General features: G+C 39.9%; 2 protein-coding genes across 2 annotated transcripts in view; one reads left to right on the top strand and one right to left on the bottom strand.

The window, feature by feature from the left end:
• The window catches only part of LOC149309852 (uncharacterized), a 17,429-nt gene extending 799 nt beyond the window's left edge, over positions 1–16,630 (top strand). Inside the window, exons 2-5 of the mRNA XM_089531372.1 lie at positions 11,014–11,109; positions 13,681–13,785; positions 14,338–14,433; positions 16,363–16,630. Of these exons, the coding sequence (XP_089387498.1) occupies positions 11,014–11,109; positions 13,681–13,785; positions 14,338–14,433; positions 16,363–16,472 (407 nt within the window). The 3' untranslated portion in view covers positions 16,473–16,630. The remainder of the gene's footprint in view (positions 1–11,013; positions 11,110–13,680; positions 13,786–14,337; positions 14,434–16,362) is intronic.
• A 9,140-nt stretch (positions 16,631–25,770) lies between these two features.
• LOC149309851 (von Willebrand factor D and EGF domain-containing protein-like) lies at positions 25,771–82,274 on the bottom strand. Its single transcript, XM_089534015.1, has 31 exons — positions 81,851–82,274; positions 77,002–77,186; positions 75,127–75,358; positions 69,957–70,022; positions 68,696–68,955; positions 67,074–67,163; positions 65,621–65,765; positions 62,730–62,944; positions 61,850–61,923; positions 60,247–60,520; positions 56,110–56,318; positions 53,941–54,941; positions 52,753–52,889; positions 48,706–48,861; positions 47,719–47,823; positions 46,687–46,801; positions 44,547–44,797; positions 44,322–44,430; positions 43,507–43,644; positions 41,053–41,220; positions 39,639–40,322; positions 38,692–38,787; positions 38,511–38,606; positions 36,779–36,874; positions 34,061–34,156; positions 32,709–32,804; positions 30,547–30,642; positions 30,343–30,438; positions 28,201–28,296; positions 26,981–27,084; positions 25,771–26,872 (listed from the first exon to the last, which is right to left on the bottom strand). The coding sequence occupies exons 1-31, from the start codon at positions 82,272–82,274 to the stop codon at positions 26,852–26,854; spliced, it is 5,931 nt and encodes a 1,976-aa protein (XP_089390141.1). The 3' UTR covers positions 25,771–26,851.
• Between the last annotated feature and the right edge of the window lie 20,135 nt (positions 82,275–102,409).

The following is a 102,409-nucleotide window of genomic DNA, read 5'->3' as shown; positions in this document are numbered from 1 at the left end:
TTTATATTTATCATTTATATTTATTTATTACAATTTTATTATTATTTTATTTATTTATATTTATTTATAATTATTATTTATATTTATTATTACATTTAATTATTACAATTTATACATTATAAAGGAGGACCACTGTTCCCAGAATTCCCTAGCTGCATGAGGAATTCTGGGAGTCGTTGTCCCCCCCCCAAAAAAGGGAGCTTGGCCAAGTTGGGGGTCCCAGTTGCGGTTGCTTAGGTGGTATATATGACAATGGTTCCCAAACTCGAGGAAACTGTTTTCTTTTTCTCTTTCTCTTCTTCTTGGAACCACCGTTCCCAGAATTTCCAAATTGTTATTGTTGTTATTATTATTATTATTCACATTTATTTTCAGAGCGCTGCAAAGTTTGCACAGTGCTTTACTTAGCAAGGGTCAGATAAAATAAGGAAAAAAGGAACAAAAACCTGCCAACCTGCACACAGTGTAAAACAACAACATTACACCATTAAAATATCTCTAAAGAAATTTAGCCAGTTTGGGGCACCCAATGCGGCAGGATGCTTAGATGGTTTATGGAAATGGTTCCCACACTTGAGTAAATGACTTTTTAGGGGGCTACCATTCCCAGGATTCCCCAGAATGTACAGAGTAAGGCACATGATGTATATGTGTTTGGACTTTCTCTCTTCTGATCAGTGAGTACAAGGGTTCTGCTAGAGCTTTGGTGGATTGCGATGCCCAGAATCCGCTCAACAGCATAACCATTGGCTGGAGGGGCCAGGGAGATATAGTCCAACGATGTACCTTTGCCAAGGTTTTGCTTTATTTTCTTTTGTCATGGGGATAACGAACAAGCACCTGTCCTGTGTTTATAAATATGTTGCTTGTCTTCAGTAGGTAAACAACTTTATATCATGAGACACAAGTAATTGAGGGGGGAAATGAGAATGCTCAGTAAAGTGGAAGATGCTAGGAAATGAGGAAAAGCACATTACAGGTGGATTGGTTCAGTCAAGGAAGCCACAGGCCTGAGTCTGCAAGGCCTGAGTAGGGGAAATGGTAACCAGGGCTCTTGGAGGTCTCTCAGGGTCCAGAAAAGATGCGGTTTAACACCACTTTATGTGCTGGAGTTCATCCTATGGATCCTGGCATTGGTAGTTCTGCAAGGTCTTTAGCCCTCCTCTGCTAAAAAGTGCTGGTGCCTCGCAAAACTAAACGTTCCAGGATTCTGTGGAATGAAGCCATGGCAATTAAAGTGGTGTCAAATCACATTATGTCTGCATAAGTAGGATACCCATAAGTCAAAGTTAAATGAAAACAAAGACTTTATGTACCTCTGGCTCTCTGCATGTGTTTTGGTTCTTCCACAGTGATTCCCAGTCCCTTCAGCCTTCATAACCCCAAACTATTTGGAGTGGGTAGGTGAGGAATGCAACAGACAGCTAGAAGATGGGACTCACAATGAAGCACAAAGGATTAAAACAATCTGACACCACTTTAACTCTTGTGACTCTATTTTACAGAATCCTAGGATTTGTAATTTGATGAGGACCCAGAGCTCTCTGACAGACCAGACTGGATACCTCACCAGACTACAGATCACAGGACTTTGTAGGATAGAGTCATGGTAGTTAAAGTGGTATCAAACTGCTTTATTTCTGCAGTGTGGGGCTACATCCTAAGGAGAGATATCCACAGGAGTAGAAGTAAAGCAGATGCATAAAGCCTGCCCTGCTCCAAGGCTTCAAGATCTGAGGGGAGCATTTTGATATTTTGCCTGGGATACCCTAATGCCAGATGTGAAGCTATGGAGGGATGGAGACAAAATGAGGGCCTCCCCTCGATAAAAATGCTGCCCTTTTTAATGAAAATTTGCTTCACTCCTTAAATTTCTAGCACTGTTGAGAGTGAGACATTGAAAATTGTTTACACCTACAACTCTTATATCTGCTGTGTTTACATTCTCTATGTAATTTTGCCTGCCCCATTTCTTTGGATGCCTAAACTTTATTTCTAAATAGTATTGCTCAGCTGAAGTTTTATGTTATGGCAATACTAGAGATTTGGCAATTTCATTTCTGGGGGCAGAATTCTTATTTGAAGGAGCAATGCCCCCATTTTGCTTATACCTGTAGCTATATCCCTGCATAATGCCTATGTCTGTTTTAATTTTGACATTCATACTTCACCTTTCTATGAATAAAACCAAAGCCAAGATTGCTTAGAAATTAGAATTATAAACCACAAGAGATTGAAAAACAACCTTAATGATGGAACAGAATAAAAAGCAAGAGGAACATCATAATAAAAGCAAATAGCAATAGGAAACTTAACACACCATCAGAGGTTCGACTTTTTTTGTAAATCTCATTGGAATAAAGCAGTCTTTAAAACCTGTTATGAAAGTGCATTGTTATTGTTGTGTGCCTTCAAGTCTTTTCGGCTTACAGCAACCCTAAAGTGAAACTACCATGTGGGTTTGTTTCTTTTTTGGCAAGTATCTTCAGAGGGGGTTTGCTGTTGCCATCCTCTGAGGCTGAGAGAGCATAACTTGCCCAAGGTTAACCAGTAGGTTTCCATGGCAAACTTGAGATTTGAACTCTGGTCTTCAGAATCATAGTCCAATGCTCAAACCACTACACTACTCTACCCTCTTTAGAATGCATTACTGCCCTCTTTAATATGGAGTGTGTCCTACTGGATGGGGATGCTGCTTCAGACATTATAATACAAGGAAATTATAACAGCTAATCAGGCATAGTTGAATCTGTGGAGGATGAGACTTATAAGGATTATCGCAAGAGTGAAATTAAATATGAGCAATTTCTAGTTGCATAATTGAATTAGGTATCATTCTTCAGAGAGTCAGGCTTATTTTACCCAGAGTCTATTACAGTTGGCCCTCCATATTCATGGATTCTTTATCCACAGATTTAACCATCCACAGAGCAACCCTTGATTTTGCCATTTTATATAAGGGAACACCATTTCACGCTGCCATTGTATTCAATGGGATTTGAGCATCCACGGATTTGGGTAAGCTTGGAAGTATAGTCTGCCCTTCATATCCACAGATTCAGCCACCCACAACTTGAACATATATTTGAAAGATATAGATTCCAAAAAGCAAACCTTATTTTTGCCATTTTATATAAGAGACACCATTTTATTATGCCATTCTGTTTAATGGGACTTGAGCATCCACAGATTTTGGTATCCCTGAGAGGCCCTGGAACCAAATCCCAGGGGATACCAAGGGCCCACTGTATTAACATGGGTAAGTTAGCATGCCCTAAGTACCGGAATAGGCATGGAAGGGAACAAAAAATTGGTCTCTGGATACTTGGAGGCTGTCAAACTATGCAGGAAGCCCTTGCTGTTTAAAAAGGAATCCTATGTCTCATAGAAAAAGAAAACTGGTCTATACTTTTGAGGATTCTGAAGGATAAGCCGTCACAGTTGAACTTAGCCTGCAGTCAAAAGGAGCAGAAAAACATGGAGAGAAAGGAGAAGACATAGGTGAGTGGGGTGAGCTTTCCACACAAAAACCTCCAGGAGCTGTGGAGGGCTGGAAAAATGTCATCATTTTGCTGACTGAGGTAGAGCAGTGACAAATACACCCTCCAGTTGTATCTAAAGCCAGTCACATTTATTTTGTTATCTCAGCAGAAAATCCTTCTAGAGCATCTGTTTCTTCCTATACAGCAATGATTCCCCAACTTTGGTCCTCCAGATCTTTTGGAGTTCAGCTATCAGACACCCTAGAGAACTTAGCCAGCAGTCAAGAATTCTGGAAGGTGAAGTCCAAAACATCTGGAAGACCAAAGTTTGGGAAACACTACTATACGGTATCTATCTATCTATCTATCTATCTATCTATCTATCTATCTATCTATCATCATCTGATTTACATAATTTTAAGGTAGACAATGAAGACAATGAAATGTTTAAAAGATTTACCATACCTTAGCTCAGTCTAGAGACCACAGTCAAGAAATCAGAAGAAGCCTAAGGGAGAAAGCAGATCAGTAGTAAGAGCTGGAGTCATGCCGCCCACCTGCCCAGTGGAATGCTCCTGTGGCACAGCAATTAGACACTGCATACCGCAGGAAGGGAGAAGAGCCACAGTGGCAGCAAGAGGGTCACAAAAAGGAGAGGCATTTTGCTGCTTCTTTTTGTGCTGGAAAAATGCCGGATTGGGGCTGCAGCGTGCAGTTGTGTGATGCTGCCCCTCTAGGGCCATCTGTTTTGGCCCTTGGTAGATTACCACACTTCACACTTATACTATTGCTATTCCACTTTAACTGCTCTTACTGCCTCCTGTTGCATTCTGGGATTTGCAGTTTAAGGAGAGCTCTTAAGCCTCACTGAACTACAAAACTCAGAATGCAACAGGAGGCAGCCAAAGCAGTGAAAGTGGGATAGCAGCGCTATAAGAGTGTAGTGCGATAATGTGGTAGGAATGGAAAGGGCAGCCATGAAAGAACTAGAGAAGGTCCTGAAGTGTAAAGATATATAACTGAATAACAAAGTTAAGACGGTCTGTGCCATCGTATTTCCCATTTCTATGAATGTTGTGAAAGCTGGACAGTGAAGAAAGCTGATTGGAAGAAAATCAACTCCTTTGAAATGTGGTGCTGGAGAACAGTTCTACGGACATTGCGGACTGCTAAAAAGACAAGTGGGTCCTACAGCAAATTAAGCCTGAACTCTCCCAAGAAGCCAAGATGTCTAAACTGAGGCTGTTGTGCTTTGGCCATATCACGAGAAGACATGACTCACTGGAAAAGACAACAATGCTTGGTAAGGTAGAAGGCAGAAAGAAAAGAGGAAGACTACATTACAGACAGATAGACTCAATTAAGGAAGCCACGGCCCACGGTCTGCACGACCTGAGGAGGGCTGTGGGGAATAGGGAAACTTGGAGGTCTGCCAGACATAGGGTTGCCATAAGTCAGAACTGACCACAGTTAGCAACAGCACACACACACACACACACACACAGAGAGAGTGTTCATGGCCTGAGATGGTTGCCTCATGTTGAATGGTTGAGTTTCCATTGCAGTCAGGGTTTTAAGTAACATTTTCAAAGCAGTAGGAGAAATTCACAATTGGATGAAACGGATTATCTAGACCCATTTCAAACTGGCTTCCGGGTGGGTTACAGGGTTGAGACGGCCATGGTCGCCTTGGTCGATGATCTCCGTCTGAGCATCGACAGGGGAAGCGTGTCCCTGTTGGTGCTTTTGGACATCTCAGCGGCTTTCGATACCATAGACCATGGTATCCTTCTGGGGCGCCTGGCAGAGGTGGGAATCGGGGGCACTGCGCTCCAGTGGTTCCGGTCCTACCTCTCTGGGAGGTCCCAGATGGTGCAGCTGGGAGACGTGTGTTCCGATGAGAGGCCCCTTAAAACCGGGGTCCCTCAAGGGGCCATTCTGTCTCCCATGCTATTTAACATTTACATGAAACCGCTGGGACAGATCATCCGGAGACATGGGGCGCGGGTTTATCAGTATGCTGATGATACCCAAATCATTTTCTCTATGTCTCCGACTGATGCAGTGACTGGGGATGGCGTCTCTCCTCTCGTGGCCTGTCTAGAGTCAGTAATGGGCTGGATGAGGGAAAACCGACTCAAGCTGAATCCAGAGAAAACGGAGGTACTAGTGATAGGTTCTCCTGGTCCAGGAATGGAGGTGGTTCCACCTGTCCTGAACGGGGTCACGCTCCCTGTGAAGGACTCCGTGCGCAGTCTGGGGGTGCTTCTTGACTCGTCGCTTCACCTGACTGCTCAGGTGAATGCAACGGTCAAGAGCACCTGTTATCAGCTTCGGCTGATTCGCCAGCTGCGCCCATACCTGGCCCAGAGGGACCTAGAAACTGTTGTACATGCTCTGGTAACTTCAAGATTGGATTTCTGCAATGCACTCTACATGGGGCAACCCTTATACCAAACTCGGAAGCTGCAAACGGTGCAGAACATGGCAGCCCGGCTGGTCACTGGTGCTCCCAGGACCAGCCATATAACACCGGTTTTAAAAGATCTCCATTGGCTGCCCATTCGCTTCCGAGCTCAATATAAGGTGTTGGTAATTACCTATAAAGCCCTAAATGGCTTGGGCCCAGGATACCTAAAGGACCGCCTCTCCTCGTACATTCCGCCTCGCACCCTCAGAACGACTGGGCAGCAGCTACTGAAGGTGCCTGGGGCTAGGTTAACCTCCACTTCTCGGAGGACGTTCTCCATAGCTGCCCCAGCCCTTTGGAATGCGCTGCCCACAGAGCTCCGCTCGTCTACTACCCTGGCCCAATTTAGGAAGGACCTTAAAACCTTCCTATTCCAACAGGCATTCCCCGAATAAATATCCTGTGGGCCTCCCTCCTCTTTCGTGGCCAAGAGGTTGGGCTATGGGGCTTTTTTAGTGTTGGTTTATGTGTATTTTTTAGTGTGTATTTTAATTTGTTGTATTTTAACATGTTGTAAGCCGCCCTGATCGAAGGAAGGGCGGCATATAAATAAAAAGTTTATTATTATTTATTATTATAAAAATGGTTCACTAAAAATAATAAAAATCAGGCACAGAAGCCAAAAGCAGCTGCTGGGAGAAAAGAAAAAATCAAGTTCCCAGAAATTAACACCAATCCAAAGCAGAATTATATACTTCACTGGCATCCTGTTAGTGACATATGCACTATTATATCTTATTTTTGTATTTGCAGAGGTCAAAAATTTCTTCTTTCCGCACCCAACAACCAAAACCCTTGACCATAAATCTTCTGTGTGCTCTGAAGGCCATGTAGAAGTATCTGAGAAGTGTTTGGCTGTGTATCTGTAACCAGACACACATCTTCCACGTGATTTTCAAAGATCTGTGGAGTTCTGTGGTGTATATAGTCTTAGATGATTTGGAGTTTATCTTTAAAAGACACAGAACATTAAAAATTACAGAGAATTGTAGATGAATACATGCATATGAAAAGGGCGGCCTATAGTAGAAAAAAATTAAGATTATTATTGTAGCAAGGTAGCAAAATAAGAATAAGGCTGCAGTCCCACAGACACAGATCTGAGAGTAAACATCGTTGTTGTTTTTAAAAAAAGTTAATGCAAGGTATACTGAAACCTTTTAAAAGCAGGTTTCAATATTTAATAATTGTTTAAAAATATACCTTGCAATTGGTGGCATGGGGGAAATGGTAAATGGCAGAAGGCTTATGCCACTGTGCCCATTATTTATGGATAGCATTTGTTCCAATAAACTGAAATGTTTATGGGCTTCATTTCATTTTGCTCCCCCGCCCCTGTCTTTCAAATAAGTCTTGTTCACATCAGAGTTTCTGAGGAATGCTTGCTCTTCATGTGATAAGCCCTTACTGTTTGCCATTCATTATTATTTTTTTGGCAATGCTCATCTTGTTAAATGGGTTTTCCCTTCTGCCATTTCAAACATTTCATTTGTGTGTTCAGAGAGCAGAACCATCGCTACGCATTATGGAATGCTGAGAGCAAATTGCCGACGATCTCCTGAATCTCAGCATAGTCCCTAAAAAGTCCAGAAGAAAATCTGCAAGTGTCCTATTGAACATTGTGTGCAGATAGCAAATACATAGAAACTAGGATTGGCTCATGAATGATTTATGAGCCAAGAACCAGCGAAATTTGTCAGATAATATGTTTGCATGAAATCATCACAGTAGATGTACTCCGAAATGTGCAATTTTCCAGCTGTTTATTTGCCTGTTATGGAGGCACTTTTAGCTGTCACTCACAAAGGATCCCTTAGAATCCATGAGGAAGACTGTCTTCTCAGCATGTTTTCACTCTAAACCCATAATGTGGGTGAAAACTAAGAAGTTACTAGTAAAGAGAGAAATGACAAAATACTTTTCAGTTTTAGGGCACAAACTGTTTTAACTGTAGAATGATTTTCATATATGTAGTTGTGGTCCCACATGGCTTCAAATCATAAATCAAAAATATCCCAAGATATAAAGATGGAGGTCGGATGAATTCATAGCTGCAGCCAGAGCTGTTGTTTATAACCAGGCTGTCTGAAAACCTGGGGAATACTTCCAAGGAAAGCTTTAGGGCCATTCTTGTCTATTTCAGATCTTTCCTTCTTTTATATCACCTTTTAACTGAATATGGTGCTCAAAGTGGTTGGCAGTAATAATGTGTAAAGAAAAAGTAACATCATTAAAACATTGGTTAAAAGGCAACAGTTAAAACCCAGAACAGTTTTAAAAGGAACAAACTCTGTCCACCAGTTAAAATCTAGTTCAGCTTAACAGCCCAGCTTAACAGCCTGAAGCTTGGCTAAAACTGTCTTTGCTTGCTGGAAGAAAGACAGTAAAGATGGAGATCACTTGGCAGGGAGTTCCAAAGCCTGAGAAGGCCTTCTCTTGCATTCCTCTCAAATGTGCCTCCAGTGATAAGAGCACTGAAAAACCCCTCTCCTAAAGACTTTAAAACCCAGATAGGCATATACAGAAGAACTTTCAAATAGTCTTAAGTCATATAAAGTTTTATAGGTCATAAGCAATACCTTGATTTGTGCTTTGAAACAGGCCGGTAGGTGATGAAAGTGCTGGAAGTAGAAGAATCACTTGCTCTTTATATCAAAATGGTGTTGAGAAGTTGCTGCAGTATGTTAGACACAGCAGAGGTTTCCCATCTTCAGATCATGTTACAGTAATCTAGATCTGGTGGGTTGTAACTAAATCTTGGGCCTTTATAGCCAAATCCAGTATTTACCAAAATGGTTAAACTCTGCATAGCATTAGCTGTGTAGGTGTACTCCTGACCATTGCTAAAATTTACCTACTAATCTTATATTATCCAAAGCAGTACTAGGATTAAACATGAATAAAACATACATTTTTGCAAGGTAGTTGTTAACTGGAAATAATGAAAATGGTGGGAATTCTGAATGGGATATACATCTTTGTAAGTGGGCTTACATGTGCGTGAAACAGAATTGAGTAGTTTTGCAATGTCCGTATTCACCTGAGGGCTGCTGTGATAATACAGTGTACAAGTATCCTTTGTGTAATGGTAGCTAGTGGAGTGACTGGTGTGCCATGGCTCCAGTGTGCAATGGGGCACTGAAGCACACTGAAGGATTCTCAGTGCACATCTGGATACTGGGTGTGGAGTGCAATAGGAGTGTCCAAAATGTGCAGCAGAAATATATGATGTTCATCAGGAGCATCCAGTGTACTTTGAAACACTCTTGACAATGCCCTGATATGTATCTGCTCAATTCATTAACAGGGTTTTGTTGCATTTCCTCAATAACTACAGATTTGTAAAGTTACGAAAGGTGGGCCATGACATAGAATCTTGGCCCCCTTTTTAACCAGAAACATCTCAGAAAGCAAATTATCAAATTGAGTGTTACCTAGAGCAGGAAGGGATATCAATTAACTGGCTACATTATCTCCAATTAAAAGAAGAGTTTAATAATGATGTGAAAAAGGAAGGAATAGACAGAGAAAGGAAAGAGTTTGATAAAATTCTAATAGGAGGTGTAAAAGGATTCATAAAGAAAACCTATAAAGTACTTTTGGATATTGAAACAAAAGAAGAAACCATCAAAGATACCATGATAAAAATGGATGCAAAATATAGGCAGATCAGTACCCATAACAATGTGGGAAAATTCATGGAAAAATAATCAGAAATTCACCAAGTGAAATACAATAAAAGAAAATTATTTAAAAATTCTACACAGATGGTATCTAACTCCCTCAAGACTATCAAAAAGGAAAAAACAGACGGCTATTGCTGGAAATGTAAAGGGAAAATTGGAACTATGTACCACGTATGGTGGCAATGTGAAGAGATACAAAAATACTGAAAAAACATACACAAAATAATGCAAGAAATCTTAAAAATAAATATCCCCTTACTTCCAGAGTTGTTCCTATTAAACATTGCAGACGTGATACAAGTCAAACTGATTTATAATCAGATTAGCGTAATCTTATATATGATTTCTGTGGCACATATGGTATATGCCAAACACTGGAAATCAAAAGTAATACCTAGTATAGCAGAATGGAAATTAAAATTACATGAGTTGACAATAATGGACAAATTGACAATGTATACTGCAGGTAAAACAAACCAAGAATATGAAAATGAATGGGAAAAGGTTGTGAAAATTTGGTACTAGTAGAGTGATAAGAATATAATGTAGAGATGAACCCTGTGAATGAGTAGATATAGTATTAATTACTGTTAAAGGGGAATGATCCTAAAGGTGATTCTTGTACGGTAAGAAGACAGAGAAATAATGCAAATTGGAAACTGATGTATATATGCACATAGAATGTAAAACATAGTTTCCCCCCCTCTTTTCTCCCTTGCCACTTTATTGTACTTTTATGTCAATTATTTTATATAATGCATTAAAATTCAATAAATATAATAAAAAAATTGAGTGTTACCCAAATTACAAAACCATTTTCAGGCAGAAGATGCTCAACATAAAGAGAAATACATGTTAACTTTTACTTGAATACCACTTCCTCTTCTATTAAATTTGCCCATGTATACGATGAAATCTACTTTTAGGTTTGCATCTGAAGGGCCAGATTTTATCCAACAGTTGCTATATTTGGCTCAATGACTTCCTGTTGCTGATTTCTTTTCAAAGCGCATTTGAAAGCTTATTTCATTTTTTTTTAAACTTGAGAGTTATAGTCACAGCTGGTGAATATAATCAGTTGTGGTAGTTGCTATCGATTGATAAGCCTTTCCCTAGCCACTTCATGCTCTGTATTTATGCGATAAGAAAATTCTATCTCCATTATAATCATTTCACAAACCAAATTAGCTGATTATATTTGCCATTATTGAGTGTACCTCATGAATCATATGAAGTACAATCCAATCTACTGAGTACAGGCAGCTGTATGCATTCACTGGTAAGCTTGTCAAAGCAAGAGGATTCTTTGCAGTTGACTCTACTCCAACCTCAGATCATCTCATCCTATTTTCTTTGTCTTTTTTTTGATTCATAGCAACTTGTTATCCAAAATGTAAAAATGGTGGGAAATGTCTCAGACCTGGAAAATGTAGATGCCAACCTGGCTATGGAGGAAGATATTGTCATAAAGGTAGGTTTATCTTAGGCAATTTGCAAATTATTGTCGGGGAAATACAGTTTATGGTAGACTAAAATTCACCATAAAGAGCTAATTTGTGGACTTTTCTACATCCAGTCGGCCCTTCCTATACACGGATTTTTTATACACGGATTCAAGCATACACGGTTTGAAAATGTTCCAAAAAAGTATAAATTTACCTTGATGTTCCATTTTTTATTAGGGACACCATTTTGCTATGTCATTATATTTAATGGGACTTGAGCATACACGGATTTTGTTATACACGGGGGATCTTGGAACCAAACCCCAGCGTATAACAAGGGTCCACTGTACAGTATTGCTCACAGCATTCACTTTCAACAGTCCTGTCAATCTAACTGTGGGCCAGAACAGACTGGCAAGAAGGGGTGGTTTGAAGCTTCCCCCATCAAAGATGGACAGGGGTGGCAGCAAACCCCCAATCCCCCTTGAACCTGTCCTAAATAGGAGGGAAATAGGAGCCAGCTTTCCTAGCCCTGCCACAATCCCAGGTTGGCTTCAAGGTGATCCAGCATCATGTGGCATGTAAACACTATGCCACCAAAGCGTCTTGAAGCTGCCCACGTCTGGGCAGCCAGGTGGTTTCCAGGCATTATTGGCAAGTGCAGTTTGTAAATGCCATGCTCCCAAGATGCCCAGAAGGCATCTTTAATGGGCCATCTGTTCTGGTCATAATACAATTTACTACAGTGGACCCTTGCCTTATGCGGCGGATCCGTTACGGACACACACACACCCCGTGTAAGGCGAATTCCGCATATGCTGGAGCCCCATTCACTTGAATGGGGCTCGTGTGTGTGCGGTGCATGCACGCCATAGGCGCGCGCCCCATTCATCTGATTGGGATGCGCTGCCCCTTGCTTGAGTGCGTAAGCTCAAAGCCGTGTATAGCACGGCCATGTATAACACAGGAGCACTGTATTAATCTAGCATGAGCCAAGAACCTGGAGTACTGTTTTTGAAAAAAAAACCATTTATTAATATCATTCATTACTTTTTCAAAGCAATGTGTTGGCCATTAATCCTAGAGTTATGTGTTTATTTACATTCTCACCTAAAAAATAGAAAAAGTCCCTAAATCCCCATAACCAACCCCTCAATTAACGTCATTTTAGGAATAACAAGTAAATTGTGTTACCAGCAATTGTTTTGCAAAGAGAATCTCATTGAGACCTCATTATGCCAAACAGTAAAATAAACAGGTAATGTTATTATTTGTTATTCATTACTTCCAAGCACTGCCTTTTGCTTTGTGAATCTGTCAATTTCCTGGCTTTATTGGAAGACATCTGGTTGCATGTTCTACCAACAGCTGATGTGACGCTTGATGGAACGTGAAATAGTGCCTTTCCTTTTGCTGTGCCCTGGCTTGGAATTCCTACCTTGATAGATAGGTTTGGTTTTTCCCTGATGGCATTTCATTCCAGGCTAAAGACCTTTTGATTGAAAGTTTGTGAATATTCTTTGGCTTTGTGCCTTTGTTTTCTTTAAATTTGATCAGCCCATCTTCTGCTTTGTTCGTATTGTTGATAAGATCAAACAACAGACCTCTGCTGACAAAATGGCACAGTCCAGTGGAACAGGGAGGAAGCAACCCCCATTTCCCATTGCTGTCACTTGTCTTTCTATAAGGATACTGTACATCCTGGAGGCTGGGTAACATTCAGGAGATGTTTTTTGAGTAACAGTACCAACAACATTATTTTTTATTTGCCACTCTTCATGGATTGAGGCGGGGAACAACAACAGACCAACAAATATGGGTCAATTAAGAACACAATTTCAGTTAAAACATACATCAGTTTAAAAGAAACAAGACACATCTGTATTAAAACAATCTACATTTAAATTTCATCATGAAAAAGTTACAATTTTAAAAATTATTTTGATAGGTCTGCTGGAAGAGATTAGTCTACAGTGCTGTTTTAAATTTGGACATTGTATTCAGTTGCTGAATCTCTTCAAACAGGTCGTTCCACAGTTTAAGTTTTTTTTTGGAGAAAAACTTGACAGGGCCTGTATTTTTATAGTTCAATCAGTAATGATTGTGCAGAAGAGGGAATTTCCACAGGTGGTGCTTGCATGACAAGTGACAGATGCTGAAATTCCTCTTCTGTGCACTTGTTAAAGGCACAAGAGCCCTGTCCTCTTTTTCATTACTGGAAAGCCTATGGTGGTGTGGAAGGCTGTAGTGGGAGGGAGGAGAACAAAATTCCAGAACTTCCACTGGGCTGATGTGGGTTTTACCAAATGCAGGTATATATAATATATGTATGGATGTTATTCATACATTTTTATGTGCTTAGTTTGTGGAATTGTTTACAGATCAGCTGTCAATCTCCTTAAATAGGTTATAGTGGGGCAGAAAGATAGAGTAGAAACATTCTCCATATGTAATAAAAATGAATGAAGGGTACATTTTTGTCTAAATGACTTGGGTCTATCTTAGAATTATAGCTTAAAAGAGGAAAGATATTTAGAATGAAACATTTTTGTAAAGTACAACTCTTAGCCTGTTTTGTCTGTGCTGTTTCCTTCCAGTAAGCTGCGAAGGAGGATGCCAAAATGGTGGGGAATGCATCTCTGTTAATGGGATGGTAAAGTGCCTTTGTGCTTCAGGTTGGACAGGATCACAATGTCAAGAAGGTAAAGACTCTTTGGCTATTTACAGATTGCATTTGGAACCCTCCCTTCTTCTCAGGCAGGGTTGGGGGAAGCTCTGTTCTGCAGGACCCATTCAACTTACAAGCCATCACAATCAAAATGCCTTATCTCAGCTCAGAGACCAGATTTAACAGATTTTCCCTTCTGTCTCCTATGCTGCAATAACATTTTAAAAAGCTTCTTTGTAGTCCACTGGGGTTACGCTGTGGAGAGAAAAGTTAATCCTCCCATCCCTAGTGCTGCAAAATTGCCCACTTGAAAAATTTCATTTCCCCTCTGCAATGAGGCATTTAGAAAGTCTTCACTCACACCAGTAGCAGCTTTTTAAAAACTGGGGCCAAGATCATAGCTTATTGTGTGCTTTCAGGTGGTTTCTGACTTAATGCTGACCCTAAGGCAAACGTAAAACAGGTTTTTTTCTGAGCAAGATTTGTTCAGAGAAGATTTTTAAAAAATTGAACTTTAAAAAATGTTCTTCAAAATACAGAAAGATGTTGGAAAGAATACCTTGTTTTTCTTGCCCTTTTGGTGCAGCGGTTTGTTCCCAGGGATGTCGGAATGGAGGCATTTGCGTAGCTCCTGGAATCTGCAGCTGTGCAACTGGATGGATTGGTGGAGCATGTCATTTAGGTGAGTTACACTTTTGGCAGTTCCAGGGCCTTTTTCACTGACACACAGGGTGCTTCCAGAGAAGCCTTTTATTGACTTGACCTATTCACAGGATTCCACCAGGAGTCCATAACAAAAGCAAAAGATGCCATAACCAAGCAAAGTTTTTTTGATTAGTTAATGCCAGAAACCATCTGTCTGGAAGCACTCATGTTCTTCAACACCTACTGGTTACAAATGAAACATCTGTGTACTGACTGCATTTATGTTTTTTGTACTCTCCTATCTTTATGTGTATAGCCTCTCATTTATGTATTAAGATATTTATTTAAGTTGGGAATATTTTATGAGTTATCAACATGTTCAAGAGGATCTAGTAAATTTAGATAGTTATGGGTGGTACTGATGATAATTGCTGAAGCTTCCTTTCAAATTGTAACAAAGGTTAGAAAAGTTACTTTTTTGGCTAAAATTTCCAGAATTCTTCACTGCATAGCTGTTTGCTACGCTGACTAGGAGATCCTTGGAAGTGCAGTCCAGAAATGTAACATCTCCCAGTTCTGATTGCCTTGTGAAAGATCTACACAAAAAAGGAGGAGAGTTTTAGGGCAGTGTGGAGCTGGACTGCCTTCTTGACTCCTTGAGCAAGCCCAGCTGAAATGAACAAAGAGGCTGTACTGTGACAGATGTATTATTATTATTATTATTATTTTTGAGCAACAGGAAGATTGTGTCCTCCATTTATTGTCATATATTCTAGGTGTCATATGTATCATATTATATGAAACTTGCATCCAACTTTACATTTTTAAGGATGCGTGTCAATTACTGGCCACATAGATGCTGGTACCAGTGAGGAAAGTTAAAATAAAATAATTGAAAGTGACATTGCAAACAGAATTTTGCCACTATAATGACGTCATGGATTTCATTAGCAAATACACTGCTCTTACACACTGACAATACCTGATCTCACCTGATTTCAGAAACTAAGTAGGATTGGCCCTGATTAGCCTTTGGATCGAACACACCAGAATGTCAGGGGTTGGAAACAATCCTGCCTGAAACCATGGCAAATTGCAACCAGTCAGAATGGACAATACTGGCCTAGAGGGATCAGTGGTCTGACTTAGTACAAGGTTGGACTTTTCCATTGTGCACTTTTCATCAGTTCATCAGCACTTTTGAAAAAGACTCTTTCCTCCCTCATGACATCTCCATAGCTATTGTGTCCAAAAGTAAGAGACAAGCAAGCCTCTTAATGTAATGGTTTGCACATGGTGGGTCAAAACCCTCAAAGAAATGATAGGAGTCAAGTGAGTTTGATCACCAGACTGAGCTATGAGATCCAAGTACAAATGGTTAAGAGAATATCTAACAGCAGTCTTATTCAGTTGAAAGACACAAGTGACTATCATGGATGCATCTGCCTAGAGCCAAATTTGCCTGGGTCCCTGGTGGATTCTAAATTAAGATACAGTTCAAATGTCTGAGAATCCATTATTGTCATTTTTTCTTCTCTATGAATCATTCATTTCCCAAATACTTCAAATTATAACATCCTGTGTAAATCTTATCACCAGTTGTACACATTTTGCAGTTCTCCTGTTTAGCATGTCAGAGGGATCATGCCAGAAAAAGTTCTTGGGACAATGCTTAAAATGAATAAGATAGGCAGAGGACAGAAAGGTACACACTTTTTAAATGTTGACTTCTTAGAAACCAAAAAGTGGTCGTTCGTCAAATTATTTTAAAATTCTAATTGATTTGCACTGTTTAGAACTTGTGTCTTCTGAAAATATATGTCAGACATGAAGACTGTGCTATGGGATTCTGAGATACTGTTTTTATACTCTTGTTTAGGTATAACTGTGGTCTTCAAATTTTTCTGTGTGTAATATAGTTTAATAATATGGAGGCTGCATTGTGTAATTGATTTCCCTCTCTTAGCTTTATGTAGGCTGCCTTGCCAACATGGAGGCAAATGTATTGCTCCAGATGTGTGTAGATGCCGTTCACCATACTTTGGCATACAGTGTACAAAGAAAATAAAACAATGATACCTCCTTTTCTGAAGATAAGTTACATTATTCTTCTTTGAAGACAAGTTGCATTATTTGAATAAATAAGCAATGGGAGAAAGAATTTTTTTATTGTTCTTTTTGCTCAGTTTTAAATCATGTATTAAGGGAAAGCTCTTCTATACTAAAGGGCATCTTGAAAAAGTAATTCTGATAATATCATATTAAATGAATACATTTCAAAGTATGTGTGCTCAAAGACAATTTTGATACATGTGGGTACATTCTGTCTCATTTTATACTATTATTTTTAAGTAAAGCATTTTCCAAAGTGTCTATTCCTTGTCTTTCATTTATTATTTTCATGAATAGAATGCATTTGTTGTCTCATGTAATGAATATAATAAGTATTTTGATTTTCAAACACTGGTCCAGTGTAACAAATTTTCCATATTTTGATTTTTCTGGGTCATGTACTTAAATTCTTTTAACTAGCTGTTGAGACCACTGATACTTGGTGCTTTTATGTTACCTTCACACAACATATGGTGGACCCGCTGCCCATCCAGTCATGAAATTCCCACCAGAATTACAGTATTCTTTTATTTATTTATTTATTTATTTATTTAGGTATTTATATCCCACCCTTCAGCCCTAATGGCTCTCAGGGCAGCTTACAATTATTGTTTTTAATCAGACAGTTCCCTGCCCTCAGGCTTACAATCTAAAAGACATGAGACAAAAGGAGAAGGGAATGATGGAGGGAAAGAGGATGAGGTCCAGTGGTTCTTCTCTCCTTCTGAGGCCTGGACCAAGGCAGATGGATTGGAGGGAGGGCTCTTCCTTCTTCCAGGCTGGCCCTGATGGAGTTGGACTGCCTGGTAAACTCCCTCTCAGGCTGGCGGATGGCAGTTATTAGTATCATTATTCTTCCAATGCTGATAAAAAATGTGCATTCTCATGAAAATTTGGAAAAGTTACTTTTTTTTACAACTTCCAGATTCTCCCAAACCATTGGTCATGCTGGTTGGGGGAATCTGGAAGTTGTAGTCCAGAAAAGTAACAAAAAACAAACAAATAGCTTTATATACCACTTCCTATCGACTAGCAGTGTCTAAGTGGTTTACAACTGTATGCTAATTGCCCCCAACAAGCTGGGTACTCATTTTAGAGACCTTGGAAGGATGCAAGCCTGAGTCAAGCATGAGCCCTTTTTCTGGTATTGAACTCGCAACCTTATGGTCTGAGTGAGTGGCTGCAGTAAAGGCATTTAACCACTGTTAGTGACATGCATATGCATATTCAAGTCACTTGTGGACATATGGTGACCTCATGAATTATGCATGGTTTTCTTAGCTAAGGAATCCTCGCAGGTGGTTTTACCAGTTCTTTCCTCTGAAATATAGCCAGCAGAACCTGGTATTTGTTGGCAGTCTCCCATCAAAGTACTATCCTGAGCTGAGCATGTTTAGCTTCTAAGATCACGTGGGATCTAGTGCCTTTAGGGTATTTGGGCCATTCAAGCTGGCTTTTAATATATAATCGCATTAAGGTGGCTTTTATATGGGGTTTGTGGTCTAGATGTGCTCAATGCAGGCCTGCATCCTTCCAAGGTTGATAAAATGCCTACCTAGCTTGTTAGGAGCAATTCCCTTACAATTGTAAACTGCTTAGAGACTGCTTAGGTGGTATGAAGCAGTATATAAATGAAGCTACTATTGCTATTTAAACTTTTGTATATTTTATGTCATTTTATACTGGTTTTAGCCAGTTATTTTGTTTTGTAAAAAAATTTTAAACCAATTTTATCTGTGAGCTGCCTTGGGTCCCTTTCTGGGAGAAAGGCAGCATAGAAATTAAATAAATAAATAAATAAATAAATAAAATAGGCAAGTATAATTCCACCTCATGCTTTTGGTTGTTGCTCGGGTTGGTATTCTCTTCCTCCCTTCACAACACCCCAAAACCACAATTTCATTGTGATAGCACACATACACTCTCACCCAACCATCCCATTACTCATGGAGAATGGAGAGGATTGTAGAAGTATCTGGCTTGTTTCCATAGCCAAACAAAATAGTGATAGCATCCACTGAGACCTCTGGAGGATGCTGGCAGATCTTGGCTGAAGATGTCTTCAGTCAGATGCTTCTCTGATCGCTCCCTTTTCTTCACCAGGAATAGCTTTGGGTAGAAGCTATTGAAGCAATACAGTGAATCCTGGGGCTGGTGAAAGGGTAATGTAGGACGATATCACACAGGAGGAATGTCTCCCAATTTCGGGGGGAAAAAAGTAGGGCCAGTTCAAAAATGAACGCTATTATGCAAATGGTTGTCAAATGCACAGAAGAACACGGCGCCCACCCCAAAGCCAAAGTAGTGTGAATGCAAAAGAAGTTATCATATGAGTATGTACCCTTTATAGTCTAGAGTTTGAATTAGCATCCCTGCACATGCACAGAATCGGATCGTGACCTTTTTACACTTCCGGCGGGGCTTGCCTCCGGTTCCCGTGGTTTTGCCTTGTTTCACGTTATTTGTTCATTCATTACCCTTTATTTCACATTATTATGCAATTCACATTACTGGTTCATTCATTACCCCTTATTTCACGTTATTTAGGCAATTCACCAACTCAAAATCATCAGCTCTAGAAGGCAGGGATCGAATCCCACTGGGTGCAAATCAAACTTTCTCAGCCTACTCAGAAAATGGCAATGGCAAACCCCATCTGAATAAACCTGCCAGGAAAACCCAAAAAGTGGGGTGGGGGTCTCCAGATGTGTGTGTGTGTGTGTGTGTGTGTGTGTGAGAGAGAGAGAGAGAGAGAGAGAGACTGTGTCTGTGCCTTTAAATCTCCAGCTATGGGGGGAGATAAGAAGTCCGTCCATTTGTGAGAGGTTTGCTGCAGTGAGGTGGGTGGTGGTGGTGCTGGGTCCACTCTGGTTCTAACCTGGCCCACTGGGAGTCCCATTGAAGGCAACTCTTTGTGGCTCAAGGCTATGGAATTCTGGGAGTTGGAGTTTGTTGTGAGCCCAGAGTGATGCCCCTGAGGGTAGGAAAACAGACCCCCAATCCTCAGGCTGCGCCACTCCATCCTCCCCCAAAAGAGGAGGAATGAGGGAAGAAGAACTCTTTGGGGCTAATAAAAGGGGGATTTTTCTCTCTTTTTGAAGCCTCCTGGCCCTGGAGGAAGGAAGGGAGGGAGGGAGGCAAAAAGGTCCCTGAGGGGCACAAGGGGCCAGGAGCAGGGCAAGCCCCAAGCCCACCATTTTGGGCAGAGAGAGAGCTTGCAGGGCACCTCATGGAGAGCCACTCTTTCCTGTCAAAAACAGCTGCTTCTCCTCCCGGCTGCCAGCGAAGACCTAGGAGCCCTGGAAGCTAAAACAAAATGGAGGATCATGGGAATTGATGCGGGGGGCAATACCAGGGCCACAGCAGACATGCAAATCACACCAAACGAGAAGTAGCCTGGGAACAGGATTTGTGAATTCCCTAGTTCACCTAATTTACTTAAGTGTGGATTGATGTGTGATTGTGTTGAGTGCGTTCGGAATGCCAGCGAATGCGTCTGATAACCTTTCGTGCAATAATGTGAATACGCATGATTGTGTTCAAGATGACACTGGATTATACTTCCAATTTCAGTCATGTGATAACAACCATAGTGTTGTTCTGCATGCTGAACTCTTACACTGTACATAGCCATGCAAGATTCAAGCCACTGAATGGTTCCTTTGGTGTATGAAATACCTGGGTGTTACCAAAAAAAGGCATTTTTTTTTTCTTTTAGACAAACTATAAGACACTAATCATGATGTGCAAACTTTCAGGAATCAAATTCTGAACTTTTTAGAGTGCAAAGCAAACATTAATTTCTAGGTTCGTTAATTAAATGTAGGCTATTGCAAAATTTTGCTAGGTTTCTGCCATTAAAAAGTGTTCCAAATATTGCTTGAATTCAGCACCATCTGCTGGCTGTTCATGTTTTTGCCTCCCTCCACATTTCATCCATCTTTACGTTTAATTAATTTTGAATGTTAGTTCTTACGATAGTTGAATTTCTGTGCCGGGAGATTCAAACCAATGTCTGAAAGTATAAACCAGACGGTACCATTCACACAATGTTGCCTTAATTCAACAGAGTTTGTGATGCAGCCTCATTCATATTTGAAGGGGAAAACAGGCAGGGTTCATTCTCTGCTCTTTCTTCTTTTAAAAAAAGAAATGAATATATGCAGATCTGCACAAACTCTAAATTGCTACTGTCAGGATGGGAAAATATTGGCACATTAACCTGCATTTAAGATTTTGTCGCAGTAGGTGAATGTGTGTATATTGCAGATAGAAGTATAATTACATTGATTTAAAGCAATAGATAAAAGTGGAGCCTAATTACATGAACTGGCTTTAACTGCTGTGGTCCAAATAGTAGTTTGTATATCTTACTGCAAGAGCTATCCTCTTCTGCTTCATTTACCATAAAATCGTACCCAACTGCTACTACAAAGCAAACAAAACATAGTATAGTCACATTATTAACCCCTGGCCCGAAGAGTGTGATATTAGGATCTTGCAACACGGGCAGAATCAAGGGCTGGTGTTGTTAGGCACTTGCTGGAAGGAATACCTCAGCCAGATTTTTGTTGCCTGTCCTTGCACCCAACTTGTCCCGGTGCTCCTTGTGGTTGGTCCCTCTCCAGCTACTCAGAGGATACAAGCAGTGGTAAGAATTAGAAGGTGTAGCATCTTCCACCCTTCTACACAGTTCTAATGGTTCTGCACAATGGGTTGTATCAAGTTCGTGAACACATGTGTGGGTGAAGTTTTACTAGCATGTGCTATAAACATAATGACTAGAGCAAGGATGGGCAACCATTGAGAATATGGGAGCCATTTTTAAACCCAGGGGCCACACCGATGTGCTTGACACAACCAGAAGGGATGTCCTGCCAGCTCCATCAGGGGGTTTAGCCAATTTTTCCAAGTTTTTCTAAGATGGGGGGAGGGGGTCAGAGAGATCTAAATTACTGTTTTGTCATGTGTTTTGAGACAGTTTAGTGGGTTGGGGGGGGGGTCCCAATTTAAAAAATGGTTTTGGGGTGGATTTTAGGGACCAGAAGTTATGACCCCACAGGCCACAATTTCTCCATCCCTGCTAAAGGCCAAGAATAATTGGCAGTATCTTCAGCTTTTCCTCACATAACATCAAAAATCCACCACTGATACATTTATTGGACCAATCAAATGCACAATATATATGTCGCAAGCTTTCAAAGCATCACTAGCTTCTTTATCAGGCAAGGTGTTAAAAACCATACAGGAGGGGGGAAAATTGAAGACATTAGTCCTAGGCCTGCATTTTGCTGTTTTTGTTTTCAGTTCAGATGGCATGGAGGGCCCTCTGTCCAACAAAGGGATAGAGATATACTGGATTGCAAAGAAAAGTATATTTTTGTATTGCAAATTGATGTTAAATTTTCTGGACTTTGAGAATCCCTGTAGCCACATGGCCAGAAGAAGGTGCCAGCCTGCAAGAAATACTTCTCCATACCATCTGAACTGAGCAAAACAGCAAAATGCATGCATAGGACTAAGGTCTTGTTTTTTTCCTCTCCTGTATGGTTTTTAATACCTTGCCCGATGAAGAAGCCAGTGGAGTCGAAGGCTTTCATGGCCGGCATCCATAGTTTTTTGTGGGTTTTTCGGGCTATGTGGCCATGTTCTACCAGAGTTTCTTCCTGACGTTTCTGGCGAAACATCAGGAAGAAACTCTGGTAGAACATGGCCACATAGCCCGAAAAACCCACAAAAAACTAAGCCAGTGGAGCTTTGAAAGCTTGTAACATGTATATTGTGCATTTTGGTTGATCCAATAAAGGTATCACTATTTGGTGGACTTTTGATGTTAATGGATTTGTTATATGGCCAACACGGCTACCCCGGATGCTTTCCTCATATAGGGGATTATCAGACAGGGGGAAAGCAGGACATACTCCCAGCATAATTGTGCTGAAGATTTTCAGATGGTGCCGCGCTCCTCCAGGATTTATCCCATAAAGATCCAGGAATGCTCCAGGAACAAACCATTCATGGGGAAGTCCAGGGAATGGTTTAATTGCAGGAGCATTTCTGGATCTTCATGGGATAAATCCTGGATGAGTACGATGTGCAATTATGCTGCGAGTAAGCCATTTACTCCCGTCTCCTATTTCTATAGCTTGTTTTCTAAGCCTGCATTCTTACCAATGCAGGTATGAAAATAATTCATTCATGCAGTCTAAGGAAAGCTAGGTTACGTTTATATAGAACTCTTCTGAATTTCTGTTTACTTACACCTTTCTTAAGAACTTGTGGGAGGACTGCAATCCCCTGCAGTAAAATTTAAATTTTTGCCCCCAAACACTTTCCAAGAGTGGTTGGGGGGCACTTTATCACATTCCCACCTCCCTTAGCTGTTACCAAGGTGGGGAACAGGTGATAGTTTTATAATAGCACTGCCCACTGCCGTAATGGCAATGTTGTTCTGTGTCAGGTCCAGGTATGGCACTCCCATTAGCATCAACTGGGGTAATAAACCTTCAAGTTGCTGCCTGAACGTGGCCACTCATGGGATTAGCTTTTACGAGCTGACTAGAAATTCAACATTAGTTCAGACTTTGGTAGAAAATCTGGAATAGAAATAGATACAAAAAAGTAAAACTCAGGTTTGCTTCTATTTCTGACATGCCCTTAGGCAAGTCTTTGCTGCACATTTGTAGAGCCTTTAAATTCAGATAAGAGCAACACAGCCTCCAGCCTTCCACTCTGGAGCTTGTAAAATGTCAAGCTTGCATGAAGTCTGCTCCGGTGAGATTGTCAAGGGAAAAAAGCACTTCTTCTGTTTATGTGTGAAGATTATGTCAAGTTGCTTACAATGAGATGATAAAAGAAAGTTAGAAATGTAAATCATGTCAACCATTTGCTGTCTAAAAAACAAGATGTGTCTGCAAACAGAGACATTTTGTGCAGTTAACACTTTAGAAGGCTAATTTACTGTAACAAACACCATCAATCTCAAACTTTTAAAATGACAATGTATGGTATGTGATTTATAGAAGAATATTTGACGTCCTCTAAATTCTTGTTCTTCCAGGTGGCCAGGGTACAGTCTTCATCTCTAGGAGAATTATTGCGTAAGAAAAGAAAGCGAAAACAGTGAGTGGGGGTAGTGCAGCTTTCTCCATTTCTCTCTGCATGCCTTTTCTTGAGGGAGATAGCGGTAAAAGCTTGCCTTTTGTCAAATAGATTTTTCAAGTGTGACAAAAGGTATGATTTTTATGACCGTCTGCCTTGGAAAGAGAATGAAAGTGCTACAACAGCACACTGAGGGGCACAGAAAAAGCCACTACTCTCCTGCTCTGTTCAAACCTCCCTTTTTCTCAAGAGATACACAAACTCTACCAGAGAAAGGGTATCCATTCCTTCCTAGAGTGGCAGAGCACATACCTCTCACACTCTAGAACAGGAGTGGGGAATCTTCCCCCCCCCCCTTCCTCTGGAGAACCATATTCCATTGGAGAATTATCAGGATGGCCACATGCTTGCAGTGAGTGGGGCTAGAGGGTTTTTGAATTTAGGCCAACAGTGGAAAGAATTTAGGATACAGGTCACATACAGTCCTGGGATCTCAGGTTATCCACCTCTGCCATAATGCTATTTAACAGCAATTAAAAAGATGCACATACTCATTGTACAACAATTCAAGTTATAGAACACAATTATGTGAAAGGGAAAGCCCTAACCCACTGGGACCCTTGTGTATGCCCAGGAATGTGACCTAAACCACTCAGGCCATCTGATCATCTTCACGAACAGATGTTTTCAACCAGTGATCTCCCTTTTCTTGTAATGTGGCCAGATGGGAGCCCATGTACCTAAAGGATGTCAACAGTCCAGAACCACTTTCATAGATGCAAGGCTAATTTTGTAGTGCTTCACACACTTCTCCTCACTGTCCATAATCATTCTACAGGCCTCTTCTACTGAAAAACGGACATCAAGGAAAAGTCTGGTTATTTGATTGCCTGCCTGACATGAATGAGCAACATTCGGGAGACTTAGCTTCTCTGGTGGTTTATCAGAAGAAGTCTGGCATCGGTTTGCTGTGCGTCCCCGGAGGTTCCTGCATTGCTTCAGTTCCTGGAAGACATCCAGCTGCTGTTATCTCAACTGCCTTTGGAACCACGGTTCTGCTTCTAAAATTGCTAGTTCTGCTCAAAGGTCTGATTTAACTACAGGACTCGTTTGAGTTGCTGACAGTGGTTGTTGGACCCCAGCAGTTGTGCTGACAGGACTTTTGACTTGTGTGCACTCATAATAATGCTCTTAGAAGAGTTCCATACCTAGACTTGGAGATTTTATGTTTACATGCATAGCAAAGCCTAAACCCGTCTAGTGATGACTACTGCTTTCCATGATACTTTCCAGAGAGATCCAGGACACTGTAGTTAAAAGTTCAGATGGAACTTCAGCTGAAAATTCATCTGGGATAAAATCCTGAATATCTCTGGCAAACTACCATCTTCACCTGCTCCAGTGTGTGTGGATTCAGGCATACCTCTATCAGCCAATACTAGTCAGTTTAGAAAAGGTGGTTTTTTGATGGGGAGCGGGACTACATTTTACAGAATATCCCAGCCAGCCTGTTTAGTGGCTGGGGGTATTTTTGGAAAAGGTGTGCTGCCATCATCATTCCTCCTCCATTTGGCTACTAGCGGTGACTGGACATTTGCTCAGCCTTCCATTCGGGAGTTGGGTTTTCAAAGGACATCCTGTACAGCACTACAGTCTGACTATAAGGCAAGGTGAAGCAGGGGTAGAAGGAAATTTCAGATGCAAACCATCTTGCCAAAGAGTTTCTCTGACCAGGGTTAGGGTGGAGCTGAGATCTTTTCTTACCTCATTGCCTAGAGGGCCATGGAGTCATAGTTAGGGAAAGAGAAAAAGGATGTGGAGAATACATTGGGAGTTTGCACTGTCGACAGCTCATGTCCCAAATGTGGGGAGGAAGGCTTCACTCACTATTTCATAATGAGGCATTCCATCTGCTCAAACCATGGGCCACCTCTAATTTGCAGCAACCTGCATCTTGTTTAGAACACAGAATCAGTCTTACCGGTAAAAACATAGTTCAGCCCTGCTTCCCACCGGAAATAAGCACTATTTTGGATATAAGTGCCTTCTCGTCTCTTTCAAGAGCATTTCAAATGCAACACAATTTTCTGAAGTCTCAAGGTCATGTCACCTGTTATGCTTAATATATAGCGTGGGATGGAAGAAATGATCACCTGCCTCTGCACCTCTAATTTATTAAATACAAAATGGCACAGCGGATGCACACTACACATTTAGTGTAATATGCAGTGTGACCTTTCCTTGAGCCTTCAAGGTAACATGACATACTTTTACAACATATACAGTGCATTTTAATTTTAAAACATATTTTATCAGATCTCTTAGTGTACTCACATTTTTACCCCCAAAAAGCTATACATAGGGTTTGCCCATGCAGAGTAACAACTTATGAAAATGGAGCAATTATTATTCTGTATGCAATGTACTTCCATAAAGATACTTCAAATCCAATCCAGGACATATCACAGGTAAAGGTTTGTGATATTTCATACCATCAGAACAACTGTAAACATATGCCATATATAATTTCCCTCTGTGTTCATCAGCAAAGCCTTACAGTAATTAATAGCTCAAATTCTACTCATAAATTTTCAGAGTAGCCTTGCAATACAGGTTTTTTTTGTGCCATATTATTTGCAATGCATTTCTGTTGCTGCATTAAAGAATCTCAAACAATGGGGCACAAATTACAAACAGTATTTTTTGTCTCCCCTCTACCTTGGAAAGACTACATCTCCCCCAAACAAAATGTCCCCCAACTGCAAATCATTCACACCTGAAGCCTGATAGTCATTTTTCTTTCTTTAAAAAAGGGGGGACTTTTAAAGTCTTAAATCAGGATGGAGGGTTATGTGGGGGTGACTTGGAGGCAAACATGTTTGGTGGGTAATGATGGGCCCTAATGGAGAACTGCAGTGAGGGTCCTGGGAGAGCCATAGCCTGCAGGTTTCATTCGCTCACCTGTGCAGTAAATAGAAACAGGGCACTGGGATGTTTACAGGTGAGTCAAGAAAGCTCAATATGAATGGCTGGGCAATTTGCAGCAGTAATGTGCCCCACATAGCTACTCAAACCAGTTATAAACAGGGATGCATCTCTATTTACAGCACATCTATGTTCTGCATATGGAATGGGCTTGGTTATGCCTTTTTATGAAAAAAAGTGCCCTGAAAGAATCTGTCCATATCCAAGAACCCTGTAGTCCATGCGAGTTGAATATGTAATCCAGAGAGATTTGTTCTTCAAGCTCGTTGTCCTTGTCCCTTGAAAAAAAGTGGGGAAAGGCAGATTAATTTAGAACACAGTCTCACTCTTACCTCCAGCCCTCTTTTTCTCTTTTTGAAAGAATGGAATATTTGCACTACAATTACCTGAATTCTTTTCCCACAGATGACTCCACTATAACCAGGACGACAAGCGCATACATTTGGAAGTATGCATGTGCCTCCATAGAGACACTTTCGGTTACATACAGCTGAAACATACAAAAGTGTGCGTGATTTACCTAGCAAACAAAACAAAAGTTCTCTGCAAAGAAAAGAAGCCCTGGTTATCCTACAATAACTCTTAAGCACACATGACTCCACAGGTCAGCAAGTTATCTGGGAATACAGGCAGCAGTGCAAAGGGTCAGAAAAGAATTCAGCTTTCAATGGGTCCATCATTTTATAGCAAATAATGATGCAGTCCTATGATCCTTGCAAGCACCTCCCAGACATAAGAGGATAGCTTTGATCTCCCCAGCAGAGGGTAGAAAAATTCAATGTCAGAAGGAAAGAATTAATTTTAGAACTGCTTTCTTACCCCCTCAAAAACCTCCAGAACTCATACATTTGAAAAGGAGAGGGGAAAATGGTGGATAGTCCCAAAGCATGCTAGGAAAGGCCTTCAATCCATAGGAGAATGGAATCCAAAACTACAAGCAGCTGTGTTGATCCATTTCCACAAACCAGTTCTAGCAGTTTCCAGCCTAAATCTAAGTGCCAGTTTCAACTTGTATAGGCCTATTAAATTCACAGAATTTAAATGAGTTTTGATTTACCATTCAGCAAGTAATTCAATGAGTCTATTCTAGCTGAGATAAGTGCTTGGATGTAGGCTTTCATCTCCAGCAGGAGCATTTGCAAAACTAGAGCATTTAATGGCCTGCTTGAGATCACATCACCCCAAACACTTGAAATTACAGTAAAGACTACTCACAATAATAAATAAGTGTAATGAAATTCCAGTTCTCTCTCTCTTGCTATCTACTATAAGAATTTCAGATAACAGGAAAGCTTAAGGATGGCTACAGATGATGCCATTGTCTCTCCTCATCAAAAACATCTGCCACTTTGACCATAGGAGCCCTTGGTCTATTACAATACAGGGTGATTCAAAAAGAGTGGTGAATAAAAGCAGCTTTACTTTTGCACCATTGTTTTTGAATCATCCGGTACTACTAAATTTCAGTCTGCTATAATAAGTTCTTATAAGTGTTCTTTCAGGTTCATTGTGCCTCTTTCTGAATATGACATGAATCAACATCCAGAAGATCTAGCAGAAACAAATGTTTTTCCCTACTATAATCTGAACATTAGAACTGACTTACGTTTTTGACACTGAACTCCTTCCCAACCTGGATGGCAATGGCAGGTACTTGGTCCAATGCATTCTCCTCCATTCTTGCACTTCTGAAGGCATATAGCTATACAAGACAGACAGAAACATTAAGAGAGCAATGAATATTCCCCTTGACTCAAAATTTCTTCAGTCAGTTAATAAACTGAAAATTATGATCACATTATGTATACCATTTTTAAAAAATGCATATGAAATGTTTAATGCCTCCACAGGTGAGGCTGCTCCTTAACCAAGGCAGTGTTGTGCTTAGTCAGGTGTTTACAAGAATAATGGGTGTGATCTAAGGAAGAATGTAAGGAAGAAAATAATAATAGTTTTATGAACCAGTTCAAGGCAGTTTTATATGGGCTTATCAAGGGAATTGCAGGTGTTCATTCAGCACTGAGCTCAGTCCACAGTAGTCCTGCCAATTCAGAAGCTAAGATGTGATGTCAGTACTGACATCTCCTGCACCTTCATATCTACTTTGGAAAGGTCTAAGGGACTCTTATTGCATCATCACACAAGCTCAGTTCACTACAAAAATGTTAAATTCAGGGTATGTGACGTTCTTTATGCACATCTGTCTTCTGGAGCATTACAAACATAGGAAACAAATTGGGAAAAGGTGCGGAGATTCCCTCCCCCCCCCCCAATGAGATCTTAACTAATGTAGCTAACTAATGCATGATGAGATAGAATAGTAATTCTAACTCAACAAGGTGCCCTGATCAGGTCTATACTGACTGGGATTACCTATGAAAAAGCTCTCTGAATTCTAGCAAACAGCTCACTGGAAAATGCCATATAAGGCCCATTTATGAAAAGAGACTCCAAAGAAAATGCTATTTATCAAACTTTCTGCTTATATATATATACTGTATATGCTATGTAAGATTGGTGCTGCATCTCCATTTACAGTGATGAGACCATTGGCCATTACTGACCAAAAAGAACACAATGAACTGGAAAGGCACAGAATGGGACTAAGGTGGGCATTCTTTTTATGCAGGGGATCTGTTCCGGATCCCCCCGCGTAAGGGAAAATCCGCCTATGCTCGAGCCCCATAGGAAATAATGGGGCACGTGCATGTAGCGGAGCGGCATGTGTGTGCTGCAGGCACACGTGCCATTGTTTCCCTCCCCAAGCGGCTTTCGCGTAAGCTGGAAGCCATGTGAAATGTGTCCGCGCATGACGCAGGTGCACTGTATTAAGGGAAGAGGAGCATCTTCCCTACAATGAGAATCTAAAGAGGTTGTGGCTTTTTATTTTTTTATTTTTAAAAAGGCTAAGGAAAGTGGTGGTGGTGGGAGATAAGAAAGATTTAGGAACAGAGGAATGAATACAGTGATGGGTGATCTTCTTTGTTGCCCAAAATATCCTTGGCAGAAATGAGCCTGAAAGGATGACCACCACAGAATCTGACTCCTCTAAGCACCAGCTTCATCTCTTCCTGAATAGAGCAACAGACGCAGAAACAGGTCCTTGCTTCTTTAAGCTCCTCCATCTCCCAGCCCAAGCTATTGGAAAGCTGTAGTACACACCACCCTCTGCTGTTAGAAGCATTCTTTGTCTTGGCTTGAAAGGGCTTGTTTGAACCTTCTGATATTCTTCTGTAAGCTAAGGGTGATTCTGGAACCATCTGCTTCTTTGCCCTCTGCTCTTTGGTAATGGGTGTTTGTTAGTTTTTTATGTACAAAATCAATGCAGTCTGGTTTTGATCTCATTTGAGTTACGGTAGGTTAACAAAGCCACTATGTGACCTCTGCGGTATGAGATATGGGAATTTGTCTCAAAATTGTGGTAGTTCTTTCAAAAAGATTCTCAGAGAGACATGCTGTGCCAGTGAGATATCAAACTAAACACCCAAAGCTTGCTTGCTTGAGCAATGAGATAAACAAGGAAACTACAGATATTATTTTGGAACAGAATAATGTCTTGTTTCCATCATTTAGACAGGAAAAACCCCAAGGGTCATGTTAAGCAGCTGTGAAAAGATGCCCTCCAATTACAGTGGAATGTAAATTACATGCTAGTTACTGCTGTAACTTGGACAAAGTGCTTTTTATCTACCCAATTTAACAACAGGCATTCTTTTTTATGGTTGCAGGTGCTGAGAGAAATACCTACGGGTATTGCATCTTTTGCCTCTCCACCCAGATGGGCAAGAACAAATATTTGGGCCCACACATCTCCCTCCATTCATGCATACAGGGTCACAGATACCTAAAACCAAAAGCATTTAGAAATTAATAATCAGTGCATGTGATGAAGCTGGCAGGCTTTTCCTACATCAGCCAGCTGAGACTTGCCACAGTTTTGAAGTAGCCTTACTTTTTTCACACCTCCTGCCAATATACCCATCAGGGCAGGTGCAAACATTATTTCTCATACAGTGGCCACCATTCTTACAAGGAGGACTGCAGACAGCTAAAGATAAAAACACAGAAAAGTCAGATACAGGTTCAAGTATAAGTTCAGTCATTCAATGCTACGTGGCATAACATTTTTCTTTCCTTCTACAATGGAAATATAAACAAGAATTTCTCTTGACTAACTGCAGTGAATGGACTTGAAGATGATTATGCTCCAGCCTATTACTTAGTTCATGTCCAACAGTGCATTCACACTCACACTCATGCATAGACAGATTTAAATAAACACATCTGCTACATCCATGCATATGTGAACACATGCGTGTTACACTTTGCCAAGTACCAAAAATCTGTGGCAAGCTATGCAATAAATATGTACTGAGAACACAGGACCCAGCCTGCCTACACAGCTGACAAGATACATATGCTCTGAATGTGTCAACATTCAGTGGAGGAGAGAAAAAGTGAAAAACACCCAATGGAATCCCTACAGAATCTGCTTTCTTCAAGCAGATAAAGGAAGACATGTCTTCAAATGCTCAGTAGATGGCTGTTTTTATTTTGCGAAAAGCCCAGTGTATTTCAGCCTCTATATATTTCAATGTTTGTTTTTATATAGCCACTGAGGAAGGCCATTGAAATATATATGGGGTGAAATGTGATAGGCTTTTTCCAAAACAAAGACAACCATCCACTGAACACTTGGAAGCATGTCTCTCTTTTTTTCTTTAGAATCAGTGAGCAGCCTTTTACACTAGGAAAAGGTTCTGTGTCCTTAAATTCTGGGTTATTCACTAACCTTGCATATTTAGATTGTGCCAACCTTGCATATTTAGCTAAGAAACAGCCAAGTTGTTATAGTTTGGGGTTGAGGACATCTGGCTCTCACAAGCAAAAGGGGAGGACTCCCCACCTTCCATGAGCATCAGTATTTCATGTTCATGTTCAATATTCAATGTTTATCAGATGATCGTATTTCAGTCTGCATGGGCTTGTGTTAAACTGATGAAGATCAGTGGGGTAGAACAGATGTGAGTCCTTTATCCTTGGACCACTACAAGGACCAGGCTGAAGATGGGCATGTAGGCTTCACTTTAGAGAAGACAGTTACTTTGTTGGATTGCAGGCCCCAGAATAGTCCAACCACAGATGACTTGGGAATTCTATGAGTCATAATCCAAAAAACTCTTCCAAGTTCTGGTTCAGAGGCAGTTACTTACCTTTTTGACTCCAGGCATGGATTGTGCATGAAGCCCAGAAGCAAGCAAAAGCCTGCAAAATACAAGAGGCTTCAGAGAGCTCCCCTGCCTCTTTCTTTGGATCCCATATTGGGAGAAAGATGGGGTATAAAAGTAATTCATTAGTTAGTTAATTAACTTTGTTTTAGAGTTGCCACTTAGCAACCCAGGAGGTTATATTCAAAAGGCCAGGTCTTAGACAGATCAGAGGTGGGACAATCAAGTTCTTCTGTTTTAGGAAGCCTTATATTCTCTACAAGTTTCCAGTCTTGCCAGACTTATGCTCAATGTTTTCTCCCTCAGCCACAGTCAAACTGGAATGGGGAAAGAACAGAGACCTAAATCAACTGAAAGCTTCTATTCTGGAGCCAGATGTGTTCATGCAACAGATCACTACATCAACCCCTACAATTTTTTCATTAAGTAGGGCTGGTCTTATCATTAGATTAAGGCTGGGGGCAATGGTGGGAGAGGCTAGCAGCATTTTTGAGTGTTATAAAAGAACATTATGGTATAATTACTCTCTTTTTACTGCGAGAAAATGGGAAAATGTGGAATTTTCTATTTTGTGTGCAAAAAGAAATTGAATATTTTGTACTTTGCCTTAGATTTTGAAAAGGAGGCACAATTTGATGCTCTACCTCAGGAAGCAAAATGTCTTGCCTTGCACTGCTAGTAAGGCCTTTAATCCAAGGCTGTCTGATTTTCTTCAACACAAAGCATACAGTAAAACATGTACCTATTGTGTTGTGCCCCTTATATGATCCAAAATGTACTTTATACCATCAATGTTTCTCCCTTCAGAACAGAAAGACAGAAATGTCCCATTTATTTTGTTTCTAATAATTAAGCATTTTTTTATTTCTAAAAACAAAAACATTACCATTCTGACAAGAGCCACCAAAAAATCCATGTGGGCAAAGACATGTATTTGGTTTATTACAGGATCCTCCGTTGAGACACACTGGATCACACACTGCTGTAAAAGACAAGGAAACGAGAGGAAAATGCACATTTTTTGAAGTGGATTTTTTTCATAAGTGCAATGAGTTATGCCACTTTACTGTGTGCCTGCAAATGTCCTTTAGGTCAAAAGGCTCAATAAAAAGCTATGTTTTGACTTGGTACCAAAATGAAATCAGCAATGGAACCAATCAGTCCTCCAAAAAGATGGCACTCCACAACTGGGGTGTCACAGGAAAGAAGGGCCTTTCCCATATATTTCCCAAAATGTATTATCCCTACCAGTGGAATACAGGAAGATCTCTCGAATATACCCCAATGACTGTCAGCTTCATTTTTTCCGCATTTAGATGTTGGTAAATTCTAGTCTGGCTCTAGAGAGCCAGTGAGGCACAGTAGTTTGAGTGTTGGACTATGACTCTGAAGAGCAGGGTCTGAATCCTGGCTCAGCCATATAAACCTACTGGGTGACTTTGGGCAAGTCACACTGTCTCAGTCTCAGAGGATGGCAATGGTAAACCCCCTCTGAAGAAATCTGTGAAAGAAAATCTTATGAGAGGTTCACCATAGGGTTGCCATAAGTTGGCACATAACAACAACAACAACAAATTCTAATCAAATCTGAGTTCAAAAGAAATTCTTATCCATTTCTGTTTGGGATGTCACTTTTCCCTATCCAAGAGGGAAAAAGTGTGCTTATTTGCGCTGTCTGTTTGTTGACATATATGCTCAGTGGGAAAAGAAATTTGATCAGCCAGATCTGGTTAACAAATAAAAATCCTTCTTCTTCAGGTAAACAAAACTCAACTGACAGAAAGAACAAGCAAGCAAAACTTAGGTTGGGCAGCTTAAAACAAGACCAGGTAACTGACCTATGCAGTGTTTAATATTTTTGTTAGAGATAAAGGAATGAAGTCAAAATTAGATGCAAAGAATGATAAGTTTCTTTTCAAAGTTTATAGCAGGCCCTGCCTTCATAAAATCCAGGAAAATAGTGCCAATCTGCACTATAAGGATTTTGATTATGAAAGTAGAGTTCCAGTGACTACTATTTACAGAGCAACATTGAGTAGAAGTCCACTATGAAGTTGTTAAGGAAATGGGATACTTATCTACTCCCAGAATAACATCGCTCAACACTGCAATTTATGTTGAGGGCTATAAGCCTATCATTATTTCTCCAGTTTGTGATTTCAAAATTGCTGCGTTGTGCTTGCTTCTTTTTGCAGCAATTCTAATGCAAAGGAATTTCTTTTGGGTTATGCTCTTTACCTGTACTACAGGTAGGTCCATACCAGCCAACTCTACATTGACAGACGTCTGGAGTAAGACATTCACCCCCATTTTCACAGTGTCTGTTGCAAACCACTGTAACAACAGAATCAAAATAAACCAATAAGCAAGTAGAAGTTAGTATTAAAAAACCAACAACACATGGTTATTGCCATGTTTCATAGTAGTAATGCATCCAGATCATTTCCCAGCTTTGGATAAAATGTGCTTTTACCCTTTAACTCATAGTGACAAGAATTACATTATAGTAAATTGATATAGAATGACTATTCACATTACCCCAATTTCACTGCTTTTAAAAACATTTAATTATTTCTTTCACACATAGGACATTAAAAAAAACCTATACAGAATAAACCAGATAGCATTAAAGGGTCACAACATGCTAACAATATTCTCTTCCAAGCTACATATTTCTTCTTCCCATTTTTTGTTGAAATTTAAGAAGATCTGAAAGGAAAAAACACATCTTAATGTAAGGGCAAGAAGCTTCAGAGACAGCAGGATGTGAAAACAGGTCCAACATGGTAATGTTATTTATATTCACAACCAAGCACTATCATAATTATTTCACTGTATGTAAGAATGTGATCATAACGAAAAGATGTTCACTGCACAATAATTTACAGCTGGTAGCAGGAATAAGTAAAAAGAAGATCAGGATCTACTTGATAGAACTATGGGTTTTTTAAATAGATCGGCAAGGGTTTATAATAAATTGGGGTGCTAAAATGAAAAATCATAAGGGTAATCCGGAGGGGGTTTGTATATAAAAGCACTGTGAGCTCACTTCTGGTACTGAAAACAAATTCTTAGGCTCATAGTGTGCTTGGAGACAGTCTTTAAAAGCAAACAAACAAACCAAGTATTTGCCTTTTGCACCTGGCTCTGGCTGATGGATCTTGGGTTTCAGAGAAAAAAATAACCTAAAATAGATCTGATTAGACTAAGTCTGCCCAACCCTGGTATAACGCTTTTGTTATTAACTTCTCCACAGAAGGATATCTAGTTATCATTTGATCTGCACAGTCAATACAAAAATATACCACAGTCTGGGCTATATATTAATAGTGTGTGCTGGACTGAAACAATACAATTGATATATTACTTTGTTGGCTGTATTGACCACAAGACAACTGGATAAACTTTTTTTTCTCGTAGACCACTTTCAAAATTTTACTGATGTTGGTGGACCCCCTGCTGCTACATTTCTACCATATTCCCAAAACTCGTCAAAAAATGTGAAGATTAGACCCCCGTAGACCCCCGTCGAGTCTCCCATGGACCCCTGGGGGTCCACGTGGACCACTTTGGGGAAGACCAAGTTACAAAGGTGTAGTTCCCACCAAAAGTAGTTGGTCTTAGTCTTGGCCTCTGGCATTGGCGGGTTACAGACCACCCATTTGGGCGGTCTGCACCCGCCCCTTTCCCCAGTGTATCGGGGCCTCAGAGGCCAGAACGGCAGCCGCTGAGGCCCCAATCTGCCGCTTTTCAGGCTGCGGGGAAGCGGCAAAACGCTGCTTCCCCGCAGCCTGAAAAGGGGTGTCCCTGGAGCTTCAAGCCCCAAGGACACCCCGCGGCGGTGGGGAGGAGGAGAAAGGGGCCGCTTGGCCCCTTTCTCCTTTGGTCCGCTGGGCGCAGCTGTGTGAAGGCTGCGCCCAGCGGATCAAACCAGGAAGGAGCTCCGAAACATAGCTCCTTCCTGCTCCATGCTAAGGGCGCACTAGGGGCCCTGGCACGGAGCGAGGACGTAACTTCTGTGCCGCCCCGTATAGAGGCGGCGCGGTCGTGACGTCCTCATGGCGGCGGCCATGTGGAACGGCTGCCGCCATTTTATGTGCGTTCCGTGCGTCCTAGGGTTGGGGGCGTCCAGAAAGGACGCCCCTTTTCAACCCTAGCACACACGGAGCGCATACTAAAGTGCCCGTCTGTAACGGGCCATTGTCTCTCTCTCTCTCTCTCTCTCTCTCTCTCACACACACACACACACAATGGGAAACTTTTTTATGGCACCATTCTTTGCCATTGATTTTATAGTAAAATAAAGAGTCAAAAGGTATTGAAATATGTCTCGATATCCCTGAACAGTCTTAAACAATTTTAAAGACCAGGAGAAGAAAAGATGGAAAACAATCATGAGCTTGATTCAGGCTGTCCTACATAGAGTGGATTCACTGAAAGAAATCCTGTATTACTCATCGTAACTAAGGCCCATTGATTTCAACAGGTGTATTCCAAGCCTGGCTAAATAGGAAAACAACATAATATATAACAATTAGACAGCTCGACCTACATACACAAATTTCAGGAGGGATCTCAAGTTCATGGATATATTTGAAACATCCACATTTGCACAGCTAGATAAAATTTTGCCTGACTGAGAATGGAACCAAGAAAAACAACGCCAGAGTCTAATTATCTGGCATTTACTTGTAGCTCTCTTATCAATAACATCAGTCAATTAATGAAAAGTCTGTTATACCTTTTGCAGCATAACTGTGACAGGTTTTGTAGCATAAAACATCAGAAATATATAGTGCCTTTCATTTGGGGGATGTCTGGTTACACCATGATTCTCTGTTCATCCAATTTTCATATTTGTAATAATTGACTTGTAGTGGACTTGCTTGCTTTGCTTTGCACCCTGTGCCCACAGACCCACACAGGCAAGCACCAACATTTCTTTTAATGACTCACTTGTTTCACATCGTGGACCAACAAATCCATAGGGGCAAGTGCAGAGGTTTCTAGAAAGACATGTCCCTCCATGTAGACAAGGTGGGTCACAATGTGCTGCAGGTGCAAAAGTAGTCTCTTCAGGAAATCAGCTCCAAAAATTCCATGAAAATCAGAGATGTTCAAACAAATTATAAAATAAAATAGGCTTCCACAGCTTATTTAAAACAGTAATATTTTTGAAAGAAACACTGAAATTGCTTCTTGGAATATCAAAACGGAGAAGACCAAATTCCAACCTGCATTTTCAGCATCGGCACCTTTCTGATTAATTTAACTATGACAACTATACTCAGTCTATAACTGAGAATAAAGTTCAGTTCAAAGAAATCTGTCATTATTAAGTAGTCTGGGTGAAGGGTCTGCTTCACTGAATAATGTGCCTTTAAATCAGGGTAACTGCTAGTCTAGTTTTTGATTGAAAAAAGGCCTCCCCTAGGCTTAAAACAAGTGAGGGGAACATGGCAAAATTGTCTCTGTGTCTTCTTTGTTGTTGTTTGCCACCAAGTTGGTTTTTATGTATGGTGACCTAATGAATGAGAGTAATCTAAAATATCAATAGCTCTGCTAAGGTCTTGCACGCTACATGCACATGCCTTCCTTGCTTGAGTCTATCCAGCTATATAACATGATCTTCCTCTTTTCCTACTGCCTTCCATTTTCCCCAGCATTGCCTTTTCCAATCAGTCAAATCATCTCATGATATGTCCAAAGTATAATAGCCACTAGACATTTTTACTAATGGGGGGGAATTCTGGTAAAAATGGCAAACTTTGCAAATTTGGGGAGGAACACTGGGAAGTCTAAAAAATGGTCTTGTGGGCACTTTGCTTACCCCTGAATTAGATGGTGTATTGTCATTTATCTTCTTCATATACAGGAAAAACAATTTAAATAACAAAAAAAATGAGAGAATAGGTCCTGATTTAGTTATGTCTAGAGTAGACCCTATGAAATCTGTAGGGCTTAAATAGTAACCATGACTAAGAAAAGTCCCACTAATTAAAACCAGACTAATTTAAGTATAATTAAACCTAATCTCCAGTTCAAGGCTGAGGAAGCCTGTGGTGCTCCAGAGGCAGCTGGACTAGTAACTTCCATCAGCTAAGAGCATGGCTGATGATTAGGTATAATGGGGACTACAGTCCAGCAAATTCAGGAAGGCCACAGGTTCCCCATCCCTACACTAGCTGCATACATATATGCCAAATATAAAGGTATGTTGAGTAATATTGATGAAACAGGGGCATCCAAATGTCTTTAGACCATTACATTTTACATATAAGTTAGTCTTTCATTAGAATATGAAATAAAACACAAACAAAACATTTCAGCAACTACTGAGCCATTTACATTAGAGCTAATTTTTGTGCCAGACACATACTGGTAAAGGGTTACAATAGGATGACAGGAAAGAGGTCCTTCATACAGGATGCTGTTGTTGATCTCCACACATCACTTCAGCTTTTCAGAATGTCTTTAGACTAAAGAGCACAGGTCTATGTACTCTTGACCTTATGGGAAATGTTTGAACAAATGTTTGAACAAAAATGAATTATGGCTTTTCAGATTCTTTCAGATTCTGTTTTCTGGAAAGTGAAAAATAATTGACACTGACATGTTCTAAGGATCAATATTCACAGCAATCTCCAGTATACATTTTGGGTCATCCGTTAGAGGATAGTTCATTTACCTTCCTCACAGATGGAGCCACTGAACCCAGGGAGGCATTCACATAGATTGGGCTTGATGCACTTCCCACGGTTTTTGCATTCTGGTCGACACAAAGCTGTATAAAAACAACTTTCAAACTTTAGAGGTATTATTTAGGATTTTATCAACTGGACATGTAAAAGGCAACATGTTGTACTCACCTGCCTGACAACTACGACCAGAGTAACCAAGCTTACATCTGCATGTATTGGGAGCTACACATTCCATGTTTTGACCACATGTGTGCCTGCATATTGCTAGAAGAGAAGGAGAAATTATTCATTAATTTGATTTATATCCAATCTCTCTCTCTCTCTCTTGAATGTGACCCAGGATGGCATGCAAATTAACAATGTAACTACAATTTAAAAACGGGACAAAAACACTTCCTCTCAACCAGCAGTATGCAAACCCCACTCTCTTCCATGCCAGCATTCTCTGAAGTTGCTAGCCGTAGCTGCTGGCAAAACGTCAGCAAAAAACTCTACTAGAACACAGCCTCATAGCCCCCCCCCCCAAAAAAAAAATCCCCATTAAAAACCCTCAAAATGGCTTCTGAAAACTCATTGTTTGCTCTGGATATCCCCTGAAGAGTCTGCTGTTGTGATGCTTGGTGGCTGTTTACAATGTGTCTCACTATTGTGGCAAGTCACTTGCTTTGAGATCAGAATGAGGCCCCCGGCCATGTAATTGATGCTGAGCACCTTGTTCTGAGTTTAGAGCAGGTGAATCACTGTGATAGCACAGCAGGACACATGTATGAACCACAACCAAACATTGCAACATTGTGCACCAGGCAGCACAGGAGGACACATGTATGACCCACAACCCAGCATTGCAACAGAGGGCCCAAGGTAACAGGGAGATGTTGGGGCAGCTCTAGGGCTAGATCTCTCCAAGCTGTTCCTGTAGTATCCTGGCCAGTGTAGACACCATCCATGTGACAATTGTGGGCTGAAAGCTGTCCATCACACAATTTAGTCATGGGCATAGGGTTTCCATAAGTCAGAAATGACTTGTAGGCACACAACAATCACAAAGTTGCTAGAAGCATGTTATTGCTAGCTACAATAACATAAAATTCTTGTGTTACTGTAGGTACTCATACCTTTACAAACAGTACCATCTCCATAATAACCGAAAGGACAACGACCACATTTGAAATTTCCCTTTTCGCTTGGTTTACAAGGAACTCCAGGGAAACAGGGTGAATCTGCACAGGTTAATAATCGTGGCACAGCAGTTGAGATTAACTTTTTATGTGTGCCTGGACCTTTAGGTAGCATAACATATCTCTCAAAGGTGGATGGTACAGTATTATCTTTATGTTTGCTGAAGGAGCTTTGAAATCTGTGGTCACTTCTTTCTCCCAGTTCATTCTTTGCAAACCATGTCCCATTGATCATGTTAGCTCTGCTGCTCGATGTAATGCTGGTCTCAAGTGGAGAAGAGGTTGGGTCTTGCGTCTTTGTTGTCTTCCTAAAAGAGATTGTGTTATTCCTAAGCAACGTGTCAGATGTAGAGTTTACTGGTAAGTCTTTCCTTGCATTGACAGAATGGACATTCACTGTATTGATATCAAATGCATAATCAGGAAATTTACTACTGACAGCCTTTCCAAAAGCTGTTCTCTGTGAAAAGAATACATTTGAAGATTCCGTTGTTTCAGCTGCAGAAATCAGTGGAATGCTGTTGGCTCTTTCTGTGGGAACAAATCTTTGGGGAACATCTGCAGGATTAGGAGGAAGGTTTGTAATGTTTGGAACCTGAGCAGCTGACTGTTGCACAAAACCTGCCAAAGAAACAGAGAAGACAGAAACAAAAATAATTACAACATGTACATTGGAAAGAAAATATTCTTAAATCTGTACAAAATATTCACCCATTTATCAGTAGTCTTTCCATACTTGCAACACTGCTCAGCATTACTGAGAAGATACATGTGAATATGGAGGCTCTACAATGCCATACTATTTGCAGCACACCATTTAAAATTTTAAAAAATGTGTCTGAGTGTGTATGTGGGGATGTGTATGCACACACACACGCACACACACACACACACACACACTACACAGTTACATCCTATTAAGAGCTGCCAAGCTGTTACAACAAACTACAATTGCCAGAATTCCATAGCCTTGAGCCATGGCAGTTAAAGTGGTATCAAACCAGATTCTTTTGGCAATGCGGACGCAGCCAGGGTCAGGAAAAAGAGGATTTATTTTATTTTATTTTACTTTTGCTCCTCACAGCTCATATGGAAACCCAGCCCTTGAAATAGAAAAGCTCAAACTTGGTACTGTATTGTTGTGTATTTTTTATTACACAGTAATAGTTTATTTGATATAAATCAGCTTCTTGTTGTCTAGATGTAAAACAACCTCATGTACACATCACCCTTAATTTTGAAAAGTCAGAAATCATAAGGAACTGTAATAATAGAAGTAATAACAATAATGATAATATTTCCCCTTCTTCAAAAAGTATATGAATAACATAAACCTGAGATCTTTACTTGCCAGAAACATTTTCACCAGTATGAGCACCAGCAATTCTGTTTCTTTTGTCAGTAATGTGGCTTTCCCCCACTTTTATTTCAGTTTCATCATATTGATCTTCATTTTGGCTATATCCATCTCCTGATGTTGAAGGATAGAACAGAGTTGCACTTGTTGATTTAATTTCAACTGTTAACATAAATACAATGGAGCCCAGTCAAAAGTTTTGCAAACAAAGAACAATTAATTCTCGATTCTGAAGTTAGTCAGTTCTAGTGTATACCCACAATGAATAACTATAGCAGTTTTATCTCACTTCAGCTGCCATGGTTTCATTCTGCAGGATCCTGGGATTTATTGTTTGGAGAAGTATTTGGAATTATCTAATTCACCTGCCTGAACAAAAGCATTAGATCTCTCTGGTAGAGATTTCCAAGTCTCTCACTAAACTACACAACCCAGGATTGCATAAGACTGAGACACAATAGGTAAAGTGGTATCAAAATGGTATAACTGTGTAATGTAGATGCATTCATAATCTCATATCTAATTGCTTTTAAGACTGCAGTGTGACCATTTCATGCAGAATGCTGCAAAAGTAACAAGATTTCAACATGCTGTTTTCTTGGATCCCAAATTCTTAGAAACATAATTCAACCTGAATAATCAAACAATATTCACCAAATAAATAAATAAATAAATAAAATGGTAACAGTGATAAAAATAGGATTCAGACAACAAATATGGAGAAGTCAGATCAAGTGGTACCAGAGTATGCAGTTCCTTCTAACATTTAAATACAGTTCCAACAAAACAGTAACAACCATGATTATATTCCTATTACAGTGCATTTCATCCCTTCCCTTCAACACTCACCACCCACCTCCAAAGGTGTCCTTTCAGTAAACATAAACCCCTAATACACTTGCAGCTTCAGTCAGGCCTGCCACACAGCACAGATCCTCAAAAGCCATTCTTCTGTTTACAGTAACCATTTCTTCCTAATATGCAGCTCTCTTGTTTTCTCTCTCTACTGACGTCTGAGGGATTTATTCTCTACTTTTTTCACTGCTTCCTCCTTGATTTCATAAAAAATTTAATTTCACCAGTAGCATCTCTCTCATTTCAGCTTTTCACTTGCTCTACATCGGCAGCTTCTTTGTCCGTTGCCCTGGTAACTTGCTGCCTTCCCCTGCTGTATCTGTTTAGGCATTTTGGGTCCAGCTATACTATGTAATCATACCAAAATATCCCCTTTTATATTTATTTCAGTGTTTTACTGCACCAACGTCTACAAATTTATGGGTATGAGATTTGGAGTTAGGCACATTGGCCTTGTAACACCCACAGACATACCTATACAGATGCCATGATTTGTGAGTTAGGTACTATAGGAAGGTGACTTTTGGAAAAGGATCCAGGGCTGCATCCACACTTCAGAAATAATCCAGTTCGACATCACCTTAACTGCCATGGCTCAATGCTATGGAATTCTGGGAACTGTAGTTTTGTGAGACATTTAGCCTTCTCTGTTAGAGAGCTCTAGTGCCACAACAGATTATAGTTCCCAGAATTGCATAGCATTGACCCATGGCAGTTAAAGTGGTGCCAACCTGGATTATTTCTGCAGGGTGGATGCAGCCCAAGAAACTTAAGGAAGCAAGCAAAATCCAGGAAGCATCGAATACATGAGAAACCAGAAATGCACCTCAACATGCTCACAAGATGGATCTTTTGTTGATAAAACGGCTCAATAAAAGAACCATCTTTTAAGCATCTCTAGAGACTTAAGCTAATCTAACCATAATTTTTCATTCTAAACTTGTCTTCTACCTCATACAGGTGAAACTTGCTATCAGATATCAAATTCCTACAGAGATTTATACAGGGATAGTAGTACTAGGGATGCTGCTAGAAAGAATCTGCTTCCTGTCATGGGCTGACATCCATAAGGCTACACTAGGCACAACCATTGATTTGAGTATGCCCAGCGCAACAAGCAAAATATTAGTAAAGAATCTGTATAAAATGCAAGTTGACTGCACTGCAGAGCCACTATTAATTAATATTAATAGCCAGACTTGGCATCTTTGGGCATGAGCCAACAACTTGTAGTGGTTTGGGTGTTAGTCTAGGACTCCAGGAGATCAGGATTTAAATCCTGACTCCTACATGGAAACTTACTCAATGACCTTTGGCAAGTCACAGTTTCTCAGCCCCAGAAGAAGACAATAGCAAAAGCCCTCTAAACAAATATTTCCAGTAAAACACTTCCTTAGGGTTGACATCAGTCCCACAGCTACAACAATCTTTTGGATGCTCACTCTCTGACTTGGTCTGACCTACCTGACAGGGTTTTGAGGATAACAGGCACAGGAGGAGATCCATATATGCTACTTTGAGTTCTCTGAAGGAAAAGTCTGATATAAATGTAATAAATAAACAAATAAAATGACTAAAAAATATTGGTTTTACCATGGCAGATTTTCCCATCTCCATACATGCCTTCTGGACATGGGCCACAAGAATAGGATTCCACTGTATTAAAACAAGTTACTCCAGGGAAGCATGGCATGGATTTGCACTCATCTATATCTTCTTGACAATGTCTGCCTGAATAGAAATAAAACCAGTTAGGTACACCTAAAGACTGTTCAGGATTTAGTTGCTCTTCCACACAAGCAGCTCGCCAAACAAACTCTCACAGATATGTCTATACTCTAAATTTCTATAATTCGGTAACATCATTGCCTTCCCTCCAATAGACACTCTGAACTTCTGAAAATAATAATAAAATAACCTCCCTCCAAAAAAAGACAGGGTTTCCTACAACATTTTCCTATACATACATTTAAGGAGTGTTATATATAAAGTTGTTTTCCTAAGACCAAACCCATTAAACTCTACAAAACATACTTCTAAACTTACATGTACAGGGTCATACTGTGTTTCTATTTCTTATACTGCCTTTCTCTCTAATCTAAAAACCCACAAGGTTAAAGCCAAACCTTTGCCCTCTTGTTTACTGGCTTGAGCAGGTATTATGTGAAGATGCAATTCAGTAAGCAATGCTTAGAACCTGTCTGTTCTGCTTAAATAAGTAACAGAGAAACTGAATACTGAAATCATGCACATAATTGAATTACTGCTATGTAAATTCAGAATAAATGACAATTCACCCTGCAGCCCTGGCGTACATTCACAGCGGAAGCTATTTATCCCATCAAAACATCTGCCACGGCCACAGGGACTGGATGCACAGTTATCAGTGTTCACTTGACAAAGGTCACCTTCAAATCCTGGCAAGCAGACACACAGATATTTCCCTCTTCCAGGGGGGAAATTGGTGTTTGTCACACAAGACCCACCATTTAAACAGTCACATGGTTTCGTGTTGACCTACAAAACATACCCAATAAACAGCAGGGTGTTAACTCATGAACTAGAAATATCATTTGTAATGGAATTTTATTGCTATATTATAGAAATTAGTGTTTGATCACAACAGGTATTACCTCTATTACTATTTTGGTTTCAGCACTGCAGTCATCAGTTATAGAAAAGGCAAATTTCTCAGCATTTTTTGACAATGCCTTCCAGATGAGGAGTCCAGCAGGAGAAAGATTGGCACCTGGGGGGCCAGAATCCAAGGAGAAAGCAACAGCGGAGCCTTCTGGATCCATTGCTCTGAACTGATATACAAAATGCTCTCCATAAAATGCTTGCAGCTTTTCTTGTATGTTTTGGAATACAGGAGGCTGGTTGTCTGCAGGAGGAAAAGAGTGATGGTATTAAGAATATACTCCACAAATAGGCTGTAGCAAGGAAATGTATTGCCCTATTCTGTCTGATCATCACTGAGATACTTCTACAGATGCATAGGAAGCCACTGCCAAAGGCCTACTGTGAGTAAGTAACTGAACACAATGCTTTGTTTTATGGCTACATGATTGTTTTCAACCAGGAAAGAGGCAAATATGATGAAATGCAAAAACAGATACATGACATTGGTCCTGAGAAAGCCAGCCTTTAATGTAGGTGCTTCACTGGGGTTGTAGACCTCAGTACTGAATACATTTCTGTGGTCTGTTCACATTACATATTTACTGGACTATTATCTCACTTTTAAAAACATTGATTCCATTCTTTGGAATCCTGGAGTTTGTAGTTGGGGAGGCAATGGGATGCTCTGGCTGAGAATTCTAAATACCCTTCCCTAAACTGCAAATTCCAGGATTCCACAGAATGGAACCACAACAGTTAAAATTGATTAATAGTGCTTTGTGGTTTGTTGTTATGAGCCTTCAAGCTTATGTCAACTCTAAGATGAACCTATCATGGGGTTTTCTTGACAAAATTTGTTCAGAAAAGGTTTGCCATTGCCTTTCCCTGAGGTTGAGAGCATGTGGCTTGCCCAAGATCACCGAGTGGGTTTCATAACCAAGCAAGGATTTGAACTCTGGTTTCCAGAGTCTATAATTATGTAATGTCAGTGGGCCTCTCTTCTTGCCCCCAACCACTCTCTTCATAATGACATGTATTTCTCTAGCAAGCAGAACATTCATTGAGCTACATTTCAGTTACTGACATCTATCAATGCAAAAGAATACAAATTTAAAGGAAGCTCATTTCATGAACTGCTGGGTGTTAAAAGGATTTTAAGGTAATTATACTCCTTTACAGTTTTGATAGGCATTGTTCCTAGCCTTTGCCGGATTTGTTATGAACAGATATATGTTAGCCTTTTGCTTAAAGACTGCATGATGAAAATCATTAATGTAGAACACATGCAAAGTTGGGCATCACAGCCAAGGCTCAGCATGGCACAGTGTCCGATGCTATATGTCAGGGTGGGGAACTCGGGGAACTCTAGATGCTTTGGACTGCATGTTCCACAATTCCTTACCATTGGCATGCTGTGTAGGGCTGATGATAGTTGTAGGCCAAAGTATCTGGAGCACCAGCATTTTCCTCTCCACTTGATCTATATGAAGTGGCCTGCTGGGTGTTAAAACCCTATTTTTAATGTCCCAAGGAAGTCACAAAACAAGGCGCTTTACTGTAGCTAACTTAATAAATTCATCTAGGCAGCATTTTTTATTTCCTAGTACAGGAGTGCTCAACTGTGGAAGGCTGGGTGGGGAGGCATTAACCTCCTAGGAGACTTTGGGGAGTCACACTTGCTCTCATAAGAAAAATTGCCCCAAATGCCTCTAAGAGATGTGGGAGTATTTTACCATGTTTGGGGTTTCAAAAAAGGCATTTATTGAGCCTTAGTTGTCCCAGGTGGTGGAAATATACGCCACACCCCTTAACAGTTTAAAGCATTTCAGGGCAAAACAAATTAAGGTTTTTTTGTTTTTTGTCCTTTTGTTGGGTTTTTTTTTTTTTTGCAAAAAATATTTTTGAGGCATGCCTCCAAACATGATGGAAATGCCTTCCATGCTCCCTAGAGTTCATATGGCAACATTTCAGGGCAATAAAAAACAACAACCTCTGGGGACCCCAAAACAGCCCTGGGGGCTGTTTTAGACCTATAGGTCACACTTTCCCCACCCCTGTCTCACCTGTGTTGAAAAGATGTAAGCTAACGTACTATGCTATGTTAGGTTACAGTATTTGACAAGGGAGCCTTTATAACTGATCAAAACTTACTTTCAGAAATTGACCAAGTTAACCTTGATACTTCAGGTCTGCAAAGTAAACAGGAACTGGTAGGATTTGTGTCACCTTCACCATAACAAAGTCCATCTATGTTGCAAGTTTTCTCCTTCACAGAAACAAGAGCCACATTTATTAAATGTTTGAAGACATTTGCGTGTCAAACTCTCACAGCATTGGCCTCTTAACTACTACTACTGCTATTATTATCATAGTGTTGTTATCATCATGACTACCATTGTCATAATCATCCAGCATTATCAACCTACGTATACATGGCATTGCACCAAACTAAGTAATTGGACATCAAAGCAGACATCCCTGTCAAGTGTGAAATCTTGTGCTTCTCTCTGTCCCTGTCTAAATCTAGTAGTTTTCCTACAGAATCTGTAACTCTCAGTGGCCTCAATCTCTGGAATCTCCCCTGAAAACTCTTGATAAAATATTGTCGTGCTGCATCTGAATATGTCTAAACTCGCGTAGAAGTGAGACCTGTTACTCTATGACAGTCAGGATACTTTTTGTACACTATACAAAAAGTATCCTGACTGTCATAGAGTAACAGGTCTCACTTCTACGCGAGTTTAGACATATTCAGATGTCAGATAAAGTGGCTTGCTAAAACATCTGTATCTTCCCACTTTTTGTTCATGCAAAAGGACCACTAAAGTAATTAATACATGGATAAACCCAAATTCCAGGCTTTAGTCATATTCATGGTTTTAGTTACATTTATCTGAAGAAGTGAACACTAGTCCACAAAAAATTATGCCATAATACATTTATCAGTCTTAAGGTGCCAGAAGACACCTTGGTTTCACAGAATAATAGATACTGTTCTTTAGCCTTTTAACCCAAGTTATACAGCTTAAGTTGATTAATTGTTTACTCTAATAAAATTTTATTAAAACTCATATGACTAATCAACTAACTTTTATTTAATGAGCTGATTGCTCTTCTAGTTTTATTTTCTAGCACCAGTGAGGTTGTACATAACCAAAATGAAAATGAGGAGAGAACACTTGCCTTTAATATGCATAACCCATTTGATTGTGGGTCACATATCTGACATGCTCCATCAAATAAAGTCACTGTTTTAGGATTGCTGTAAGTGAGCCCATCATTAGAAATCTGTTCAGACATAAAACAATAGTTCTGAAAGTTATAAAAGCATGCAAAACAGAAATATGGAACATTTTAAAACTGACAACATTCAAATGAGCTTTTATGGGGTTGAATCCTGCATATTTTAAAACACAGGGAAACTGTGAGGCCATTTTATTTATTTATTTTTATTTAACTGATTTATGTATAGCCCTTCAGTGGAGCTTTTAATGAAGTATCAAAAAACAAGGTAAAAACCACAAATGACACATATCAAAACCAAAACAAAGATACTGAAAATGATTTTTAAAGCTTTGGACAATCAAAGCAAATTTTCCTGGTACAGTTATCAATAATAGTACCAGTCTTAGGAAAGAATTCCATAAGCTGGTGTCATCAACAAGATTTTCTCTCACTATACACTTCTGGAAGCATATGGTAAAGGCACCTTAGGAGACCTCAGGCTGAGCATTAGATCTACTGGGTCTTAACTAAAGCATCTAGGCATTCTCAAATCTGGGACCTTCTGGATATGGCCCAGGTGCTCAACCACTAACATTGGCATCTTCCTACACATGAACCTACTTATCAGTTATGGTCGTCAAATGAACCTCTCTTTTAAGAATCTTCACTCAGCTCTATTGCAGGGATGGGCAATGTTTGAGGGGCTGGGGGTTATTTTTGCCATTCCTTGGATTTTCTGAAAAAACTTTGGTTTTAGAAATAGATATAACATAAATTTAAAAGGGCAAATCTGATTTTGCCATTTTATACAAGGGACATCATTTTACTATGCCACTGTATCTAATGGGACTTGAGTATCCACGGATTTTGGTATCCTAGAGGGGTCCTGGAACCAAGCCACAGCAGATACCATGGGGCCACTGTACATAAATATACAGTGATCACCTTGATTTGCCATCTAGCGATGGGCTGGTCATCTCCCAGATCCACAGCATCAGACTGGTCTCCTTTGGTGGGTAGTTGGCAATCAACAGTCCTACCGTTGCGGAAGACAGCATGGATGAATACAGATTCCCCAAACATCCATTTGTTATCACTGTACTGAATTAAAGGAGCAGAAAGCCTGATTTAGTTAGACAACACAATAAAATATTTTTTCTTAGATTCATCAACTGTGATGTATAGAACTGGAAAGCATTTTGCATAGCAATGCATTACCAAGTCAGGGCCAAATAGTTCAGAGGACAAAAAAATCCATGATTTGAGGATCTCTGGCTTTAAAGAAAAGGTAAATGCACTGGAGGGTCTGTTTTGGAACTGAGGTGTGATACAGCAGAAGGGGGTTCACTTTCTTCTTCCATGAATTTCCTGATCAAGCTTGTTTCCATCATACTATTTGCCCAGGAAGCAAATGCAACAAAAGCAGGGGTGTCTAAGCTTGGTCTGCCTTTGTATGTGGATGATTTGCTAGGGAAATGAAGTTCAGGGAAGGAAAGGTATAGACATGTTACAGATTTCTGGTTCATCACATTTACTTATCGATGAGGGTTAACCAATTAAGAAGTCCCTTCTGCAATCACAGTCATGTGCATATTTAATCCCAAATCAGTGAAAGAAGGATTATGGTGTATTCCTCTCCTGTACTCTTACATACTTTGTTTCGATGTTCCAACGGTTTCTGGTATTTGAGCAAGGGAAGGACAGCCAGGCACAACTCCATCATGCTTTTGGTCCCAGTGGATTATGAGAAGCCCTCCCTTTGGATTCCAACTACCATTGCTTTGACCTCACATGTGCATGTCTTATTTAAGACTGAGGCCAAGGAACTGTCAAATTAGTTATTTGTAAGTTACCCTTAAAAAGGAGGATGGGAGGGGGACAGAAAAAAGAAGGAATGCAATAGCACCTTTAAGACTATCTGGTTTTTATTTTAGCATGAGCTTTTGTGGATATAAACTGCTCTGGGATCCTTATGGCTGCAGGGTGAAGCATAAATACTCTAAATAAATCAATTCCCTCTATTAGCTATTTGCAGTCAGAAGAATGGAATGTTCATGGGTCATTTAAAGTAAAACAACCCAGGTTCTTCTACCAGCTAATACTTAAGAGCTATCCAAACTTGTCATAGTACTTAGAGCTATCCAAACATATCAGAAATTAGAAAAGTCCCTAGAACTTTTACTGTGAAGCAAAAACCAAATGAAGGGCTAAGGGAGCAGGGGAATGAAAGAAAAGAAATGTTATTAGGTGGGAATTAATCTGTACTTTGTAATCAGAAATGGAGGAGTTATTATTTAGACATGCAGAACAATTTTATGCATATTAATTGTATATACTCATGTTTAAGTCTAGAAATTTTGGTGAAAAAATTGACCCCAAAAACCTGAGTCAACTCATCCACGGGTCAGTGTAAGTACTGTACTTTAAATAATAAAAAATGAACCACTTCTGGTGAAAGACAAAAGTGTAATCTGTCCTGGAAGAACTGACCTCCCCTCTACTCTCTTATCCATCCAGACTTTAGGATTGGCACGAACAGTTACGCCTGCTGGAATGTTGTACTTTGGCATTGTTTTCCTTTGCTTCATTCTTTCAATTCTTTGTTACATTCCCTTAAATTTTACCCTCTACCTATCCATGGGTCATATCAAAATCCATAATTTGGGCCCCAAAACCTGCCCTCAACTCATACGTGAGGTCAAATTATAGTCTGGTATATATGGTACTCAGAAACATGTCCCACTGAGTTCAATGGGGCATCCTCCCAGAAAATGCCCACTAGACAAAAACCTTAATTAGGTCAGACTGTGCTATATAAGAGAACACAAAGATGTTGTGTGCTAGAAGCTACTGGCAGAAGGGAAAGGATCTGTTCTTCCCTTGGAGAAAAGTAATAGTTATTTAAACCTAATAGATGACATGTATTTTTTGTCTGCTCACTAAAATGATAAGTCTAGACTATAGCAACCTCTTTTCTGAGTTTTCTTTTTTGGAAGCACATGCCCAGTGGTGCTGCTGTTACAACAAAAGAAAACAAACCGCCTTGCAATAAGTGAGGAGCATGGAGACAGTTCAAACTGTGATAAGTGAACTCCCAATAATTGTCTCACTAGGAGTTTGATCGGGCAGGCTTTTAACTTAATGGAGTGTAAATGTGCTGTTGACTTTCTCATTTCAGACTGACTTGCAAATGAGAGGATCCATGTTGTGCTCAAGGAAAATCCATAGCTTGACTTGTAACAGAACCTGCCAAAATAACCTCAGCTCAGCATCTGCCAGAACTAGCCATGAGGGGAAAGAAGAGATTCACTGGAAAAAGAAAATATTTTCTATTGTTCAGAAGTGAGAATGGAATTTCTTATACATAAGGGATTAAAAATGCATCACACCGTATCTCTTGTTCAAATTCAGAGGCCACACATTAATTTGAGCTTGATTAACTTTGGCTTTCCAGCACTGGGCAATTAATCCAGTCTCCTGGATAGACTCCAACCTGAATAATTGTTTTCTTTCCTACAAAAACACTCCTGTAATTATTATTTCCTGCCTCAATATCCAACTGATAACAGCATATGTATTTTGAACTAGTTAATATGGGGTTGTATATGATGCACAAGTTTGAAACAGTTTAATATTAACTACATGATGTTTAGCCTACTATGCTAAGGTGCAAATGAAATCAAAAGCCCAACAACATGCAACATCCAAAGTGTACACACCTGTGACAACAGTCTTAATATGGTCCAGACTGAGTTTATAACTTATAGGGCAAGGCTGGGAAATCAGTGACTCCCCAAATGTTACTGAACTACAGTTTGCATCATCCTTGGCCACAGATCATGCTTACTGAGGTAGATATGAGTTGGTGATCAAGAATATCTGAAAGGCTACAAGTGATTCACCCCTGGTATAGCTGCATGTGGCCACCCAGGGCTATTTCCGTGTCTGCAGGGTCTCCCAGACCCCCACCCCAATATCTTGCCCCCAGATGTGCCCAAGGAGTGTGGGAGGCAATTCTGGCATGTTTCTTACCCTTTCACCCCTGGAGCTGAAACCAAAGCAATGCTGAAACCAAAGTAGTACTATAAGTAATGCCACTGCTGCAGTTTGGTCAGACAACCCGGAAAGACAGCTGCTTCTATCACCACAGCTTTTCTCTTTTCGGCAGCATCAGTAGTAAACACAAAATTTGTTTATGTTTCATATATACCTTATACACATAGTCTGCAGATAATTTTATACAATACTTTAAATAATTTTGCACCTAAAACAAAGTTTGTTTATGTTGAACTATCAGAAAGCAAAGGTGTCACTATCTAAGCCATGAAAAATGTTTTGGTTTTTGGAGTATTCTGGATTTTGGAATTCCAGATAAGGGAGACTCAACCTGTACCATAAAAAGAAACAGGTTACTAAAGGAATTTTTTACAAATAAGAAACTGCTTCCAAGTTTTGTCTCTAGGATATTGCTAAGTCACTGGTCATGATTCAGATGACAAAATTTATGCCTTGTAGCCTTTCAGTTTTTATCGGAGTTGTGACAAGAAGATGATGTGGGCAAACTTGGATTATAATTCAAATGAGAGTGGGACCTCTAGTGAATCAGTCCTGAACGTAAGATAATGTATCAATGGGTCTACTGAGTTCTGGAATAAAACTAGATTTTAGACTTCATTACAAATGTTCAGATGCCTCTGATATATCACATGGATTGCACTTTGACATGGCATGGCAATGGTGGTAATTAGTCTGAATGAGATTATATCCACCAAAAAGGAGCAGAAGTTCTAGGTACATGGCCATACTAAACAAGAGGTTCCAATCTTTACTTCTTACACCTGTTTGCTTATCCTCCAGTTCCTTAGTCTTTTAAGAGGACACCTGATTTAACAGCATGGATACAACATGGATGCAGTATACCTTTAAATGACCTCATATTCTAAAGCTTGAACCCTGATAAAGATTAAATGTTAGATTTACTATGTAAGTCACCTGCAATTTGTTAATTTCACATCTGAGGTTTGGTGTCTCTGTGAACCCATGTCCAAAAGCTCTTACAGTTGAGCAGTCATACAATTGAACATCACATAATCCTCCATGATCCAGCTCTATAATTTCTGGAACCTGGTCTTTGAAATGAAAATTAGAAAGTGAAAGATACATGGACATTTCATGCAAATGGTATACAGAGGCATTGTAGATAGCAACCAACATATCTATCATAACAGACAGATATGAAGAAAAAAACATACTACAGACACAAAAGCTACTTTCATTCCAAGGCAAAAGTTACAGGTCTTTTATCCTAAGTTGCCCTGCCTCAAAGATGGAATTTCACAGGGTTCAGACAACAGTATCTTCCATTTGTATACCTCCCATATTTTCCCACTGTTTATTCTGCCAGAAAAATCTTTTAAAGAAGAAAATACAGAGTAGTTCCACAATGGCTTTGGAATGATAGTCCTAAGGATCTACCATTTGAGAGTCCCAAAAATCTGGGCAAAGGAACAAATTAATGTCAGCATTTCATGTTAAAGGTTTCTTTGAAGAAATTCATCCTAACGATATGATATAAATTATTACATTCAAATAAAGTCTAATTTTTGCCAAAAAAGAATGAAGAGATGACACTGTTTTTTGACAGTAGAACTTCAGATTTCAGGTGACAGCTAAGCATAAAACATTTTATACAAAATATGATGGCATATACTGGAACTGACAGAATGCCACATCACAGTCGCACCCGAGGATCAGGGTTTTTAGAATCAAGGGTACAAGTGAAATGTTTGCTATGTTAAATGTTTCGGGGATGTGTGCAAAATACGTGGAAGAAAGTATCTTGTGTTTTTTTTTAATGAACAAATGTTTGAATGTTTGCTAAGACAATGAAAGATACTACATGGAAGCATCAGGCTACATTCCAAATGGAGGCCAGCATGGGAAATTGTATTCCTTGGACAGAAGTTGACATTACAGATTTACTAAGCAATGGTTAAATCCAGAACAACAGGGATCTAACCTGTATAGCTTTCCTAAAAGAAAGAGTGTAGACACCAAACAGAGAGCAGAACAGATTAGTGTAGATTAGGACAGATATTAAATAATGTGAAGGCCCATTATGAAGCACCTTTGCCAAAAGCAAGTGGATGAAAAGGCTAATAACAGTGGAGCTCAACTCACCAGATGACACACTGCAGTCATAAGAACTGAAACCTTGAAAACAAGCACAGCCCCATTCAACACAATGACCTCTCCCACTGCAGAAGTTGGGGCATTTCAATGCTAAAATCACATTCTCCATTAATCCCTCATTTTCTTTGGTGTGGTAATTCACTTCTTCCAAAATTCTTCTTTCACACTCATTTTCCAGCAGGGCCAAACTGGCCTTTGCCCAGCTGAGATCATCCTTCAGTTGTAGATCCTTGACACACATGAACACTGCATCCTCCGTCCGTTGGCCAAGGAAAGCTTTACAAGCTGTACCTATGCTGGAATTGGCTACTGTCTCCCAACAAAGAGCCAGCACATCCGACTCAGTGAGGCCAGAAGGTGTGGGCCAGGAAGCCAGGAGTTCCTGATGCATGCCAGTTGTGTGATCCTCTGGAAAGAAATAGCTAAATCCATCAAGATCTGATTGGCTTAAACTCTGGGATGGAAATACCGAAAGGTACTCATAATACTGTTGGCGCTTTGTACGCTCTCTGATATTATGTCTTGTGTGCTGCTTCTGGCTGCCATAAATGTCAGCATATCTGTGTGCTCCCAAGCTCCCAAGAGGTAGTTTATCTGTTGTAATGCCTGCCTTTGAGTTTGGAAAGATAACAGGGTGAGCTGGGGGAGCTGTCTGAAGAGGTGTTTGATTATGAGAGTGCTCCTCTCTGGAGGGAACAGTAGAAGAAGCTTCTTTGAGCACAGCTGCACGTTTCCTTAAGCCCCTGATATGATCAACTGAGCTAATATATTCAGCTGTAACATCCAGTTCCGGGATCAAGGAAGGAAGCCATACATTCTTCTCACTTCTTTTGCAAGATAAAGCAAATTCTGCTTCAGAAACAGGATTCAGTTTATTTGTCGGCTGTTCCACTCCCACACCACCAGCACTACAGCTACAGAAAAGTGCTTTCTTGGCTGCGTTTGAGGGAGCTGGGGATTTGTCAAAGAGGCTCTGCCCTGGCAAAATCCTGTAAAGGAAAACAACAGGAAAATCTCAAGATGACCACAACCCAGACTAGCAGTATCAATTCAAAGAAGCAATAGGAAGAATGGCTTGTGCAGCTGTAGCTTTGCACAAACCTTGGCAATGTTGCTTATTTGGGGCTATGAGTTTTTCTGCACTACTCAGTTTTATCAGTCCCTAATAGAACTTTAACTATCATATCTCTGTCTTAACAGAATTTTAGGATTTGTAGTTTAGTGAGGGACTCAGAATTCCTTGCTAGAGAACTCTAGCATGGTTAGTCAACCATAGTTTCCTAAATTATTCTGACAAGAAAGACTGCGTACTGAATCAGATCACATTGGGTATTAAAGTTCTTTTTTTAAAATATTTTTAAGTTTTACAATACAAAATGTTACAGTTTCTTCATATCCAAATATGCTTTAACACTACTTATTTTATACTAAAAACCCCTCAGTGCACCCCTTCCCCGGAGCCATTCTCATCCATATAGTCCAAATTAAAATTAAATTAAATTTATTGAAAAAGTATTAAGAAAAGAAGATGGAAAAGATAAATTAAAATTTTGGTATTAAAGTTCTAGGGTATTAAAGTTCTAGGGAGTGAAATAGAGCTCTACAGTGATAGAGAATTCTAAGTACTTCATTCAACAACAAATTCCAGGATTGATGTCAAACTGGCCATACTTGCTGGAATGTTCTGGGATTTTAGTCTCCAAAAGTAACTTTTCCAAATTCTGGTTTTGTAATATTGTTGCTGCAGCCATTAACTCTTCTAGACACCTTTTAAAACCCAAGGGTGACTTGTGTCTTTGGTAACTGGAAATGTTTGGAGTAAAAATGACAAATAAAACTCCAACACACAGGGCTTATTCCGAATCTAGGTGACCACTGGCCACGTTGGTTGGGAGAGTCCACAAGTTCTAATCCAAAAATGTAATTTTTCTGAGCTCTGATCCAAAGTAACCAGTGAACTTCATTAACTGTGAAGATCTAGACACCTATTTGTGAATAAACCCCACTAAAAAGAAGACCACTGCAAATGGGGAAATTGTAATCTAAATCCAACATTCGGCTCAGACTATTACAATGACTGTTTTCAATAAGTAGTAACATTTGAGGGTTTTCTTTAAAATAAAAAGACCTTGATGAGACTAGTAAAGTTCTTATTACCTCCACTCACTAATAAAAGACAGATGAGCATCCTCTCCTCTGTTGATTTCTTTTCCATCCATATCATGGTAATCATTCTCTGCAATGCCATCAAACGTTCCACAAAGTCCCAATGTATGTTTATAATCAGAACTGGGGGCTCTGAGGGTTAGACTCATTCCCCATTCACTCACATCAGCTCGAATAAAAGCTCCAGATGAAAATAAGATCTAAAAAGATAACATGCCAAAGACAACAGGAAAAATTGTTTTCCTGCCTTGAAAACAGGTTCCTCATTTCAAAACTGTTTTGGAGATGACATGGATTAATATGTTTATCCCCTTCTCATTTTAATCTCTTTTCTTTACCTGCAATATTATGCTAAAAAATCACACATTCTTTGTGAAATTACTTCTTCATCATCTTCTCTTGCTACTGACATCTGTCTTTTCAAGGTATAAAAGACTGGAATCCTGAAGCAATCAGTCACTGACCTTAAGAATATGCAAATGATTCTTGCAGCACCTTTGGGACTAATAACTGAGCAAAAGAAGTTGTAATATAAACTTTCATAGACTTGGTGTACTTTCTCAGATACATGAAAGTAGACCTGGTCTGTGAAAGCTTATGCCACTTCTTTCACTCAGTTAGTCTCAAAGGTGTTACAAGATCTATGTGCATACTGATATCCCCGACATGGCTGTGTCATTGAATTCTGACCTTATCAATATTATTGAGAACCGTTTATTTTAAGAGCAGTTAGCAAAGACACCTTCATGGTGCTTAAAAAAACAACAACTCTGGATCACACCCAGAAATTTATCAATATCGGTGTACAAGATCATGAGAGGATCAGAGTCAGACTGGCCCATGACTTGTCTTGCCCTTATGAGCTTTGTTCCCGTGAGATGAAACAACCAAGTGGATACTCAAACAATACCAAGGTGTTCAGCTTAATGGCTACAAGACACAGCAACAGAATCTCCATACAGTAAGGGGGGATTTTTGAGGATCATTTTTTTCCCTTCCTGCACTCTTCCTAGATGACTAAACTAGGGTTGTCATACTTGGGCCATATCATGAGAAAACACGACTCACTAGAAAAGACAATAATGCTTGCAAAGCAGAAGGCAGTAGGAAAAAGAGGAAGATTGCATTGCAGATGGATAGACTCAACAAAAGAAGCCACGTCCCTGAGTCTGACCTGAGCACAGCTGTGATGATAGGGTGACTTTAAGGTCTGTCATTCTCAGGGCCACCTAAGTCAAAACTGACAGCAGTTAAGAAGAACAACAACAAATGGCATAAGAAAAGGGAAGGCTGAAATATCACCAAGAAATTATGGGCCAAACTAGATGCACAAACATCTGTCATTCTCCTTCTCCTTTTTTCCAAAATAGATGTAAAGACTGGGACCACAGTGCAGGACAAGAGGGTTCATTTTACCCAGAGCCCTTTTCCTTCCAAAAATCACATCCTGCAGAGTGATAATTCTGCACCATCTCTGTGGGGGAATGAAATTGAATGAGAAAATGCTACAGGGGAACACGTTAAGTACACTCTGAACTTGCACTGTGACCGCAATCCAGGTTTCCTCACTTCACAGCTGCTTTCTCCCACCAAGCATTAAAATCTACAAGTTTAACAACGTGTTCAATATGACATCTAGTTTGGGCCTGTGAAGCCCAGGGCAGTATTCCAAGTTAAGAAAAGTCCACTCTTGCTTAAAAAATAATAACGTATTATCTATCGAGAAAGGATGATATGTGCAATATAAGCTTTTACAAGAAAAGGTCTGATAAGGAAAAAACTGTGGCAGTATAGTAGCCAGCATTAGAAACATTATGATATGATTGTTCAAACTAATAGGAAGTGGTTCATGTCTTTTTAATGAGATTCAGATAAAAAGAAAGGAAGAGAAACACCAAGGAGAAAAATCAGTGGCAGGAAATGGGAAAAGCTGTAGATTTCACTAACACCTATTTTCAGTCAAATTGAGCCTTTGCAAATATACATTAATGTAGTTTTTTTCCTTGAAACAAATTCCTCCTATCTTATACTCTTCAATCTGAAGCATATTTCAAGTTGTAAAGTGATAAAGGAGAAGATAATTTTTCTAGAGAATGTAACGGAAGTAATTTTGTCTTAGAAAGTAATGTAAATGAGACCACAACTGAAGAATGATGGCTTGTTGTTACATGAATATACCTACAGCTTGTTTTCTCCCAGTTCCTCTTTTCTCAAGATTTGAGATGAAATCAGAAACTTTTACTTCAGTTTTCAAATACTGTAATTCCAGTTTTGCAATACTATAATGCTTACACTATAATGCAAATGAGATCATTTGCCTAATTACAGCCTTGCAGTATAACCTAACATTATAAAGGGGTTAATATTACAGCTGTCCCTCCTTATCCACAGATTGTTTTAAATCCATGGATTCAACCTTCCACAGCTTGAAAATATTATACACACACACACACACACATATATATTCCAAAAAGCAAGCCTTGATTTTGCCATTTTATATAAGGAACACCATTTTACTATGCCATTGCATTTAATGGGACTCGAGCAACCACAGATTTTGATGTTTATGGGCATCCTGAAATCAAACCCCAGTGGATACACAGGGCCCACTGTACCTATATTTTATTGAAATGAAACAGCTTCATAAACTTTGTTGTTATCTGATATCAAATCGACCTCAACTTATGGTGACCCAATGTATAAGAACCCTCAAAGTACCCCTCTCTTCAACCACCTTGCTCACATCTCTCAGACTCATAGCTGTGGCTTCCTTGGTTGACTCTATCCATCTGGATGTGGTCTTTCTCTTTTCATGCTGCTTTCTACCTTAATAAGCATAACCGTCTTTTCTAGTGAGTCATGGCTTCTCATGATGTAGCCAAAGTATGACAACCTCAGTTCAGTCATCATAGCTTCTAGGGAGATTTGCTGTGAGACCATTTATTTGTCTTTTAAGCAGTCCACAGTATCTGCAGAACTCTTCTTCAGTACATTTCAAATCAGCTGATTCTCTTCCTATCCGCTTTCTTCACCATCCAACTTGCAAACCATGCATAAAATGAGAAATAAGATCGGATGTACAATCCTAACTTTATTATTCAATTATTTGTCTTTGCACTTCAGAATCTTGTCTAGTTCCTTCATAGCTACTCTTCCAAGTCCTAATCTTTTGATTTTTTGACTACAGTCTCCATTCTGATTAATGATTGAGCCATGGTATGGGAAGTCTTGAACTATTTCAAACTCTTTGCTGTTTATTTTGAAGTTATATAAGTCATCTGTGGTCATTATTTTGTTTTCTTAATGTTCAGTTGTAAACTTCCCATTGCATTGTCTTCCTTGCTTTCTTCAAAATAATCATCTTTGGTATATTCATAAACTAAGGCCACCTTATTTCAGTAAAGTATAATTAAGATTAATTAATTTGCCCAGGCCCGTTACAGACGGGCCTATAGTACGGACTGGGTCTGTACTAGGGTTAGAAAGGGGCGTCACTTCCAGACACCCCTAACCCTAATAAAGACCGAGTCCATACAAAATGGCAGCGCCCGTTCCACACGGGGGCTGCCATCTTGACGTAGCGGATGCGTTGCGTCCACATGTTGCACAGCACATATGATGTGCTGGCACCTCGTGGCATCATAACTGTGACGCAAAGAGAAGCGCCATTTTGGTGCTTCTTATTTGCAGCACGGAGGAGCCGTGCAGTTTGGACGCTGGGGCTCCTCCGCGCTGCAAATGGCGGTGGCGGCAGACCGCCCATTCTGGGCGGTCTGTAATGTGCCCCAGATTCAGACCAAACATTCAACTATCCTTACTTAGAATGAGAAGTGGAGGCTCACAATCAAGTCATGGCCATCCCAGAATGCAAGAGAAGGAGAGGAGGGAGGAGCATATGATGAGGTTTCTTCTTGCAATGATAAACCAAAAGCAGAGGTTGGAAAGTTACTTTTTTGATTTCAACTCCCAGAATCCCCCAACTACCATGCTGAAAAATCCTGGGAGTTGTAGTCCAAAGTGTTTTCCAAACTCTCCTCCAAATGTAGTTTTTGTATGTGGAAGACATACAAAACAAAAACTCCCCCTGAATCAAATAGCTGTAAAGCAGATATAAAACTGATTACACACCGTGACTTTTCTTCCTAAATATGATTCAGTGATCCTGACATTGTTGTCTGCTGGGTCTCTGCTTTTTACAGATAAGTGTGGCTGTGAATCATGCAGCTGGCCGCTGCACATATCAAATGCTATTGTATCAGCCCCTTCTCTGGCAACAAACCCACAGTTACATGATGCTGGGTAATACAGGCTTCCACAGTCCCACTGGCGCACATGGACTTCAAAATCACGGGCAGCACTTCTGTAGAGCACAAATGTTCCTGTTTTAAAATTGTCATACATCCTGAAAGAAAGAAAGAGTGGAACATTACTGTTATTTTAACATCATAATAATGTTCATTAAAAGCTTTGTTTGTGCAATGCTACCTTTTTATCTTTATTTTTCCTAATGCTATGCATACTCAGTCAGATAGGTTCCACTTAATTTAGTGGATCTTATTCTTTGGTGAGGGTAAATAAGATTTTAGCCTCCCTCACCAAAATCACAGGGCCAAATTACATGTTGGTTATTGTTTCATCTAATTTGTCTCTGATACTTTGTTCATTTTTCTTTCAGAAAATTATTATTATTAACCTTTATTTATGAATTTACACAGCGCTGTACATGAAAGAAAGGTTGTTCCCCTAACCCTAGCGAATATGGAGGGACAACTGTATATTGTTGCTGTGAGCCTTCAATTTGTTTCTGACTTATGGCAACACTAAGACAAATCTATCACAGGGTTTTCTTTTCAAAATTTGTTGGGGGGCATTGCCATCCTCTATAACTGAGTCTGCATGACTGACCCAAGGTCACCCAGTGGGTTTCCGTGGTCTAGCAGAGATTTGAACCCTGGTTTCCAGGGTGGTAGTATTTATAGCCCAATACATCAAGAGGGCATAAGGTTAGGTAAGGCTGTTTGTTTTTTTTTTTATCTTGCCTCCTCTTGAACTTTTTTTTTTTGTCAAAGGGGACTGAGAGGGATGATGAACTCTCTCCCCCATATTTTTTAATACTTTCCCTGATTCCTTGGTGCATCAGTGCTCCCTCCACTTTCTAAATATGCCATAAGCAGAAGAAAAGGATGGAAAATATGTCATTCAAATGCATGGAATATTTTTTCTTTTTCTTTTCTTTTTAAATGGGAAGGCTCTATGATAGTTTGGAAGAAGCACAGCACATGGCTGCCACAAAACCCTTATGTCAAGCTGCACTTAGCTTTATGTATTCTAGGCTGTTGCTAGGAGACTGGGCTGAACCAAATCTATCACTGCCTCTTTGCCTAGTTGATGCTCACTATAACATGGACTTTAATAAGTGCCTGCTGTCCCTGGCTATGCATTGTGAGCATGCAGTATCCAGCCGCTGCACTTCTCCAGAGGCATATTCTATAGAACCATTCAAAGATATAATCTTCACTGGTTGGGTTTCATTGCAACAAAGTGAACAGCTTTCCTTCAGAAATATAACAACCAGCACCATTAAGCTGAAACAACTGTTAAAGGAAAACCTCCTCTCCTTTCATTCTGGGATTCATTTGACAGAAACAACAACTCTCTTAATAGAGTCAGCACAAAGTCATTCATTCTCTTTAAAAGAAAAACATGCCACAGTAGGAAATCTGTTAATTACCTGCCATCAAAGGTAATGATGTGTGGGTCGGTAAAAGAGTAGCAATAAGAAAAAGGAAGATCCTTCACAGTAACCTTTGAGGGAAAAATGAAGACATTCACAGGAGGTTATTATGGTAAATCTTCTGATGTAAAATCCTTCAGATCCTACCCCTAAAACTTCCACTAGCCTGGAGAATCTGGGAATTGTCATTCAAAAAACATAATTTACCCAAGATTTTTTTGCAGGCTGCTCCAAAATTAATACAAAGAGCATACATAGTTTCAATCAAGAGATGAAAAATTACATGCCAAAGTCACTCGAAGCTGACATTTCCCAGTTCTCCATAAGAATCCGGTACTATTTTGATTGGCATTCACAACAAGATCTTGGGAGAAGTAACTTTTTTCATCTGTCCGTTCCCTAATGGAACTCCTAGCGATCATCACTTCCAGTTCTACTGTGAGGGCAAGCATGATAAAGACACTAAAATACTACACAAATTAAAAGCATTATTACAAAAGATCACTCTTAGTAACTGTTTTAATAATTATTATTACATTTATTTAAAAGCTTTACTATCCCATTTTAGCACTCAAGACCCCTAAGGGAACACTATGTTCCAAACACACAAATATACGTATTAGGAGCAACAAGACAGTCTGAGAGTTCATGATGATGCCAAGCTATAGAAGTTAAGCAGGCTTGAGCCTAATCAGTACCTACATGGGAAATTGCCTGGGAACTCCTGGTATGTCAGCTTGCATTCCATTATGGATGAAAGAGAGGGTATAAATCAAACTACTGAATCTGGAAAGAATCACCTGTTTTCATTAACTACATGGTTTTCCTGTACCACTTTTCTTTTCTGTAATCAATACTGAAGGGGATGGTTTTTCACCTGAATGCTCTCTGGTGCATAGCCATTCCAAAGGAAATTGTTACTAATGATAGGCTCCACCACAATCTTGGTTCTTCGGTTGCCATCTTGAGTGAAATCGCTCACAGCAGTATAATGGACACTGGTCTGGCTACATGTTCCATTGAAGCAGGGTTGATGAGGAAGATCCACATGGCAAGAAGACAGAGCCACATTTAAGACCTCCAGATCTTTTTCTGTTCCAATACAGAGAAAACCATTAGTAGCCCATTTTTTTGGAAAGATAACGTAAGGTCATAACTTCGCTAAAATGTTATGCCAATCCAATTTTAGAAACTGGATATTTGTTTTCAAGACGTGCATAAACCTTATGCTACTTCATTTTCATACACAAAGGATTTTGATATTGAATTGACATTCTCACATACCTATGGCATATATGTCTGTCATTGGCTTCCACTCCACCAAAAGCATCTGAAGTCTATGAAAGCTCATGCTGTCAACTTATTTCTTTCAGTTAGTCTCAAAGGTGCTACAAGATCTTTCTACATACTGTACTTATATTTTAAGATTAAGTTTTGATGGTTTTCTTCACCTCCTTCCTTTTGATTTATCAATACCCTGACTCTCTCTCATTCTCTGTGTGTGTGTGCATGTGCGCATGCATGTCAGGGCTGCACTGTGCCATTGGAAAGAAATTGTAATTTAGAAGTCCAATACTGGGAGAGAGTACATGTCTACTTACTTGGAGAGGTTTCTTTTCCCTGCAGAACAATGTTCCATTTACATTAAAAACACAATCATACACATATCTACTCAGAAGCAAGTCCCAATAAGATCAGTAGAATATTTTCCTAGATTTAAAAATGTTCAGGATTTTGGCCTAATGAGGCTTTCCAAGGCTAATAGAATACAGTTATTACTTTATGGCAATCATTTTTTTTTTTGTCAATGGTATCTTACCTATTTCATTCCATTTACCCCTTGGAGCCAAAAGCACATTATTCTTTTCCATTCACCCATTCCCCACTTTTTCCCTAAAGGCTCTGTGGAGAGGGTTAGGTTGAGAGGCTGCAATTGAGCCAAGGTGACCACATGAATGTAATGCTATGAGGCAGCTAGGTGTAGTGAACTGGGCCTCTGCCACTAGGTAGATGGGTTTTAGAGTCCTTGTTAGCATCATGGACAAACATTAACAGCTGTCCAGTGGCATGAAAGAGTTATTCTGCATTATTTTACTATTATTTATTTAAATATTTGTACCTCATCCAATATCAAAAGTTATCAGGGCAACTTACAAAAAAAATTGAAATAACAGACTGAACATTTGGAAACAATAAAAATAATTTAAATAAGCTAAATGTATTAAAACTAATAGTGAGTTAAAATAGATTTAATAGATTAAAAGGTGTTGTTGTTTTATTCAAAAACTAAGTACATCAATAGTTGAAATGAATTAATGAGACCAAAAGGCCTTGGGGAACAACCAAGTTTTCACTTGGCATCTAAATGAAATGAATGTTGGTGTCAATCATGTCTCCAATGGGAGGGCATTCTACAATTGGGTGCTATAGATGAGAAGGTCCTCTCCTGTGTCTCAACATACTGTATGGACCTCACTGTTGGGACAAAGAAGCAGCCTCCCCAGCAGATCTCAACCCTCAACCAGGCACTGATAGGAAGAAGCTTTCCCTCTAGTACCAAGTTCCTTTTAGTATCAAGGTTCTTTAAATGTCATCACAATCACCTTGAATTCAGACCAGAAGTGTATTGGGAGCCAGTACAATTCTTTTAAGACTGGCATTATATGCTGTCCATATGGTATTCCAATCAGCAATCAAAATGCATCATTTTGCACTAACTGCAGCATCCAAGTCTACTTACTTAGAGAGATTTTCACAACTTCTTCAAGTGCAGCCCCATGTAGAATAAATTACAATAGTCCAATCAGGACGTTGCCAGTGCATATTGTGGCTAGGTTATCTCTATCCAAGGAAGGCCATAATTGACACACCAGTTAAAGTTGGTGCCAAACAGTCTGAGCCACAGAGTCCACTTGGGCCTCCAATGGCAGGGATGGATCTAGGGGCATTCCAAAGCTATGCGCTTGCTGCTTTAGTGGCCTTGTTGGATAGTTTTTGCATTTGCTTTGCATTCTGAACCTGGGAAAAGATACGATGGTTGTAAATGGACACAGGAGTGAATATTTCTTTGTGACTAGCCTGACTGGATAATTCATATAGCTATTAGTGGGGAGATGGGGCACACTTGAGCACCATGATTCTGTTTACTTCTGCACTGTAAAACTTGAGAACCCACCTTCTATCTACCTCAGTTGGGAGGGGGGAGAGTATTCCAATCCAGGGCCCTATATGTCCAGCAACAGCGATTTGATTCCATTGCCACATGAAGGGACAGGTCTGGATAGAATTTATTTGGAGATTAGTACAACCACATTGGCTGTGAGACTGCATCAGCAAAAGTGCTGGAATGTTTCTTTGCTGTGTACCATCTCCTGCATGATTTACTGTCAATAAAGCTCATGCTATTGTCAGCACCCAGCACCAAAAGAACCCTTGGAGACGTCTGCAACTACACACAGTTTCAGAATGAGACAATGGGGTTTATGAAGTGCATGCAAACACACAAAACCTCACCACTCTCACATCCCTTCTTTTCCTTCCAATTTGACAACTGGAAAGAGAAAAGATGGTATTTTGACATGCTGGAGGGAGTAGGGTGGAGGGGCAGGGGTAGAAAATTGGGTGCTGGATCCCATCTCCATCTTATTTATATGCTGATACAAATTCAGACAGCTATATATCTTACCACATAATAATGTTGAACCAAAATGATGGTTAGGAATACAATTAAAGACAAAAGTGGTGGTGGGGAAACAAAGAAGAAATTACCTTCTTCTATTGTACTTAATTTTAATGAGATTTTACAGTCATTTTCCAGATGACTAGCTTGAGGACAAGGAATGGGAATTTTGCTCTCTATTGCTAGTCTGTATTCCTTTCCATCTTCTGATATAGTAAATGTCTCAGGACGAAGCTAGGGGGAAAAAAGAGAAAAGCTAACAATGCAAGACATCTATATGGAATTATCTTCCTGTTCAAACTATGTAACAGTCTCAGAACAATGTTAAAAGAAACTGAAAGGGAAGACTGGGTTTTTTTTTACAGTTATGTAAAATAATAGCAGACAATTACCAAGATAATATCCTACTGAAAACCTTGTCGTGAAGGGAACAAAATCTCCTTTACAATTAATTTCTGTAATCTTGCAAAAACAGACTCACCAGTACTAAAGTAAATCCAAATATTTTCCCCAAAGGATCTCTAAACGAAGACTGGATTAAAAAAAAACATACTTTGCACATGAAATCATGAGGGACAGGAATACCAAAAAAAAGTGTAATACAGAAAGAATAAACCACACAGGTCGGCAAGGGCCAGAATACTTCAGGAGCAGCCCAAACTATTCTGGTCCTAGAGATATCCTGACCGTTCCCCGTTACCTTGGGCATTCTATTGTGATGCCGAGTAGTTGTTTGCATGGGCATCCCATTGTATCACCCAGTGCTGGTGCCACTGGTATGAGTCACTCACAGGTCAAAACAAAGTACCTATTGTCAATCACATGGCTGGGTCCCTTGTTAACATGTTGCAAACAGCTGCCTGGCATCACAGTGGAGGTTTCTATATCTTCTGGGAAGATCTGGTCAAAAGGCAATATTTTTTTTAAAAGACTTTGTGGGTTTAAGGGTGTTATACCTCAGATTCACAGCTGAACTGGCCAGATGTCATCCAGACAGTTCACACCGGAACTGGAGACTGGGCCCTGCATCATCTGGACTGATCACCATGGGAACAGGGGGAGAACATTTTATTTGGCCCAAGCAGACAACCATCCTTAATCATGGAATCAGTGAGACTTCAATAATCACAAACTTTTCTCACTGTTGTAAGTCAAAGTACAACTTCATGCAAGCCAATGGGGAATTCAGCTTCTGGGGATTGACGTCCAAAATACATGGAGAGTTTGAGAATCTCTGGTCTAGTGGAATTCTACTGTATTAGGCCAAAGAGTACCTAGGCCCCATCCTAGCTCACCCATCTCCAGGGCAGCAGATCTGAACCTAGAGAGAACTGCAGGTACTTGGAGAGTTACCATTTATTACTTATAAATACTGTTAGTGCATTTATTTCATTATCAATGCAGGAAAATTTTCTCATTTGTCAACCCCCTTGTCCCCGAAATACTACTTTTTAGTATGCTTGAATAAGGAGAACAGCAGTTTATTATGACTCCAGAATTTTTTTGCTGCTGTTGTTGCTGCTGTTATTGTTATTATTATACCTTAATTCCTGCAAAAAATTCCATGCTTTCAGAGAGGGCACTCTGCATCTCTGGCTTCTCTAAGGAAAAGGCATAACTGCTACAGTAAATCTATTAAAGAAACAAGATAATATCAAGTTAAGACAAAAACAATTGTGGATCATGACAATATCAAAAAGTGGATGTGACTGAGTTTTATTCAGTACTGTTCTTCCTAGACCAAGAGCCGGGTGATTACTCTGGTATAAAATCAAGTTTCAGTATGATGCAAATCTTAAGAGAACAAATGGAAAAAGAGGCAAGACAAACGTTTCCATTCTAGATGGTATTTAAACTGGAAGTTACAAATGTTTGAGTAACCCATGGTTCATCCTCAAGGTGGAATTCCAAAAGGAATAAAATAGGAATTGTTGTGTTGTTATGTTGTTGTGTGCTTTCAAGTCATTTCTGGCTTATAGCAACCCTAAGGCAACAGTGTTTTCTTGGCAGATTTTGTTCAGCGAAAGTCTGCCCTTGCCTCCTTCTGAGGCTGATAAAGACTGACTTGCCCAATATCACCCACTGGGTTTTCATGGTCAAGCAGGGATTTGAATCCTGTCTCCCAGTGTCCTCCGACACTCATACCACTACATGACGCTAGCTCTCAGAACAAAATAGAAAAGAACAGAAGACAATAAACCAGGCTGTGATGTTTGTCTGACACATAAAGATATACATGTTGGAGGAACCTACATTTTTATGGAAAGCTTGCAAAACAAGTGAAATTTAAATAGCCCATGTGTAGCCTGAAAACCTCAACTACCTGTAAATCCTAGACAGAGAGACTACATTGTGCTGAGTCAGTTTTTACGCAGAGTGAAGTTATAAATTTGTTCAGAGCCAGATAAAATTGTTTTTTCTGCTGGTCACCAAGAGAGACAAAAACAAAATTTAGTTTTAAAAGAAGCAGCTGTTAGTCTCTTGCAGCATAAAAAAGGAGGAAGGGTGGAGAGAAGAAAAAAAGAGGGGGATGTGGCAGCACCTTTAAGACTAACTGGAAAATGCAAAAAAGGAAGGCCAGTTTGTTTTAAAGGTGCTGCCACATTCCCTTTTTTCTCCCCCTCCTGCCCCTTTTTAAAAATAAAATTCGAGCAATTAGAGATACCAACTCAACCATTTTCATTCATTCACTATCATCATAAGAAATGAGTTTAATAGACTTCTGGAATTCGATGTGCAACAACTACAACATGAGAGATAATGGGTGCATCTACACCGTAGAAATAATGCAGTTTGACATCACTTTAACTGATATGGCTCCATCCTACTTAATCCTGGGATTTGTAGTTTTGTGAGGCACCAGCATGCTTTGGCAGAGAAGGCTAATGATCTTGTAAAATTATAAATCCCAGGATTCCATAAATGGAGCTACAGCACTTAAAGTGGAGTCAAACTGCATTAGTTCTAAAGTGTAGATGCATCCACTGATAGTGCTTTTTCCGTAAGACTGTTAGACATAAAAGGTTTGTTATTCAGCTTTTCATTATTTGTTATAGAGTCTTTCCTGACTAAGGATTAACTTTTTGCACTTGTAATTACAAGGTTGGTACTGAGCATTATTTATCTGCGGAAACAGAAACCAGCAATGGAACACTTAAACATACCCTATCTCCAAGTCTGAGGTTTATGCCATCCAGTTCTAAAAGCGAGGAAGCCTGAACTGTTGTCTCTTGCTTCAGTTCTTCTTTGATGCCTTCAGGAGACAGTCTGGACCAAGCCACAATAAAACCCATAGAGATGTTTGCAGTTGGAACATCAAAGGTGCACCTTAGGAAAATGCTGCTATCATGTAATTCTGCCACAATGTCAGGTGTGCTTGGAGGAGGTGGCAAAGGAAGTGGCAATGCAGAAGGAGGCAATTTATCTAACAACAAAGCAAATGGAGAAATCGTGTTACTGCCATTTAAAACATTTAAAAACAAACCATAATATTAAAAAATGAAAATATAACAAGGTCCTCGAAACAAGTAACAAGCAAAATAGTGATTTTCTACCTAGACTCAACATTATAGAGGAAAGATAAAATTTAGCATATAATAAGTGAGGGCAGGCAGAGAGGGGCAGTTATTCCTACAGGGAACACATGAATGTGAAATCAACAGAAGTTACAGGCTTCATCTGCACTGCAGAAATAATATGGTTTAACAATATTTTAACTGCCATGGCCCAAGGCCATGGAATTTTGGGAATTGTAGTTTGTTGTGGCACCAGAGCTCTCTGACAGAGAAAGTGAAATGTCTCACAAAACTACAATTTCCAGAATTCCATAACATGAAGCCATGGCAGTTAAAGTGGTGTCAAACAGGATTATTTTTTCAGTGTGGATGTAGCCACAAACAAATTCATTTTCAGCCAGGAGCAACTGACCACTGTCAACCAGCACACTTGTCTTTTCACCATAAACCATTTTTAAAAAGTAGTCTCAGTGTAACATCTTAACATGGTTCACAATTTTTTTTCAGAAAGAGAAGACAATGGGTGTATCTACACTCTAGAAACAATGCAGTTTGACACAACTTTAAGTGCTGTAGCTCCATCCTATGGGATCCTGGGATTTGTAGTTTTATAAGGTGTTTTGCCTTCTCTGCCAAAGAGTGCTGGTGCCTCACAAAACTACAGATCCCATGATTCTGTAGGATGGAACCATGACTGTTTAAGTGGTGTCAAACTGCATCATTTTTACAGTGTAGATGTATCCTCTCTCTCTCTCTGTGTGTATGTATGTGCATGTGTGTGTATGCAGGTATACATGCATGGATGTGTGTATGTAAAACAGAGCTATAACATACAGTGAATCACTGGTCCATTTTCATAAATGTAACAGTCAAATAAAAACTATATTGGTAATCAATGAAAAATACTTACTGCTGCAGATGGTTCCAGTTTCTGCATCCCCAGACTGGCAGGCATGCTGATTTGCACCTGAAATAACTACAGATATACTCCTTATATTATATCTATAACAACAGGCCATTCAACAGGAACATGTACCATTTTGTTTTATGTTAAACCTAATTGACATAAATTAGAGAATTAACACTTTGGGTTTATGAGCCTAGACTAAAAACAGTGGCCAATTCCAAAATGGTGGTTGAGTCTATCAGCTGTAGCAAAACCACTATAAGAGTGAAATCACATTATTTTGGCATCTGAAGACAAAAATCCCACAAGCACCTTTCTCTGGCTACATCTACACTGCAGAATTAATGCAGTTTGACACCATTTTAACTGCCATGGCTCAATGCTATGGAATTCTAGGATCTGTAGTTTCATGAGATATTTGGCCTTCTCTCTCAGAGGGCTCCGGTTCCCCAACAAACTACAAATCTCAGAATTCCATAGGATGTAACCATGGCAGTTAAAGTGGTGTTAAGCTGCATTAATTCTGCAGTGTTGCAATACAATAAGACGATGAATGAACAACTAACAATATGCTGCCTTTTTATGATACTCCAAATCCACTATCTTAGTTGCTTCACTCTGCCTAAGGACAGAGCTGAGAGAAAGTAAGCCTGCAGGAACAGGAGCAGCCACATAAACCATCTATCACCTTATCATACCAATTCTATGAATGTCTACCCTGAAGTTAGCCCCACTGCATTCAACAGGCAAGCTTTCAAATTCCTATGAGGGAACATAAATCTTTGACCTATGAAATGAATACTAATTTGCACGCAGTAGAAATGGCTGTGTAATATCTAAATGATTCATGCAGGTATAAAGTTAAACTTATTGCAATTTCCTTCTCAGTGTTGAGTGCACTCCAGTCTTATCTTGGCCACATTCATTTGTTTTGCTGCCTTTCAGCAATATGATAACCATTCCTTACTATAATAATCTTTAGCAGTGACATCACTGGGGAGGGGGACTCAGACCACACCAGGTGACACCGTAAGAGGGGGTGACAGCACTGCTTCTCTAACATCTGCCTTTGGGCAGAAGCAGGCTGAGGCATTCACATGCATCCCTTTAAAATGCTAAAGAGATGGGGTGAGTGTGGTGAGGCTCAGTGGAAGGAGAAATGAGAGGTTGCAGGATGTTTTTTTAAATTAACATTTCAAAAAATTAGCTTTTCAATTTTTAAAAAATATATATTAATTTTAAAAAATTAAATTTTAACAACTGTTCACTTTAAACTCTGCATATGTAAATACATTTCGGCTGTGCATTCGATATTGTACCATTTTAATCGGGTTAGTTGTTTGTCACAACTATTGCCATTAGATTCAGTGATATAGGGGAACTACGACTTATGAGTAACATTAGTACAAAAAAACATTCCTAGGGATTCTGTGTGGTGTGATAGTCAAGGAGGTCAATAGAGGGGGTGACACCATGAGTTACCATACTGGGTGACGCTAACCCTAGTGACACCATTGATCTTTAGAAGTAGACAGGAAAAGTGGAAAGGTTCTGAACTCAGCAGAAGCAATAGTGCCAGCCAGGTTCTCAGAGAGAGCTGCTTGGTTAGTGAGGGAATGAATGGTGGTGATGGCACTGAGGGCAAGTGGATGGATGTGTTGGGGGGGGGCAGCAATGCAGAGCCTGTGTGCACATCAATGTGGCTTCACACAGGATTTGGCCCAGTGCATCTGTGGTAGTCAGTCCTGGACCAGTCCGGGGCATAATACTCTGGACTGACCTTGGATTAAGTGGATAGTGATGCATGTAGACACAGAGTCTGCATTGGTTCCATAGGAGATATATCCAAGTGTCGGGGCTAGAGGAAGCTGAGTAAACTTCACAGCTTGGAAACCTGCAACTGATTTTTTCTGAACGCATGTCTTTATGGAGATTTATTCCTTCTTCAAAGACTGAGTATCATCCATGGTTCAGTTACAAAATGAGAAGAGTATTTGCCAACATTAGTGGGTCTCTCCTCAGTTCTGTAATAATTGGTTCTCTGACTTTATGCCTAGGCAGTGCCATACAAAGTTTATAATTAAAAGTTCTGTTTTTATTGCAAAGTACTTTAGCTGCAGGAAGCATTTTGATCTTGTCAGCATGCTGCAATTTCAGTAAATCGCATTAAGCTTTTTTTTGAAAAAAATAAAAATAAAATAAAAACAAAGCATATTTCTCTTCCTTTTTAGACAGCTCATTACTTTCAGTTTAAGGAAGCAAGATAGCTCCTAGTTTAATGTAGCAATGAAAATGTTTTCAATATTTAAATTGTTCTCCACCATAAAAACAAATGGCATATTACACTATGCACATTTAGCTTTTCAGTAAATAAGCTGCATGAGGTGATGAAGAGTGTTTATGCCTTACACTGTCTATTTTTTTCCTGGTATAATAAAGAAATACATTAAATTATAATAATTTCTTTTAGCATGTAACAGTAATAAAAAACATTATTATTCATGACAAGTAACAGATACCTCTTCGGGATAATAAAAAGTTTATTTCAAGTCTTTTAATTAAAGCAGCAGACAGTACTAATTTAAAACCTTCTTAAACTACAAGTAAAGGAGTTTCACTATGAGAGACTTTCTTCTCAGCCTATTTGTTGGACAGAAATAGAATTTTGCTTAATCTGCTAATCAGGTTTCTGAAAAATAGCACAACTTCATGTATCAATAGCTCATTTATACACTGAATTAATGAATTTGTAAAGATGGCACAGCAGTTCTGTCTTAGCATAAGAGATGTTTTTGGCCATAATTATTTTCCGGTGCATGTGTGTAAGCACCTTCAAGATACCTGTAGATTTATAGCAATCCTATGAATTTCATAGGAATTTCTCAGGCAGGGAATCCTGAGATGGTGGTTTGCTATTTCCTTCCTCTGAGCCCACAGCAACTAGTATTCCTTGATGGCCTCCCATGCAAATACTAAACAATCCTGACCTTGCTTAGTTTCCAAGATCACATGGGATCTGATAGAGGTTTTTTCAACAAATCCTAGGAAATTTTTTTAAAAAAACTTTGGCGGGATACAGACCGCCCAAAAAGGGCGGTTTGCCGCTGCCTCCATTTCCACCGGTGGGAAGCCTCAGCTGCCAAACTCCGAGGCTTCCCAGCGGCGAAAAAAAGAAACCACAAAAAGCGGGTTCTTTTTGCGACGCCCGAGTGCACAAATGGCTGCCATTCTGACACCTCCATCATGTGCTAGGGGTGAGGCCAGTATGGACGCTGCATCCTCGGCCATCCCTAGCATGTGACGGGGTGGCGCAAAGGCCCATTTAAATCAGGCCATTGATTGCCATTACTATGAATGATGATCATATTGATGCAGTTTTTCAAAAGAGGAAACATTCAAAAATGGTATTTCCTACCTTGCCACTTCAGGAGTTTCCCCCCTGATTCTACCTTCTATAAAATGGGCATGCTCTTGAAGATTCAAGTGCCACATTTCAGCCCCAAGACATTTTGCAGCATGCACCAGCCCATGTCCAAGAAACAAAACCAGAAGTGGCAAGTCTTTGGTTAAAAAACCCATTGAAGCATTTGGGGACAAAACAAGAAATAGAAGAGGGTATGCTTTATTTTAAAGGGAACTGCCCCTCTTGGAGGTTTCAAAGACTGGCAATTTTGATTTTTGGCTCATTTTTTGGAAAATAAAAATATTTTTGATTGAGTGGAATCTGGAAAGATCCTGGGGCCACTAGCTGCCCACAGAACAAATAATTCCCAGGCTAATGATTCACAAATGATTCCTCTGCTCTATATGCACAACCCATAGTCTAGACGTGGCTCTCATACAACTCCCATGTGACCCACATGGGCACCCAGATTACTTCCTGATGATGATGGGGAGGAAGGCACTAGGCTTTGTTTCTGTTTTTTTCCGATTTCATTTAGGAGATCCATACCAGCTTGTCCATGAACCCCCACTGTGTGACCTTGGCAAGTCACATGCTCTCAGCCTCAGGGGAAAGCAATGGCAAACCTCTTCTGAACAAATCTTGCCAAGAAAACTCCACAATAGGTTCACCTTTAGGGCTGCCATAAGTCAGAAATGACTTGAGGGCACACAACAACAACAAACACATTTGTTTATCCCAGAATGTTTTCTGTGAGCTCCTGGTACAGTCAGAGACTTTTTAAACCAGCTTCCCAGGGTGGTTCATTTTAATCCAGTATAAAATTTGAAAGAACAGGAACAAAATTTAGGAGTTTTCAATAAATCTGTATGTGTTCTGCATCTCTGCTAGTTGAAATGGGAAGTGGGGAAAAGGGAGATAGAAAGGGTATGTGTCGTCTGTGTGAGAAAAGGCTGTGTGTCTTCAGTTTCTTTCGCACTCAACAATTATAGCACTTTAATGCCACTTTAATTGCCTTGGCAACAGCCTATGGAATCCTGGGTTTTGTAGTTTGGTTAGGCAATACAGCTATCTGGCTCAGAATTCTAAATACTCTGCCCTCAACTACAAATCCCAGATATGGAGTCATATCAGTTAACAGAGCATCAACATGGTGCAATTGTACAGTGTGAAAGAGTGCTTTATATTTGTTTGGTCACTAATGTTCTATATTAGGTATAAATCAGGTAGATGTAGAAAAACCAGCAAAAACAGGAAACAGGGCCAACAGAACATTCAGAAAAATTAAATACAAACCCATTTAGTAATCCAGTGACACATACTTAGGCCTGTTACAGACAGCCAAAATAAAGCTGCTTCGAGTCACAGTGGAGGTATGGTGTTTCAATGATGCATGCATCCTAAGAGTCCAGAAGTCGCACCAAAGCCACGCTCCAGCTCTAAGGACTGGAGCATGGCTTTGGTGTGGCTTCTGGACTCTTAGGATGCATGCATCATTGAAACACCATACCTCCACTGTGACTCGAAGCAGCTTTATTTTGGCTGTCTGTAACAGGCCTTACTCACCTTTTATGATGTTGTTAGGATAGTATTTTGGGGCAGAGGACCAGAGCCTCATTTAGCAGAATGAACAGGGAACACTCAAATAGAGCAAGACTATCTTATCATAATATTTTGAAGTGGAGTCATAAACATTACTATTTGAAACATTACCTAAAACTGTTACTGTACATCCAGAGTTGAAAATGACCCCAAAACATCACTCCTCACCTTCTGCGCAATATCCCATGCACCCTTGCGTAGGTTGGAGCAAATATACAAAGAAATCTCCACAGTTTCTCACAATAACTGGAATCCGAAAAAGGCAGCAGTCCTTCATGGCACTGAAGACAAACTGCCAAGTTGCACAGGCTGTTAAGTGTTTCATCTCACCAGGTCGAGGCATTGATTCTGACTCTCCCAGCGACAACCAGATTGGGGCCTGTGTTCCACAGCGATTCATCTTTTAGCAACCAAGGCAAGACAGAAGAAAAGAGCTTGTTGAGATACAATGTTGACACCACTCAAGGAGTTTAAAACAGCAACAGGAGTCAGAAATATAAATCCATATTGTCAGTGTTCCCAGTTGTACAACCTTACACAATTGAAAACAAAATCCGTCAACTATGAATACTCTTCTCACATTTTACCATCGGTCTAGCAGTCCAAAAGCAAAGAGGATGGCAAGCACCTGGTAAGCACATGTTTGGGCTAGATCATAGATGGAAAACCTCAAGCTCCTGAGCTGAACCGGGTTCCCTAGGGTCCAATCCAACCTCCTCTAGTTCCCCCTTGTATATGGCACCATTGTTTGGTGGTTTCCCAGCTTTTATACCGATCATAGGATCATCAAGTTGGAAGGTGTCTAATGGGCCACCAAATCCAACCATCTGCTCAGTGCAGGATTTTCAGCTAAAGCATCCCCAACGGGTAGCTGTCCAGCTTCTTTTTGAAGATGTCCAGAGAAAGAGACTGCACCACCTCTCTAAGCAATTGGTTGCATTGCCAAACTAATCTTATTATCAAGAGGTTCCTTCTAATATTCAATTATATTTTCCCCTTTCTCCAAGACTGAAATACCCCTCTAAAGTTATTGGCAATAAGAAAGTTAAGATAAAATATGCTGCAACCTTTTTCCTCCCCGTTGGCTAAAAGAACTTTTCCCTCTGAAATGCAAGCCTCCAAGATTTTTTCTGGACTTGAATTCAGCCCTCAAGCTGAAAGAAGTTCTCCACCATTCAGCCATGTTTCACAAGCCAAATGTCAGAAGTTATTCTAATCTGTATTTCACTATTCCTTGTGGTGAACGCATGATCTGAAGGTGGAAAGTATCTCAGTGAAGTACCTACTGGACAGACTCTTTCCAGGCTGGACAGGATTAATGAGCAAAGGCTTCCTTGTTCATTTGTTATTTGTAAGACACCTTGAGATATTTTTGATATAAGGTATAAATATTTTAACAAAAAAACAAAAAGTCTTGTTTCAATTAAAATTTTCTTTTCCTTTACTTTGTCTCTTCCTTTTACATTTAGAGCTAAATACTGACTTGATCTACAATTCGTAGTTTCTCTTGCAGCCCACTGGCACTGGTACTCTTGACAGGGAATAGGTGATGAACTGGTGTGAAAGTGACAAACTAGAAGAAACCAACCAATGGATTCCAGCCAATGCATATAAATGTCCAACACAAACAATGCGGGAATGTTTGCCAGTTTCACAGATAAGTGATAAAGTGTGGTGATACAGACAAACTATTGTCCTTCTGCCAGCAGGCAAAAAACGTTTTATTCAGGAGGGCTTTGGGCAATTGACTGTCTGCCAAGAAAAGGCCTTTTAATGGATTAGTGCTATAATGATTACAGTATTGGTGTGCTTTTGAATTGTTTTCTAATTCAGTATTCTTTCAATATTATAATTTGTTTCATTGCATTTTAACCTCATAACATTTGGTCTGTTTAAATTCAGGCATGGTGAATAAGATTTATACGTATGCAAGAGGTCCAATTCATTTTTTTAAATGTAAGAGGGTCTAATTCATATTTTTTTTTACATTTGTTCCATTCTACAATGTTACTTTATATCGGTTGAATGAGAGTGCACCAATACCTCCACACACTTGGTTGGCATTTCAGCCCGTTTATCAAATATTAGGAAGCGGTACCACCCTGATGCCAGTGAATGGTCACATATTAGGTCTTGAATAGCTGATTGCTGAAGTTGCGATGAATCAAATTCTGCACTTCGGTATGGACTATGAAGGATCTGATGACCAGCAGGATGACATTCTGGAGCTGCAAAAATATTGGACATATTAACATTTCAAAATATCCATATATACCGTATATACTCCACTATAAGTCGACCTCATGTACAAGTCGAAGGCAGGTTTGGGGGCCAAAATTATGGATTTTGATATGACCCCTGGATAAGTCGAGGGTAAAACTTAGGGGCATGTAACAAAGGATGTAAAGGATGATGCAAATGAAAATGATGCCAAAGAACTTAGAAAATTCTGCCAGGCATAACTGTTTGTGCTCATCCTAAAGGCTGGATGGATGAAAGAATAGAGGGCATCCATCCAGGATGGACTAAACTCTTGCCTTTTATTCAGAGAAAGGAGATGGGTCATTATATATATAGAGCAGGGGTAGGCAACCCTTTTGAGCCGGGGGCCGGGTTGCTGTCCCTCAGACAACTGGGGGGCCGAAGTCAAAAAACAAATAATTAAATAATTTTTTAAAAAATTAAATAAATAAATAAACCAGGACAAATGTAGGACAAAATTTTCAAATGGAGGGCACTTTTTAAATAAAAAATGGAGGACACGTGAAAAAATTTGCTGATTTTTTAAAAAATGTTAAGATAAATGCATGTTTCTGAGGCTTCTATAGACAATTGCCCCATCATGCCCCTCGCACAAGACGCCAAAGGCCCCGGCGGCAGGACTGGGTTGGGGCCGGTCCCAAGGCCTCGCTGGGCCGCATCCGGCCCGCGGGCCGCAGGTTGCCTATCCCTGATATAGAGGAAGGAACTCTATCTACACGGATATCGCTCTGTCTGTACCATCTAAACTAAGAGCAACAAACAATATCTTGACAAAGTATAGGCCTATGACCATCATTTTTTCTTTCTTTCTTTTGTTGGATTTTTAACACATTTGCCTGATGAAGAAGTTAGTGGAGCTTTGAAAGCTTGCATCATATATTTTGCGCATTTTGGTTGGTCCTATGAAGATATCACTGCTTTGTAGATTTTGGATGTTACTGTACTTTGGTGTATAATTCATTAGCATAGAATGTTTTAATATGTGTGAACATCCATGAGAAGTGTAATCCTGAAAGACAGACTATATATGTGAAGAATCATAGGCGCGTTACAGACCTCTGAAAAGCGTCGGTCTGCCTGCGCCATCATTAGTGGCGGCGAGAAGCCCCAGTGGCCAAACTGCGAGGCTTCCCACTGTCACTTCTTCAAAGTGGTGCTTCTTCTTGTGCCATGGAAATGATGCGGCGAGGTGCCAATGGCACACTCGCCGTGTCATTTCCGCAGCGCGACATCTGGACCCTATGCATCCGCGACATCAACATGGCGCCCCCGTCTGTATAGGGTGCTGCCATTTTGTACACGTGGAGTGCGTACTAGGGTTATGGGCGTGAAGAAGTCATGCCCCTTCCTAACCCTAGTACGCGCTCTGCGCGTACTATATGCCCGTGCGGAACGGGCCATAATGACGACACTAGAAGGTCCGACTCCAGACAAACAAAAAATGTTGGAAATAACAAATATAGTATGTGGTAATGTTATGAAACCCACTGGGTGATTCTGGGCAAGTCATACTCTCTCAGCCTCAAGGAAAGGTCACAGCAAACCTCCTTTGAACAAAATCTTGCCAAGAAAGCCCATGATAGATTTGTCTTACGGTCTGTTTCTGGGCACAATTCAAAGTGCTTTTCAGTTTTAAGCTGGATATCATTCATTGGAAATAAAAGTCCACAGAACATTACTTTGAGGCAACGTTAAAAAAACACACAACCCACTACTACTGCTACAAGAGCATGAACATGGTATAGTGATTAGAGTGTTGGACTACGACTCTGGAGACCAGGGTTCAAATCCCAACTCAACTATGCAAACCTACTGGATACCCTTGGGCAATTCACACTCTCTCAGCCTCAGATGGCAATGGGACCCCCCCCCCCCCCTTGAAGAAACTCACCAAGAAAACTCTGTGCTAGGTTCACCTTAGGCTTGCCTTAAGTTGGAAGTGACTTGAAGGTACACAACAACAACTACTGCTACTACTACAAACCAAAACTAGGATTATTTTTTTTAAAGGCTACCATTGTAAGAATTTCCTATCATGTTTGCTGAGTGCGGATAGGAATACTGTACTTAAAAGAAAAGAAAAGAAAATTATAAACTGATGCAACTGAGGGACTGTGGAAGGTGCTCCCAATTCTGGGGTAAACTAAGGATATCACCATCACCATCGCCATCCTCATCCAGGATGCTATTTATCATAGCAACAAGTTTTCTGTGGACTGAACATTTGTTAGCCTTAGTCCCACGTTCCAGATGCGCTAGGGGACAATGATGCTGACCTATTACATGGAGCTGCATTAAAGATCTTTCAAACAATATAAGCAAAATATATTGGATATTCCGAATGGCAATACAAATGATCAAATTGTTGGGCACGTTCAAATCATTTTGGACCAATAGTGACCCTATTGCATAGAGATGCTTTAAAGGTCTTTTAAATCACATAAGCAAAATATTTCAGATACTCTGAATGGCAGCACAAATATCAAATGTCACAACATTCATTGGCTCAAACCAGATAATGAATCAGATGTAAATGCCCATTGAAAAGAGCCAGCGTGGTGTAGTGGTTAGATTAGGACCAGGGTTCAAATCCCTACATGATCATGGATTCCCAAACTTTGGTCCTCCAGGTATTTTGGACTTTAGCTCCCAGAAGGCCCAGCCACCTTGGGCAAAAGTCAGGAATTCTGGGAGCTGAGGTCCAAAACATCTGCCAAGCCAAAGTTTGGAAGTCCCTGATATAGAACCTACTGGGTGACTTGAGGCAAGTCACACTCTCTCAGCCTCAGAGGAAGGCAAAGGCAAACACCCTCTGAACAAATCTTGTCAAGAAAAACCCATGATAGGGTCACCTTCGGGTCCAAAATGATTTGAAGGTGCTCAGCAACAACCTCCACTGAAAGCAACAGGATTTAAATTAGTCATGGGTATAAGGTGTCCTCTTGGTGACAACAGGATTTGCTCTTAGGGGCCAGTCACACTTATGCTTTTTGCATGAAAGGATTCACACCTGTGACTCGATTCAAAATCGATTCACCGTTCCCACTACGTTTCAAGGCAGTGAATCTCTCAGTGGCATTTAAATCCTGTCTGAAGTTCCTATTCACCACCGTTTCAGATTAAAATGGAAGTGCCTCCATTTCCTGAACGGTGGCTGCGCGATCCGAATCAATCTGTTAGCTTACTGACACTATTGGACATACGGATCACTGCAGTTCTTGAAAAAAAAGAACCGCTCAGGGATCCAGTGTCAAATGCACCAGTTTAAATGGGTTTTTCCATTGCCTCCCCCCTCCCTCCGCAAAGTGCACCGAGTACAATTGGTGCAAGTCTGAATGACAGGGAAATAAGCTGGTTTCCAAACCAGGTTATTTCTTAGTGTGAATGGGGCCTTAGCAGACTTTATCAGAGGCAAAGTATCTTGTCCTTTGGTTGCAGAGACCAACATAATTACTTTCTAGGAATTCAGCAACATAACGTTTTCTATCCCATCTATCCTTTTTCTAGCCCCTTTTCCTTGAAACCTCCGATCATACCTACACAGTCTTTGCAATTCCTCCAGAGTCACTATCTTCTGGTCAAAAACACGATTTCTGACTTTTCTAGGATTTTCAGCATCATTGTTATTAGAAACAATGAATTTGTAGTAAAGGCACAGTTAAAATTCTTGGGGTTGATCATAAAAGCAGTGCCATTTTATGGACAGGGATAGTAGTAGGGATTGTACTTTTACCTTGGTTATAATTATTAATAACAACAACAACCATCCTAGCATTGTTCTAGTATTAAAATTTTGGAGTCACCTCTTCCCTACGGAGAGCAAGCGCTGCAGAAAAGTTAACCCTAGATAAAAAAGGCTGTAAAAACAAAGAAGTAATAAAAGCAGGCCAAAAAAAATGTCACAGGTACAAATAGATACATACAAAGTGTCACAACAATGGCAATTGTAAGTAAAGGACTGCAATTTTCAATGCATTTTCTTCTCTCTTTTCAAAAAAAAGAACTGAATTGGTTTTTGGAACTTTTTGGACACTTTTTGATTTAACTATTTGTTGGTTTGTTGTTCTGCCCTGGAGAAGGGTGGCATATAAATAAAATAATCAAATGAAATAAAATAAGACGGTGTAATGCATCTGAGGAAGTAGCCTTACAAAAGCTCATGCTGCCAACCTCTTTCTTTCACTGAGGACCAAAACACACTGCAGAAATAACCCAGTTTGAGACCACTTTTAATGCCCTGGCTCAATGTCGTTTTGGGAGACCTTTAGCCCTTCTCTGTCAAGAGAACTCTGGTGCCACAACAACCTACTAGTCCTAGGATTTTGGACCTTAAGGCTCCAAGGTGCCACAGGATCCCTCTACAACTGCAATGGCGTAGTGGTTTGAGTGTGGGATTAGGACTCTGGAGACCTGGGTTCGAATCCCGGTTGGGCCCTGTCAACCCACTGGCAAGTCACACTCTCTCAGCCTCTGGGGATGGCCATGACAAACCCTCCCCCCAACTTCTAAAGAAACCTGTCCAGAAAGTTCCATTAAGGTCTCCATAAATTGGGGAAAACTTGAAGGTACACAACAACAACAACAACAACAACCAGAGATGCCCCAATGGCCCCACCTGCCCTGGGCTTACCTTGCTGGCCCCGCGATGCCCTGAAGCCCAGGAGGAGAGCCAGCCAAAGGGAGAGAGGCATGGCAGCAGGAGGAAGAGGCTGGGGCTGCGCAGGGCTTGTTGCAAGGAACTCGCCTCCTCCCTTCCCCTCTGCCCTCCGCCCAGGGCTAGCTGCCAAGGGCTCTGCTGGGGGCTGGAGGCTGCCAAGGAAGCCCTGGGCCAAGCGGCCAAAGCCTCGCCCTGCAGCAGCCTCCCCTTGGCGCCTAGAGAAGGTCTGGACTGAGAAGGAGCAGCCCTGGCAGGGAGCAGAACAGCCAGCCCTCTCGGGCTCCAGGGCCAGGCCCCATTCCAAGGCGCTCTGGCTGCACTGCTCTGGACTCTGCCTCCAGCTGCACTGCATCCGCACTGGGGAAATGATTCGCTTTGAGCCCGCTTTAAGGGCCATGGCTCCAGGCGATAGACTTCTGGGGATGGGAGTTTGTTGAGGCAGCAGAGCTTCGCCCCAGAAGACTCTAGAGCAGGCAAAGCGAGGTCCACAACACACTGGAGAAATAATCCAGTTTGAGACCGCTTCAACTGCCCTGGCTCAGGCCTTGGGAGTTGTAGTTTAGGGTGGCCCTAGAGCTCTATTGACAGGGAAGGCTCAATGTCTCACAAAACTACAGCTCTCAGGATTCCCTAGTACTGAGCCAGTTAAAGCAGTCTCAAACTGGATTATTTCTACAGTGCAGATGAAAGCTTGAGATCAGGCCTTTGGTCCAAAGACACACAGCAGACATAATCCAGTTGGAGACCACTTTAACTGCCCTGGCTCAGGGCTTGGGAGTTGTAGTTTAGGGTGGCTCAATGGCTCACAAAAGTACAGCTTCCAGGATTCCCTAGCATTGAGCCAGGGCAAGTAAAGCAATCTCAAACTGGATTATTTCTACAGTGCGGATGAAGCCTTGAGACCAGGACTTCGGTCCAAAACACACTGCGGACATAATCCAGTTTGAGAGCGCTTTAACTGCCCCAGTTCACTGCTAGGGAATCCTGGGAGCTATAACTTTGTGAGACACTGAGCCTTCTCTGTCAAGAGAGCTCTGGAGCCACCATAAACTACAGCTCCCAGGATTCCCCAGCACTGAGCCAGGGCCGTTAAAGCGGTATCAAACTGGATTATTTCTACATTGTGTTTAGGCTCTTCAACTGCCACCGGCATATTATTCCAGTGTGACATCACTTTATCTGCCCTTGCTCAAGGCAATGGGATTTTGGGATTTGTAGTTTTGGGGGATTTTTTAAAACACACTTCCTCCTACAGGTATACCTCAGTTAATGGCCTTGATATGTCCTTGGGCATCACTTCTCTAACAGAAAACTGGGTGCCAGAGGGAGGAAAAACATGGAAAGAGTAGGGATATGTCTCTATGCCACATAGCACGAAAAATCCACAAAAAACTATGGATGCCGACCATGAAAGCCTTCGACTTCACATTGGATCAGATAGCTTTGCATGAGTAAAGAAAAAATAAACTGGACCGGCTACAGACCATTTGCAATCTTCTTCCAAAATGCATCCAAGAATACCTTTTCTTTCTTTCTTTCTTTCTTTCTTTCTTTCTTTCTCCAGCATCCACTTTTCTTATGATTTTTGATTTGATGGCCAAAACATGGAGAGCTATGAATTTAAAGGTATAGCCGTGTTAGTCTGTAGAATCAGTTTGGAAAAAGATCTTGTTGTGCACCTGAAAGAAAAAAGTTGGTGGCATGAGCTTTCATAGATTTTAAGTTGTAATTTGCAGATGCATCTGAGGAAGTAGACTGAAGTCTACGAAAGCTCATGCTGCCGACTTCTTTAAGGAGTTTATCAGACAAGGGAAACTGGAAGTATAATCCAATGGCAATCCAAACACAATCATGGAGTTTAACGTTACTGCGTGATAGACTACCACACACAATTTCAGGCAATGGCAAGCTATTTTTGGGCAATGGGAAGTCTGTTCGAAAGCAATTCGAATTCACGTGAATGTGTTCTGGCCCCACTTTCTTTTCATTTGAAATTAAGAGAAATTCCTCCCGTGTGATAAACTCCTCAGTGAACCTGAAAGGTGCTACAAGATCTCTCTACATGTAGCACTATGTTTTCTTTAAGTAAACAGCAACATGCTGCAGGTAGCTGGAGTGGGAGGCTTCATAGAATCATAGGCATTTATCACACTGGGGCTAATTTCAGCATTAGAGAGAGAGATTAAAGTGCATTTAAAGCATCCTGCCAATAAAGCGAAAATGGTGAGTAATTGCGTGAATGATTATCACATGCAATCGTGCAAATAGAACAATATTGGAAATGCATTGTCCCTGAAATCCCAAAAATAAAAAGATCTGCATTAATGCTTCTTTGTGGCCACTTTAATGGCGGGTTTTGTGCGATGTCCTGTGAAATAGTTTCACATGATTATGCAATTTCCCCAGGATATTCATTGGATAAACTCCCAATTTCCTTTGTGTGTTAAACTGCATAGAATCATAGGAGTTTATCACACTAGTGAGATCCCACAGGAAAACGGGAGTTAAAGGAGATTTAAAGATTAAAAATTAAAAAGATTAAAAATAAATTTAAAGGTTAAAAATAAAAAGATTAAAAATTCAAATTTAAACAAAACTTGCAAATTTGGGGAGCTTATCACATTAGGGAACTGCCCAAGTGAAATAACGTGAAATTAATCCAAATGCAAAGCAGAGAAAACCGGCAGCTTTTTTATTTTCGGGTTGTTTGGATTAACTTTGCATTATTTCACGTTAAAGAAGAACTGTACTGTCAGAGGCTTTGTTAACTGAGGTATGATCTTTGAAATGGAGCCATGCATACAGTCCATTGGCATGTGACACAAAACTGCAATTATTTGTGTATTCACTTGACAACAATGGAAAACTAGATAAAATATCCTGTGTAAATTCAATAATTTATCATTCTTGGACTGAGCTGAACTGAGACATCTGAGTACAGACAGCATTTTTCTTGGCCAAGCAAAGTATTTTGTTGCTGTTTTAGAATAAGTCATCAGTTAGCACTGAGGAGGGAGTTCCTTCATTAACTAACCTTGTTGGCTGTAATGTATATATTCAAAATCCCTAATGATAAGGAAGCATTATTCTTTCTTAAAAAATGAAAACAGAAGGATTATTTTATGTTGCTTTATTTGCTTAAGAATGTCACATTGAGCACATTTTTTGTTCCTCCTTGTTTAGCCTTGCAAAATACACCACAGCTGTGCTACGTTCAGTTTGGTGGGAATGTATATGCAACATATGTGCAACTAGGTCCTCTGTGGATTTACTCAGAAGTAAATCAACAGTGTGCAGAATTGCTTATCCCAGCTGTGCGCATAGAACTGTAACTATAAATGTCTTCAGACCTTTGTCTTAGTGTATTTATTATTTATGTGTATTGTGGCTAGGCATGCTATAAAAGAAGCATGTTGAACAAGTGGATGGGTGAATGAGAAAACCCTACAGAATGTGATGTGCTGATCATATATTTTTTAAAGTAACAGGTTAGAGTGGTCTAGAAAAATGGGAAATATTACCTCTCCATTCTCCTCTGACACCTTCTTGTGTTATACCCCAATATTCTTCTTGGCACTTTGTACAGCAACAATTCCAAGACCACCCATCAGTTCAGGGAATGCTTTGAGCAACGCATTGTCAAACTTGTCAGAGTAAATCAGTATAAAAGACACCAGGCAAGCTGCATGGAGCAACAAAAAACCCCAGAATGGCACAAAAAAGTGATCACTACAGGAAATTCTGGGGGACAAAGATAGGGATGGTGGTGATGAAGAAATGTAGAGTAAGAAATAAAACCCAAGGTCTGATGCATGATTTAAGTAACACTGCCACTGTGTGATGGGAAGCTGAAATTTATTATGTTTGATTCCATTGCACCCTTCCACCAAAAGAATTTCCTGGGAGCAAGGCCTTCCGCACCTCTTATGTTCACATCAGCTTTGTGAGGTAGGCCATCCAGAAAATTTCATTGCTAAAAGGTGACATGCATACAAGGATTGCATCTGCACTGCAAAAATATTGCATGCATGCACCCACAGAGGTAAAATTAACTGCCATGGCTCAGTGCTATGGAATTCTGGGATTTATTCTAGTTTATAGTGGCACTAGTGCTCTCTGACAGAGAAGGCTAAGTATCTCACAAAACTACAAATCCCAGAATTCCATAGCATTGAGCCATAGTGGTTAAAGTGAAAACACATATTGAATATGCATCTAGAGCAGTGGTTCCCAACCTTCCTAATGCTACGACCCTTTAATACAGTTCCTCATGTTGTGGTGACCCAAACCCATGAAATTATTTTCGTTGCTACTTCATAACTGTAATTAAATAGGTGTTTTCCAATGGTCTTAGGTGACCCCCATGAAAGGGTCATTCGACCTCCCAAAGGGGTCCCGACCCACAGGTTGGGAACCACTGATCTAGAGACTCAAGAGCAGGGTACAGAAAGCCAAACAATAGTAAACAATTCTAAAATCTTTTGTAACCATTTAAAGCAATTCAATAGCATAAAACAATGTATGAGAAATCCACAACTCAATATGGTCACTGCAGCCCAAAAGCTCATTATTAAGAGAGTGTGATCTTTTACTCTTAATGAAGATGGATAGAGATTTGCCCTTTGTGATATGTAAGTCTTTTAAAAGAAGTTGTCCTTCTTCACCTCTAGGGCAGGTTATAAATATTTTATTAAAACAAAATAATAAAAAAATAACACCCTCCCCATCCCAGGAACATACACAGGTTTTTCTCATTAAGGATATGCTTCCAGAGCTATTTCTTAAGAAACACAATTATTAAAGGCAATCCTGTTCAATGTTTGGACAGACATAGAGCATTTTTCTCCACTCTAACAGCATCCAGAGGAGAAGGCATTTATATACAAGGGAAGACTGAGATGATGGTTGCCAACTAACAAGAAAAAACTGGCTTGTTCTTGTGTTTGTAATAGTGGCTTGATCCTGTTTCACAGCATACCCACTAACTTTTCATAGGGGAAAACCAGGACACAACATCAGAGTGTAGGCAAACATAATTAAGAAGAACAGACAAACTAGAAGAAGCAACAGTAATTTGCTTTTGCCTGAGTCTACTGGCAAGAGCAAGATTCCAACTCTCTTCTCCCCTCAACTGAGTACAACTGAGAATAAAATTAATTGAACACAAACTATTTTTTGCACTTTGCATTCAGTTGAAGTAAGCTGAGGACAAAAGGGGAAAGTGGGAAGAGGAGAAAGAAACTGGGATATTTTAAAATCTGGTGAAATAGTGGGTCAAAAAGAGGATTCATCTGGAGTGTCCCTGCCAAATTAGGACAATTTGAGGGTATAGTATGGTTCTACAATACTGAATCTAGATTTCTTATGAGAAACATATTGTGTGTGTAGGGAGGCTTCTGGTCCTAGACAGATTTAACCCTTTTTTCTTTCTTTAAAGTTGATTATTCAAAGAAGGGAAGGCTCTGCTGTTGTAACATAACTTGCCTTATACCAGATTTGCTGAGTTCTGGACTGATAGCACTGGACTCATAATAATTTTCTAAGACCTCAGGCAGAAAGAGGTCTTTCCCTCACTTGCTAATTGATCCTTTCAACTAGAGATGCCCTGCAATGAAGCTGGTGTCATAACTCACCCTTTGGAGTCAGAGGATTTAGACCAGTGATGACAAACCTTTTAGAGTACAAGTGCCCAAACTCAGTGGCATTCCCACACCAGGTATCAGCCGGTGCTGAGGGAGGGCTTCTGGGAGGTGGGCTTCTGCTTGCCAGAGAGGACATGTGTGCCATAGGCTCGCAACCACTGATTCAGACAAGTCAGATATCCAGGAATGTATAGCTCCTGATGATAGGTTTGAGGAGTTGGGGGCTGAGGCAGTGGGAAGCCCTGTTTCCAACCAGGAGACTGAAGATGGTGGATACATACTGCCTTCCTTTACAGATCACTGAAGGGATAAGGATTATTATTATTATTATTAACCTTTATTTATGGAGCGCTGTAAATTTACACAGCGCTGTACATACAATCTTTTTAGTTAGACGGTTCCCTGCCTTCGGGCTTACAATCTATAAAGACATGACATAAAAGGAGAAGGGAGTGGTGGAGGGAAAGGGTAAGAGGTCCAGCAGTTCCTCTCTACCTCCAAGGCCTGGACCAAGGCAGATGGACTGGAGGGAGGGCTTGGCTTCATAATGGATGGTTAATCTTCTTCCAGGGAAGAAGGAGAGATTATGATGATCCCAGTGGCTGTTAAATAGGGGACACTGACTAATTAGGCACCTGATGGTTTGAGACAGCTACCTATAAATCTTCCTGACATATTTGTTGTTTCCAACCATCTTATCTAGGTGACTGGCAGTACTCTTTAGCCTTTGTGTTTTCTTGATTTTGTACAGATTACAATTTGATAATTCTGTTTACCCCTTGCTGGCTTTGTTTATCAGGACTACTGACTTCCTGTAACAACATCTGGGCTGGCTGATGACTGCCCTCTTGCTTTTCTCTTCAACTTGTTGGGATAACCTGGATCAACTACCTGCCAGCTCTTACACTACAGCCACCTGCTTCCTGGACCACCTGCTTCCTGGCGAATATGACACCTGGGACTATCTACATGAACTCTACCATTGAGCTGTGGCCCTTGCTTAGTTTATCATCTTTTTGTTGGGAACTTGGGCCAGAGGCATTTGACTGTAAAGCAACCACAAATTAAGATGCCCTCCTAAGATAGAAATACTAAACACTTGCTAGGGCATGCACCTAATTGAACATAGGATGGCTTATCTTTAGTAAATATATATAAGATTGTGCTGAAAGTGTTCTTTGATAAATATTACTTTGATATGGCATGAGTCCCCTAATCACACCAGTGAGTGAGTGTGGGCATTGTGGCAAACTCATTCCTGCAGAAGATCACACATTGTTAGCAGTAAGTGAGTTTTGATAATGGGGGATACTCTGGAGAAAATCTCACCCAGTCTCTTTCTATTAACATTTCTTTTGCTTTTCACCCTATCCTTATCTCTCCACTCCAAATTACACCTTTCACCTTGCTTTTCTTGCTTATTTTGATCCTCACATCTGCCCTTATGTTACCTGCTAAGCAAAAAATGTAAAAATTAAAATAAATAAAAATAAAATTTAAATCCTGAAATGCCACAATATTTTTTTCAGATCAAAGCTACCAAAAATGAGATACAACACTCAGACTTCATTTAAAAGTTTGAATGTCTCTTCTAAGTTTGTTTGACATGTTTTGTTATGCAATAAGTCACTGTGAACAACATTAATCACCAGACAACAACATCTCCACTTCCAAAGTTAATCTGGACAGCAGGCTTTAGGGAAGCTGATGCCTGCATATTAGTCTCCTGGACAATTTAGAGTAATTATTCTGTCAATCTGTACTTGTTATCTGTTTGGCTGGGGAATTTTTCCCTTCTCTGTTAACTGTCCCTCATGCTTTGTTAGGAAGTGTTGCCAGCAATAATTTATATGTTGTGAACAGTTACAAGTAATTTTCCTTGTATAAGGGGTTCATCATTATAAAATCTTGACATCTAGGTTATGTATTTTTTTTTTGTTACTCAATCTTACTTTATTAAGAAATATTCAAACAGCACAAAATAGGAGCTATAAGAACTGGTAAAGGAATAATGAGCCGATAAATTCTGGGTTAGTATCATTTATTGAAGTACTTCAGCCTGCACTACCATGCAATCTTACTTGGGAAGCCAGCATGGCATAGTGGTTTGAGCATTGGATTATGATTCTGGAGACCATGATTTGATTCCCAGTTCAGCCATGAAACCCATTGGATGACCTTGGGCAAGTCACATGCTCTCAACCTCAGGGGCAGGCAATGGCAAATATCCTCTGGACAAATCTTGCCAAGAAAACCCCATGATAGGGTTGCCATAGGCTGGAAACGTCTTGAAGGCACACAAGAACAACTATAAAAGTCATTAAATAAGGTGGGGCATACACTTGAGTATGCAAGCATAGGATTGTGCTTTGCAACATGCACAATCCTATACATGTCTACTCTGGCATAAGTCACATTGAATTCAGTGGAACACATAGCAAGGTGAACTGATATACATTTTAAAAATTAGATTAAAATAAAATATAGGATTGCAGCCTTAAGTTGTATCTACAATGCAGAAATAATTCAGTTTGACACCACTTTAACTGTCATGGCTCAGTGCTATGGAATGATGGAAATTGTCATCTTGTGAGACATTTAGCCTTCTCTGTCAGAAAACTCCGGTGCCACAAGAAAATACAATTCTCAGAATTCCATACCATTGAGCCATGGCAGAAAAAGTGGTGTCAAAATGGATTATTTACGCAGCGTGGATGCAGCCTCAGTCTCTTACTACTAATAATAAAAGAACATGAAATTTTACCTCTGTGGGTGCATGCATCTGCCTATGTACGTTTTATGCAAAGAAAGGGAAAAAAGTTACGACTGACTCCCAAATATTTTTTTAAAAAATTGATTTTTACATGAATGTCCAAATGGTAAAAGTTAGGTATTTATTAAACCATTTTCAAAGGAGGAATAACTCTTCCTATCCAAAATGGTGTTTCTTACTGGTTTGATCTTCTGTCTTTCGTGAATAGTTTAGCACAAAAATATACTGTGAATCTGAGCTCTGTAAAGAGCTTAAATCTGAAGCATGGTGAAGGAATTCTACACTGTTAATCTAACTATGCACTGACTATGGCAACTATGAGACCTGTATACCAAAAGGTTTGAAACCCTTTAAAACCAAGATGTCAGTAAAGCCTATGAAAATAAGAAGACAAAAAAATCTGATAGATTGAAGTTGAAACCAGTTAGTCGATAGACAAGTAGGGTCCTCCCCCCCTGTCAACCATGGCAAAATCTTGTTGTTGTTGTTGTTGTTGTTGTTGTTGTGTGTCTTGTTTGGGAAATTAGCCTGGAAGAAGATTTTTTTTACTGTCCATTTACATTAGTCCATACATTTTATTTTGAGGCGGTGTTTGAATCTTCTTGCTATGATTTTACATATTTAAGTTGCTATGCAGAAGGTAAACTTTGGCTTTGAAAGAGCTTGTGGCATCTTGTAGAGGATGCTTTGTAGAACAATAGTAATGATGGCCTTCAGATTATAATGAGGGCTTTACACAAATCTTCAATTCTGTTGTTGAGACTAAGGCAAAGGCAGATTGTAGCTTGAGGGCATTTGCTTTCTTTGGTCATCTGGATCTTCCACAGACAGTGGTTCCCTGATTGACACCTTCCCTACCTGGAAGTAATGAAAAACAGGTTGATGGAGCTTTGTAGTGAAGAACTTTGCAGATGGCAAATTGGAGAGAAGAATTAAACTACTACACAGAAGTGCATTGCATTGGTTACATATCTATTATTCAGAATGGGATGCATTTATCCTTCCTTTGGGTTCATTTGGCTTTCTCATTGATAAAACAGGTAAAACGGTCCAGGTCATCCCACTTTTGTATAATCATCACTAAGCCTCTCCCTTCCAAGACATATAGTTTAAAGCATTTAACTTTAATTAAATATATTCCTTGACTACTCAAAGGAGCCAACCTCCCACACATAATGCAAACATTGGCTCCAGACTCATTACCTGCCCCTCTTCACCTCCTTTAAATCTTTCTCCAGTGCATTCAACCTTCTTTCCTGTAATATTTCCCCTAGCTTTGCATTCCTTATGTACTATCTACATTAATATAGCTGAAATAAAATGCTTACAGAGCTTGAAAATTAAAGTAATGCATTGCTAGTTGTGTATTATTATTTTTAAAGCCCTTGTTGCCATTACTCATTATTTCAGCCACTGAGTTATTTGTTTGTTGCTTTTTAATATTTTAAATATAAACACTTAAGTAAGAAAAGTAAGAAATAGTAAGAAAAAATCCCCCCAAATGATCTACTAATCAATATTTTAGGAGAGGTGAATTACAGGTATACCTCAGTTAACAATGTACTGTGGATGTGTTCCTGATACCAGAGGCAGAAATAACATGGAAAGAATAGCAATAGGTTCCTACATCACACAGAGGGGGGGGGGGGGGTCCAACATGTTTTAACAGGCTTTTTATTTAAAACCAACAACATGCATGTATGAAATTAAAGTCAGGTCAGATGAGCCCTCAGTAAACAAAAAAATTGAACCTTCCAGAGATCACCTAAAACCTTCTTCCAGAAAATTCATTCAGAGATCTCCCCCCTCCCCCTGCTTTTTTCACCAGTCTCCACTTTTCTTATAATTTCCATTTTGGTTGCCAGACATACAGTTCTGTGCTTTAAAAAAATGCTTGTTGTGGGCGGGGGGGGGGGGGGGAGCTGGTGAGACTAGTCATCTCCCTTTCCCCCTTTCTTCCTCTTCTGTAGCTTCCTCTTCTGTAACCCCTTACATGCTCAGTAAGGGATTCTGGAGGAAACTCTCTTTATCTTGCTTGCCATAGGCTGGCACAGTAGAATTGGTTAGAATAAAATTCCATTCATCCATAGCTCAAGTTTTATTATACAGTTGGCCCTCTGTTTGCGTGGGGGATCTGTTACGGACCCCCTCCCTCGCAAAAACAGACGCTCACACATATTGAAGCCTCATAATTCCCTCTGATTTTCTAACCGACAGAGAGGCTACTCGGAGTGAGACCAATGATGCATCTGCACATATATCTCAAATGTGATTCAACCTTCCACTATCACATCATCGTTATCCAAATGTAATAATATGTGAGTGAACATAAAGAGTCCTGTTGAACGTGAGACTAGAGGATCAAGTAGTCTACCATTCTCTTTTCTATAGTGGCTAGGCAGATTTCCTCCAGAAAAGTTACATACATATGTCTCAGTACTGTTATACATTTTGGCCCTGCAAGGAGGAGAAGAAGAAGGAGAGCATACGTCCTGTATGAAAACTTGGTAGAGCCATCTCACTGGTCTCAGTTGAGGTCCATGATCATGAAAAAAAAAATTCATCAGATGGAAATAGTTGGACAAGAGCAAGAAATTAAGTAGCAACTGCTAGTAATTCCAAGTTGCTGGATCTTTCAGCTTTTCCATGTTAGCTATTCTTTAGTAAGACATCCATGTCAAGTTAACCTTCTTTTTAAAACCCCATATTTTACAACCACACTGGTAAATCTCAAATCATGCTGTTTCCACCTCCATTTCATGCATAACAGATTCTAAGCTTGCAGACATAACATTGTGTAATAAAGCTCAGTTCTTTTAATTTACGTGTTTATCTTTTTTTTAATAGAAAACATTAGCAAAGGTATAAACATCTGTCTTATATTCAAAACACCCAGCAATTGTAGAATTACTGGAAATATTGAGAAAGAAAATAAAAAATTAGCTTCATGTATTTTATCCAAGGGCAGTGCTTCTTAAGCAAACAAATATGGTGGACAAGTAAGATTTTTCTTTCCAGTGTACCAGGGACCAATACCATATTTATAACAACTTGCTTCAACAGTTTATTTTTTACTCTGAAAACATTCTGCAGATTGGCAGCTAATGGCTTATGGACTGACACCAATCCACAACCCGCCACTTTGAGTAGAGAACAGTCATAATAAATCTAGGCCCAAAACAGATGGGCCCAAACTGCTACTCCTGGGCCATGTTGGGGGCATGGCATTTACATGCCATATGCCCCAATGTGGCTGTAAGCCACACTTTGCCTAGCTCTTTGCAGAGGAACCGGGCCAAAAAGGAATGGTAAAATATCACCCCTTTTTGGCGCCCGTTTCAGGACGGCAGTGGTGGGCCAGATTGGGGCTGGGCACATATGGCTGCCACAGCCCTAGGGCAAATGATGGCAGCGTAGTCCTGGCATGAACCTTTGGTGCAGTCTGCTTTGCCCCCTAGATGTTTAAAAATATCTTTTTAAAAACACTTTTATAAGATTTTATATTAAAAAAAAACTCTTAAGAGGTATCTCAGCCTTTCTCTAAGTTAAAAAAAATCACCTGTAATTCAGTGATTCCCAAACTTTGGTCCTCCAGGTATTTTGGACCTCCACCCCCAGAAGCAACAGCCAGCAAGGCCAATAATCAGGAATTCCAGGAGCTGAAGTCCAAAATACCTTGAAGACCAAAGTTTGGGAACCACTGGACAATATGATTCAGCATCTTAGCGCCTGAATGTTACCACTTCACTATCTTTTAATGCCTATTCAAATGACGGCAGTAAGGTCATCTGGTATCAATAATGTTACAAGAACCACAATCTCTCTTTTCATTTCCTTCTATCCATAAGAAAAGCTCATAAAAGTCAGTGAAAAGCAGAATGGAACTTTAGATTGATATTGTTATCATCTGTCATCAAGTTGATTTTGGCTTATGGCAACCCTATGGAAGAGAGAACTCCAGGTCATCCTATCCTCAACAACTCTACTCAGGTCTTGCAGACTCAAGGTTGTGGCTTCTTGATTGAGTCCATTAATCTGGAATGCAGTATTCCTCTTTTCGTACTACGTCTACCTTCCCAAGCATTGTTGTCTCTTTTAGTGAGTCGTGTTTTCTTATGGTATGGCAAAATACTACATTCTCAGTTTTGGCATCTTGGCTTCTAGGGAGTTCAGGTTTGATTTGCTCTTTTTAGTGCTCCACGGTATCTGTAGAACTCTTCTCCAACACTGCATTCCAAATGAGTTGATTTTCTTCATATCAGCTTTCTTCACTATCCAGTTTTCACAATCATACATAGAAATTGGAAATAGGATGGCATGGGCAATCCTAACTTTAATATTCAATGATATATTTTGACATGAGAATCTTGTCTAGTTCCTTCATAGTTGCCCTACCAAGTCCTAGTCTTCTTTGTCTTCTTGACTGCAGTCTTCCAAGTCTTTGTCTTCTTGACTTCAGCCTCCATTCTGATTAATGACTAAACCAAGGTATGGAAAATCTACCTATTTCAATGTCTTCATCATCTACTTTAAAGTTAAATAAATCTTCTGTGGTCATTAGTTGTTGTTTTTTTAATGTAAACCTGCTTTTGCACTTTCTTCTTTGACTTTCTTCAGTAATCATTTCATGTCCCTGCAATTTTCTGCTAGTAGTATGGTGTCATGTGCATAAATGTTGATGTTCCTTCCTCCAATTTTCATGCCTCCTTCCTCCAAATCAAATCCTGCTTTACAAATGATACATTCAGACTACAAGTTGAACAGACAGGGTGATAAAATACAGCCTTGCCTGATCTCCTTGCCAATTGGAAATTATTCCATTTCTCCCTATTCTGTCCTGACAGTAGCCTCTTGTCTGATTTTCACAGGCTGATTTTCTCCAGAAATTCTTTGGCGTGCCGCATTATCCAACATATGTTTGTAATATGATCCCTAGTACCTCTAACTTTCCTGAACCCATTTTGAACACCTGCCATTTCTTGCTCCATATATGGGAAAAAGTATTTGTTGCTGAATTTTGTGCAATATTTTGCTTGCATGAGAAATTAATTTACTGGTTCTGCAGTTACTGAAATCCTTGCTGGCCCCTTTCCTGGGAGCTGGAATGTATACTGAGCATTTCCAATCTGTCTCTGTAGCTTGAGTACCATATATACTCATGTATAAGTCAACCTCATGTATAAGCTGATCGAAGGTTTTAGGGCCAAAACCATGGATTTTGATATGACCCATAGATAAGTTGAGAATAAAATTTAGGAGAAGAGAAGGTTTTAACTTTGGATTGAGAAGGAAAGAACCAGAAGGAGATGGGAGGTTTGGTGATGAGAGAAGTGTTTAACCTTGGTTTGAGAAGGGAATTACCTATTTCACACATACACACATACGCGTGCGCACACACACACACACACTCACACACCTGCCTCGGCAGCGCTTTCAGAAATCATTGCTGAGTCATGGAGAGTGCAGCATCAGGGAGGTGCATCTTTTAGGATCTTTATGAAACTGCATTGACCCATATATAAGTCGATCCAGGATTGTTGGGCATATATTTGTCAAGATATAGTCAAGTATATATGGTACAGTCAGCCCTCCCCATAGGTAGACGTGCATTCTGCAGCTTTGAGCTCATGAGGAAGGCAAACCTTGGCAGATGTAATGGGGAGCATACCCGCACTGCACCCTTTGTGCCTCTCTGCAAGCATGCACCCCATTATTTTCTATGGTGTTTGAGGATATGTTTTTTCCCCATATGTGTGTGTGTGTGGGGGGTCCGGAATGGATCCCCCATATATGGGGAGGTTGGACCGTATATCGAATATAATGTGCTTTAAAAACTGTATTTCTGTTAGGCTTATTTACATTTCTCCTAGTTTTAGACTTAGTATGAAGTCATTCTGGCAGTCCCTAAACAAATGTGACACAACTAGGTAAATTTATGTCATGCATGTCTAATTCTTAGCAGCTTGAAAACAAATTATGTCTTTTAATACTTTAATGTTTAAGGATGGGAACAGCAGGCAGCATCTTGGAAAACCTGAAACCTCCAAGAAGTAGCTTCTTAAAGCAATTTTTACAAAAGGCCAGAAATAGCTCAATCTTGCAATTTCCCCCTTTATTTGAAAAAGTAATAATATTAAAATGCATATAGACATGTATCTATGTGTTTTTGTCTGTTTAGACCAAAGGTAACTTGAAGACACCCACACACACAAACTGAAAATATGGAAGTGAAAGAAAGAGCTTCCATATGGTGTCATCATGATACTGCTTACATTTCTGGGTTGACTGTGGACAGACCTTAGCAGTTCAGAAAGATAATCCTTGAAATCATGTTTCAGCAGAGAAAGACATGTATCTTGCATGTGCTCAGGAGCCCTTTAAAATCTGTTCATACTTCATATATTCTAGAGTTGAGCCTGGCAATGCTTCCCTGTGTAGTGAGCAACACAGTTGATTCAATATTAACTATTAAACTGTGGGCAATTTGCAGCTGTTATTACTGTTTCAGCATGATGACACAAGCTCTCTTGCTGATCCTGCAAGTCTTCAGTCATCTATAAAGTTCAGCAGGACAATTTCCATTCTGGTTATTTCTACCATCCCCAAAAAGATGTATTAAGGGAAAATAAGGGAGAAAGAATATTTCTTGTTAAGTGTTAAGTGGAAAGAATATTTATTTGTTGTTGCTATGTGCCTTCAAGTTGTTTCTGACTATGGCAACCCTAAGGCCATAATATCATGGGGTTTTCTTTGCAAGATTTGTTCAGAGGGGGTTTGCTTTTGCCTCCCTCCAGGATGATAGTGTGTGACTTGCCCAAGATCAACCAGTGGGTTTCCATGGCCAAGTGGAGATTCGAACCATGGTCTATAGAGCTGTACTCCAACACTCAAACCTCTACACCACACTGGCTATTTTGTGGTCAAAATAACAACATATTTGAATTTAGTATAAATGAAACTTAGGTTTAGGCATACAAATGGCCTTTTATAAATGGGAATTTGGGAAGTTTAAGTTCTTCCAAAGCAACTGACTAATTTGTTATTGAAAACATTCTCTATCTACAGATGAGATGTGCATCAGATTTGGGGGCCAAAGGAGGACAATTGAGTGGTTACATTGATACCCTGCTACTATCATAGTTGCCTTTCATTTATGCAGCAGATCATCTGCAATATGGTGCATGGATTACGATTAAAATTGTGTCAGATAAATGGTGCCCAAGTAGCAACAAAAGAAGCAACTAATGACCAGCAAATGGTTCCAGTGTATCTAGTAAGGTAAATGAAACTTTGGACATTTCTCCCATTTGTAGATCAGCAACTCACGTCAGTTAATGAAAAAGGAGTATGTGCATTCCCATATTGTGTAAGGATGATAAGTCACTGATAGGTTTGCTAGATTAGGAATATCCCAGAGCCTGAGATTTGTGGGGCAATACCTGGGATCTAGGGATTGTCCCTGGTAATATCACTGTGGAGTGGCCCTGGTAATAAGATAGCTCAATATTTTCTTGTACTGACCACTTCCTCCGCTGAGCCATCATGAAAGCTGAAATTTGAAAAGATTTGCAATTGAGAGAGAGGAAAGGATGGCCAAGCACATCACCTATATAGAAGTTACTCTAAAGCAGCCTACAGCAATTTTGGGGGGGGGGGGGGGGCAACAGCAGACAGTAATTTTTCATTGTTGCCATCATCATCATCATCATCATCATCATCATCATCATCATCATCATCATCATCATCATCATCTAAGAGAATACTCACAACCTGAGATTCTTCTTCTCACTTTGAGGACTAAAGAAGAAGGATCAAACCTGGAGATTCTGGACCAGGCCCTGACATGTGAGAACCCTAGTCACTGATGGACCTTTTTGTCGCATCAAAAGTCACTGTTGTCAATTGTGTTGTTTATTACTTTCCTCTGGTTAAGTTAAAGCTAAACAATGTATAAGTAGTACTTCGCAGAAACATTTTTGCTTATTTCCAAGTAGGCACACACAAGACTACATGATTGAGAATGTATTTTCCTTGGAAGTAGACTTCTGAACATAAATTGTGCTATCACTTGGCTGAAACGTATAAGGAAGATCAGGGGACTGTTCAGAATAAAAAATCCATTGAAGAAGTTTCCATGCAAATCAGAAACTCTAAAAGAGCTGTGTGTAAGGAGACCTCAGTGTATTTTTAAATCCTGAGTGAATTTCCAAGATACAATAACACCTCTCTTTTTGTGGTTCCCCACCCCCTCTGCATCTGGTAAAATTACGCTTCCTTCCACTCTACCTCCTATGGTGATGGGATTTCTGAGGCCTCATTTTTCAGTCCAAATTTGTGGAAAATATTTCTAGCACCATGAGCACAGCACATTCTTTGTTCCAAATAATTAAACACTAGGAACTTTTTGGAATGTCAGTTCTAAGGATCTCTAGTTCTCAGGAAGCTGGATGGAGCTGTTTGAAAGTCATTTGGTTAAGAAAATATAACCTGTGGCTGTCTTAAGTGTTTGTAATGACAGGAAACACCAACAGTGCAATCCTATTCCCATCTACTCAGAAGTAATCCCCACTGAGTTCAAAAGGGCTTTCCCCCAGGTAATTGTGTATAGGTTTGCAGCCTTCATGATTAGAAGCTTCAGCTTACTATTCAAGCCACAAATGTTAGCATGTATAATGCATTAATTGCTTAGGAACAGTTACTGCAACAGTTACCGCAGAGAACAAACTGGATGAATTAAACAGGCATGTGATGTTACTATTAAAACTCAGAACCCGCAGTGATTATGTCTAAGAGCATGTGGACCTTGTCATTCAACAGGCACTCTGGGCATCTACCTTTATCGAATGAATTATATCTTACACATTTTCTTCTTTGTGTTTTTAGAGTTAGCCACAGAAGTGATTACAGAGTATCAGTAGAAAACTGATTTTCTTAGTGAGGTAGTAGCATCTTGCATATTAAAGAAACATGTATATTGTAAAAATATTGCACGGTACAAATATTACACAGGTATTATTTAAGTAAAAAAAAAGGTGGAGAACCAGAAAATGTCCAGAAAAAGGCTCCATCCTACAGAAACTTGGGATTTGTACTTTGTGAGTCACCAGCACTTTTTAGCAGAGGCTAAAAATCCTGTAAAACTACAACTCCCAGGATTCCATAGGATGGAGCTACAGTACTTAAAGTGGTATCAAACTGCATTACTTCTACAGTGTAGATACAACCAGTAACCTGTTCTGCAGCATTTTTGGTTATTTAAAAGAAAGTAAAACATGTTGGTGCCAGAGAATGATTTTGTTGTTATAGTTGTTGTGTGCCTTCTAGTCATTTCCAACGTATGGCATGGGGTTTTCTTGGCGAGATTTGTTCAGAGGTTTGCCATTGCCTTCCCCTGAAGCTGAGAGTATGTGACTTGCCTAAGATCAGCCAGTGGGTTTCATAACTAAGCTGGGAATCCAACCTTGGTCTCCATAGCCACAATTCAACACTCAGACCAATATGCTACACTGGCTCTAGACTGCAACGTTACTATTTCTGTTCATGAAAATGTTGAGACTTTAATTTTCACCACTAGGATTTTTGTGCCTTTTTACTTATTAAAGGGCACCACTGTGAAATGTTGCCAATGCATGTACTTCAGTTCAGAGATCTAAAAGAAATAACTGTGCCTAAAATTAAAAATTTGAAAATTACAAATGACACATTACAAAAATTCTTCCTTTGTTTAACTAAGATAAAAGTACTCATACAGCATATCCACTTCTGTGGACAACAACTTGCTCTATTGCTGAATGCTGAATTGTCTCTATACAGGGCATCAGTAGCTGCAAGTAGGCAAATCTTGCACAAGGGAACAATGTAATGACCCCTAAATGGAGCTACGTTGGTCTAAATGGCTACTGAATCATACCTAAAAGTCCTTAGAATCACTAAGCAACAATCCTATGATTAGTTCATCTTTCCATTTGCTAGGCTCATTCATCTGACAATTTATGTTCAAAGACATTTGTCACTTCTGAGGCATCTCTGTAGCTGAGTGTGTCCTGAACAAAGAGGAAAAGTAACCTACTGAAGAGCAGAAGCACTTTAAAATCAAGCAAAAGTAAGGCGTTTACAGTAAAATCTTAATTCAGAGATACAGTTGCAATGGCATGTTGGTATTTTTCGGGGATAAATGGAAAGCTATATAGTATTTTATATGGAGAGTGTGCATCACAGCAACATACCTTTGCATTTTGGGGGGTGCATGCACACATCCTTTAAGTTGTAGTGTCACATACAATGAAATTTAAAAGCTTACAGTTAGTGGGAGAAAATTCTCAAAACTGGGAATTTGACAGCACAAGTGCAGAACACAGAAAGCATTATCCCTTCTAGCAAAGGTTTATGTGGAGTGTGGGACATATAAAAAAGCAATTTAAGAAGAGCAAGTGTGAATAAACAAATATAATACTTACAAATGAATTCAGTATTTTCAGGCATCACTTTGGTGTTAAGTGCTGTTGAGACAGCTTCATTGTATGGCAACCATATGAATGAGAAATTGCCAAGATCAGATCAGACCAAATCTAGTGCTACCAGTTTAATTTTCCACAGTTATCCTGCTTCCTGATGTGTAGACACACTGCAGAAACAAAGCAGTTTGACACTATTGTAACTGCCATGATTTATCCTACAGAATCTTGGGGATTGTAGTTTGGTGAGGTATTCAGCCTGGTTTGTCAAAGAGCTTTGAATGCTTCACCAAATTACAAATCTCAGGATTGTGTAGGATAGAGTCATGGCAGTTAAAATGGTGTCAAGCTATTTTAGTTATGCAAGTATCACTCTGGGTCATGGTGAAAAATTAAACAGGTGACTTGGAGCTTGTTGTTGTTGTATGCCTTCACATAATTTCTGACTTATGGTGATCATGTCATAGGGTTTTCTTGGCAAGATTTATTCAGAGGAGGTTTGCCATTGTCTTTGCCTGAGGCTGAGAGCATGTGATGTGTCCAAGGTCAGCCAGTGAGTTTCATGGCTGAGTTGGGAATCGAACCCTGGTCTCAGTCATAGTTCAACACTCAAACCTCTACGCCATGCTGGCTCTCAGAGCACTTCCACTACAAATAGGTACTAAGGGGTAGGCCACCAGTGGCCATTTCCCCCGCAAGGCTCCCTTGCAAGCAGAGCTGGCCTTGAGTAGACCAAGGCATAGACACTGAGCATTTCTGAGTTAAGAATGATGACATGGAAACAGTGATTGCTATTTCTTGGACTGAATATTGTAAAGATGTGTATTCTAGCTTGAAAGAAGTCTGTATTTAAAAGTTACAATATTCTCTAATGCTGTTTCTGATTTATACTGTGATAGAGTATTGTTTACTAAAATGATCCAGAGGGTTAAGTGTCCTGGCTGCTTAGCACTGCTTTCAAGGAACCAAAGCCTTACTGCAGCCAAAAAATGTAGGACAATTTGAACTAAAGATTATTTTAAAGTGCAAATAATATTCTATACTTTCTGAGGGCCTTGGGCTATGTCTGATCAGTAATTGTGATTGTTCAGTTTAGTTTATTGTGCATTATCCCTTCCAGCAACCGACTAGCCCACTAAGGGTATATACCAGAAGGACAAATAATAAAACAGATTAAAAACAGTAATTAAAAAGGAAATGAGATATGTCAGTTGTACAAAATACACTAAAATACTACATAAGCTAATTATTTAATTAAGTAGTTATTGATTGAAATGGCTCCATCAGCATATATTATCACCAAGAGGAATAGTTTAATATATTTATTGGACTGATATGTTGCATAGTAATTGTTCAGAAGAGTATTAAGGGAATTAAGACATCTATTGAATACATAAATTTGAGCATAATGAACCTTCCAACAGACTGTGAGGTAAATCATCTACATTCTGGCAAAACAGTATCTGGTTATCTTACACTGGCCATGATAACAGCCCTTAACCTATTATCAGCTGCAGAGTACATCTACATTTTTTTCCATTAAATCCTTTGAATCCATATGGGCAAGTAGCCAAATGTGAGACAGATCTCCCTGGGAGACAGTGATTTTTTTGTATACTGTATTGTACAGGAGGGTCACCATGGTGTAGAGGCTGAGTGTTGG

Source organism: Sceloporus occidentalis, unplaced genomic scaffold (genome assembly GCF_023333645.1).
Source record: "Sceloporus occidentalis isolate IW3139 unplaced genomic scaffold, rSceOcc1.0.p SCAF_7, whole genome shotgun sequence".
Lineage (NCBI taxonomy): Eukaryota > Metazoa > Chordata > Lepidosauria > Squamata > Phrynosomatidae > Sceloporus > Sceloporus occidentalis.
The sequence above is the reverse complement of the archived record's forward strand: the minus strand, read 5'-3'. Positions and strand labels throughout refer to the sequence as shown.

Excerpts from the sequence above, each read along its gene's own strand:
- LOC149309851 (XM_089534015.1), bottom strand. The coding sequence starts at position 82,274 with ATGGCCCTTAAAGCGGGCTCAAAGCGAATCATTTCCCCAGTGCGGATG. Across the intron at positions 65,766-67,073 it reads AATTTTTTGCAGGAATTAAG|CTTCGTCCTGAGACATTTAC; the intron begins GTATAATAATAA and ends TTTTCCCCCTAG. Across the intron at positions 34,157-36,778 it reads TGGTCCACGATGTGAAACAA|TGGTTTGCAACAGACACTGT; the intron begins GTGAGTCATTAA and ends CTGTTGTTACAG.